At 36.6% G+C, this 144,179-nt stretch overlaps 2 protein-coding genes across 2 annotated transcripts; one reads left to right on the forward strand and one right to left on the reverse strand.

The window, feature by feature from the left end:
- Positions 1-471: 471 nt before the first annotated feature.
- PolrMT (mitochondrial RNA polymerase) lies at positions 472-97,797 on the forward strand. The gene is made up of 24 exons (XM_081736945.1): positions 472-704; positions 6,065-6,190; positions 10,632-11,295; positions 22,074-22,233; positions 23,826-23,960; positions 30,443-30,607; positions 31,271-31,432; positions 32,735-32,884; positions 37,824-38,000; positions 62,139-62,227; positions 63,872-64,034; positions 66,615-66,736; positions 70,539-70,754; positions 73,257-73,377; positions 73,642-73,863; positions 74,974-75,135; positions 77,448-77,561; positions 78,432-78,677; positions 79,582-79,741; positions 81,191-81,297; positions 88,880-89,052; positions 90,406-90,577; positions 94,510-94,601; positions 97,344-97,797. The coding sequence occupies exons 1-24, from the start codon at positions 572-574 to the stop codon at positions 97,471-97,473; spliced, it is 4,161 nt and encodes a 1,386-aa protein (XP_081593071.1). The 5' UTR covers positions 472-571; the 3' UTR covers positions 97,474-97,797.
- On the reverse strand, positions 50,310-59,677 carry LOC145668782 (uncharacterized). Its single transcript, XM_081736946.1, has 4 exons — positions 59,162-59,677; positions 55,688-56,346; positions 54,140-54,377; positions 50,310-52,190 (listed from the first exon to the last, which is right to left on the reverse strand). Exons 1-4 carry the CDS (start codon positions 59,325-59,327, stop codon positions 52,063-52,065), a joined length of 1,191 nt encoding a protein of 396 aa, XP_081593072.1. The 5' UTR covers positions 59,328-59,677; the 3' UTR covers positions 50,310-52,062.
- Positions 97,798-144,179: the final 46,382 nt, after the last annotated feature.

Here is a 144,179-nt window from a genome sequence, read left to right on the forward strand (position 1 = left end):
ATCAGTAAATTAGGAAAGTTTCCATCTTTGAGTTTTAATAGAAAAATCCAAATCTTACCTGTGTGACTTCCCTTGCGAGCCGCCTCTCCTTAATACTCGTTATATAGTGATACTTTTTTCTATGATGGCAATGTGGAAGACTTTAATCAAAACATAATTCAGTTCATCCATCAAAATATAGAATATATCGTTTGTAATCAACGATTTATGTGCCTTTACTGTGTTTCTGTAATGCCCATGTCAGCCATGTTGTATGATGACGTCACAGGGGCAAATAAAGGGTTTGATTTTTGGGGTCTACATCTAAATTTCATTCTTAGGTATATATCTACTAAATTACCAAGTGGCACGTTTGTATCATGATTTGCAAGATTCCCCTATCTTGTGACGTTACCCTACCCCACTAGTAGCCCGCTTGTCACCGTTAGATCTAGTCCAGACGAAAAAGAAAGTCCTAAACGTGATGTCTTTGTGAATACAAAGAAGAAGAAGAAGAAAAGAGTAGTCTGGAGGTGGAGACGAAATGGCTTGATCCTCAGCACGAGGGCGGCTATGTGATGTGATTGAAATAATGTATAAATTGCTACGACACAACGTTTTGAACTGTTATAGAGGTTTACCGTTGTATATTTTTAGAGTACCAGCGTCTAGTAGAGTATGTACTGAATTCAATAGCAGTGCCACTTTGTCAAACATTTCATTCGGTAAGGAAGATGTGGTTTCGTTCAAAGGACGGAATCGAAATAACAATTTTATTTAATAATAAGTAGACTCAAAATATTAGTGACCGTCATTAATTAATGATAAGGATGACAGAAAAAGTCTCATTTGTTGTCTGTGTACTTGATCTTTGAAGATATGGTTTTAGAGTACAGTTCTAGAATACTGTGAATACACATTTCGGATAAAAATATGTAATGGTTTGTGTGTATGGGTTCTAGTAACATACAACTAACGCAAGATTAAAGACTCCCGATTTTTTTTAAAGTACAAAAAAATTTAATATTTGTCCGTACAGATTATGAAGTAAAATATGCCTATATATGAGTGGAAGTCCTATTTCTTCATATAAACAAGGTCTGCATCCTTTCTTTTGTTAACACATTTTGATATCCTACTTAGCACATATATAGTTGAGGGGTGTAACTGAAAATAATTGTTCAGAATTCTATTATTAATTATCTCAGTATACCTTTGAGACTATATCTGTGATGCATGTCCACCAGCATCGTACAAATTCAGAATTTGCCAACCAACTTATACGCCTAGTGATTACTTTGGTCGTTTCATTCAATGAATCGATTCCTAGGAAACTGGTTTTCGGAACAGTTCGTTCAGTATCACCAGGAACCAGTTCCTCAGGAATTGAATCGGATAGAAATCATGGTGGTTCATACTCTAGTGGGTAAGTGTGTGCTTTGTAAGCAATATTCATAGGAACCGATACAATAAATAGCAATACGAGCAAGTACACACTATTAATTTTAACACAATGGTTTCAAACTTCCCGAACCCTAAGCTAACCCGACCATACCCTACTTAACCCTACCTTGCGTCATGTCAACAATGTGACAAAATCACTTGTTTTGTACAAAGTGCACTCTTGCCCTTAAGGTTTCTACAATTATTTTAAACATAGCTAGAAGGGAAGGGATTTTAGATTTCTAGGCTTTCGGCTTCTAAGGCCATTTAGTCCTTCACGTTTTGAGGGATGACGTCCCACGGCGAGCACACAATCCGGGGAAAGGGAAGGGAGCGGCCTGGGACTTATAAGTTACACTTTTTCGACCTAGTGCCCCCACCGGAAATTGAACCCGGGACCGCTCGCACCGAAGGCGAGAGATCAGCGATTACGCTACGCTGGGCCACTAAACATAGCTCGAATCAAATACTGATAGATTTAGAACCATCCAATTTCCCATCGTAATACCCTTTTGAATTTATCAGAACATGAAATATGCAATGAATCAAACAGTAATAGGAAAAAACTAGCAACAACTACCACATTTTCAAACTGCTAAAAAGGGAACCAAACAACGTATATGCATGTGGCAAGCCCCCAAAATCCCCATTACGATAAAAAAAAAAAAAAAAGAAGTACAAAGCAAACTACACAAAACTATATATTTGAAAGGAAACAAGCCCCCGACCCAAACCAACTAAATATCATAGAACTCAGGAAGAAATACTTAGAAGTAAATACTTGAGATTTTAATGTGGTGAATGCAGGCCCGAAGTGCTATTCTGTGCTCAAGCACAGGGCGGCAGAATCTAGGGGGCGCAGTTTTATTTTTTTTAAGATTCGCAATAAAGTAGTATTTGAAACGAGCAACCCGCAGAGTTCCGCACAAGCGCAAGAAAATATGTTAATGTGTTTAATTCGCTCTAATTACAGTAGTTACTAATTAACTAACTTATCTGGGTAATCTAACATCAGAAAATTCATACAGGAGGAAAATTTTTTTGCAAATACAATGGGAAGTTTTTTTTTATTATTATTATTCAGGTAATCAAAAAACATGAGAATGCATATAAGGGAAAAAGTTTACTTGCAAATACTTTGGAAAGAGTTTGTCATTCGTTTGAATAGTTTAAAAACATACGAACGAATCCACACTCATTATGTAAACTAATAATTTTTTGCTAATCTTTAATTATGATAAGTTCAGTATAAACAATATCAAAAACTCTGCTTAGCTTTTTTTTTTTTTTTTTTTTTTTTTTAAATTCCATATTTTAGTATTAAAATGATAAGAGTAAATGTTTAAGAAATTCAATCATAGTTCAAGTGAAGCGTATGAAATATAAAAATGTCAACGATTGATTAAGAATTAATAGAATGCATTTTCTCCGGACAGTAAATTAAAATCTACGTTACTAAATTACATGTCATTATTGAGAAAATGTGTCCCCAATGGATGAGTGGTTAAACCCGTTGCCTTGTAATCAAAGGGTACTGGGTTCGATTCCCGGCGTGGACACAAGGGGTTTGGATCCCAAGTTAAGCTGTAGGTCCCGTCCTTATTACGTCATCATCCCATGGAAGGCAATGGCAGACCTCCATGAGTTCATGTTACCCAGGGACCTTCGGGCAGAACATCATAATCATTATTGAGAGAATTAGGCATTTAAAATTACGTTGTTAAATTTTGTAACTTGTAATTCTTAAACTGGTACTCAACAAAAACTGGTATGTTTGCAAAATTACGGCTGCTTTTTTGTTTAAAACATAAATCTATGCGGAGGGGATTATTTAGAGTACTGGGGGGCACAATATATAAATATGTGCCTGGGTGAATGTAGTTCTAGAGCGTGCTTCTTGAATAAAAAATATTTTTCCTCCAATGTAGTAACCGGAACCACAGCCTCAAAACAAACTTGAGGGGGCCGCGGTGGCTCAGTGGTAGAGCGTTCATCTCTGGTGCATGGGGTCCCAGGTTCAAACCGTGCTCCCGCCAAGTGAACTTTGTGGTGGACAAACACCGTGTTCGTGGGTTTCCTCAGGGTTCTCCCGTTTCCTCCCACTTTCTTCATTCCACCATTTCATTCATTTCTCTTCATCGCAGTCGGCATAAACGTGGGACGTAAAACTCAAAAATTTCATTTTCATATTCAAAACAGACTTGACATAAATTTAACCAATCATATACAGTTCTCTTAACCTTCGGATACCCAAGAAGGGGGGGGGGGTTACAAATGTACCTCATGCATGTGTTTTACTGAATATTTTATGTCAGAAACACGCAGGGTTGACTAGTGTTTTTTACATTGTGGGCCGGACTGTAATGAAACTTATTTCCTTATAACAATTATATTGTAAGGTGATCTGCTTACGTATGTGGCTAAAAACTAGACTGGGGTACATTTGTACCCCTCTTTGGTATCTATATTACCATATTTGTTTCAAGTATTTTACTATTGTAAAGAGCTATATAAAAACAGGTAATATTAGATACTATCGCAATATATCGTTGCAGTTTTGCATTCATATTGCAACCTTTCCTGCCACAAAAGTATTACGAAATTTATACAGTTCTATAGCGTATAAACAAATTTCCGTTTCACTAACTTAATCTACATAAACTAACATGCCAATATTATAGATTCCACAAATAATGATGTTTCTGATTGCAAAAAATTGTATTGGTGTACACCTGTATCCCTGTTGGGAATCCGTAGTTAAAAAATATGGGTGTCTGAGGGTTAACGAGGTACCGAATAAACACCCATATATATAGTTTTCATATTTTGTAACGCGAGAGACGAACATATAATATAACAAGAATTTCACGTACCTCCAGTCTAGATTTACTATTGGAGCTCCCATTCTAACAGATAACTGCCTTAAGTATGATGAACATTTACAATTACCGGTATATCATACATAGTTCATTTTCAGCCGATCAACTCATGCTGTATTTAATAACTTGTACCCATTTCCACATTGATTGCAATTTCCATTAAGCTGTAATAATCCGACACGAAAACAGAACCTATAAGTAACTGTCACATAATAATGTTAATAAACTATACAAATTTAAATCTTAAATTTGTTCTTCATCAAAACGAACTTTTACCCCATTTGACATGTGCCACCGTAACACAGTGCAACCCAACGCGCTAGCAATGTACTCCTGAGCAAACCACATGACGTCAAATCATATCCGTACTTCTCCGCTCAAACAATCTTAAAACCATAACCAAAAGATCCAAATCACTGAGTCGAAGTATCGAATAAAATAAATGAGATGACCAAAGCAAAAACTTGCCTCTTATATGCCACAAATAATATGCCTATACAATTACTATTTCATCACAATTACCGATAGTTCTACTAGTTAAAGGTTTAACTTCCGAAGATGGCGTCCCGAAATACAAAATTTACGGAGAAATAAACAAAATTAGCGAAATGTCAGCATGAGAGTAACAAAATAGTAATAAAGATCTACAGCGTATGCTCACGGTGAAGTAAATTGATATCTACCTCCAATTCGTCATCACCACAATAGAATTCTCCAAGGAACCGTTGGGCCAAGGAAGTTGTAACTTAGTAAAAACGTTCTCCTTTAAACAATAGACTGTGAAGACAGGGCATAGCGAATTTTTGGTTTCTAATGGAAAAGAAGATGAGAATTAAATGTTTTCTAGCTATTCAAAAAACTGTTGAACCTAGTAACATGGGTTTTATGAAGTTGTTCTCATAATTTTTAGGTTATGACTAAAAGGAAGTTTTAAGAAATTCCACGCCAAAGGAGCAGAGAGGAGGGGGAGATTTTAAAAACAAATCACTGTGACATATTTTTACTAAAACATTGGAAATGGAGGCATGAAACTTGGTGTATGAGTACAGAATAGAAATTTACTCACCCAAATTTTAGAAACTCCATCTTGAAGAGAGAAGAATTAAATTTCACAGTTATTACTTATTTCTCTTTGAATCATTAAACATAAAAGCCTCAAGAAGTTTGATATGGGAGGCGTTCTCATATATATATAATACGAATAACTCATTCTTTTGTATTAGTTATGAAAATGACTTTCCGAATGGTTGCCAAAAGTGGAAATTTTATTATTGTGATTTGTGTTTCTTCTGAATCACTTCGTGTACAGCCACGAAAAATTGGTAAATAGAGAAAAATGAAAAAAATGAAATCTTTAAGTTTTACGCCCCACGGTTATGCCGGTTAGGCTAAAGGAGACGGTGCAGATGAGAAATGAATGAAATTGTGGAATGAAGAAAGTGGGAAGAAACGGGAGAACCCCGAGAAAACTCCACGCACACGGTATATGTCCACCACAAAGTCCACACGGCGCGAGCTGGGATCGAACCAGGGACCCCAACCACCACTCTACCACTAAGCCACCGCGCTCCCTTGGTAAATAGAGATGTTTACATCAACGATACAAATCTGTCTTTCGCTTCCACGAACATTATATTGGATAATGCAAAGAGATTGAGTGTAAGGAATGCTAGTTAATCAACATTTGCTTCTCGTTTTGTTTTAATTGAAACTATTTTCCTTTTAATTCATGTATTAAATAAGTATTTTCTTGTCGTTTTCAGGTCATAGTATTCAAAATGTAGTTTTGACTAGATTTCAATCAACTAACACACGTACTGCGTTGCAAAATGTAATTAAAAAGAAGAAAAGGCATAAGAAGTCCAAGAAATATGCAGAACTATTGGAAGGTATTTATTCATTTATTTATTTTTTTATTCGTAATGTAGTAGTTCGTATATAACTTAGATTTTATATAACACATTTGGATTTGTGGTGGAAGTCCAGCCTGCATTAGCATATAGATGGGATCATGGAATCCGTGAATAAGCGCTAAATTCTGATATGAATGGTTTCTGAATCAGTGTTTAACGTACAAGACACGATTGTGGACATCAAGTAAATGGCCCATTTTCAACATCGTATAACTAGATTGCGTTACTAGTAGATCATTTTCCACAAAATGAAAAATTCCTGTGAAAATCAGCCCCTTTTATTTCGTTTATCAGCTGCAAAATTCCTTCCAGTTCTTTTCTTTTTCGGTTATAGTTAAGCAGCCGCCCTTCCCGTTTCGGGAAGGAGGAGAAACGCCATACTTTTAGGAATTATTCATTGACTATCTAGCATGTTAAAAAGTAAGTAATAGACGGAGTTGTAATTAGTTAATGAGTCATTGAAGAAGAAAAGAAGACGTGTATTCCGCTTTCGTTGTGTTTTGAAGTTTGTTTTACTTTGACGAGTAGCGCTTTTCAAATGTTGGATGCCACGTCACTGAGTGGATGCAAGTGCGTCTGCGCAGATTCATATAAGTGGCGGAAAGTGAACAAAAGGGGGACAAAAATGGCGACGGACAAGTTTGTTTGCACGTGTGTCGTGGTGTTTGAGTTGTGGAATTGTGTTTGTGTTCTATATATTATTAGATCTTTTTCATGTGTCCTGAGCCTCTAACTCCGAATACAAATAGTGTGAAAACAAATCTACTTAGAACAGGCGAAGAGAACATGGTTTGTCCGTGGGTTGGATCGTCCGAATAGTCGTAGAGGGTACGTATTTTTGTCTCGGCTCCAGGATTCCTTCCCAAGGGTCCCAGTTGTTGGAGCACATTTATTAGAAGGTCCGGGTGTAGGCCGTTGACGTAGCCGAAAGTTGCTAGGACCATTCGGTCGTGGTAGTTAAGACTGCTTCTGCAGAAGGCAGTTCGGATGAATTGCGGAAATTTCCGTGTGGGTCCGATGGCGTCTTGCAATTCGAGACACAGGTTTGCTCTTCGCGGAGTTGCTGTTGCTTCTGAATAATGTTGGCGATTTGAACTTATACATGGGTCTGCCTACATTGACGTAGTTGCCCTTATACTTAAGGTGTTTTCCTAGGAATATCTGTTTTTATATCGTATGGGAAGAATAATAATGTGCCCTTGTACTTAGTGTATGACTCTGTGTGAAGGGATTTGAAAACACATATCGCATGTCCCGTGCACGTGGGTACTTCTTACTGTTGCACTACTTAGAAAAATGATTCTATTTGATGTAGAAGTGATAATACAACACATAAGAAACGCAGATCACGGTGTATTCTCACTCCATGTTGGAGTGTGAATACAACATGATCTGGGTTTGTTCTGTATTCTATTACCACTTGTACATGATATAGAATCATTTGTGTAGGTAGTGCAACAATAAGAAGTATCCTCGTGCACGGGAGATGAGAAGTAGCTGTTCTTAACTATTACCGAAGTGGTGAAAAATGGATAACGTACAAAAACCATGGCGAAAAAGATTGTGGTCGAAGCGAGAAGCAGCTCCATAGTCCATGGCAAAAAGTTGTCAGTCTATGGCAAAACCCACACTGACGTCCAGAAAGATTATGCTGTGCATTTGTTGTAAATAAAAAGGGTATCGTGCATCATGAGTTGCTGCCGCTGGATAAAACTATAGACTTGGACCTATCTGTTGACCCCCATATTAGAACATGCCGCGATCTGCGATGTGATCGCAGAAAAATTGCCAGAGGAAAAAAAAAAATAGCCAACAGAAAAGTGTAAAAACATGCCTGCTATGTGTAGATGTCTTAAATGCACGGACGACTCGCATAAATATAGTTTGAACTGTTTTTTACGCCGCGTAAAGCGTAATTTTAATAATCACAAGTGTTTCTTTTGCAGAATTTGTGCAGAAAATTTTTGACTTACAAAAGCTAATCGCAGAAAGACAAAGAAAGTTCTGCCATCGGGCTGTTGACAGCGTGAGTGCACTAAGTAATTCAAAAGAAACGGCCAGAATTCGACAACAAAAAGGTGTCGTATACTGTACTGGTAACGCCAGACTCCATGCATCTTTAATAATCATTCAGAAATTGAGGACGAGGTTTCAATGCAACTACCATATAGTCAGGACCTGGCACCGTCATACTATTATTTGTTTCGATCTCTGCAGAACTTTCTGAATGGCGTTAACTAAGTTTCAAAAGATGCATATGAAACCATGTATTACAATTTTTTGACCAGAAACCACAGAAGTTATATAGTGACGGAATTATGGTGATGCCGAAAAAATGACAGGTCATCAAAGAAACTAATGCATATGTGGTTTCATTATGTTAATTTGCAATGACCTTCAAAAGTTCAATTTGTAGACAATCTGATGTTCAACAAAAATAATAAAGACAAGTTTTTTTTTTTTTTTTTTTTTAGCTCGTCTTCAATATTTGTGTCAAATATTACGTGAAACAAAAATTGAAGAACTTGGTGGTGCACCAAAGGGAAAATATAAACAAGATAGTGAATTAGGAATTTTGGGAAACAATATGTGGAAATCTAATTAGACTTTTTTTTGTCGATTTTTCTTCCCTGGTCAAAGGTTATCAAAAATACAATCAGTAGTTATCAAAAATTTTGGTAGTAAAAGTAGACGTACTAAGGTAAATAATTTAGTTTTCTTCATTATTACAGATTAATATACAAGTACGTAAACAAAAATGAATATATTAACGTTAAAGGATCTACTTTCAAAAGTGTAGTATTTATTAAACTTCCAAACTATGCTATCTGTAAATTTCGGAAGTCATACACAACGGTTATCCGTCCATCTGACTGGCTGTTGACAAGTGTCAAAGAAAAACGGTAAGAGATATAGGGAGGCGTCTTTCTTTAATCAATTCAGCTTCCCAAGAATAGATTCCATTTCCTCCGTCAACCATCTATTCAAAGGGAAAGTGATAGAAAAAATTATTTGTGGTATCGACGTTTATCGATATAGAACAAAAATGGTAATAGATACTGATAAGAAGTTTCTTGCAATTAATGTAGCGTCTCGAGAGAACATGCGACCACCGCCTACAACCCTCTACCGAAACCACAAGTGGTTTAATTTTATTTATTTATGGTTACATAGAGATCACAACAGGTATATTACCTAATGATAGTGACCTGGTCAGTTTGTATAGAGTTAGAGCATGCATGAATTCACTTACATAATTTACAAATACAAATTTATAGATATGGCCATTTTAATTAACGAATCTTCGATAAGATTGCAGAATAGTTTTTAGAGTATATATGTCAAGATCAGGATGACTTGACATAGTATTACTTTTTACTAGTATTTCCGGTTTCAATTCTGATTTCTATAGAGGAAAACTGATCAAAGATGTCGAAAAGCTTAAAATGGTAGACGTCAACCATTTCCGGTTTCAACGTTTATGATCATAGAACAAAAATTACAATAGATGACGACAAGCTGTTTTTTGCAATCGACTTAGCGTCTCAAGACAACGTACCAACACCAATTATGTGCCAAAACGTGCCATATGTGCCAAAACTGGAAGCTGCTAAAATTTACTATTTTGGTTTGAATATTGATATCTATAAAGTAAAAATGATAATACATATCGAAAAGCGTTCTTTTTTTCTTTCTTTTCAAACAGTTCAGCGTCCAGAGAATAGGTTTCACTCGTCCATTGAACCTCTATTCAAACCGGAAGTGGTAAAAATTAACTTTTTTTTTTTTTTTTAAACACAAATTCAGCATCCCAAGAGTGAATTTTGTTTCGATTTTTATATATTTGTTGAAACCGGAGGTGGTGAAAATTACGATTTCCGTTTACGAAAATAGATATCAACAAGCAGTCTCCCCCCCCCCCCCCCTATAGATTCAAGAGTATGTTTTACTTTTGGTTTTATTCTTCTATTTGAACTAAAGTGATAAACATCAATTAGCACTTTCGGTTTCAATATTAATCTCTATAGAGCGAAAACAGTAAGAGCGAGTAGTGGGTTTTTGATATTGATTTATCTTCCGAGGAACAGGCTCTATCTTCGATCTTATTCTTCTATTGCAGTCAGTAGTTATGGGTGTACTATTTCAAGTTTGAGTATTGAATTTTGCATAGTTTGAAAGTCTACCGTAGTTTCGTACTGTGAAACAAAACTCTCTGTTGGTCATTATTATTACTTTATTTAGAGACTTCAGTCAGGGGATCCTTCAAGATGAAAGGTAACAGGATAAGTAGGAATAGTGGGAAAATGACCTTTGATTCACTTAACAAAATTTGATAGATTCTCTAAATGTTGTTTAAGTAAATAAGTGGAATTAATAAATTATTTACTTTTGTCATTGTTGTTCCATTTCTTTACAGTTACTGATAGTTCAACTAGTGAAACGAAGGCTTCTGTTAGTAAATTAAAAGCCAAAGAACTAACGTTACTTGTTCAGCAGCCAAGTATTAACTTAGGAGAGTTGTATCATTTGAAGAAATGCAAAGTTCCAACGTCAACTCTATCAGCAGGGACTTTATTACAGTGTGATCCTTTAACAGTTGCAGCTGAAGCCATAGAAGGAATTGACGTACAGACCAATAAGAAAGATGAAGTAGAGAATACTAGTCAGAAAGAAGATGATAATAGTGTTAATGTAACTAGTACAGTTTTAAATTACGATGTGAATTCTGAAACAGATATTATTAACCTAGGAGAAGGAAGAGTTTCAGATTCAGTGGATATAGATTTAGAACCAGTACACGAAGAATCTGTATTGGATTCATTGTCTAAATTTGAATCTATGAAGTATGACCATATCGAAAGTACGAACTCTGCAGTTGATGATCTTACGAAGGAAGGTATTTCATCGTTCTCGAATATTGAACCATTAAGTGACTCTTTTACGGATGATATCGAACAGAAGCTTGATGAACTTGATGTGCACAGTAAAGATGAACTGGCACATGAATTTGCGTGTGTTGAGGATGATGTTCTTGAAACTGTCACCAATGTTGTGCCAAATGAAATCAAGGAAGAGCATAAGTGAGTACTCAATGATTTCTTTGCTTAATGTTCTCCCGTTAAGTGTAGTTTTTAGGAGCAGGTTTATACAGAATGAGTCTGAAATCTTTGGACATCCTTTTACCGAGGTTGATTCATTTATATTGAGCCGAATTTTAATGTGTACTTCCCTGGTAAATGTTTTTCCACACCAATTGTGTTCGATCTACAGACCATTTCTGCAGAATATTGCCCGACCTCGAAGTGAAGTACTGCATTCCACTCTTACATGCTTTTCACAGGCCGAAGACGGTGCGGACTCGACGGTGGAACAACTTGGGCCGCGGTGGCTCAGTGGTAGAGCGTTCACCTCTGGTGCTTGGGGTCCCGGGTTCGATCCCAGCCCCCGCCAAGTGAACTTTGTGGTGGACAAACACCGTGTGCGTGGGTTTTCTCGGGGTTCTCCCGTTTCCTCCCACTTTCTTCATTCCACCATTTCATTCATCACTCATCATCACCGTCTCCTTTAGCTTAACCGGCATAACCGTGGGACGTAAAACTCAAAGATTTAATTTCATTTTTTCGACGGTGGAACAAGCGTCGCTTAAGAAAACCGAAAGCACAATATACCATTGGGTTAACATTTAGACTCTTGGCAGTATGTCAAAGAACAGAATTGCCGAAATTCCAGTTTCCTGTTTCATACGGTGGTAGAATTCCAGCGATGTTTTCGCCGTGTGGCTGAATAATTTTCTTCTTGTAGTTCAACCTGGTTTACGTCGTGTCCATACAATGCGGGGATTTCATACGGAGACAAAGAGTCTTATAGTACGCAGTATTGATTTTGACGTTTCGCTCCACCTTTCGCAAACACAGTTTACTCCCGTATGAGAAATCACCATAATCATGAATCCTTTTGTGAAACTGCGCACTTGCGGAAGACCGTGCTTCGACCCTTGGCGTCAACAGGTGTGTATGTAATGGCACGGAATTTTACCTCGTCTGTGAAATAAATCCACGTCTCATTGAGGGTAACAACAAAGAGCCAACTTCCACAGATCACCCACAAGATGATGTTCATACAACCTCCTGCAGTTCCTTTTCGCTCACCTACATGATATGATTTCATGGCATGCGTGCATACTACTCTTGTGAACGACCGTGAAACGTAAATCTCTGTGAATGGTGCGGTTGATTGTCGCCTGCAATGTGCGGCACTTTTTGGACATTGCATGCTGTGGTGAGGATTTTCGGAGGTCGCCACACGCTGAATTACACGCAATAACGTTAGAGTCCTCTTCACGGGAGGTCGATTTCTATCTGTTCGCGTCGGTGTGGTGGTCTAGGACTCTGTGCCACATATTTCTGTATAATACGATTCACAGTGGTATGACCTTAGCGTCGGAAAGGGCCACAATGAATCCCTCCCAGAATCTAAATAATTTCGGCCTGCTTAGTGCGTGGCTAATGAGATACTGTTGCTTGCCTCATGACAGTCTCACGGCGATGGGTTGCGCATGAGAGGTATAGTTTCACACTCATTTCGGCTCAGTATAAATGTACTTTTGTATTTTATGAGAAGAAAATGTAAAGTCTGTTAATGGGTAATGATAGTAGAGGGGATTCGCAATTTATAGGATACATGACGAGTATAGCCGCCATCTTGTATGTAAGTTCGAAATTTCAAATCAGAAAGGGGAATATGTCCCATATCAGATTACACAGGCGTGAGCTCAGGAATCCGAACGTATAATTCATTACATTAAAAATGGTTTCCATGTACCTTAAAAGTTGCGACTTTCCTTTGCTACCATCTCCCATTAACAGGTTTCACATTTTCCTCTCAGGTCCCACAATAAAAATATGTCTAAAGAATTTTGACCCACCCTCTATATAATTACTTACTTAATAAAGTAATTTATATTATTAGATAGAATTATTCTGAACCAGTAAATAAACTGACATTGAACACATTCATAGAACAGCCAACTGATCTTCTGTTTTCTGTATAATAGAACATTTCATTTTCTCTATTGAAGTTGCAGCCCAAGGAATTGGGGACACGGTATGTTAGTGCTAAATTGCTCTTGACTGGATGAAAGGTCCGTGGGATTCTAGGACGTATTAGAGCTGGAATGTTTGATCAGTATTCTAATATTGAGAGACCAAACTCTATAATTCTCTCTATATACAAAAATAAAATTTCTCTACATTACGTTGTGCAGATACTAGGATATTTTAGGAAATTTTGATTTTGGTATTTCATCATATCGATTCCATTCTGAGCTTTTATGTTGTTTATCTTTGATATTGCACAAACCCTACGTGTGAGTTAGTGGGAGACAGCTTCATGTTAGTAGTTTCCTTGGGTTGTCCCGTTCTATCTTTCAACGATAATGTGTATTTGTATGTTCTTTTCAGTATTTTTTCCTATTTAGGGGTAAAAGTGCTGTTTAAAAGGGCACAAGCTGCTATATATATATAACTAATTTTAATAGTTGTTATTGCATCGACATATTTTTTTGTTTTGGTTGCTATGACTACCTGTATTTGTTGTTGATAGAGTAACTAAGATATAATATAACGTAACGTTCATCATTTTAATGTGTCATATTTGGTATTTATCTCACAATATATATATTCTAAAGTGTATAATCGTGGTGTCTGACTTATTTTAATCTTGTGAACTTTATAAATACTAACCATTTAATATTTGAACTGGGGAATGTAACGAAAAATAACGTTACGATCTCACCAATTTTTTAAAAATTCTTCATATGGATCGATTAATCTACAGGATATGACGGCTGGTAATGATATACTTAAAAAGCATTTTCCATGCAATGCATATGTGTCTTTTATGATTCTTTCCGGGACACTGTATGTGCAATGTATAGAAACTAATGGAAGTACATAAGGACAGAGAAGTAACAGAAAGTGATAAATAACCCTCCCGCTGGTCTAGTAGCTAGCGTGCGCCTTTGGTGCACGAGGTCGTGGATTCAATTCCCTGGAGGGAGAGCATTGAAATTTGAACGCATATTCCACCGTATACAGTAGATTCACGTCTCATATAGCGTCGCGTCGGTACTGACAGGGGATACTAAAATTCAACAGCCAATCAACGAAATTATAAATGAATTTATATATATATATATATATATATATATCTGCAAGTAAAAAAATCACCTAAGGACGCGTTGGGACAATTTGTACCTATCTGCCGACTGCTGTAATCCACATACATCGGAGTTGCCAGCTTCTGGAGCCGTCTGTATTTTGCAGATACTGTGTTGGAACTTTTGTTGAATTGTCTGCCGCTTTTTTTTTTTTTTAAATAAAGAACACCTCCATTACTTTTATGTCTATATTATTGCACGCTTGCCAGCGACCTGGAAAACTAGAAAAACCTGGAAATGTCAGGGAAATCCTGAAAATGTCAGGGAATTTCGTATACTGATGATATTAATTAAAAAAGAAACTTCAAAAATTATTGAAAAATGCCCATTAAAACACAAAATAGTGCGAAATCTGTCATTGTACTAACTAAAGTGTAAGCGAAGGGAAGATGTATAATGTTTTTGAGTAACTCCATAACAAGAGTATAGTTGTAGCTGCCAAAGCTGAAAAAGTAATACATCAATTTTCCAAATTATGTGTTTCAGTAATAAAGGAGAAGAAGAAATTCGAACCATTTAATGTATACACAGATAGGTTAAATGTCTTTTATTGTAGTCTACTTGATAATTGTGAATTCGTTGATTTGTGGGACATATAATGTTACTTATCCTTTCCCATGGAAATACTTCCTTTGAGAAGGATTTCTCAGTTAACAATGACGTGCTGGTGTAAAATATGCATGAAGAATCTTTGGTGAATTTACGAGTTGTTCATGATACTTTACAGTGTACTGGAGGACCTCGTATTTATATAGACAAAAATGCTTCAGTACGTACTTGGATCATATGCACGTTATGAAGAAACCAGGCAAAGAAAAAGGACAAAAACCACTGGAAACGAATCAAAGAGAAAGGAAAATAAGCACATAGCTGATCAGATTATCATTTTAGAAAAAAGAAAGGAAGCAAAACTTTCAATAGAGACTTCCATTAAATACAAAAATTTGAAATATGAAACTGAGACCTTGAAAGCATCACTAAGATAGAGAACTGTGGAAATTAAGGAAACCTGCAGTAGTAATTTGTTTAGTGTGAAGTTCCATAAAAGAAATTATTTATGTAGACTGCAATCGTAAGTACGATACTGTAATTTTATTATAATGAAAGAGATATATCAAAGATTTAAATCTTGTTAATTGTCTATTTACGAAAAGAAAAAAGTGAATGGAAGACAGTGGGTGGATGTTGTGAACAGCTTTCCATTCATTCATTCTTTGGAGGAAGTAATTATTTCTGGAAAATAATAGATCTTGCCTGGAAAACCTGGAATTGTCAGGGGAAATTGATTTGAAAAATCCCTGGCAACTCTGTGTTGTTAGTTTATGCAAAATCATGTATATCGTGCAGGGTTTTTTTCTTTTTTTTTTTTTTTTTTTTTGTGACAATCGTGAGCGTGACAATTCATTTCTAAAGTCCATAATGTTATTTGTAATGTTCTGTTCGATGATTCCTATATAAAACACGTTACATTGTTTGAAACTTGTCAGGCAATAAATAATGCTAGACATTATTAGGAAAACATGTTATCTTACAGATTAAACTGTAGTATAGTGGAATCTTAATTTAATTATTATAAATGAATAAATGAAGCTAAATAAAATACATGAATTTCCCTGCACCAGTATCTTTATTAAGTCATTGTCATGTCAGATTTATATTTAAGATCTAATTCCAAAACTTCGGTACTTTTGAAGTGCAGAATTTACAATTACTGTCATTTCGGGAGAATACCCAATTAATTGTGACATTAAGCATCTTGCCAAAGTGAATTGAGACAACGGAAAAAATGAAATCTTTGAGTTTTACGTCCCACGGTTTATGCCGGTAAGGCTAAAGGAGACGGTGATGATGAGTAATGAATGAAATGGTGGAATGAAGAAAGTGGGAGGGAGGAAACGGGAGAACCCCGAGAAAACCCACGCACACGGTGTTTGTCCACCATAAAGTTCACTTGGCGAGGGCTGGGATCGAACCCGGGACCCCAAGCACCAGAGGTGAACGCTCTTCGAGACAATGGAGTTGAACATAGTAGGAAAAGAGTGTAACTTACAATCAACGATCCATTCTTTATCCTAGACGTATACCAGTTAGCCACAGGAACTTTAAAACTGACTTAAAATACAAAGTAGCGTCCAGAAGAAGATTTAAAAAGTTATCCTCTCCCACCCCCATCCCAAGGGAAGAGGATGAACTTCAACATCATAAAAATTGATACCGTTAAACTCAGCGACCTTGAAAACTATGAATTCAGCACTAGTAGCTGTCGGTTTCGATTACTTTTAAAATCTCGCCCCCCTCCGTGGTGAGTGAAGTATGACCTTGAAGTTGGATTAAAACTGTCACTAGCCATCTCAGCGATCCCATAAACTATGAATTCAACTCTAAGATTGCTCGTTTTCGATTATTTTAAAAATGTCCTCGTGCTATTCTCATGGGGACTTTGCACCCTAGTATCTCAGCTCAGGTGTAACCTAGAGACCTAGAACGTGTCATTTGGATCACTTCTCTGAGAGCTTTAAAACATATTAAAATTTCAAGATCTATCTATTATGGTTCTCAAGTTGAAAAGTACTACAGGCAGACAGACTTATTGTATTATTAATATAGATGCTATTAATCATTACTGACAGTGAAATGTAAACAATTATTTTTCTTATCAGTTATCAGATTGGTGTCTCACAGTGACGTCCACCGATGGCTACTCTCTCTCTCTCTGTGTGGACTCGGGTGTCGCTTCCCTTCCACTTCCTGTTGGTCGGTATAAGTGACAACAGTCCCTCCATTGTTCGGTTGGCATTGTACGTGTTTGTGTGCTAGTTTGTCTATTATGTTAGTTTATAATACACTCTGAATTGTGGCGTGAAAAAAGAGAAAAGTACGAGTTTATTGTTATTTGTTTGGTATAAAGTTGCGATGGACGGTAGAAAAAGACTAAGTGGGGCGGCATATAGACGGAAGGCAGAAGAAAAGAAGTATAAAGAAGAGGAGACGCTTAAAAAAGTAAGAAAATTAGAATCCTTTTTAGTTATGAAAGAACTGAAAACAAAGTTTCTGAAGAACCTAGTGTTACTGGTACTGGTAATGAATGCAAAACAACTAACCAAGATACTAGCTCGTCTGATGAAAATAATGAGTTTCGTCCAGAACTCTCAACATCAGCATCTTCTGATCTAAACAAAAATAATGACAGCATAATATCTTTGCCAGGCAGTAATCCATATCACTGGGTCATTACTGATGAAACCATTGATTTCTTAATCAAACAGGGTATAAAACAAAATAACGATTCTGAATTTTCAAAGTCAGTTCGTCTGTATCATGATGGTAGAAAGAGGTACTATAGCGATAGTTTATTTAAAAGAAAGCTTTTGAATGGGTATGTTGTAAATAGAGATTATCTAGTCTATTCACCAAGTCAGGGGTCTGTATATTGTGTTCCTTGCATGCTTTTTGGGGGCATTTGTGGGTTTGCTTCAAAATCTAGGTTTAGTGGCAGGATTCACGCTGCACAGCGTATCTCCGAGCATGAAAACTCATCCTCTCACAGAGATTGTGTAATTAAGTTTAAAAACCCGAGCAAATTAATTATCCAGAATTGCCAAAAGGTTAGTCACTGTTTTTGAGCAAGAGGTTCATTATTGGAGGAATGTACTACAGAGGGTAATTTCTGTCTTAAAAAAGCTATCTTCGTGAGGACTAGCATTTCGAGGAGATAATGAAATATTTGGGTCAGGGCATAATGGCAATTTTATGATGTGCCTTGAATTAATAGCTGAGTATGATCTTTTTCTATATGCTCATATTTCACGCTATGGAAATCCAGGTACCGGAAGGACATCATATTTGAGTCCAGTAGTTTGTGATGACCTTATCAAAATTATGGGAGAGAAAGTAGTCTGTACGATTGTTCAAGAGGTCCAGTTTTGTAAATATTATTCAATAATTGTAGACTCATCTCCAGACATTACTCATAATGACCAATTAGCCATCATTGTTCTTTATGTAAATGAGACAGCAGAAGCAATTGAGAAATTTTTGACCTTCTTCAAAAATCCTGGTCAGACAGGTGAAAACCTAGCATACACGGTATTGACGATTTTAAAAAGATATATATATGATTGTAGGGGTCAAACTTATATCAATTGTTCAAACATGTCAGGTAAATACTCTCTGGCTTACAGTCTAGAATCAAGGCAATCAATCCACTAGCTTTTTATATTCCCTGTGCTGCACATTCAGCAAATTTAAGTGGTTCTCGAGCAGCAGAGTGTTGTCAGGAGTCTGTAAGATTTTTCGACTTCTTGCAGAGTATATTTACATTTTTTCTAGTTCGACATAGAGATGGAATTTGCTTTTATCATTCTTTGGTCCACAGAGCTTAACATTAAAATCATTAAGTCAAACTCGTTGGTTTACAAAAGAAGAAGCATGTAAAAATCTAAATTTAGATTGGGCAGCTGTATTAGATTGAGCTCTTATGTCATTTTCCGAAGATGCCACCCAAAAATGTTTGGACCGAAATAAAGCTAGAGGTTTACTTAAGCAGTTAAGTCAAGTTGACACGGCATTTATGTCTAGCTTTTGGGGTGCCATATTCCAACAATTTGGAAAGACAATGGAAAAGCTGCAAGCGGAAGATATGGATGTGTCTGTTGCTAAGGAACTTTATGAATCGTTGATTGGTTATCTAGAAGGAATTAGGGAGCTGTATTCCGAATACAAATCTGAAACTGTGATAAAGCTAAATGAGACAGCAACACTTAATCAAACATCGTCAGAACCTATCTTGATCTCACCTAAGAGAAAGAGGAAAAAGAAACGATTTTTTGATCAGTTTGACTCTAAAGAGAGTGATGAGAATTATGATGCTTTATCTACGCATGAAAATAAAGGGTCAAAAGAAATACCATTAAATGAAAAAAAAAGCCCAAGTCAAGTTTTTATTCCCTAATCGACACATTAATGGAAAATTTGAAAAAAAGAATATCTGTGTATACAAATTTTGCGTCTAGATTTGATTTTATTTATAAACTTACTAATCTTGAACCAAGTAGTGTAATGAATTCAGCAAAAGAACTGTATGAACTCTACAGTACGGATTCGGAAGATAGTTTAATAAACTAGTGTATCCATCTTAAAGGTTTCATGAAAATTATTAAATGTGATGTGAAAAACAAGCAAGGTAAAAAAGTAGAAAAATCCTGGACTTTGCAAGGTTTGAACAAAATGTTAGTTGAAAGAAACTTACAAGAAGTTTATCCGAATATTTGTGTTGCGCTGAAAATTTATAACTGCACGCCTGCGACCAACTGTTCAGCTGAGAGGTCGTTTTTGCTCTAAGAAGAGTGAAGAACTGTATGCAGTCAAGCCAAATGCAAGAACGACTTCTAAATGCAGCAGTTCTATGTATTGAGTCGAATATAACTAACAGGCTAAGTTTTGACGAGATAATCAATGACTTTGCTCATAGTCAAGCTAGACGAAAACCGTTCATTGTGTAAGCTGATACATGAGTTTCTCTTGTGCGCATGCAAGTAACCTAAAAACTGATGAAACAATGCAGACAGGGAAAAACAGTTTCTTTGCAAATACTTTGGGAAGAAAGATTTTTTATTCGAGTAACCTAAAACATGAGTAAACGCATACAGGAAAAGAAGTTTCTTTCCAAATACTTTGGGAATATATATTTTTTTTTAACTCGAGAAACCTAGAAACATTAGAAAACGCATACAAGAAAAAAACATTTTTTTTTGCGGATACTTTAGGAAGAGTTTTCTTTATATTCAAGTGACCTAAAACATATTAGAAAATGCATACAGGAGAAAAACAGTTTCTTTGCAAATATTTTGGGAAGGGTATCTTTATTTGGGTAACCTAACAACATGAGAAAACGCATACAAGAGAAAAAACTGTTTTTTTCAAATACTTTGGGAAGTTTTTATTATTATTCAAGCAACCTAAAACACGATAAAAGAAAATGCATACAGAGAAAAAGTTTATTTACAAATAGTTTGGAAAGAGTTTCTCTTATTCGTTCGAGTAGCTTAAAGTATATAAAAGAATTCACATTTATTATGTAAACTAATATATTTTTTATATATAGTTTTATAAAATTCTTTTTACTATACTCACGATAATCTTTAATTATGTGATAAGTTCAAAACAAACAATGTCCCTGTGGCCCCGCGTAGCGTAGTCGCTAACGCTCTCGCCTTCGGTGCGAGCGGTCCCGGTGGTGTCACTCGGTCGAAAAGGTGTAACAGCTTTTTCAGGCCAGCCACCATGAATGAGGTTTTCCTGGGTTTTCCTCATTCACACCAGGCAAATGCCGGGGTGGTACCTAACTTATAGGTCCCAGGCCGCTTCCTTCCTTCCCTTTCCCCGGATTGTGTGCTCGCCGAGGGACGTCATCCCTCAAATCGTGAAGGGCTATATGGCCGAAAGCCCAGAAATCCAAATCCTAAAATCCTAAACAATGTCCCGGGAGGGGGAGGGGGAATTATTTAGAGCACAGGGACGCACAATATATGAAAACGGGCATGTGTATAGGGAATTGTTTTTTCTTGAATACGAGAGAAAATTGCCTTCAGAGGCTTATTATTTAAATTCGAATACCAAAATAAGTTCACAAGAACATCAACACGAAACTAGATAATAATGCATTGTAGCGCTTTTGTGATTAAACTGTCTAAGCGTGTGTTGGAAAGGTTGTCAAAATTTCAAGAGTGATAGTTAATCATAGTACAAAGTGAGGCATTAGAATTTAGAAATGTTACAGTTAGAATTCAATCCATAGGGTCTTGGCAGCATATTCAATTGTGTGAACTTCGACTTGCTAAGGGTTAAGATCAAGGTGTATTTAGTTTATCAGCTGTACATAACATCATCCTATGGCAACTATTTTAGGCAAAACTGTATACTAAAAATGATGCATTTATCTTCAGGCTGGTGATTCATTCCCTCTTAACAGCAGTTTTTCTCAGACACTTTCATTCTTGATCTACAAATGTTTTGCACTAATAAAGAAATAAAAGATTACTAACTTAAAAGGATGTCCGTAAAGGAAGGATGAGCTCTTGAAGATAAGTCCGAAAAAGAGTTCAAACAGATTGAAAGATTCTGGTTGATTGATTATTTGAATTTACCCGAAGTGATCCTTTCTCTCTCTATGCTTAAACGTTTTCATAGGTATTGATTTCTCCTTGCTTTTGTTTTAGCAAAGCTTATGTTTGCAGTTTCCTTAGAAATCACGCCTTCGAAAAAATTGATTTATTAAGCATGAAAGCGATTGATTGTGAGGGGTTTTGTGTGAATTCTATCTGCGTGTGTGTTATTGTTTATGTACTTTTCTGTCAGCCGTCGTTATCCACATTTTTGTTGTGTGAAGAATATTAAAATACATTGGCTGCTCAACATCGCCACCTAGGATATGAGTTTTGTATCTCCTTATTAATAAATCACATTGAAATGCTTTACTCATGCATTTTAACCATATTTTCAAAAATTGCCTTTACACTGTCTGTTAGGAAGAAAAAGAAAATAGTAGTTAAAAATTAAATCGAGAGTGCATTACTTGCTGTTATTAGCTTTACTTTCAAAAGGTAATTATATTTCTGTTAATTTTATTTATTTATTTTCCAGAGTAAGTCAAGGAACAGTAAAGAAACAACCGTCATTAAAAGTGATAAAGTTCAGCAAAGAGAGTCGCGAGAAGCTGGCGAAAGTAAAACTTTCGGAACTGGAACAGGCTGGGAAAGAAGCATGTCTTTTGTCGAATCTGCAATCGTACATAGATGTCACTGTAAGCATCCCGTTAAGAGTTTATAAACCTTCTTAGTTAAATTTGACGTATTTTATTTTCCTTTGTGGAATCGGTTTACTCATTAGAAATAATAGATAAGTTCCCATATAACAAAGTGGTTAGCATGTGTACCTATTGTTTCTGATGGAACAAGATTCAGAACTTCTGGTATTGAGCAATCGTCGTGAGGTAGTTGAAGTAAACTCGTGATATAATGGACAGAATTTGATCCGGAATTGCTGGCTTATTATGAACTTGTCAGGTAGTTTAGATCTTTAAGAAACAACTTTCAACTGAACAGCAACAGAAGTTTGCGGCTCTTTCCATCACCTTACTAATATGCACTTGAAAATCATTCGTTGTTACTAATATCATGTGTACATTAAATATCTTACATTTTACGTAAATATTTTAAATCTACACTATACAATTCGTTTGTAAGTTTAATATACTGTTTTAAATATTGTTCATAACCCAATTTGCGATTTAACAGACTAAATTTTACGGACGCCCTTTCGCCCCAATTAGTTCGTTAAGCCGTGGATTTACTGTATTTGGTTTAGGAAGGAGTGAGCTCTGGTCTGGAAAGTTACAGGTAAGACATTAGGAGTTGCTGGGCTCACCACGTATCAAGTTAGATATTCACCGTCTGGACTACCATACCTCTTTGTGTATATTGCAGCGCCAGAGCTTAGTTTGAAAACACTCACTATCACATACCAGAGCTAAACACATACAATTAACCCGACTGTACTCTGTTACTTTAGAATTGGGGCGCAATATAATCCTTCATAATACTCCTTTCTTACTTTACCCACGCTCGTAGCTACGGGTGGCCATGCGGGGCTCAGCCTCCTGTAGACAAATATACGTTCAAATCATAAGCAATCAAAAATGTGTGGTGAGCGCAAGTTAGTTTCCCCAAAAATTATCTCACCTCCCCCACCCACGGGCCTAGCTTTACCTGACTTATTGTGGGTTGATCTCGGAACAGTAAAAAGGAAATAACGTCTCGAGTCGAGAGCTGCTAGTTTTAGAGTGTAAATCAAGTTTTAATGTAATTAATAATGGGGAGGTTGAGACCTTATAGAAAGTATTGAGGTTTGTGATTGGTTTTAGTCTCCTAAGTGAGCTAGTTTCTCTGTTATTGAGGTCAAAAGGTCGCAAAAGCATTTTTATTTTTTCCATAATCATTCGTTGTAATTCGGATAAATTCGAAATGATTTTATTTAATCATTCACTTGATTTTTTATCGAAGGTACAAAGCTTTTCGAGAAATTGACATTGGGTGAAGACAAAATACTATAATTTGCCTTTCTTTTCTACTAGTGTTTTCATTTAAGCTTCGCATCTTTGATTAAGGAAGGAAAAAAAAAAAAAAAAAAACGAAAATTTGAACTATTAGAAGTAATAGGAAGTATAAATATAGCTTTTGAGATGTGACTTTTTCATTCTTACTTCCCTAAAGTTTGGACGAGATCATTGATTATTTAGTAGTTATTCGATTTTTCGCACAATTTTTGTAATGCGATATATATATAAGAAGTGAAAAGCAATTGTTATAGCATACATATATTCTTTGTTTCTTTCAGATAAATTGTGGTTTCACAAACAAGGCGTTCAGTACGTTTCAGTTTTACCGGAACAGAGTAAAATATGATAAGCAAGCTCCAAGGCTTAAGGACGTCGCAGTTCATAATATTCTGCTGTATGGATATGCTTCAAAGGTAATATAATTGTTTTGTCATTATGTAGCTTTTTCTTTGTACATTCGCAGTCACAGTGACGATGTTTAAAGATGAAATTGAAATGAAATAAAATCTTTCAGTTTAACGTCCAGTTATGGCCTTTAGGCTAATGGAGAAGCATGATTAAAGAAGTTAATGATGATGGAAAAATTGGTGAAATGAAAAAAATGAGAGGAAACGGGAGTACCCCGAGAAAACCCACAAACACGATGTTGTCTACCACAAAATAACTTGGCCGGGGATTGAACCAGGGATCCCACGCACCAAAGGTAAAGGCTCTACCACAGAGCTACCGCTCTCCCGAGGTTTAAATATACAAACGATTTTCTTTACCTCTGTCTTTACTGGCGATATTCCGAAAGAAATCGATGAAGAGCCCAAAATTAGTTAACTATATGAATCAAGAAATCCATAGACTCATTTTCGCAGAATTAAAAACAGATCGCATTTTATCATGCGCAAGTATTATCTGGATCTGGATAATAATACTGGATCTCTTGTCTGGATCATTATTGTCCTCCTCCTTAAGGTCTATTTTATCCTCCGTTCTTTCGTGATTTACCCACAGGTCTCGTTCTGAAACTAGTTCTTAAAAGTGGCATTTATTTACTTGGTATACGAGCTATCTCCTCTGTCTTAGATTTCTTGTCTATATTGGGTCTATATTGACAACAACTACAGTGAGATTCTAGTGAGAATTCTCCGTTTAATATTTTATAAGTTTTTCAAGAAAATGTGTACATTATAACGTTTGCTTTTTAGAATTCTCAGCCTGTATTCCTCCCTGCGAGATTGCGTACTATATAATTTTTGTGCAGCGCAACGGATTATAATTTTATAGTTTTGCACTTTTAATTTTGTAATTACAGAAGATGCATTCTTGCTAAAGAGCTTGAAGAAACAGCACAGTTGCAGAGGAATTGTCCTTTCTTCGTTGTTCTTGTAGTCCAAAAGAACAGAGTTAGGGTCGACATTCTAAGGTTCAGTGATTTCCTGCCTGCCAAACTCACATTCAAATGATGTATTGCTTGAGCTTGAAAAATTCACGGCGAAAACAGACCGAGTCTAATAAAAATAACGCAAGTATATAAGACTTTCAGGTGACACAATCATTGAGGCACTATAGGTTTCAAATATTACAGATATCTTAATCTAGTAATCGTACCTAAAGAACTGTTATTGTACAGGGTATTTCAAAATTGATGGATTTGAAATCGTTATGGATTCCAGTGGAGAGTTGGATCAACATGAAATGACTTATGAAGCGTTTCTTAAATTGGAAATGATGTACAGCTGTTTAATACTAGACCTTCAGTTGCACTCTATTAACCCTTTTGAATTCTTGCCTTTTTCGACGTTTTTCTTAGGTCTCAGATAAGCAGCGACAGTGTCATCCCTATTTACCCTAGGATCATGGTTCATACCTCGTTTTTCTCAGAATGGAACAGCCTTTCAAATGGTACCACTTACATGTCCCTATGATGTACCAGAAGGGAATTATTTGAGGGAAAATCGAGATTTTGTTGCCCCCCCCAAAAAAACTTCTTCAAAGTTTGGGGCCCCCTGAGGCTCTACCGGGTCTGCGCACAAACCTCCAAAAATTTGGAAAAATACTACGAAGTGTACTAATTACTTGTGACAAATTCGAATTTCCTGTCTTGAATAGTAAGGGCGGGAAAATTTTTTACCCATGTTGAGAGAGCATAAAAAAAAACGCCCAAAAATTCCCTACAATGCACCCTACAAATTTAAAAAAAATTCTGACACGTCCCTAATGATCGTAAAATTATGGTTCATACGTCGTTTTGTTCAGAATGGAGTAGCATTTCAGGTGGTATCACCCGCATGTCCCTCGGACATCCATTAAGGAGGGAAAAATTGAGGAAAATAGGGATTTTTGTTGAAAAAATTCCTTTTTCCCCGGTTTGGAGCCCTTTGGCGCGGCCCTGGGTAAACATAGAGATCCAGAAATCACTTTCAAAAATACTACGTAGTGTACTAATTGCTTGTGCCAAATACCAATCTCCTATCTTCAACACTAAGGACGGGAAAAATATTTTCCTCTTCTGCGAATTTTCCCAGAATGTCCCAGAATACCCTATGTAAATTTCAAAAATTTCTTGACACGTCCCTAATTATCGTAGGATCACGATTCATACGCCATTCTCTTCAGAATAGAGTAGGCTTCCAGATTGTATTACCCTCATGTCCCTCGGACGTCCCTAAGGAGGGAAAAATTGAGTAAAATAGGGATTTTTGCTTAAAAATCCCTTTTTTCCCGTTTTGGGGCCCTCTGGTGCGGCCCTGGGTAAACATAGAGATATGGAAATTACTTTCAAAAATACTACGTAGTGTACTAATTACTTGTGCCAAATACCAATTTCCTATCTTCAATACTAAGGACGGGAAAAATTCAGGATATTTTCCTCTTCTGCTAATATTTCCGAAATTTCCCAAGGATACTATACAAACTTCAAAAATTTCCTGACGTCCCTAATTATCGTAGGATGATGATACATACGTCGTTCTCTTTAGAATAAAGTAGGCTTTTAGATGGTATCACCAGCATGTCCCTAGGACGTTCCTAAGGAGGTTACAAGTGAGGAAAATAGGGATTTTTGGAGAAAAATCCCTTTTTTCCCGTTTTGGGGCCCTCTGGCGCGGCCCTGGGTTAACATAGAGATCTGGAAATCACTAAAAAATGTTACTTATGGTACTAATTACGTGTGCCAAATACCAATCTCCTATCTTCAATACTAAGGGCGGGAAAAATATTTTCCTCTTCTGCAAATATTTCCGAAATTTCCCAAGGATACTATACAAACTTCAAAAATTTCCTGACACGTCCCTAATTATCGTAGGATGATGATTCATACGTCGTTCTCTTGAGAATCGAGTAGGCTTTCAGAAAGTACCACTCAAATATCCCTACCATGTAGCCGAGTGGAGCAAGAATCGCGAAAGTGGAATTTTTGGTCAAAAAATATCCCTTTTTTACCATTTTGTCCCTCTGAACCCCCCTTCTATGTTGACGAAGAGATCCGAAAAAATTCTCATAAAAACTAATGGGTCCACTGATTGTTTATGGAAAATATTAGGATTCTAGGATTAAAGAGAAGCTCACCAAAAAATGTTGAAGTTAGACCTCCCTAAAAAAGGGAATTTGTAAATCGATGACGTCATACCCCCCTATGTTCTGACGCTCAGAAGCATATAGACCCTTCCAAGGCTTTCTTGAATGTCTCCTCTCTTGGAAAATTAAAAAAAAACCCGGAACTAAATAGCATTCTTGGTTCTCTTTTAATCGAATCTTTAAGACACTACAATATCGGTCGAAAACGACCGAAAAAACTTAAAAGGGTTAATGTCCAAACCATCCTGCGGACGTTTCTGGAATCTAGAAATTACATATTGCGTATCTGCATTGCTAATGTCGAATTTCCTTACGAATATTCTTTCGGATTTCCTCTTTAGATCATTCCATTTAAATGATTTTCAACACAATTTTGTATTAACATTCTAGCACAACTACAAGTTGTAGGGCGTCAAATCTTGATGCTCAAAGTCTCTATATGTGAAGCGTGATTACTTTTCATTGTGGAATAGAGGGAAGAAATAGTTAAAAGTTCATGCTGAAAATTGAATGAGAAGCATGCAGTCCAAATGAAGATCATCAGCATGCAGTTTGGGGAGAGCGCAAACGACCGTTAGTGTGTACGGGCGCCAATGGAGCACAGTTGATCACCTGTATGACATAATCAAAATTTGAAGTGTAAATAAAAGAACGGTCAAGTTATTTCATGTTGATACGACGTATGTGCCCTTGTTGGAAGGAACTGCACTGCAATGAATGTAACTGAAATCTACGAAAATGAGGTAAAGGAAATTGGCCTGAGCAGCTGTAATTGATTTTTTTTTTAAATCTTGGAGTCCTTGGTTCGATCTCAGCTAGCGCCAAGTGAGCTTTGTGGTGGACAAACACCGTGTGCATCGGCTTTCTCTGGGTTCTCCCGTTTCCTCCCTCTTCATTCCACCATTTCATTCAGTTCTCATCATCACCGTTTCCTTGAGCCTAGTCGGCATAATCGTGGGACGTAAAACTTTTTAAAAATTTTTTTGCACTTATAAAAAATAAGATTACTGCAGTCTGAAATTCGGTATTGTTATACACAGTTTTGCTTTGATAGTTTGAGAAAAGCAATCTTGGCATTTTTTATTAGTAGATGTGCATAGGCTATTTTCTCGACGCATTTTTGGAAGGTTTTAAACGTTTTCTGATTAAATTAGCATTTTCATGTAGCTTTTCATGTACAACATTCATTGATTTGCCAGCATCGCATCCACTTTCATGATTTACTTTCTTGAATATTACGTAACTTCTGTGTAAGTTCGTAAACATTCTGTAGTGATGAATACACTTTTGAAGGAGATGGTTCACTATAAAGGCTATAGTGCGTCCAGTAAGAGAACGTCTCTGACAGCTCGCAGTGACATTGCCACTACTCGTGTGTCAAGGTTTTTTTCGGTGCAACTGTAATGACAATTTAATTAATGGTATAAGACAGAGTGATCGTGGTTGGTAACACTGGTATCAAAGTAGGAGCTGCAAAGTCCCACCGCATGTGGTACGAAACGTCAGAGACCATCTCTTGTTGGCCGTGCTATAGTAGGTCTGTTTCTTTTCGCCCAACTTTTGCGTCACAACGTATATTGCAAATTTTAGTTGAGTTGACGTAAAACCAAACTAACGCTAAGCTTTGATTGTAGCTCATCTGAAATCCGCAAACAACCAAATGTGACAGCTTGTAAGATATTATATTATTAATGGGAGTTCAGAAATAGGATAATTATTCTAGGCATAACTGAGAAGCATTTAGACATCATTTCGCGGCAGTGTAGAATTCATATTACTTAGACTGGATTGGCCTTTCTAATTGTAATAGCACACGGTTTAAGTGTAATAGCTATCCCAACATAGCAAAAATAACAAGGTACTCATTTATGTTATTAGCGGCTATGATTCTCAGTTGTTTCTGTAACTCTGTTGACCTCACACACCAAATCCTGATCTCCAGAATTAACTTTTCGTATCTAAAAAGTTGCCTTTTTTCAGAGTTTGTAAACTTCCTTATTGGTACGTAGTTCTTACTTGAGTCCGTATGAAACTATGTTGCATCTTGCTGTATAAGAGTACTTCTGTACTTGTAGAGTGACGTCAAAGTTTCTTATTTTCTGAAACAAGGTAAATTGTCAACAGCCTGACTCATTACACATTATCAAAATAAATTCAAGAATAATAATGGATTTTTTTTTATACTTAATAATATTATTGTTAAATTTTAAAACAAAATACTTGCAAGTTCTTCACGGATATTCATATGTAACATTTATGAAAATAAATTATTTTAAAATATTCATAATGACAAATGGTTAACACAGTTTCAAAGTAGTCGTATGTACATAGCAGCTGCTTCTACCTAGCTACAACACAGATATATTACATAACCACTCCATTAACAATAGCTATATCTTCATTTTACAAAGAAAAACAACAAAGAAAAAAAAACTTACGAAAATCAAAATATAGCATTCGCATCTTTCGAGGGCTGACCAATAAAGAATGATCATAAAGGAATAAAACATAATTACTTGTACTAATCGTCCAAATGTTGGTGGTCTTTTTCCAAATAGTTCCCACTACATGCAATGCACTTGTCCCAACGTTTTTGCCAGTCATCAAAGACATGCTGGAAGACATTTTTGGACGGATCCTTCAAAATCACCTCCACAGCTTTCACTACTGCCGGATGGGGTACATACACAGAACGTTGATCTTTGCAAGATAGTCAACATAATTTCTGTACTGTTCTTCGCGTGTCACTTCCATGTTGCCTTATGCGAAACTGAAACTACGTGCGCTTGAACGGCTGCCAAGGTCACATTCCTGACGTCATGGCCATTAAACTTGCTCGATCTATTCGTCACTTCTCCCACTACATAGATGTGTTTCGTTTTCTGTACCTTGCTGTTGTATTTACCTCATAAATTGATGATCAGCCCACGTATAAACTAACAATAATCTAAGATTTTTGGGTAAAGTTGCACGTTTCATTTTCTTCGGTATGATAAAAATACTACAGTGTCCCTGATCAAGAGAAATATTTATCAGAATTTATTGTCTCTTATAAAATAAATGTTTACAGCTGACAAAAACAACCATTAGATACGGTTTGTTTACGTATACGATATTTCAGAAAATCTTACTGTTCTTACAGTGCGATTTACTAAATTTTAAAACTCTATGTTTTACATATTTTAACTCTACCTTCTAGTTTGCAGTTGATTGAAACTTTTTTTTTTTCTTCTTTCAAATTTCACTTGAATTGTGTTCTATATTAATTTTAGCAGTTACTGTAAAATTAGTTTATACGTTAAACTATATGGGAGTTTTCATCTTCCAGGGAAACCTAAATAAAGTGAAGGAACTCTTTCAAATCATTTACGATGATAAACTGAAGCCCAATATTAATTCTTATGCAGCGTATCTGGAATGTATTGGACGACTTCCTGATTCTTCAACCAACAGACGGTATCTGGAGAAAGTGGCTGAAGATATGCAACGTAGTGTAAGTTGTAGGTTACTTTTTCTGTTACTGTGTGAAAAATTATTTTATGGATATAAATCTTCCGAGAAAATATGAAGTGGAAGTACTAGTTGGATTGTAGTCGTCGTCAATAATAATGATAAGCTTCATCTTCCCTTCCTTCGTTGTTTGTTTGCAAGAGTTTACAACAGCGATTCTTCCCGGTAGGTTACGTTACTTGGTAAGGTTAAAATAGCTTTCATACAATCATGGGCAAATCGGGTACCATTGAAACTAGGCTAGTACGTAAACTAATATTTGTACGTAGGCTTACCATTGCTGTTAGTAGGCTAAGACCGAAACCGTTTAATTTATAAAGATCTTCCTTAAAGTGACATTGAAAGAACTCATATTTGTTTTATATAGAACAAATTTAATAGCACGCTTAACTAGAATGTCTTTTAAGTTAATCGTCGTAGAGATAAAGAAAATAAATATCCAAGGGGAGAAAGTAAGTTGTTATTACTGTTTCGTTGCTCCTTGGCAAATTAATCAGTCATCTAATGGAGCTACTAGAATGAAAACATGTAGGTGGGTTCCCTTCTTTTATTTATTATTATTTACTTTTTTTAAAAGTATTCTATATATATCCTTTAGGTATTAACGAATTCTTTTGTATATATTTAAGTAACCTTACTCTTTTAGGGGTACACCTTCAACGATATCTTTAAGGATTGTCAATTTGTGTCAGACCAAAGAGCAGTTACACTGTCAGCAATAAGGCGATTGGATCCCGAGTTTGTTCCAGAAATTTATCCACTTGATACTTCATATTCTTGTCGATTGCTTGAAGGGCTGAATCATGAGGTAAATTGAAACTTTACTTAGTACATTAATGTTTTTTTTTATGCTTTCCTATTTCTAATTATTTTGTAAAAGAAAAAAAATGGAGCCAAGACCATGCAATATTTATTAATCAATTGAGTAAAGTTTTAGTGCAGAAATTTCTAGTTTTAAAAATTACGGCACTGTGATTTGCACTCTCAAAATTCTTGATCTACTAATTTATTTGGTACAGTTTTGTAAATGTTCGGCAGCTTACTTTTACAACGACTCACCAAAGGTAGTCATCAACCTGGTTCGGCTAATAATATAAGTAGATTTCGAGTGGTAGTAATTGTTTACACATTAAAATATCTTCCGTGATTACATTTACTAGTATTCTCACCTTTTATATTGAAATCACAAAACGGTGATACGTATTAAACAATTTTATTCGTTGATTTTCTTTGAACGAATATGCACATAGACTGAATTGCAATCGTACATGTTTGTTAGGTATCCATAAACAACTACATAGCAACTAACTATATTATAATGTATGTTTCTTATATATTTTGAAAACATTCTTCTTTTGTTATTTTTAAATTAACATTATATTTGGTATAGTGCTTATGTAGAAGCACTTTCTGCCCAAAAATACAAGTAATTATCAATTTATACAAAGTATCTCGTTATACTTTCTCAATTTCCGCTGTTCACAGTTTATGTGATATCTTTTGAAATTTAAAGCTCAAAAAGTCTCTAGACATGGTTAAGGAACAGATTTGATTCTACTTCATTAAGTTCCATGATTGGAGAACAGTAATTTTATTTATTTTATTAGAAAGTGAAATCAAATTATGTCCTGTATGGTAAATGAGACGGGTAATAAATGATTCGTTCATTTATTCATGGTTTTGTGCCCAATCGGCAGTCTACATGTCACTCAATCCTCTGCCGTTTATTTCGTAGTATCATAAAATCCGTTTGTTTTTATATTGTCGGTTGAAATCATCTGCCTTTATCGGTTGAAATCATCTGCATCTACGTACTTTACCCTCCACATACTGTAAGGAGGACGTCTGTAGCGATGGAGGCAGTGCAACCATAAATTATCATATATTTGATTATGACTATAGATGCTCAGATGATAATCCCTATTGAATCATTATGTCTTAATGAAGTAGTTTCCAAGTTACCGAACGACGCTGGGTCTCGCTGAAAACGCTGAATCCAACCTGGAAGTTACAATCCTAAATCGGTTGTTTTTTTCGTAATTATTATCGTGGAAATTTTATATAAACATCATATATAAGGTCTGCAATCTCTTTTCTTTCTTATTTTCAGAAAAGTGAGTTCAGATCACCAGTGGAAGGCTTCAGTCCCCAAGATATGAAGCTTCTTTTAAAGAAACAGTTACAGACTGAATTGCAGGACTACGTTAAAGTCAAGTCAATTGAAAATAGATCAAAACCAACGGAAAATATTCTTTATTACGTAAGTGTATTTGGTAGTGTATACCTTTGAACAACTTACTAAAGCAGTACTATAGGTTTTTACTTATTTATTATGAATGCTTATCGAAAAAATAAATAAGGAAACACTATTTGATGAAGTATTATCTCTACTATAAAGTGTTATAAATGAGATGGTCTAATTAGCAAGAATAATAAAGATAACATCAAAGGTCCCTCCTTATTTTTATGTGTGGCTATTATTTTGGCAGTAGACTTTTGCCATCGATGAACCTCACCTAGATGCCAGATAGAAGTTAAAGAATTTAAGGAGTGAAAGTCTGTTGGTTTTTTGATAAAACATACGACAGTTACAAACAGTTACAGGATGGATAAGATTTCATCATCATAGGTATTCTGCCTTTATTGGCAGGTCACTTGCCGCAGCTGAGAAGCTTCCATGCTCCACGGTCCTCCGCTAACTTCGTCTTCGCGTATGATTTTCTGTTTTTATATCATCCATTAATTGTAGTCTCCTTCGCTCCCTCCCTCTCTTTCCCGCCACCATACCCTCTAGGACGTCCCTCATGATAGAATCTCTTCTTAGGCAATGTCCCAACCAGTTTCTCTTCCTCTTCCTAATAATATCTAAAAGTGTTCTTTTCTCACCCACCATTACTAACACTCTCTCATTCGTTTTCCGCTCGACCCAACTAATTCTTTCCATTCTTCTTCACACCCGCATTTCGAAGGCTTCAAGTCGATTTTCGTCACCTTTACGTAATGTCCACGTTTCCGCCCCATACAGTACAACACTCCACACGAATCATTTTATGAGTCTTTTTCTCAACTCTTAATTCAAGGTCCCACAAAACAGACTTTTCTTCCTCCTAAAGGCTTCTTTCGCCATTCCTATCCTGGCTTTTAATTCACGTTCGCACTTCATGTTATTACTAAGAATACTATCCAGAGATAAGATTTAGTTCTAACATATTTATAGCATTTTCTGAGAATAAATTGTAAAGTGCTCTTTAAGACAAAGTTGAAGATGTAGTATGTTAGGCATGATTTGCTTAAAAGTTTAAAATATGTTATAGGCGGGATAAAAAACAGTATTGTAAGTAACGTAGATGATTAATGACGTAGATGATTAATTTCTTTAATTTTCATGTTGTGCACTTGGGTGACTTTGTGAATTCAGATTGGTCGAATGAGCAAAACCTGTCTATGAATGTTTAATTCATTTCACTAATGAAGGACAGAGCCGCGAGAACTCTGCTCTCCGCGAGAATTGAACGATGTAAAGTGGAACAGATTGGGTGCATTCGTTAGAACTAGCCAAGCATTTCGGAAAAAAAGAAAGAAAAAAGGAAGAGCTTCAATACCATACTGTCCTCTATTTCTGCTATAACCTGAAATTGTTGAAACAAGAAGGTAAACACAGTAGTAGATTCCATATACTATAATTGTCTGGGGTTGGTTTGTTTGTGGTCAGGAGATTGTGTAACCCAGATTTATAAATATCTGGTCATGAACTCCTGTCAAAGGAAAAGAAACATAATGACGACGTCATTTTCTGTTGAACTGTTGAACAAGTAAACTATGTTGCACTCTCAAGTTAGTTAAGAGAAGTCGTGTTTGAATCAATTTGGACAGCCTTGTGTTTTGATTAGGCTGAGTAGGAGAATTAGTGGACCGTCAGCAGCGTGTTGCTATTTGTGGCCGTTACGAGCATGTATTTTGACGGACGCGCTCATTAACATTCTACGTTCAGAACCCTTGTTCCACTTGCTGTTCTTTAGAATTTCTTACGACTTTTAAAGCGGTTTAAAACTCTCGATTATCCATGGACGGATTATCTTATTTTTTCTTTTTTTTACAATAAACTACAGTATGAAAAGAAAACGTTTAAAAAACTTTGTGACAAAATTTCGTTAAAAAAGCTTAATCACAAATAAAGAAGAAGTCCTTTAACTCGAAAAAACGAAAACGTGACTTTTTTAAGTAACCCAACTAACTTATGTATTTACAGGGTTGTTTTCTTGTAAGTCATAATTGCATTATGATTTAATAAACTATAGGCCCCTATACTGTAAATAAAAATTGCCCAGAAGCATTTTCGTGTTGATCCACGTCCTTTTTCGGCCATATTGCAGATTATTTGCGGTTGCCGCGCTATCTAATTCCGTGGATGATCGTGAGTTTACTGTAGTATTATACGTTGAGTAATTAAAATACCACTGAACCGAGAACTGAACGCAGGACTCAGGCTTATCGTGCTGATGCTTTATCACTGTGATACTCAGTTCGCTTCCTAATAGCTATACATTCTGTTATTCTTGAAGTCGGTGCTCTACCACGCTTACCACTATTACGTATTACAACTCCCGTTGTACTTGTATAACCTAATGTCTACATTACAGAACATCTCTTACAGTTGAATTATATAGTCTACGAGGCGCATCCAGAAAGTAAATTTCCCACTCGTCCCATAGCTAGGAAACCGTATGTTGCGCGAAGCGATTGCATGCAAATGAGAGTAAAGTTCTAGTATGGCGGATGCGCCAGCGAAACTTCTCTAGTGCTCTCAGTAACGTCGTGGCAGTGGTTGGAGATGGACGTTCCTATTCCAGCTCTCGCCGCGTGTGAAGTGCGACCAGTGATAAAGTTTTTGAATGCACAGGGCATAACGCCAATTGAAATCCATCATCAACTATGCCAGATGTATGACCAAGCAGATGGTGCATTGCTGGTCCAGACAATTTGCAGCAGGACGCCAAAATGTGCATGATGAGGAGCGCAGTGGGAGGCCAACCGTCGTCACAGACAACTTTGTGGACCTTGTTCGGGAACGCATCATGCAGAATCGTCTCTTTACAGTAACGGAATTCAGCGGTTAATTCCCGCAGATTTCCCACTCCTTATTGCACACCATTTTCACGGAGCGCCTGTTCAAGAATCGCTCCGTACGAATCCACAGTATAGACCGGACCTCGCTCCGAGCGATTACCATCTGTTCTTACACCTCAAGAGATTCCTGTCAGGTCAGCATCAGCATTTTGAGAATGACGGAGAGGGGGAGGAGGTTGTTAAATAGTGTGTCAATTTCAGACAGCCGAGTTCTACGTCACGTATAGACAAGTTGGTCCCACAGAATGACAAATGTCTGCATTCTGGTGGTGAATATGTTGAAAAATAGCTAAACATATCCTGTATCTGGTACAATAAATGTTCCCATTCAATTGTGTTTTGTTTCTGCTCGAGGTCTTTGGGAAAGTACTTTCTGGATGCGCCTGGTATATGCTGGTTGGAGGAAATATCCAATTTTATATCACACCAGTTCCTCTATAGTGAAAATTCAGTATTATACGAAGAATGACTAGACCGTAAATCGAACATGAGTCAATCGATGAAAATATTCTTTATCGTATAATCGTATTAAACTCCATTTAGTGAATTAATCTTTTTAAATAAGTAGTTGAGTCAGCTCTCTTGGAATGTACTAATTAGTTTTACTGTGCTTTATTCAATTCTTTCTGTCCTCCCAAGTAAACCTCAACAAGTGATCCAACAAGGTAAAATATAAAGGTTGCCGAAGTGGAAAGGAGATAAGGAGGCGGCGACGTATCTATTAGAAATGAAAAATACTTGCCGATAGATGGCGCGGTGTGATTACCAGTTTGATCTTGTAGCAAATGATATCGCCTTTCCACAGTTGGGAAAAGTTGTTTTACACGGTTGGGTGCATCATGGGTTCCTCCAGATCAGCGCAACGAATTTTTATCATATTTCTTTGCGCAGAAAACTTGACTACTTGAGGAATTTATCACAGGATGTACGAAGTGTACGGCAAGCATTGTCTCGCGCATTGCACCGTATTCTGTTGCTTCAGCGGTATAAGTCGGGACCCTCGATCTACTGAAACCATTTCGATGGAAAGTCCTCAAATATCCTCGATATCTCTCCAAGTGATTCTCATATCTTCAACCCCTTACAAAAGTACTGAAAGGTCAACGATTCTCCTGTGATAAGGAAGGTAGAACACTGTGGAATAAGGCTTTCTAAAATGAAAAGGAGACTACGGCTATATCTAAAGAATAGTTTATTACAGAATATGCTACTTACAGAATATATGAAGTACACTTAATGTGTAACATGACGTCTACAGATAATTGCCATTGATTCCAGCCCGTAGGAAGGGAGTGGATGGCTTCAGTACAGAAACTCATGGGTTGCTAATGGATCCATTATTCCATTAGCAAAGTATGAGTTTCTGTACTGAAGCCATCCAGTCCCTTCCTACGGGCTGCAATCAGTGCATCAACATCAATGGCAATTATCTGTAGACATCATGTTACACATTAACTGTACTTCATATATTCTGTAAGTAGCATATTCTGTAATAAACTAATCTTTAGACATAGCCGTAGTCTCCTTTTCATTTTAGAAAGACCATAATAAAGTACTTAATAAAACAGTTTAACTTAAAGTTTCCTCACAAATAATCTCCTCATAAATAACTTTACTGTCCCTGTAAAATCAAGCTACATGTTTTATATATTCGTATAAAGTTACCATAGTAATTCCATATTTGCTGCATATACTTATACAAGTAGATTATTGTCAGTAGACGTTAGGGTCGTCAAGTCTAGGAGGCTTAGGTGGGCAGGTCATGTAGCTAGAATGGAAGAGAGTAGAAACGCTTTGAAAGTTGACTGGGAGATCAATCGGAAAACGACCATTAGGAAGACCTAGGCGCAGATGGGAAGACAATATTAAGATGGATCTCACAGAGATAGGAATACAAAGTAAAAACTGGATCCAATTGGCTAAGGATAGAAGTCAGTGGAAAGCTTTTGTGAACGCGGCATTCAACTTCCGGGTTTCATAGGCCATAGAGTTAGTTAGTTAGACGTTAATTTAAGTTATAAATAAAGTACTGATTTTATTTTCTATTTACTTATTTATTGTAAATTTTACAGAGAAAGAAGCTGGAGGAAACCCAGGAAGAATGGCGGAGAGTCATTCGAGAAGCATTCCAGCGAGATCTCCAAACACTTCGTTCTCGTAAATATGGGTTTAAAATAAATTCACCTATGAATCTGTATCCATACTTAAAAGTGTTAGACTTGGAACAATACGTGGATATTATAATGCAGGTAAGCATTTTTAAGTATCTATGAAATATATTGTTTTATTGAAAGTCTTCACAAAGTTGAAAATATAGTTAGAAGAAAATAGGAAACGAGTAGAGTAGTAGGTTAAAGCGTAATCGTTATTGAGTCATCTACTGGTATGAAACTCACTCTTAAGCATTCTCCTGAGTAGACAATGAATCCGTCTATTTTGTGTTTAGCTTAGGTCGAGAATTCCAGTACGAAACAACAGAGCAGAACATATTGCGATATCCCGCACATGGTTCTATTTACAAAAGGTCAACCTGTGCTTGTATTTATAAAGCGGGAGAAAAATAAAATATAGCCGCTATTTCCTTTGAAGTGGGAGAAAAGTGAAATACAGCTGCATGAAGAAAAATTTAAAACATAGACATAACTTCATTATACACTCAATATCCTGCTTAGCCACACGATCTCAGCGCTTTGAAGAATTCTGAAACACACTCCTCACATCTCAAAAGCAAGAATATAATTTATAGTCGTTCTTAGTCAGTTTGTCGTAACAATGAACAATATCACATGTGAAAGTAGCGACTATATTCATATCAAGAATGTTGCCATGGATACCCTCGTAGCTTCCTTATACACCAGGCTATTAATGAGATGTCTGGGGGGACAAATATTCCACTCATCACTATCTTGGATTCTGTTCGTTGACAACATATTTCTAATGTGACCCTCAACCAAAGCAGCACTGGAACATTTCTGCTGTCCTTTAACCCGGTACAGCATCTTGTTCGATATATGGGACAAACCAATATCGAACCAAATAGTTCTTGTTTAATTTTATCTAGGGATTTAAGCGCTTTTCTTCCTGATTGCATACAGTGACATATATAGCTCGTTCCTACTGGACTGTGGCATGTGATGTCAACTAGTGTTCAATCGTTCAATCGTGGAGTTTTCTGCGTGCAAAAGGTTCATTGTTCCGCTGGGAGGGTTGTGTGCATGTTTAGCATTTTTTTTTTTTTTTTTTTTTAAATTTTGTTAACTGTTAATTGTTACTAAAAGTAAAATCATAACTTCAATAGTGATCGCTGTTGAATTAGTTCTGAATCATTGTGTAAATAATATTCATAACATAAACTGCTGATGTAACGTAATTCGTTTGTCCCATTTTTGTCAGACTACGCAATTAACATTTATTTGAAAAACAAACAAAATACATGGACTCACGTACATTTGATGAACGTAAAACGATAACTAAGAATTATGAAATTCCAAGCAGCTGTGAAGATTCGGACTTGTCATGCTCAGACGATGATCCTGAATGTAAGTAGATCTATCGTTGTATATACTGGAAGGAAACGCAACCTGTTGCAAGACCTAGTAGTATGGGTGGTTCAGGACATTCCCTGTCTGAAGACAGAAGATTCATTCTGTGGGAACACAAAAATCTTGAGAACTAACCCAATGAAATAGATTTTTCCGGCGCTAAACAACTGTCTGAATCTACTAGTGAGCTGAAAAGTCCTCTTGATTTCTATTCTTTCTATTTTATACCTGAACTCATCCAACTAATCATTGATCAAACCCGCCTTTACTCCGTACAGAAAAGACCTGAAAAGCCAATTGATTTATCTACATCTGATGTCGAAATGTTTTTGGATTCTTTTATTTGGATGTCTATTATCAATTGCGACGAACACGTTTATATTGGAACATCCGTACAATATTCCACAAGTTGCATCCCTGATGCTCTTGAACTGCTGGTAGGAAATAGAAAACAATTTGCATTTCAACGATAATTCCACAAGTACCTCACAATCAAGAATGTTATGACTAGAGACCGGATGTTTAGGCACTAAAAACCTGGAAAATAGGCAGGCAAATAGGCACTAATAATTTAAAAAATAGGCAGTAAAATAGGCACTAAAATATAACTTCATGTAATGAAGATAAATACTCAATACCATTAAAAAATAGATTGAAGTCATAGATAATGTTCAAAGAATATAGAAACATACTTGTTTGTTAATATCTTCTTTTATTGAATATATAAAAACGAAGTTTGTTAGACATTCCATACATACTGGGTGAACCTGAAAGATGTGCACATACTTCGGGAGCTGATTCATGACATCAAAAGAAGACAAAAAGTCCTGTTGCATGTTGTCGAATTCCGCGTCGTGTATGAGTGACAGGGGGGCCAACTTGGAATCCAAAACCGAATCCTGGCAATTGGAACGAGACATAAAGGGGTTCACATACTTCGGGAGGTGATACGTGACATTCAAGAGGACTTTTTGTCTTCTTTTCATGTCACGAATCACCTCTCAAAGTATGTGCACATCTTTCGGTTCCGTTCCAATTGACAGGATTTAATTTTCGATTCCAAATTGGCACTCTGTCAGTCGTACACGACACGGAATTCGACAAAATACAAGAGAACATTTTGTCTTCTTTTGATATCACTAATCACCTCCCGAAGCATGTGCACATCTTTGAAGTTCACCATGTATGTATATCGTAACGTACCACGTGCTTGTGTTTACAAACACTTAATATGTGTGTATTATTTATGTTATATAAATTATATATTTTCCCAATGAAGGCTTATTTTGAAGAAAATGCATAGAATAGGCAATATTAGGTACTAAAGCAATTATTTAGGCAGTAAAGGTCGAAATAGGCAAAATAGGCAAAATAAAATTGGCTTGAATCGAAACTATAAACCCCCATATAAACTTTAAAACGTTATTTTTGATCATATCTTTAATAATAAAGAATAGGCATTTTGCCTAACATCCGGTCTCTAGTTATGACAAGAAGCATAGGATAAAACCTTTATTAGAGCACATCAAAGAACAATGTCTGAAAGTTCCAATGCAGTAGAGTTTATCTGTTGATGAACAAATCTGTGCGTACAAAGGAAGAAGTTCGCTAAAACAATACAACTTTAAAAAGACAAACCGTTGGGTTTATAAACTGTACTTCCTTTCTAGTGTAAATGGTCTTCCTTACAACTTCGAACTTTACAGTGATAAAGAGAATGTATCTTTTTCTGATGGTGAGGGTTGTGGTTCATCTGGAAATGTGATGGTCAGACTTATTATACCTGCTCCGACAATTGTCAATCATAGGATATATTTTGACAACTATTTCAACAGCACTGAACTACAAATTTATCTGGCCGAAAACGCATTCATAGTGTAGACACAGTTCGAATATACCGTGTTCCTGGATGCAATCTAATGAGTGAGAAGGATCTCAAGAGAAAGGCAGAGTTTCGTATGATGAAGCTACTGCAGTGATAGATGGAAAAGAAACAACATGTTTACAACAAGCCAGTAAATTTGATGTCTATACTTGTGGGGAGTCAGCCCGTAGGAAAGTGTAGAAATTGATTGTCCCAGCATAGTTCTGGTTTATAACAAGCACATGGGAGGGGTCGATTTACTGCATTCAGTATTGTCGTTGTACAAAATAAGAAATCGTTTAAGGAAACAGTATTTTCGACTTTTCACGCACATAGTAGATTTCGCCGTTGTTTCCGGGTGGCTTCTGTATCGCCGGATGATGATTCAGCAAGACAAACTCTTAAGTGAAATGCTGAACTTACTTCAGTTCAGAACAGAAGTTGCAGAGGGTCTTGTGCTTTATAGGAAGACAAACGGCAAGAAAGGGTCCAGTTGTCTAAGTAGAGACATTAAAGCACAGTTGGAAGCAAAGAGAGACAAAGGACCAGCAGCAGGAGTGCCAGTCTCAGGTGTAAGGCTCGACACCATTGAACATTGGCCTGAAGTAAGTGATGAATGTCAAAGGTGCAAGAAACCAACATTTTCTGGAAAATCATTTGTTCGATGCATGAAGTGTGCCGTTCATCTGTTTGAGCAAACAGAACAATTGCTTCGTAGACTTTCACATTATATAGTGATTATTCTGAATTCTATTTCACTAATGAATGTGTGACTAATGCTTCTTATATTTCACTATGTAGCATTTACTATGGATAAAAAATTAACATAAATAGCTAAAATTTTCACAATATGTGTCGTTTATGAAAGGTTTCTGCTCCATATATAGTAGTTTTAAGGTACTTATTGCATATTGTCCCATATATGGCACATAGTGGTAACTTGAATTCAAAAATACACAAATTACTTTCAGCGTAATTTACTCGATCTCCACTGCAAAAGTGAATATAATTTCCTAGTAGATAATTTTTCTTATTTTATTTTCATAATTCATGCAATACCGGGTTCAATAACTGCTCAGCCAGATTCTCGGAACCCCTCTCCAACTACAGTTATCTTCCTTGATGTAGACGAAGATAAACATCTCGCGATTGATAACCATGAAACTTGCCAATAGTCCTCAAGCCACAACAGGGAGGAGAAATTCCTACCTTCTCAGTCTCCATACTGGGAATCGTTGTCCAGGCTGCTGTGGCACCAGACATCCTATTCTCTTTCCAGCCTCAGAAAAAAGTAGATGTAAACAAACCCACCTGACTATGACCAGTAATTGGTTGTTGGTCTCAGTGCACTAGTATCTTATCGCAATATAATCCCTACTAAAATAATAATTTCAAATAAAAATATCTTAATTTATCCTACATTTTGTGATAATAAGCGCAATATATATATATATATTTAACAACAGATGTAGCTTTATTTCAACCTCACCCGTATTTGGACATATAGTATTTACTCCACATGCGTATGCGTTTACGCGTCTTCCCCACTCATTTAAAATTATTGTAGAATGCAGAATTTCATGGCGACGATGTGTGACAAGAATCCATTTTCGTCTCGTGTTATAAAATACAAAAGAGGACAACAGGAATAGGGACAATCTCGTTTATATAAGGATTTAAGAAAATATATATCTCCAACATAACAGTAGTCTGTGTCAGTCTGTTAATTATTTACCAGCAAACTGTAGCCTTGCGACGACAGTAAGCAAGCAGACGATCTTCCTGTTCACGTCTCTCGCTGCCGAAGCACGTGTGAGCTGCGGAGTAATCCATTTCGCTTTGTTTACATCTACTTTGTTTTAAGGCTGGCAAGACTTTACATAATGTACCTATTCTCCAGCTTCTAGAGAAATCCCATGCACCTGTTTTACAGCACATTATTAAGGCGCATTAGATCTTGTAGATTTCACTCTTTTATAAAAACGCTAAAATATAGTTTGTGTAAATACAGTGAAACCTGTCTATGTTGGCCACCATCGGTTCCATCGAAAAGTGGCCAACTTAGACAGGTGGCCAACTTACAGAAAATAAGTGTGATTTGTGTATTTTTAGAATAGGATTTCTAATATTACTTGATTGTAAAATTTTAATAAGCAGTGGCACGACAGCTACTTATACATAATGTGTATAGAGTAATCATAAAAATATACAGTACTAGAAAATATTACTATAGTACGCAAGAGCGCCGATTTCTCTGTAAATTGGGGGCGGGGGCATTCAGATGCAGAAGGTACCGGTATATATATATGAATATTTTAGGACAAATTGCACTCAAATTATACCAAATATTGTATACTCATAAATAAAATAGGGGACACATGAGCTTTGGGGGGGAAAGGCCCAGGCCCCCTCGGTTCCCAGGATCGGCGCTCTTGATAGTATGTTTAATATATATGCATACCTTTCTCTTCCTGAAAACTAGTCTGGTGCATTGGATTATTCTGATTGAAAACACAATAACACAAACAACCATGAAATAGAAGTGTATGTACGCAGTTTATTAAAATTGATATATAGCACACTGAGTTATTCAGATTGAAAACAAGAAAAGCCAAGTTATAAATTGAGAAATTCATATGCAATTTATATGACTTCTTTTCAGTTGTTACTGAATGGTGGTTCATTCTAGACATATTTGCTGTATTCTTTTTGGCAGATATGCACATTCTAATATTGTAGTTAACTACCTCTTGTTAATGAACTAATAGAAAAGTTTCCCTCGGAGCAAAAGATGTTTTGCGAAAATCTTGAGGGAATTCGTATCTCAAAACCTCCGCTACCTTTTGACACCCAGTCAGGTGCCAATAAATGACAATTGAGCTCTAACCTTGAGAATTTTCCGGAATTACTAAAGTTTCCCACTGATGAAAGGAGCCGATATAGCAAATGGTTTTACCAAAACAGAGAGGGTAAACAAATACGTACGACCATTTCCTGAATTCCTGTACGTGCTTTTTCTTACACCATCTTCCTTCCCACCCTTTTATGAGGGTAGTGTTCTGGCCATTGACCTCCAAGAACAAATCGTGCGAATCTATGCTTCTTTCTGTCCAGTCACAAATACAGAACATGTGCCTCTCATATGGGAATTCGAAAGAGTTAAGAAAAATAACAAAATTGTATTTTTCGTGGCCAAGATACGCAGGTAAATTTATCATTATCATCATAGGGTAAACATTGCTTCAGTGTGGCCAACTTCCAAGATAGACAGGTGGCCAACTTATAGAGTAGTAAGTAACGAATGTCTTATGGGAAAATGCAGGTTCAAGACGAACTAGGCCAAGATAAGCAAGTGGCCAACTTAGAGAGGTGGCCAAGTTGACAGGTTTCACTGTATTTATAGTTTTGTAATAAAACGAGGTAAGGGATCTAAACCCGTGTACTGTTGCCTCTACCGAAACGTAAAGAATATTTCCTTGTCAATATTATGGGATGCATATGTAAATATCTATAAGAGTAAATAAAAATTCTCATTTTTAAAACAGAGAATACGAAAAAGTTGAGTTGATTGATTAATTGATTTGATTTTAGCGACCTTTCAGCAGCGAGACTACATATGACGTAGACCTACTGCTTAACATGAGATCCGAACCATATGAGCTCCTGTTGGGAATTGAATCCGGGTCTTCCACGCCAAAGGTGCGTACGCTACCGAAAAAGTTGAATTAAACAGAACAATAACAAGTTGTCTTATAGTTTCTGTTCATTAATTTTTTACACAGTGAGTACTTACTGAGTGTGCGAGTAAAGGTTTAAGTTAAAAATTTCCGTTGGACGTATATTACATCATCATTAGTTTGCAGAGTGATTTGCAGTTCATGATCGTTTCTACAGATGAGATGTTCTGTATGGTTACGAAACATGGACGTTTACTTTGAGGGAAGAGCGCAGACTGAAAGTATTTTGAAAATAGAATCCTGAGGCGAATATTCGGACCGGAGAGGGAGGTGAATGAGAAATGGCGGAAGGGTCATAACGAGGAACTGCATAATTTATACCGTTTACCTAACATTGTTAGGGTCATTAAATCGAGAAGACTCAACGTAGTACGTCATGTAGTCAGAATGGTAGCAAGTAGGAACGCTTACAAAAGTTTAACTGGAAACCCAATCGGAAAAAGACCATTAAGAAGACTAAGCGCAGAAGGGAGGGCAACTGTAGACCGAGGCGCAGAAGTGAGGGTAATTTTAAGATAGATGTTGCAGAAATGGAAATTGAAAGTAGAAACTGGATCCAGTTGGATAAAGACAGAAGTCAATGAAGATCTTTTTGAATGCTACATCTAACCTTCAGGTTTCATAGGCCATAGAGTTAGTGTCACATCTTTAATAGAGTTTATTATTTGTGATCTCACGCAGAAGTCCATGTAAAGACTTTCCAGGATGTCTTACTGTCGAACTACAAACTTGATCCATCACATTACAGGATGAACAAGCAGAAAATTCCACACACCTTACCTTTTATGTAACAAATTTTTCTTTAGATACAACGAGGAAGAGGTGACGAATCTCTCAAAGCCCTTTTCTGATTTTGTCGTTTGTTTATTTCTAAGAGTGAGAATTTTTATTCCCTGTTATGGAAGTGTCTTATTGACCAGTGGAAACGGATAAAATCGTTACAGAGAAAGAGTTGGAGTCGGCATATTTGACATTTTCCTGGATTTCACTTGTGCGAAGTCCGCATGGTAATTGTGCTAAGTATTATAGAGAATCCAGAAAAAAAATCTTGTAGGGCAGAATACTAATATTCAATAGAAGTATTCTATAAATGGTTTTAGTCAAAGATACTGTACAATAACAATTAAAAACCGCCACTATTTTGGAGCTGTCGACTGAAAATCTTAATTCTGAGAAAAATAATTAACAATATGTGAAAAGCAGACTCGTATATGAAAGAGCAAATATTGTTATTTATGAGGGTGCCGTGGAGTATTATTTTACTGCTATATCACATATTTCACTGTTTACTTATTCATACAAGCTTATTCTCTTGAATTACTTACTTTTAGCTGGTGCTGAAGTATTGTTTTTCTTGTATGCGATATAAAGGATAAACACTTAAAATCAAAATTAAGTAGATTAGCACGCCTTTATCATCTTCTGATAGTTGATAAACTGTACACAAAACACTTTATGATGACCATATGGTCTCTGCCATCATAGGTTAAAATAATACAACAAAATGAAGGAAGTAACCGTCTACACATCGTATTGTCTATAAATTGAATTTAATGAAATTCAGAATAAGAAATGCATCGGTGTGGAGATCGAATGCAAGTCTTTGGTTTATCTTGCAGGTGTGCGAACTATTCGCTACCCAGTTCGCTTCTTGACCAACTGCACACCTCTCATTCTTGAGACATGTGGATTCAGAAGTACATGGACTGTACCACAGTTCCTGTTGTGTTTGGACAACTCAGTGTGAATGTTATAAGCATCTATGACGGTTAAATTAGATATTATAGACTAAATGGAGGACTAATTATATCATTTTGCATACGATATCCTCAAGAAATCGAATTTAATTCAAAACGTAAAAAGTGCACTGCCCAATTCACTTTCCGACTAGCCACAAATCCTTATTCCTGCGCTCAGTAGTCAGCCATTCAAACCACATAAAAGCATATAGTGTGGAAAAAATGGATTATTCCCTTCATTTATTTTATAATACCTAAATGAAGCATCATAATTTGATTGAAGGAGTTTTACGTTCCTTTACAGATGGAGGGTATACGAGACGGAATCTCCTATTCAAAGTTGGATATGAACTGTTGTTCTAGTTTGGATCCGAGGCAACTCCCTCTAGCGAGAATCAAATCTGGAACCAACTACCATAGATGTTCAATAATATGCACATTTCGTTTTCCAAACAACAGGAGTCGTGGTACAGTTTGTGTGGACTAAATAGCTGAGTATCAACTTCAAGAGTGAAGGGGCGAATAGCTGATCGGGAAGCGGACTAACGTAGGGGTTAGCGTACCAACATGGAAAAGTGGGGCTGGGTTCGATTTTTTTCATTTTTAACTGTTTCTTAGTTGAAATAGTTTATTTATTTATTTATGTACTTATTTATTTTGTAATCCCATATGAAAAAAACAGGCACATGTACAGGCGCATGTAACACAGGCCCTTTATCCACCTGTGGGACAGGCACATGTGCAGGTGCCTGAAAATGACCCCAGTTTGAACGCCCTACACATGCATGTTGAGCAAACATGTACAGGGCATGAACAGGTATTACTGCACAGGTGTTTGTATGGTAGATACCCTAGTAGATCTACCATAAAAACGTATGTAAAGTGCCTGTCAGCGAAGAAGACGTGCAAGTACAGCCGCTGTACCAGTATAGAACATGTGATGTACATGTCATGTATAATGTCTGTAACATGCATGCTGAACACAAGTTATACGCGTGTATGATAAATAGCTTTTGCCTGGTACATGTGAAAAGTACTTACGAAACATGCATGTAATGTATGTATACATGTAAAAACCATACATGTGACATGCATGTTGCGGGTATGGAAAACATCTGCTGCTTGCATGTAACAGGTGGAGAACATGGAAAAACCATACATGTGAAATGCATGTTGCGGGTATGGAAAACATCTGCTGCTTGCATGTAACAGGTGGAGAACATGGAAAAATCATACATGTGAAATGCATGTTACAGGTGGAGAACATGGAAAAATCATACATGTGAAATGCATGTTACAGGTGGAGAATTTATAAAAATTGTACATGTGACAGGTACATGCCACATACATGTTACAGGTTTGGAAAGCCTCTGCTGCTTGCATGTAGCAGATGTAAAACATGTAAGAAACATGTGCTGTACATGTATTATACATGCGCGAAACAGGCCTGTTGCTTAGATGCTTCATTGCATGGAAATAGAATGTTAAGGTATGTAACATACATGTTACAGGTGCATGCCCCATGTATTGTACAAGTATATAAAACCTGTTGCCAGCAAGGAAACAGGTGAAGTACATGCGTTGTTACATGTACGAAACATGTTATGTACATGCATTGTCTCGGCATTATACAGGCATGCTATCAACACATGCACCGGAAGTGCACTTAACAAGCATTGTGTATATAGATTACATGCACGTTGTGTTAACTAAAGCAGATAAAATGATAGCCATGCATGTAAAAGTAGAAAAATAGATTTCTGAGAATTAATTTGCACAAGTACTGCATGTGATGTACACCCATGTCCAAAATTATTGTCGCATGTCTATAAATATGTTTTTGTAGAAATATAATTTTATAACGAATTCGCGCGGTATTTCTTATAATGTTAGTATGTGTATAATCAGCAGAGACACGTATGTGGCAAATTTAATGTCAAAAGAGCAGTAAATAAGAACAATAAAACGAAAATGAAACTTCTTTGTCCATTTAGCAATATTTTGTTTTACTCATTCTAATTTTCGTATGTATAATTCTTTTCCCATGTAATTTACCACAAATATACATTTCCCGATTATACACATAGTATCAGTATTAAAAGTACCCTGCAAAATCATTATCAAATTATATTCTTCCAAGAAGACAGTTATAGATATGCGACAATCATTTTGGACATGTGTACATGCAGGGTAACATATAATACTGAATAAGGAATAATTATGCAACAAATGACATTACGAAGAGTAATGGAACTAGCTTTTGAGGTCGAAACCTAGTTTACAAGTGTGCAAGGAGAAAAGAAAATATATACAAAGTTTTGGAACACGCATGTAAATTAGTTCTTACTTGTACTTCATGTACTTGCTAGTCTGTAATGTACAAAATCTGTTGAACATTTTCCTTTCCTCCTTGCACGCCTATAAATGAGTGAAAGTCAGTATTGTTACTTTTCGTAAGGTCATTTCTTAAATACTTATTCTTCGTCTATTATTTTTCTTCAAGTATATGTTACCCAGGATGTACATCCTATGCAACAGTGCTAATTAATTCTGATTTTTTCTACTTTTATATGCTTGAATACAGTTATTTTATCTACTTTAGTTATATGCCATGTGCATATAATCTATATACACAATGCTTGTTACGTGCACTTACAGCGTATATGTTGCTTACGACATGCCTGAATGGTACTAGGACAATGCATATACATCGCATGTTTCGCACATAAAACAATGCATGTTTTTCACCTGTTTCCTTGCTGGCAAGAGATTTTACATACCTGTACAGCATTTGACATGGGCCGGTAACATTTGTGTCACCTACATGAACATTTAGGCTAGCACTTACAACACTTTCGTTGCTTACAAGGAATATTTAGGTTTCCTGAGAGCGCAATACATTTACAAAACATTTTTCGTACATGCTACTATGCTATACGAAACAACGATGGAAGAACTGAGTAACGCGAATTTTCGACTAAAATGCCATTTCCAAGAAGCAAGTTTAACAGGAAATGCCAGAAAAACTATGATTAACGAAAGATATTTAGACGCAATCCTGTTGCCTTTCATAGTTGTTTCATATAAGTACGGTTGTTCCCCTTTATTTCTGCTTATACTTTATTATCTTTTCCTGTTTGGAAGCAAGGTTTGTGTAAATCAGTCACCACGTTTGGACCCGAAAAGAGACCTGGATAAATTTTATTTCATGTCTTACTGTCTGAATGGTAGTTTTATATTTTGAGTAACAAAGCAATTTACGATATACTCATTTTTCTTCCAAACAGGTTTGCTGTGTATCGCCAGCGAATTTTTTGCAACAAAGAAACAAATATGTTTAAGATTCGTTTTGTTCATTAAAGAAATAATAATCATGTTGCCTTTCATAGTTGTTTCATTGAAGTACGGTTGTTCCCCTTTATTTTTACTTATACTTTATTACCTTTTCCTGTTTGGAAACAATGTTTATGCCAATCAGTCACCACGTTTTGACCCGAAAAGAGACCTGGATAAATTTTATTTCATGTCTTACTGTCTGAATGGTAGTTTTATATTTTGAGTAACAAAGCAATTTACGATATACTGATGTACACAATTTATCGTTTTTCTTCCAAATAGGTTTGCTGTATGTCGCCAGCGTGAAATTCAAATGTATTTACAACAAAGAAACACACACGTTTAAGATTCGTTTTGTTTATTAAAGAAATAATGAAATGCTTTCATACAAATGTATATTATATAAAGACTGAAAATACATTTTTTTAAATTCTTGCAAAGAAAACACAATATTTTCTTTGTTCCATCGTTTTATATAAATTATGAAAATCTTAGCAGTGAATATTAAACCAAAAGCAAGTTTACAATGTTAACCGTGCGTCTAAACAAGGGAAGTATCAATGAGCTCATATTGAAACCTACCGTAAAATTTCACTGAGGAAGGAAGTCCCACAGAAAAAACACACAATAAAACAACTGCGTTTTTGAAGTGGAGTTAACCTAAATGGCAGATTGAAATGTCGCGTATCCATGTCGACAATAGCACAATACGTTCAGTACCACCCCTTGTAAACTGCCTGTTAATAATAAAAAATCAATAACAACAATGTGGGTACATACTATACCTAAGGGGAAGTCGTACGGTAAGGTGAACCTTGACAGCAGCCATCTTGAATTTAGGTCAAGTTTTGTAAATAGGAATAGAGCCAAATGATACATGATTTTGGGTAAGAATTTAAGCAGAAAAACAATGGTAGCAATAGTTTTAAGATACATGCATTTGGTAAAAAGTTACAGTCATATTTATTGTGTATGTTTCCATGTACACAACTCCCGAATGAAGCAGCTGTCCAACAATTTGTAAAATACAAAAATATAGGAAACACCCTTTATATTTTCCCAATTTGTCCCAAATGTTGTTAAGCAAAGGTACACACTTGTAGGAGATTAGTCGGCAAATTTGGTCCAAATTGGTTGAATAGGGGTGGAGATACAAGCCGGAAAAACGAAAATTCCATTGGAAAAATACAAAATAGTTTAAACACCATGTAATTCTGATGATTTGTTTGAAATTACGGTGGTCACAACTCAATACTTTCGAAAGCGTACTCTGAAAATATGGTTCAAATCTGTTGAATAGGAGCGGAGATAGACTAGATAATACGAAAATTTAGCCAAAATCGTTGATAACAAAATTCTTATATTAAATGCTGTATGTGCAATTTTCCTCTGATCTGTCTCAAATTTTAGTAACATTTAGTTACAAATTTTAGTTATATTTCAATAGCGACAACTTACTTTTGGGCAGCTGCTTCATTCGGGAGTTGTGTGCATGGAAATATACACAACAAATATGCCTGTAACTTTTTACCAAATGTACGTATCTTAAAACTATTGCTACCATTGTTTTACTACTTAAATTCTTGCCCAAAATCATGTATCATTTTGCCCTATTCCCATTTACAAAACTTGACCTGAATTCAAGATGGCTGCTGTCAACTTATTTTCCCCGATTTTTAAGCCCGCGTAATTGGGAAAAGGGTCAATTTGTGGTTTATCGGATTGTATCGAAGAATAATGGTTGTTTTCGTCCTTTTCTCGTGAAGAACAAGACGATGTACTAAGGCTATTACATAATGTACCTTCTCGTTGAGTGCCAGGAATTTCAGTGTTTACTCTCTTAACATGTAAACGCTTATTCCACCTATATCGTGTTTTTCTTGGTACCTGAAGCACCGAGGGAGTGGGACTGTTGCATGCAACATATTGTTTGTAGTTTCGTTTCATTGTAGTTTATAAGTTAACGTAACTATATTTTAAACACGTATAATGAACATACAAAAAGTAACTACAAATAACTCAAAAGAATATATATACACTGTATCTACAAATTACTATTATACTGTTGGTATGAAGCAAAATTAACACAAACTCTACTGATCATCTTGATCCTTCTGCTTGTCTCCGTGCCTATTCTTCCGAGCCGCCTGTACACATTTGTCCGTCATAGCTGCGTGAACTGCAGACGTCTTGGTATTAGGAAATTTGAGGAGAACATAATCTGTGATCAAAGAAAGGTCTTATCAACAAGGATCTTTTACACATATACTAAGCTGAAAATATAACGAAAGAAACAAACTCCAAGTTAAAAAAAAGTCATATATTGAACAATGAACACTGATTGTAGGAGGTGACTGGGTGGACAGTAGAGAAACTAACAACTACAGATATAGTTATTGTTAAGAAAGAAATAGTTACATTCTGTTTAAAGAGTATTTTAGAAGTGTATTTATAGTTTTTACGGCTATAAGATTGGTTTGACTTAGTTTAACGTCCCACGGTTATGTCTGCTAGACTAAAGGAGAATGACCTGCTGATTATAGTGGAATCGAAACTACTTCGATCGTTCAACTGTACTTCCACCGGGAATCGAACCCGGGACCACGCGAACAGAAGTCAAGCGTGCTAGCCACTAGACCAAGCGAGGGTTCTTTACAGCTATGAGTCAAGTAGCGATAGGATTGGGTAAAGAAGTGGCAAATTAATTGGCCATAACGTACCATTCAATCCTGGACTGATTTCTTCTCATTTCAGGTCATGTCGGTGACCAAGAGAAGGGTTCAGGTGGATCAGTCGGAATCATGCTAAGTGTAAAAGTTAAACAAGTACAAAACTTGGAAAATTCGCCACAGAAACTTACAATTTGTTCACATACGTTAATGGAGATCAGTATCTATCTATCACGCGTATTCGAGTGGTTCAAGAATGTTAAAGGAAGGAGGGACAATCCAAAAACCCACTGTGACAGAGAATGTGTGTAGAAAATCGGTACAATTGTTCGAAACCGCTACATGAAAATTCGAGCAATTACTAACACCAATAAAGAAACAGTAAATAGAGTTTTACACGTGAAAAAGAAGTGTCATAAATCCTCTCGCACCAACACAGATTGAATTGCAGTACTGACATTGTTCAAAACAAAAAAAAATTATATTCGAGGTCAAATTAGAGGGAATTCGGGTATTGGCGAACCCGTCATCTAAAGCAGACCCTCCTTTTTTTATTTTGTCGATTTTCTTGAAGTGAGTTGGCAACATTATCAGAGAACGCAAATTGCTTACTCTTATGTCAAAGCTTTCACTGAAGATGTCATTGAATGCAAATAAGAATACGCAAATTTATGTCTGTAGCAGACTTCAAAACTTTCGAACGGTTAAAAAGTCTTTCCTTATGTATTTAGTTTCATTTAGATTCATGTTATATTAAGAACAAATAGATGACATTGTCTTGACTAGACCTTACAAGAACATCAAAACCATCATGTAAAAATATTTAATTACTGGTGGCGGATAAAGTGGACCCCGGCATGGTAGCTAAAGTGAAGCAGAGTCCAATTTGCTCAACCTTTCCAGCAGTGCTCCTTTAAAGGTTCTTTTACTGAATTAATGACTGGCATAACTTAAAATGTGTAAACTTAATGCAGATATAACTGTTGGATACACAAATGCACACATGTACGAGTTTCTCAAGTCATTGCAGTATTGTTATAGCCATTGGACAAGTCGGTCATTGGAGTTCTGAAACGTTTCTACAATGGAGAAATCATAATGTACCTCAGACCTACAGGTCATCCTATCACTCACTGTAATTTGACGAAACTTTGATAGGACAATTAAGGTTACAGACCGGCGTCTTTAATTTCTCGTTCAGCACCTTTTGTGCTACAGGATTCTAGCCCATTAACAGAAGACCCCAGGGATCCACTTTATCGGAGCAGTTTCAAAATCAGCAAATTTTCACACTTCCAGTAAGGAAGAATTAAAAAATGAATACAGCATAAGCTAAATTATTGTGCTTAAACATGATACAAATAAATAAAGAATTGTTTTGTTATTGATTTATAGAAGTATCAATTTGTATTTAAAAATATAGCCCACTTCCTCCATGATGTACTATGCAAGAAATGCGAAACAAAAATTATAAGTAAAAGGCATATGAAACCTAACATACCTTTGATAGCACTAATAATATCTGGAGACAGTGTTTTCTTTATTTTGCCACGACCAGTTATTGAACTTGTACTAAGCTCATCATCATCAAAAAAGCACGACATAAGATTTCTCGTGAGCTTTGTAGCAGAATGGCCTGCACTGGCTACGCAGCGAATTAATCGGGAATGCTTTATTGTAATGTCAGGGTAATCAGGACTGAGAACCACATCATCTCCATGTACGGATCTCGAGTATTCCTGTAAGTAAAAGTTTAACACAATAATTAATCTTAACACATTCTACCATTTACTTTTACATATATGATGTACAGTAGAAATAAAATTACCCGAATTGCTTTGGAAACAAACGATCTTACCACGAACAATCTTTTGCGCTTGATTTTGGTTCTTGAACCCCCCCAACACAAAACAAGGGTAGAGATAACGAAAGCCGAAACGATGCGAGACTTAGCTGGATCGAAACTAGTAGTGTGAGCTGATTGACTGATTTTAACACACTGTACATGCAAAATTTAAACTACTTTGTTTTTATAAGTCTTTAATTTGTCATTTAAGCAAATTTAGATTTTTGTATAAAAATACTATTTTCGTAAGTTATCAGGATCGAGTGTAGTCCAATTAATCCGGATAATTGTAACTCTACCGTATATAAGCACAATAACTGCCCAACATATGAACAGTATGTATCAAACACTACTACAACAGCGAAATTGAGCGTGTTTTTAAAATTGCATTGTCTAGGGAATACATATAATTTTATACGCCTCCAGCTAGCAAAAAGGAAACAAAAAGAAACATATGTAAGAACAGTGCCGTCAAATCTAATTAAAACAAGCAAACCGCAAATGATGGCTTTCCGAAAATAGTGACCCAATCACATTTGAAAGGGACGAGAATGGATACATTATACGCAAGAATTTTCGAGGTGCAATCTTCCTATAAGCACAGATGAAATGCAAATATATACACACAAAGAAAGAGAAAATGAAATGACTTTCGAGTCTTCCGTTCTGCGGTTATGTGGAGTAAGCTAAAGGAGACAGTGATGATGAGAACCAATGAAATGATGGAATGAACAGAGGTGAACGCTGTAACCTTCTCCACTGGTCTAGTGGCTAGAATGCGCGCCTTTGGCGTAAAAGATCCCGGTTCGATTCCCGGTGGTAGAGCATTGAAAGAGAGGTTCGGATTCCACTTTAAACTATATGTCCACGTCTCATATAGCCTCCCTCCTGAAAAAAAAGACGTAAGCGATAATCAAATCAAATAATCAAAAGTAAACGCTCTACCATTGAGCCACTGCGACCCCACACAAAGAAAAGAGACAAAATACTTAATGCAGACTTTGTCTGTCTTATAGAGACTATGCCGTTACCTTAAATTACTCATAGTTTGAAATAAGCAAGCAGAAAGAGAAATTTGGACCGCCACTTACATATTTGTATGACCCTAAGAATTTGAACAATTGTACGCCCGCACCCCTTCCCTACAAAACGGCGATAAATTGATCTAAAACCTTAGTCTTAAAATCTAGAAAAGAAACTTACGTTACTACTTTGACTGGATGGTGACACCTCATGGTTGGATTCTTCAAGATCTTCGGCATCTAGCAATGTGAACAAGAATGTCTTGACACTTCTCGGTACTTTGAGCTTCCGCTGTTTATCTCTGGAAGCGCATTCCTTCTTTAGAGCATCTACTAAGCATTTTTCTTCGTCTAATTTGGTGCGCAAATCATTAACTTCTTCTTTCAGTACGCTGCAGTTTTGACATTTGTCGATCTTTCGTACTTTTGGTTTCGAGCCTGATGGACTGTTCTGAGCTGATAAGTATGCGTTGCTTGGATGCTTGTCTATCTGTTCTTGACAAACGTTACTGGCGGATGCTGACTGTAAACTTCCGTTGCAAGAAGTTCTGTTTATTTGCTCTTGCCAGACGTTACTGCCGGGTGTAGTTTCTGTAGCCGACTCAGATGGAAAATTATCCGTACATAGTGTGGGGTCCTTCACAATAGTTTCAAAGTTCCTTTCAAATATTTCTTTCAAACTGCCTGGATTTCTACGATTTTCATCCTCTTCATCTGTTGGAATCGGATCTGTTGAACTTAGGTCATCAGAATTATTACTGCTGCCAGAATCATATCTTATTACTCGTTCCGTCTTCCCGACAAACTTCCTTTGTTCCACCTCACATTCGGTTTTAGTACCTGAAAAAAAAATCCATCATGATGTCATCTGCATCTGAAGTTTTCGGTGGTACATCATAATCACTTCATAAAATATAAGCAATACAAGAAAAGGGCCACCCGTTAAAGGGATCTACTACAGATTACATGCACCAGCTTCCAAGGAAAAGTAGTAGGTTCAGTAGTTAAATAATCGTGGCAGATACTGACCGATTGAAAGTAGTGCCATTGCGGGAGATGTGAGAAGGCTATCTAATTGACCCGGGTGGTAAAGTTTGAGATAAAGTGTCCCTTATACAGCTAGCAAACTACAGAAACTGCATACCTCAATCTAGCCGATGCTTCTAAATCACTCGTTCGCAGTAGGAGTACAAATATATAATAAATAATTTCGTAGAGAACAGTGTATACTGATAGTTAATATATAGGGGCGCAGATTTTTTAAAAATATGTGGACATAAAAATGATAACTTTGCGGTTAAACGAGTGACTGCATATGAAAGAGGACTGTGTTCGATATTAATTCCGACTATCGGAGTGCCCTGCATTCTCCATGCCTCCTGCAGGACAAACACCAGTTCTCGCATTAGTTAGTCCATTTGCGATGTCGCTGTCGCAAGACTATTAGAATAGATCGTGGCTAAGCTGTTAGCGCACGCGCCTTTGACGTGAGAAACTTGGGTTTGATTCCCAGTGGAAGCTCATGTGGTTCGGATTTCCTGTTAATCAGTATGTCTACGTTTCATATGGCCTCGTTGCTGAAAGGGACGTTGAACTCAAAATCAACTCAACTATTAGAACGGGAAACTCCAAAACTTAAAGTCAGTGGGTGCGCTTTTAGAATAAGCATAAACCTCGTTTATTCCCCAGTAGTGCAATTCCTAAAGTTTACTGATGAAAGAAGTAAATGTTTTATGAATGTCTGTAAACCGAAGACAAAACTTTTATAAATTGGTTTACACACACACACATTATTACTCGGTAGTAGTACATTGTTACTTGGGCCTGTACAGTAAGAGTTTAAGAATGCCTTATGGAATCATTTGAAGCAAGAAAAGTTAAGACAAATGATTTTTATTTTGCCGACGTATGTAAATATTCACGAATCTAGGCACAGTAGTAATGTTTGCATGGTGTAGCTATTCTTCATAATCTCATTCGAGACTTACAAAACCTACACGCAAACTACAACGTATGATGTTGCAGTTCATTTCCTACATCCCAAGAAATGGCATTTGTGCTGGCTGTATCGCCAGACCACATGAAAATCGAAAAAGAAGTACCAACATGAACTACATTTGGTTAGAGTACATTACTTTACGTTAGGTTATGTTACATTAGGCAGGTTAGGTTCAGTTACAAGTCAATTACCTTCAAAACAAAGGCATGTAAATTTTTACAATTTGCAATAGAACATTACTATTTGCGTATAAATAAGACGTCCGAATGTATATGATATGAAAACTACAGTACAAGACATTAACCAACCTGTGCTAGGTGCTCACTAAAAGCAGAGCGCGTTAGTTAGGGCGGGTAAAGGAACAGGCGCATGAGCGAGGGTAGTGAAAACAGGTGGGTGTTGGCAATGATAAGAGTTTGAATAGCACTTGTCGTTGTTTCATACTAGTAACACTCCACTTGTAAATAGTACACCGTGTCTTTCACACAATTTCAACAGCTGACGTTCGTTATTTTCGTGTACGTAATTCTATAAAACTCACACGATATGTCATAATATTGATATATATGCGCCATTTCCACACTTCATTTCTCGCCACTAAATCATAACAAGTGTACCTCTATGTGAAATAGTCTCTTCCGCCTCCACATACAATGACGCTTAGAACACCAAAACCAGCCTACCAAACCCCTTTCTTAACTTCAGCTATTCCCCTAATCTGCTTTTCATTCAAGCTCCTTCACAAACCAAAATAGGAGTATGTTTAGTACAAGAGGTCCAAAAGCACGTAAAAAACAGAAAATTTACAGAAGAAACGAATGATGCAAGTACTTAGACGTTACAGAACGTAACCAAATCTAACCTAACCTAAACCAACCTACTATTAGTAGAAATAAGCGAAATTCTATCATTCTTTGGAAAAGTATGCTGGACCCATACACTAATATAACATAAACTAACCTAAGCTTACCTAAATTAACATAACCTACCCTAAACTAGCCTAATGTGAACAGAAATTACCAAAATTGTAACATTTTTTAGAGAAAAGTGCTGGACCCCTTCTGCTAAACATAGGCCCCAAAATAAATTATCCAATTCACCCAGTAGATTTCCAAAATATTGGAGGCGGTACAGCACTTAAACCCCAAGAACCAACATGGTTCACACTGTTTTACGTTAATCACTAAAAATCTACTATTCTACTCTGATACCTACAAAAGTGTTATTTAAACTCAGATATCTAGATTTAGGTCGACTGCCAACAGTTAAAGTGTACTAAATAGTTTATTTTGGCGCCAACTGTTGTTGATCTAGCCACACAATAAATAAATTTAAAAAAAAAAACTTAGGATTATAAATAGTAAATACTTCTAAAATATAACAGAGTGACAGTGAATTAAAAGTGAGCACAATACTCTGTTACTTAGCCAGAAGACATTTTCTCCAATGTACTTCGCTGAGTCATTAACATCCGTAGACTCATGCGATTTGTATTTCCATCGTTCGGTAGTTACTACAAATTCGCGGTAATTTTCTGTTTCGACAGTTCACTGCAAAACACACGGTAATGAATCACACATTAAATATATGTCATTATCTTAAATTAATTACATCTATAGCTGTTAAAGTATTGTTAGAGCCAAATACATTACTCACCTACATAAAGAATTCTACCATCGTAGCACGTGCTTCCTTTCCATTGTACAGGGTACACTTTTCCAAGTGTAAGTTTACCTGTACATTTACATTTCTTGCGGTGTAGAATGGAATAAGTATTATTATCCCATTCAACTACAACATACGCATTATTTGCCGTTGACATCTTGAAAGCCACTGTAATCTTGTGGAAACTTACAATTCATCCGCTACCATCGAGCACACAACCATAGAAAAACCACTGATCACAAACCCTAACGTCAACAACCAGCAGACGATTGACAACGAACAAACGAACGCTGTGGCGCCAAGCGTCTTTCCTGTGCGTAAACATATAGGTTCTGATCACGTTATAATTATGTTGTTTTCGATATTGTCTCCCAAGTTTACAATATACATATAAGAATAACTTATATGTGTATGACGATAATTGTGTATTGTTCACATATCGCAATTCTTAAGGAAAGGAAACTTATTATTCAGACTCAGGGGTGTCATTTGAGAAAGTCTAGGGGGCAATCGCCCCATGAGTTTCAGAATCTCTTAATTAATTGTGCAGTAATATAATATAAATAAAATGTTAGTGTGTTTGTGCGTATGCTTCTTTGGGTGCCAGACGAATGGACCGAGAGTTATCAAATTTTGGTCACGGGTATGCTGGTCCACGGCCAAGACCAAGACGAAGCATTTTTTCCAAACTTCGAACTAGGGGTCGCAAGGGAGGATTTACTACGACATGAAAATATAGTCGAAAATGACTTATATTAATGTTAACTTCATAGTTTTCGGAATCGCTGAGATCATAGTGAAACTCCCGATTGCGTTCACTTGCCCACCCCCCTTGGGGGCCAAGAGTCAACAGCAGGTCACCGAGACATGTACAAATAATCGAAAATAACCAATATTAGTGTCAAGTCTATAATTTACAGGCTCGCTGAGATTAACGCTGAAGCTATGGATCCCGTATATAATTCCAAATACAGCCCCATCGCCTAGGGGCCGAGTCAGGGACATACGCAGGGGGTGGTCCTGGGGGTCCGGACCCTCCCCGAAATTTCGACTTTTATGTAAATTTAGCCTAATTTTAGGGGCAACTTTAGAAATTTTAATATAAAATACTCTCATATTGAGTTTGGACTCCTCCCGAAATAAATTCCTGCGTACGCTACTGCCGAGAGTCACCAAGCGGGTCACCGAGACACGTAGAAATAAGCGAAAATTACCGATGTTAGTGTCAAATACATTATCGTATCCTTTTATCCATCTGCATGTACTTTCCAGGTGTTTTACATGTACATGGTAAGTACCTGGGCATACTGGGGAAATAATGCATTTCCCATGCATGTGGCATGTAGTTTCCGATACATAGTGATTTACCTGTCTTATATTCCCTGTACATGTACGCTTTATCTACGTCTGCCAGGTACAATACATGCACCTGTGACATTCATTTTCCGTGGATGCATGTTCCTTACCTGTTTTCATTTATATGTACAGGAATTGTACATTCCATGTTTTTCACTCCTAACTTACGCATGTAAACATGTAATTTACATTGCATTTTTTCTATCGTTCTGCAGGTACTTTGCATGTGTTTTACATGTACATGGTAAGTACCTGGGCATACTGGTGAAATAATGCATTTCCCATGCATGTGGCATGTAGTTTCCGATACATAGTGATTTACCTGTCTTATATTCCCTGTACATGTACGCTTTATCTACGTCTGCCAGGTACAATACATGCACCTGTGACATTCATTTTCCGTGGATGCATGTTCCTTACCTGTTTTCATTTATATGTACAGGAATTGTACATTCCATGTTTTTCACTCCTAACTTACGCATGTAAACATGTAATTTACATTGCATTTTTTCTATCGTTCTGCAGGTATTTTGCATGTGTTTTACATGTACATGGTAAGTACCTGGGCATACTGGTGAAATAATGCATTTCCCATGCATGTGGCATGTAGTTTCCGATACATAGTGATTTACCTGTCTTATATTCCCTGTACATGTACGCTTTATCTACGTCTGCCAGGTACAATACATGCACCTGTGACATTCATTTTCCGTGGATGCATGTCCCTTACCTGTTTTCATTTATATGTACACGTATTGTACATTCCATGTTTTTCACTCCTAACTTACGCATGTAAACATGTAATTTACATTGCATTTTTTCTATCGTTCTGCAGGTACTTTGCATGTGTTTTACATGTACATGTTAAGTACATGGGCTTAAGAGGAAAAACTAGCATTTCCCATGCATGTGACTGATAGATTACAGGCACATGCCATCAATTTGAATCATGTTTTTTGAACATACCTATTGCTCTTGTATGTCCCAGGTATATTACATGGACCTGTACTATGCATGTACCTTGGTGTATGTACATTACATGTCTCCTTTATATGTACAGATACTTTTCATTGCATGTTTGAGAACTTCTAACATTGAACACCATCTACACATGTATCACATGTTTATAGCCACAGGTAGATTCACCTGTCAGTGGGAAACTAACATGCTTTTTACAGCTACAGGCGCCTGTATAGTACCTGTTAAAGTCACATGTACCTGTACATGCACAGAACATTGCCTGGAATTTGTCACATTTTCATATGGGATACGATTGTGTGCAAGTTCTAAAGTTTATTTTTCACGAACTACTTATCTCAGGAAGTTGGAATTTGTGTCACTTTTCAATGGAATCTCTCTTTAGACGTGTCCCGACTGGAAAATGAATGTCCACGGAGATTATCCTTCATTGTCGAAAACTCAAAAATTACTAGAAGCAAGATCTGATGAGTAGGGGATACCACATCTAAATTGTTACGAAGAAAATCCTGAGTTAGGAGGGTCCAGTGCGCATGAGCATTGTCTCTGTATTTAGAACATGGACCATATAAGTAACAGAGAACTTTCTTTTCTGTACCTACATGAGTTATTTAACAATTGTGTTTTATTACAGGAAATCCGAAAATTGGCTGAAGGATCAGAAACATTTAGTCCGACTACTAGTCAACTGTACAGGGAAATCGGATCAAAAGTTGAAGCGAGGTTAGTTTCAAAAATCTTTATCGATATCTTTGCTTGCGCAGGAGAGGAGGTAGTTTTCAAGCAACAGTGTGCATGGAAAAGTTCGAACATACACAGACAAATTGATAGTTATAGAGGTTAGAATCGAAGCTGGATAACCTGCTTTCCAAACATTTATCTACTCTAGCGATTTATGTATATAAATTTTCATGTCTTCCGCATGACGAGAAATAGCATTGGAACGTTTCGTTGAAACAAGACAAGTGTTAAATACTGATCACAATTTGTAAGTAACACGATATAACATGTGAGTGAACGTGAAACAGAGTATAGTAATGTAACTTTTCGTAAGTCCTGTTTGTGTGCGAGTAATTTCATCATCTGATGTTTTCGAGATCGGGCTGAATTCAAACAAAAGTGCATGACCCAGTGATGTAACAAAGCTTCGATTTCTGTACATTTTCGTTTGCACTACATTGTTTACTATTGAAATCTTTTCAGCATCTTTTAGAAGTCTCTAATTTTCGTACGCATTTAACCTCTTTTTTAACCTAAACATTCATGTCGCTCAGGAAAAAAATGCTCGATATGCGTTTTAAAATCACACATTCTAAATTGAATATCTTGGGGGGGGGGGCACAGCCCTAACATCTGATGTTAGAATATCTTGTTCAATCCCAGCTTAAGTGAGTTTGTGGTAGACAGTACAATGCTGATGGGTTTTCCCGAAGTTTTTCTTTAGTCTAGAGGGCATAACAGTGGGACGTAAAATTAGAAATTTCATTTAGTTTGGATTAATGAAGGCAAGTTATAACATTACATAATAGTTAGTTTAAAAAACTGAAATCACAGTCCTCATTTTATATAATTAGGTAGTGGTTTCAGGCTAAATTGTAAGTAAATCTCTGAAATGTCCTTGTCTTACTATTTTGAAAGTACAAACAGCTTTCAAACGATATATTACTGGACCTCTTTTGCTATTGGAATTCTTTGAATTAGTCTCTTCTCTTGTGACGAACATCGTCTCTTGTGACGCTCCTGGCCGAATTTGGTAAGCTGAAATTTTAAATCCTTGAAATTAACGGAATACGAATTTTATCATTTTCCACAAATACCTGTTGTTTATTTTAAACAAGTGAGTTTCTACTTGGAGAATTCTTAAGTTGTTCGTGCAATTTCTATGATTTGTAGAACATTTTTCTACAATAGAAATAGCATTTAATGTATTAGTTGGTCAGCTGAACTTGTGCGAATTTGGAGGGAAACACACATTAGACATAAGCGTCAACACCAATATATAACTTGGTTACATTCATAAGCAAATATGCGGTCTCATGTTCTCCAGACTTTCTGCATGTGTCGGCAGTTGAACACTGTCATATGGCACTAAATCTAGAGAATGTTCCACAATATGATTAGAAGCACGAAACTTCAAAAATTCGTGATTTAATTGTAACCTACTGTAACTAAGAAATTGAAATTTTACAGTGAACTGCAAGTACGTGTACTTCAGTGTGAACTAAGAGATAAAAGGACTGGTTGCTTTGTTAACTAAGTAAATAGATAGATATATGCGTATCGCCTTTTCTTGCTTGTTTATGGCTTAACCATCGTTATTTTATTTTTCTCCTCCATGTTGATAGTTTTCTTTATTTATGATTACAGGTATCATATCAAGTATAAGAAAGATGTAGGCATTTTAGAGAAGGTCGAAAAGTTACATGGTGAATACTGCGATTGGTACTTAAACCCTACAGGATCCGGAATCTGCAATACAAGAGAAAAGTGGCAGAAATTGATGCATAATTATCGGGACGGTCCAGATGTTGTAAGTTTTCAGTTCAGAGCAATGTAATTGTAAATAAGTTATATAAGAGTATTTTGTTCAGTTCTATAAAATGTATATAAGTATTTATTTCACAATCAAACATATCTTTGGTAAAGTAAACATTCTATAAAGTGCAAGTTGCAAATTGAGAGGAACATATACAAACTCTATTACATCAGTGTTAAGGACCAGTTTTAGTACTGACTTTAAAATAATTTAAATAAATCTGAATTGAATATTATACATATTGAATACCAATATTTTTAAGGAAGTAATTTCAATCAAAAGTAATATATATTTCGAAAGTAAAAAAATTAAAAATACTTAACACTTTTTAGCCGTTTTTCTGCGGTTTCCTAATTTTGGAGCGAAGACCCTATTCTCAGTTGAGGAAAATTCAAAGAAATGTTGAATAATTTTGATTTTCTTTAACGTTTGTTTTCAATTTACATACTTCTTGACGAACGTATAATTTGAAAAGGTCAAATAAAATGACACCTTTACTAGACTGAGTAACGGGAGTATAAATGTGCATCGTAAATTGAGTAAATTTGTATGAGAATATAGGTACTTAGTGTTATATTATGAATATTTGCGAGATACGTCAGTTTGTATCCTTAAAATTTTAAAATGTTTTCCACCTAACATAGTTCTAGCAAGATATTATTGAAAAGGATCTTACCGACATAATAATGAACTGAAGATAATAAGAAACCCATTGAAAATATCAAATTGTAATTTTAATTTAATTTAATTTATTAATTTTTTTAAATACAAGTAACAAGATTTTAAGCAACTAAGAGGATAGAAAAGAAAATGGTGTGTAGCCCTCACACATCATTTGCTCCACATAAAATGATGACAATAGTACAGTCCGCAGCAAAAAACCTGCAACATGAGCATGTAAGTTTATTATGAAACGACGAAATCTTTTGTTTCAAAACAAGTGTGCAGGGAAGGACGCTGAGGTTTCTCATGGCGTGATTCGTGCCACTTAGATGTTATGTTGATTCCCTGCGTTGTTAGGCGTAGTTTCACAATAAACTTAACATGCTCATATTGCAGGTTTTTTGCTGCGGACTGTACAAGGCATTCATTATCAGTTAAGCACCATTTGCTAAATGAAACTTTCTTTTTTGTCCTCACGCTTTTACCCTAAGCCAAATTTAGCAGCAATTTTTAAATATACTTTCTAGGGGACGGTGTCATTCGTTAAATATGTTGTTGCGACCCTTTAATTATAAAAGAAAGTTTTTTTTTTTGTCAGTGTCAAACCCAGTTTACTGTAAAAGTGATCCTAATGTAAATAAAGTGCAGTTTTCACACCGCAAAGTGCAAAGTCTGTTCACCATTCCCTCCGCTCTGATCAAACAACTGAAGCAGCGTTGTCAGGTCAGAAAGTCAAAATATCTGTAGATGTACCTTAAAATATCTGTAACAATCAGTATTTTATTTAAATATCTGGCTGAATATATGTAATGATTATTTGTATTTACCTAGGCTTTCTGCTACTACTTCAGTACAGTAGGTCTATTTAATAGGCAATGCAAAACAGAACAACTGAATCATTTCTTCTTACAGCATTTAGAGGCACCACAAATGTCAATAACATACGCAATAATCGGTGGTTTTATCGATATGATATTTTAATCCTTTCCGGTCCTTTGTCGAGTAAAACTCTACATCTAATATTATTTATTCCATTCCGATGTTGAGTCGCGTTCGACATGCTTTTTTGCAGTTGATTTCGTCCAATATCGAGTGTAAGTTGCTTCCTTTCCTTGTTACTATCTATTGATTCTAATTAAACCATTTCTTTCACCTCTGTTTTAATAGGTGGCATTAATGCAGTAGAGTTTAACTTTGAAAAATAAATCGTTATATACCAAACGCTGTAATTTGAAAAACTCATTGAGGACGCAAAGCGTTAAGTTCATATTGCTGTTCGTTATATACAATAATACAAAACTAGAAAATAATACAAAAAATTGTAGATCATGGAAAAAATTATCTTGTTTTCCATATTGCTTTGAAAAATTTGTAGATCTACAAATAAATCTGTACATCTGGCAACGCTGTCAAACAAATACCAACCGACCACATGGGGTTGTAATGATTGGAATTACTCCAAGAGTAAACAGCCTTTACCTTAGGTCTCTCTAAAACGCTGTACAAGGAAGCAGATGATAAAATTGTCATCAAAGAAACAAAATAACTTTAAAAGATGTGTATATTCATTAAAATTACTATCAAGAGACGAAAATAGTTTCTGTATTATTTTTGCGCCAAAATATTTGGATTTGTAAATTTTCAACCGCGCTGTGCAAGCGATTTGGAAATCTGAAAAAATGATTTCTTTCATTAAGTGTTTAACAAACGTTCGAACAGTCTAACGTTTTGAAGTTAATCATTTTTGGAACTCTCGCCCGAAAACTTCGCTACGCTTCTGTTCCTTTAAATAATTTTCAATCTGTCTATTTCATAAGAAAAAATTGGTTGCTGTTTAGGAAAGAAAATTAAGTATTTATAAGCGCTTCCCTGTTAACTGGTGTATGATTAATTTCTATAATTTATTTTCAGCATTTGAAGGACAAACCTTGGCCAAATACTGTGCTACTGGGCATAGGGAAATTCATGTATAATATCATAATGCGTGATATTAAAATTGATCTGAATATAACACGACCTCGGAAAGCAGCGAGGTAGGTTCATATATTAAAATTAATTTTTTCAGTGCATATTTTATTTGTGCGTCCTATGTGCATTTTGTGCTTATTATGGTAGAGTAATTACTGAAACGGATGAAAATTCATGAATACTGTGTGTAATCTATTTTTTTCTTCCGAACTTGTCCAAAGATGTCCATTATTTAAGTTGTATTAGGTAGTTAGCTAGGTTTAGTTTAACCTATGAACAAAAATTAAAATAAATATATTTATTTAATTAGGATAATTATATACAAGGAGCAGTCAAGAAGTTCCAGGAATTTTGTTGTAGCTCTTTCATACAATTTACTTAATCTCTTTCAAAGTTTGACACCTTCAGAACACATACACTTATTCCATCGCTCATGTGATTGCTGGAAACACCGGCTAAAGTCCTCTTTTGCTATTTTCCAAAGTTCAGCCGTCGCGTTAGTGTGGATATCTCCCTATGTTGGCGAAACGGAAAAGGTCCATTTTTAGCTTTGGGAAGAGCCAAACATCCGATGGTGTTAAACTGCTTTCAAGGCTATCAAAATCTCTGAAGCAGGTTTTCTCCAATTTCCACATAAACTTAATATTTGTGCGGTGCTCGATCTCTGAAATTGCGCAGACTGATCACTAGACACTCCTCTGTTCAGCTACACTACGTATTTGTACACTGCCTGTTAAGACGTGTTCACACTTGTCTGATTCATAATTAGGCAACCTAAGGACTATATTGCACAAAATTCAGTGTAGTTGCATCACAAATGCCAAAACTACAGCAATATTCCGGGAACTTTTTGACTACCCCTCGTAGTTCTTCGCATTAGAATTTATCTAAATACCTTAATTCGTAGTATCAGAGTAAAAGAAAAAGATACCTTTTGGTTTCTTTGATTTCCAAACACTCAAAAATATGTGTATTAAAGTTATTTTGTACCTTGTTGGTGTGGCTGTTTGACATGTTTCTACAATTATGTTATAAAACTTTGTGTGTGTAGTGTGGAATATAATTGGAGTGTTAATTATTAATGTTCTGATAAGTGAGTTCTAATTATCTTCAATCTACCAACTTGTCCTTCCAGAGGGCCACAGTGACTCAATTGTGTGCAAAGTCCTGTTTTGGAGTGCAAATCAGTATACTCATACCATTTAATCTTTGTTGTGCATAGGCTTCTTTGTGATCTTGAATATTACCTTTTATTCATACCTAGTCCCACTATCATTCGCACAATTATTTCATTTTTAATTCCAAGGGGGGGGGGAGGCAGCTCAGTGGAAGAGCTCATACTTCTGGTGCGTGGGGTCCCTGGTTCGATCCTCGCCCAAGTAAGTTTGTGGTGGACAACATCGTGTACATGGATTTTCTCAGGATACTCCCGTTTTATACCGTTTTCTCATTCGACCAATTCTTTCATCATTCACTCGTCTTAATCATTATCTCTCGTAGGCTAAAGGGCATAATTGTGAGACATTAAACTGAAAGATTACATTTCATTTTTTCATTCTTAATTCTTTGTATTTGCTTTTGCTTCTTATGTCCTATCCACCACTCCCTTGCCATGGAAATAACCGTAGGACGTTTAACGCACTTTAATCTGTTTTTTAAATTTTCTTTTTATAACGCTATGTTAGATGGTCTACAGTGTAGAAGATTCATTCATTTGTGACTTTTAAGTTTTGGTATTAGAATAGGTCATGATTATTTCTTTCTTATACTTGGTACTATCTAGATCATATTGTTGCGTATCTGTGAAAGTGGAGTCTTGACTGACTCCGTCCAACACGCTTGTATTTTTTCTTAAGAGTACTAAACAATCAATTTATGTCATCTACCATAAAATAGTCTTGGAAAACATAAAATATTTCTTGAAGTATAATGTTACCGGCAGTTGTTCTTCTTTCTAAGCAAGTGTTTAACCTTGAGAAAATTGAGTACATTGTATCAGTTATTTCAATGTTATTACAATAGAACTGAAATGTTAATTGAAATATCTCCATACATAATTATTTGATTTTTTCATAATTTATTAGTGTATAGTAGTCGATTAAATGCAATATGAAATAATTGTAGTTCGTTGAGGTAGTAGGTATAGGCATGTCGTATACACTGAGTCATCCTGAATATGTCCTGATTCACTAATACATTACTTCTCTTCTAAGAACTGCTGCGGAGATTAATATGTAAAAATAAATTGAAATCAGGATAATTATTTCTAAATTTATTTTTGTAAAATATGTATATTAACGACATTATTATGATAGTCACCTTCTGAAGGATAATTTACTTCGTTAATTAATGTCAGTTCGCTCACTGTTAATGTGTGACAATAGCATAAATTTTTTTCAAAGAATTATACAAATTAAAACCTGAGGTCAGTCCTCTTCGCTGGTCAAGTGGCTAGTGCGTGTACCTTTGGTACATGTAGTACCAGGTTCAGCTCTCTAAGGAAGAACGTTAAAAATATTGAACGCGTTACAATAATTCGGATTCCACTTTAAACTGTAGGTCTACGTCACATGCAGCCTCAGTGCTGAAAAGGGATGGTAAATTTGACCAACAGCTATGAAGAATTAATTAGTATTTATTGCCTTGAATTGAATATTTCAAGATATTGGTTTAATATTTTTGTATACTGTACGCTATATTTTATTTCGTATATATAAACATAGATAGATAATTTCTAAAATAATACATTAAGTGGCTGTGTTTTAAATAATAATACATTTAGTCCCATAAATACTATGCATCTTATCTTTGAGAAACGCCATAACCATATGATGCAAATTTTCAGGAGATGAGAAGAAAATGGGACACAAAGTAATGTACCCTTCACTAATAACTACGATGTAACCCGTAACTAGTTAAATCCAAGAGCTGGGTTGGTGCCGATTTAATATCTCATCGATGCAAGTTGTGTATCCTATCCAAATCCTTACCGTTCGTAAACTGCACAATAATCATGTTATTATTTGCTACTAGTAATGTGTGCTGCAAATTTCTCCGTCTTTAAAACCAAAATATATCTAAGCATTAGGGGCAGATTAACTCGTGTGAAATTGGTAACACAGCAAAATGTGACAACCTAAGAGTTATCATCAAACAGTTTTTAGGGATTAGAAATGAAGTGACTTCTAGATTTGAGATGCATTTGATATTACACAACAACCTGATAGGACTCGAATAACTTTATCTAACAAGGTGTACTTGATAGCAGTGGCACAAGGTCTTAACTATTATATCTATTTCATGGTATGTTTATTGTAAATGTAATGTGATACTCTCTAGGTAAATCTGCTGCGATGGATCTCTAGCAACACCAACTTACTAATTTTTACTCCCAAGATCCCTCTCGGTACTCTCCAAGATCCATGATTTTCCTGGATCTACGAATTTCCTAGTATTTCCTAGTTGCAACGTAGAACTTTAACTCAGACCTTGTTATGAAGCTCCGGGTTTTTTTTTTTTTTTTTTTTTTTTTTTTTTTTTTTTTTTTTTTTTTTTTGTAGAATACTTCCTATATCTATAGCGTGATGTCTGCATCACCCTTCTAATTTTTTTTAAGCAAGGAAGTTGTTTAAACCTTCCTTCTTTTACAATTGCTTTTAAAGAAATACGGAATTATTATTGAATTTTTAATACTTTATACTACTACTTCCTGCTGACAAATCAGGCTATTCTTTTCAGAGACATTTGCAGCGTTTGTAGTTCATAATGTGCAAGAATTACCAGTACAGTTCCTTATAATATACAAGTGTACTGAAGATTTAAATTCTTTAATAATCACTTACAAGTACATATTTGCACATTTTTCAGGCATATTCTTCCGGCATTTTATACGTTGTATCGGAATCAAGGTCGCACAACGAAAGAAGAAGTGAAACCGCACCCTGTGTTATCGAGATTGTTTCGTGGTGCTTCTCCTGAAGATCTAGTATTTGATATTACGAGTGTGCCTATGTCCTGTCCCCCGTTACCATGGACTTCCGTAACAACTGGTGGATACCTTGTAGCCAAAACTGACTTCATTAGGTAAATATATGTTATCATTCCAAAATAGCACTTAAATTGGTATGTTTGTACTTACCTTTTAAGATTTTAGAAATATTTGAAATAGTGTTTACAAGAATTGTTTGGTACAATTAACAGTAGAAATTTTTTCTGGCGTTAAGAAAGAAAGAAGAAATTAACATTTTTGAAAGGCAAACTGGACGTCAAATCTGGTGGCCTAGTGTGTGTTCCTAATGAAAATATATGCTGTTGTTCTTCTTGGTATGTTTCTTTTCTTTCCTTTCTTTTTTTCTTTTTTCTTTTCTTTTGTTTAACAGTAAGGAGGAAAGATATCGAAGGAAATATGAGAATATAAGAAACTTTCTTCTTTGCATAGAAGTATTATTCTTGAAATGATACGCGTAACAGAAGATAACATATTCGGCAATATCTGAAATCTTAAACTGTGTTTTCGGTGTGAACTTAATATATTGTAGATTTCCTAATTGTTCAAATTCCTATACTTCGAAGATAACGAAGTCTGCATCTCGAAATTCAGCAAATTGTGAGACGGAACCAGAAAGTAAATTTCGAAAGTGCCCCAAGATGGCGCGAGTGGTCAGAGCAGGACGCAGTTCCGCATGAGTGAAGGAGGAGCACATAGCCATAACCAGACGCGAGCACAATTCGCAGTAGGCCGCACCAATGTGCACGACGAACACCTTAGTGGTAGACCGTCCATGGTTACGCTTGAATTGATGGAGAGTGTGCAGCAAGAAATTCTGCAGAATCGGCGGTTCACAAGTTCCGTTAGTTTCCGTAGATGTTCCGTTTCCTGCTGCAGGAGATCGATCCATCAACTGCAGCTTCACAAGTTGTGTTAATAATAGGTTCCAAAATAACTGACAGCGGAGACCAAGAAAAATTGCCTAGCGTCTGCTTTTGCCTTCCTGCTGCGTTATCACCAGAAAGGTGATCAGTTCTTCGATTGAATCACCTGGGACGAAACATGGGTACTACGGGAACCTACTGAGTGTAACAATCGATGAAACTGTTGTTATTTTAATAAGAGGAGAGGAGTGGCTGGAGAAATTAACGTAATTTTTCCAGGAAACTTAAGATATTTGGAGTTAAAAATTCCCCAATCTTATAATTTGGGATATACTCAAGGAATGAAAGTGTAGTTGGAGGGAATACAGGGGAAGTTAGAAATCATATACAGACGGTAACAGATGCGCTAGTTCTGAAATTGGAAGAGGAACTAGAGTATTGTGCACAAAATGTACGTAGTTGTGGATATTTTGTTCTAAACTCCTTTTTTTTTTCTTCTTCAGATTTTTATAAAGGTCCAGGGTATACGGACCCCAAAATCTCGCCGGCCAAAACCTCGCGGGACAAAATATCGCCGCCCAAAACCTCGCGGGACAAAATATCGCCGGGCCAAAACCTCGCCGTGAATGAAACTTTTCTTTAAAATTTACCCAATGTGTTTCCTAATATGCAATTCCACATTACAAATAATAATAATAATAATAATAATAATAATAATAATAATAATAATAATAATAATAATAATAATAATAATAATAATATACAAAACATCATGTGCGTGGGCTTTCTCGGGTTATTCCCGTTTCCTCCCACTTTCTTTATTCGATCATTTCCTTCATCCTGATCATCTACGTCTCCTTTAACCTATAGGACATAATCAAGGGACGTCGTAAAAACTCATATATTATTTCATACTTTCATAAATATTATTAGATTTTTGTTAAAATTTTAAGTTTTTGGATGTTCCAAAGTTCACGAAACTAACCTCGTTAGTTGTCATTACTTTCCTTTCTTTCCCTACAACCAGTTTAAAAACATCCTGTCGCCCTACCTTCACATTGAAATCCTCTAATACAGAAATAGAATTTTCATATGGTATCGCGGGACTTGGTCAAATACCCGTGATACTTCTTCTGAAACAGCGTCTTTTATACCGTCATCCTTATCATCTGTTGGAACATTTACATTTTGGTCAGGCGAGATTTTGGGTATGGCGATATTTTGGGGCGCGAGGTTTTGGCCAGGCGAGGTTTTGGCCCCGCGAGATTTTGGCCTGCGACGTTTTGGGCGGCGAAGTTTTGGCCAGGCGGGGTTTTGTCCCGCGAGGTTTCGGCCTGGCGCGGTTTTGGGAGGCGAGGTTGTCGCCGCGAGGTTTTGTACCCAAACCAGGCCCAGTGATAATCAGATCACTTTCTAGAAATGTTTTAAGAGAAAATATTTTTCGAAAATCACCTTCCTAAATACTAGACATTCAAACAGATACGAATGCCTGTTCACTTTCAAATCAAAAAAAGGCATCAATTATTATGCAGTGATTATTTCAGTAGGTGCTTGAACTCCTATAGTAAAAGTTTACGTAAAGACTTTCAAGTGTACCATCAAGTACCATTCTACAAGATGAAGAATATTAAATTTTAATAATAATAATAATAATAATGATAATAATAAATGCATGAGTATGTATTAATAAGTTAATTTCTAATCTAATTTCAGATTGCCACATCAAGCTGTCCAGCAATGGAATAATCTAGTCAACTGTCCAGTGAAAGAACTTCACCCATCTTTTGATGCCTTAAATCAACTTGGGTCTGTGCCTTGGAAAATAAATGAAGATGTGAGTATCTTATTAATCTGTCACCTTTCGACAAAAAAATGTATGTTTTAAAACTAAACAAGTTAGTAATACCAGAATGCTGGTTTGCTAAGTTTTGTTACTGCGGAGAAGCACTGTTAATTATGTTCTCTTAGTTTCACTGCATGTTTTTGCAGGGTACATTTATTGTCATAATTGGAGTATGTAGAACTTCATTTTTGATATAAATGAATAAATTTAAAAAAGATTGTTAGGTTTGCTCAGTAAATTTTCTGCTATCTTCAGGTTTTGGATGTTGTGATAGAAGTATTCACCAGCGGTGGATCGGAAAAATTGGATATCCCGATGCCGTCTTCAGCTTGTCCTCAGCCCGAACCAATTCATCAAGATATGTCTAAAGCAGAGAAGTATAAAGCATATCGTCAACGGTTAGCGCTACGTCGACGGAAGGCGGAAATGTATAGTTTATGGTGCGATGCGCTGTATCGATTATCATTAGCAAATCATGTAAGTAGTGTACCGCTTCTTTGGTCACATAAGAGCAACTATTGCGCTATGAGTCAATTTTGCACAATTCTACAGTTAAAAATGCGGAACAGAATTGAGAAATGCAAAATTCAACTTATTACATACTTTAGTACTGGAAAATCGTCACTATGAGATTTCATGCACTATAGCATGTTGATTAAAATATGAAGTATAAAAATAAAGGAATAATAATAGTGAGTAAATAATGTTATTACGTTTTTCTGTCTGGCAGTTCTAACACATATTTCCATAACAGCATAACAACAAATCAAAATCCTTATTCTACCATTCATTCTAGCTTTGGATCTACAACGTAAATAAAAATTTAAAAAATTCTGATAAAAAATCTCATATTAAAATAGTGTTTATACAGTTTCGACAGTTGTCATTATCTTCATCAGATACCAGATATGTCTGATGAAGGCTGTGATATATTGCCGAGGTTATTGAAGAATTTTTGTCTTAATCAGATTTATGATTTTATTCAAAATTATTATTTTTTTAAATTGAATTTAACATATATGTGTGTGTGTGTGCATTTATAGACGAGTTTAAAGAATATCATTATGCTGTTTACACATAATTTCATTGTAAATTTCAAGTCCTAGTTTAGTTTTATCATCCCTTTCAGTAGCTAGGCTATATGAAACGTGGACCTGCAGTTTAACGTGGGATTCGAACTCTGATCTCCTACGCCAAAGGCGCATATGCTAACCGCTTAGTTACGAGGGAGCTCCATTGTAAATTTCTATATCGAAGTGTATGAGACAGATTACACATAATTTTGTTGTAAATTTAAATAGTAGCGAAATATACGAGACATTGCACATAATCATTATAAATTTCAATAATAGGGAAATATATGAAAAATTACCCATAATTTCACCATAAATTTCAATAGCACTAAAAGATATGAGACAGAACTAATATATCTAACCGAATGAATATTTACTGTGCAATTTGAGCTATCAGCATGCATCTAGTGAGCTGTCATATGTGTGACACGTCATTTGATGCTTAAACTTTATTAGCAATTGCTTGTATTCTTATATAAGTGTAATTATTTAATAATGTGTGTTATTTTTGTAGTTTCGAAAAGAAGTATTTTGGTTCCCACATAATATGGATTTTCGAGGCCGAGTTTACCCATGTCCTCCACATCTCAACCATCTCGGATCTGACATGGCAAGGGCCATCTTATATTTTGCCAAAGGCGAACGCTTAGGAAAACATGGATTAGATTGGCTAAAAGTAAGTCCAGTTTTTGTACATTTGTTTCGTACTCTAAGCTGGCATTTAAGTATAATTACAACTATAGTACAGAGGAAGAAAGCTCTTCTTACCTTTCATCCTGGAAATAAATGTCAAAACAAACTGTTCCAAGCCGTCACTGTCCCCTTTATTAACATATCTTCTTCTGTTATGCTACCAACTAAAACTTGGTGATAGGTGCTGTTTATCATAAAATATATGCTTAAATACAATTTTTTTACAGAAAGAAAGTTCAATTCACACATTTTAGATTCCATTTTAAATACATTGATTAAAAGTGTAGAAAGTGCATCAATCAACGGCTGTTAAAAATCAGTAAGGCATTTTACATCTTAATGTAATAAGAAACTGTTGTTTGGAAGTGCCGTTAATTATGAAATGTCATAAATAACTAACTAAATAAATAAACATAGTCACTAACATTGTTAAGCAGTGAAATGTATTCTAGTAATATGTATTTGTCAAGAAAACTTTATACTGACACTTTTAACTTCTTTAACCATGGCAGGACGAAGAAGGGCTATAAGGTGTCTATACTTCCGAAATTTGAATTTTTAATAATGAATATATGTGATTCCCTTCCTATGTGTTTTGTGTCAGTATGTTGCTAAAATGTTAGTTTCAGATATTCAGATTGAATATTATAGAAAGCTGACCTGATGTGAACAGTTCCACCGATAGTACAAGCCTAATTCCAAGTTTGAATTAGTAAACAGTTATCCAATTCAAAATTAGTATAATGAAACTATGGTAGACATGTTTATGCATCTGGTATTTCTTGCACCTAAAAATTATGTATTACCTAGTATGTTTTCTATGAACTCCTTACGGTGAATAATACTCGTATTAACACGAATTGCACGTACAAGAAATTATTAAATATATATTTCTGGGTTTTCAGAATTTATGGCCATTTTAGCCCGTTAAATATGAGGGACGACGTCCCTCGGTGATCACACTACCTGGGGAAAGAAGAAGGAAAGCGGACTGGAGTTTATATATTACGAGGGTGATTCAGAAAGTAATGCCTCCAAGGTGATTCCTTTATTTGTGTTTGACAGATAGCACCGATGCAGCTATCAGTGGAAAGTTTGCAATGTCAGCTACAAACGGTGGCATCATTTTTCAACATAGTTCCCAGTCCCCATCACGGGCCACACACTTGCACTAACGCAAAACAAGGTTTTCGTGCCGTCGGCGAAGAACTGTGGTGGCTGCTGGCGACACGATTGCCGAACTTCTGCTTCCACCTCCGCGTCACAACTGAAGCATTGGCCCGCAAAGTGATTCTTAACTTTGGGGAAGAGCCAAAAGTTGAAAGGCGCAAGATCCCGTAGGTATTATGAGGCAAAATGTCAACAGTTTGCCAACACATGGGACAACTTCGAATTTTTTGGCGGAGGAGAGAACGTGTGGTGGTACTTCATCAATTGACGCTTCGTTTCCGGGTCGTAATGTTATATCCACGACTCGTCGCCGGCGATGAATGTTCTTGGGAACACAACATTCAACAGTCAGAAATTCAATGACAGTGCGCTCTTTCAACCGGGCGTCATCACTGGATGACATGGATTGCTCCATTACTCTGGAACGAGAAGAGATAGGAAGGTGAAACAATTGACAGTCTATAGCTTAAACATCAGTGCATTAATGATAAACAGTTCAGAATGTTTACATTACTATTGGCCAAGTAATGGGCTTGGAGGCATTACTTTCTGAATCACCTACGTATGTACCATTGCCTGTAGTGAATGAGGAATACCTCACTCAGGATGACTGGCCAAAAAAGATTTTTAAAGCTTTCATAATTAATTAACAACAAATTTAGTTAATTTACAAAGGAGTAATATGACATCAATAAAAACATTTCGAACTAATGTATCTAATAAGCTTTTATGTAGTATGTTAAATTCCATATAGCTTTGTTAAGGGAATAACAAAATCGAATCAGTCGATTGATGGTAACCCTTGGCTTTTCTAATCGTATTAGCAGATTCGTGGCCACAGATTTAAGTCAGTTGATTCCAAAGCTTTCTAGTACTACACCACATACTAATTGTGGGCAAGGATTTTGTTGAATTGAACTCAATTTGTATGGGAAAGTAAAGTAAATAAAAAGCCGAAACGTTTTAACAGTCCTACGGTCATTTTTTTTTAACCGATTGTATTTCAAAGAATTCTACTAGTATTGTCTGTTTGACTATTAGTGTTTAATTAAACGTTAGGTTACTAGTCTACATTCTGATTTTCAAGTAAGCAAGTAGATTGTGATAATATTTTTTTTCTTTCAGATCCATTTAGTAAATTTAACAGGTTTGAAAAAGAAGAATTCTGTTGTTGAAAGACTGCAGTTCGCAGAGGAAATGATGCCTGAAATATTTGACTCGGCCGAAAATCCTTTGAATGTAAGTTACTTTGTCTCCATATCGTTGTTGTATTCATATCGTTTTCGTTTATTATTGGTTTTTGTTTGATTTTTACTGTTTATCAAAGCTATTGGTCATATTTAAATTCTTTAAACCAGTTGAATAGTGTTTCGCCAGGTACTTTCGTGCATGACTGAACCCGAAACTTTCAGGTTACTTTCAGATTACTTTGTAATACTGTATAAGGATTGCCCAAGTGAAAAAGAAACGTTGATTGTAGCAGCGTTGTATCTAATCGAAGTAGGGAAATATGTTTATTGATAGATAGCGCAGTGTGATTCCCAGTTTGCACTTGTAGCAAACGGCGCTTGCCTTCTGTTTTCTCAGTTAAAGAAAGTTGCTTAGCGCGGTCTAGTACATAGTGGATTCCTTCAGATCAGCACAAAGAGGTGTGTCATCTAACTTCTTCGCACAGAAGACACATGCTTTAAAAAAATGTATCCTCCATACAGCCCTGATAGCTCCGTATGTGACCCATAACTTCGGTCCCGTAAAAAGTCACTGAAAGGTTAACGAGTCACATGTGACAAGGAAGTACAGAACACCATGGAACAATGGATCTGTCAACAACCTATGAGTTTCTATATTGAAACCATCCACTCTCTTCCTACACACTGGGATCAGTGCATCGTGTTGATGGCAGTTATCTGTAGCTGTCATATGACACATTAACTTTACTTCACATATTCTGTAATAAACTATTCTTTATATATAAGACCGTAATTTCCTTTTCATTTGGACAAATCTTATAAATTGCTGTTGGGCGTGTCACTAAACAAAATATAAATAAATGAATAATATATTTACAATATGTAACTGAGTCTACTATTATGTTATTTTCACCTCCAGGGAAGACAGTGGTGGACTGAATCAGATGAACCGTGGCAAACGTTAGCGTGTTGCAAAGAAATAGTAAAAGCTTTAAACTCAGGAGATCCAGAAAACTATGTGTGCCATTTTCCCATCCATCAAGATGGTTCCTGTAATGGTCTTCAGCATTACGCTGCATTAGGTCGAGATACTGCTGGTGCCGCTAGTGTAAACCTATCACCAGCAGAGAAACCACAAGATGTATATGGATGCGTTGTAACTTTGGTAAGTATAAAGATAGGAATATATTTGTACTTGAAAAGTTTTATTTTTAATGCTTGTGTGTATGTCCGCTTTTATTATGGTTTTAAAAAACCCTAAAGATACATTGTTTTAATATTATATTTATCAATTATGTCGTACACGCACCTTGCACTATTCTATTTATCCAGCGTAGACGATGCTTCTAAAGCATTAGAACAGGATATGGTCGATATCTTTTTACCTGTTTGGTTCTAAAGAGTATATGAAATTGAAATTGGGAGCTTTAGTGGAGATTTAGATTGAGAATTTGAATTAGGAATACCACATGGTAGATAGTTATACATCTGTTATACAGGTATTCATTTGTTCGTGTCAGTTAATATTGATTCTATTGGAAGGCACTACACTCAAAGTGAGGTCTTAGAGATTATATTACATACTGAGATTAATACTGCTATCTTCGTTTCATAGTAATTTGTAAGCACTAGGCTGTTACCAAATCAAAATCTTTGTATTGGTTTTTATCATTGAGAAAAGTAGTGTGTGTGTGTGTTAAAGAAGAAACGGGGATTGGGGGGTAGAATAGTGGCGATTACTACCTTTTCGTATGTATATTGCTTGCTTGTTCGTTTCCAGAAGATTTTAGTCCACAGCTGAAGTATGTCTATTTGGTAGCAAATGGGAAACCATCTTCTTGAGGAAAGGAAAGCTACGAAACTTTTATGTTTTGTTTTGATGTTTCTTTTATGTAAATGAGTGAGAGATACAGATGAGCCTGACAAAGAAATCATACTTATTGTGTAGTTTGGATTAACCTGCTTTTAAGGTAATTACAATGATAAAGGAAGTAAATCAAATGTGATAATATATGTAGATTCTAAGCAGCTTTTTAAATTTTTTATTGTATTTATTTATTTGTGTATAGGTAGAAAAGGAGCGAGCGAAAGATGCCGAAAATGGCATTAAAGTAGCTCAAATTTTGGACGGTTTTGTTCAGCGAAAAGTTATTAAACAAACTGTGATGACTACTGTATATGGAGTGACAAGATACGGTGCAAGGCTTCAGATTGCTCGGCAGCTGAAAGGTAGGTTCATTCGTAGAATTAAATCATTTTTTCCTGGCGTTATATTATTTATTAGTGTGTTTTCGGAGTGTACTTGCTAAAAGACCAGAATGGTTCTACTTCGAAACTGACGCTATATTATTTATTCGTGTGTTTTCCAATTCTACTTGCTAAAACACCAGAATGGTTCTACTTCGAAAACTAAAACTAAACCTATGTTGATCAGGTGAAGCTGTTTTCTTTTGAGGAAGCAACACTGTTAAAATTCGGTTGTTCATACGTAGGTTGATCGATAAAGACTGATCAGTGTTTATGAGGTGAATACAACAGCAGGGCACAGAAAACGAAACACGTTTGTGTACTGAGAGAAGTGACGAATAAATTGAGCAAGTTTGAAGGACATAACGTCAGGAATGTGACCTTGGCAGCCCCGTTCAAGCTCACGTTATTTTAGTTTCGTATAAGGCAACATGGAAGTGACACGCGAAGAACAGTACAGAAGTTCTGTTGACTACCTTGCAAAGACCTACGTTCCGTGTGTACCTCATCCTCCATATAGCCCTGATTTAGTTTCTTGTGATTTCTTTCTTTTTCCAACTTTGAAGAAACACTTCCGGGGACGGCGATTTTGAAGAATCTGTCCAAAAATGGATTCTAGCATGTCTTTGATGACTGGCAAAAACGTTCAGGCAAGTGCATTGCATGTAATGGGGGACTATTTGGAAAAAGACCATCAACATTTGGAGAATTAGTACAAGGTAATTATGTTTTATTCATTCATGATAATTGTTTATTGATCATTCCTCGTATATTTTCTTAGAAAATAATAGTTCACTTGTGTGTGTCTCCTCCTCATCCCCCTATGTACTTTTATCTTATGTAGTCTTACGTAAGAGAGTGCTGTTTTTTAAGACCTAGGAGAATAACTTAAGAGCAAAAAACAATCAGCCAAGGAAAAATTGAATGCTACTCTTACCAAGAAGCATACTAGGTGACTCGTTTAATTCTGGGTAGCTACAATATTTACGCGATTGTAAACATATGTTTTTTAAACTGTGTTAGTGATTCAATGAAATGCTTCTCGACTAGGATCAGTATATCGTTAACACTGCCGATTAACACCTTTATCGACGCACTAGGAATAAATTCAAAATATATCGCCAGAAGCCTCCAGAAACAAGTTTTCGCCACCGTGTAATCTCATTGTTGTCATGGTGAATTTTAATTATAGTTTTTAACAAGAAGGAAGTCCAAATTTTACGTTGATCATGTTTAAATTTTGTAGATATTTTAAGTATATACAGCTAGAAAATACGTAAATTTGAACTTTAGTTTGTAAAATGTAGTGATATACAGAATGAATCGGAGAGAAAGCGAAATATAAGTTATTATGAGAAATGCAGTAAGTAAGTGGATCGTATATTTTTTTCTTCTCACTTTTAACTTACTAAGCACTTTTGGTTATTTCAGATATCCCAGATTTTCCAAAGGAATATGTATGGCAAGCATCAACATATCTAGTGATGAAAACATTTGAAAGTTTAAGAGAAATGTTTACATCAACGAAACAAATACAGGTAGGTTATCCAACAGAGTTAGGTGAAATATCGAATCTAGAACAACAAAAATATTTCAACATACCGTCAACAAGAAATATATAAAGTACAAGGTGCTTACATTAAAGTGTCGCAATTCACAGTGATCCTGCGCGAGCAGTAATCAGCATATTACATTGAAATTAGGTAAATATGCTGTTGAGACGGAAGCGAGTTAAGCTGAAAAAATACTAATTACACTTTCCACCACATAGAAACTGTACAGGTAATACGCACGTGGAAATGGTTCTAAATGTATGGATAAGACCATTATCTATTATATCATAAATACTTTCACAAAGTTTGGAATGATGCTGTAGGCATCCAGAGTGGCACAGTGCTGCCATCTGTGTATAAAGCGGAAGATGCATGAAGTGTGTATTTGACTGTTCATGACATACGTTGATATTGTACTGAGTTCTGATGGAGTGGGGCGATTACGAAAATTGTATAGCAGTAATTGCAGTATACAAGGTCGGGAAGACAGCAGGTGAGATTTTCAACCTCCTGAAACCCCTACAAATCAGCAAGAGATTCGTGTATCGCGCCATACAGCGATACACCGATACTGGAACGGCAGGTGACCGCGCAAGGAGTGGCAGACCACGAATGGTACGAACCCCGCAGGTCCAGAAAGCAGTTGCAGCAAGAATTGGAAGAAATCCTGTTCGAACACCAAGTGTGATGGCTGCTGAGATGAACATCAGCAGAAATTCCATGTCTCGTGTGCTCAGGAGTGACCTATATCTACGGGCATATAAGAGGCGGACTGATCACTTTCTGACCCAAACATTAATGTCGCTGAGGGTCCTTAAATCAAAGAGACTGTTGCGGCGTTACGCCAACAATCCGCACAGAAAGATTCTGTTCACTGATGAAAAGTTGTTCACAAGTGAGCAGGCCTACAACGCCCAAAATGACCGTGTGTATGCCACGTCATGTACTGCAGCTGCTGAGGCAGCTCCAAGGGTTCAGAGGGCCTATCATTCTGCCGCAGTAATGGTTTGGTGGGGAGTGAGCTGCTCAGGCACAACCCAACTGCATTTTTGCGAAAAAGGTGTTCAAACATCTTCCAAGGTGTACCAGGTCACAGTGCTAACACCTATAGTGAAATCACTGTCTGCTACCATGTTTCCTGGAGAAAGGTGGACTTTCCAGCAGGATTCCGCTCTAGGCTACAAAGCGAAAACAACCGAGAACTGGCTGGCACGGAACGTCCCCGACTTCATTTCTACCGCTGATTGGCCTTCTAGCAGCCCGAACCTTAACCCATTGGACTATAAACCTTGGGCAGTCCTTCATGCAAAGGTCTGCCATAAATGACATCCTTTTTTCGACAGTTTGAAACAATCCTTGACCCAAGCAGTGAACAATTTTCCCATGGACGTGGAGCGTAATGCCATTGCCATTGACCAGTGGCCGGACAGACTTTGTTCCTGCATCAAGGCCAATGGGGGACATTTCGAAAAATGATTCGTGCGTCAGGTGTACAACATATCAATGTAAAACATGACCAAAATAAATTGCCTTGGTGTTAATACCCTCTGTGTTATTCACATTCAGATTTGTGACAGTATTTATGATATAACTAGGTAGATCGAAGCGGTCAAACGTGTGAGATAAATGTAATGCAAGCAAGGTGAAGGGCAGGTGATTGTAACAAATGGTGCAAAGGGAACATCATTAGGAACAATGCGGAGGTAACAAAATGTGAAACCTTATTTCCATTTAACGGTAACAAAAGCTGAATTGGGAATAATTTTAACATTTGCGGTTACAGTGACCAATTTACATAACATGCTCATATGGCAACCAGACATCCGCAAAATGTCGTGCGCAACAATTGCTCGCAGCAGTTCCGGTGAAATTGTTGCGACATGCTGCCTAATGCTGTCCTTGAGATCCGCCAGTAATTGGACATTTCCCTGGTAGGCCTGAGTTTTCAGATATCCCTACAGGCAGAAGTCACAATTTTAGATCGGGAGATCTTGCTGGCCACGCATCTGGAAAACCTCGTGAGATAATGCAATCAACAGTGAAGGTTTCACAAAGCATATCTTCGACGTGACGACCCTGTCTTGCAAGAAAAACAGTTATCTCCAAGCAGTTTCGTGCGTGTAACGCAGGAATCACATGTCGCACTGAAAGGTCTCTATAATGTGCCGATGTTACGGTACAGGTGACAACTCCTTGGCGTGTCATGTCAAAGAAAAAAACGTGCCAATAATGAATGTTCCTGTAAATCCACACCACACAGTCACATACGCACAACATGGCTGTTCTGCACAACATGGGATTATCCGAGCCCCATACCCGACAGTATTGCGTGTTCACTCTCGCTTCTAGTGTAAAATGCGCCTCATCAGTCCACAGGATACCCCACGGCTACATGTTATCCACTTCCATCCATTCTGAAAACCTAAAGGCAAACTTAAGGCGTTGCAGCGAATCGTGGGGTTTCAGTTGCTGTACTGTGTGAATCCTGTAAGGATACCAGCGTAAAATGGCCCTATGAACTTCCCTCACTGTTGATCATGGGATGGCCAATTCCCGTGACACCGCCCGAGTACTGGTATATGGTAGCGGAATATGGAGCACATACTGCGTGGTCCACAATAGCCACAGAAACCTCGTCAACAACCTCCGTTGGAATGAGTCGTCTTCTTCTTGAAGCCACACGCAACTCACCCGTTGTCTCGAATTTTAGTACCATCTTCAAGCCATTTTTTCATAGCAGTCCGTTCTCATTCCTTTCAGACGCCGATATTCCCTCAGTGCTACACTGTAATTGCTTCTGTTCTGATAGACCCAGTTTACTAACAGTGTACGGTCTCTTATCAATAGCCATGCTGCTCCTCACGCGATCGTGTGTATGAAGTGTGAGCTCGCGTGTGTTACGGCCTGGACAGCGCGACATTTTCTCGTGGTGGCGGAAAGTGAAACTAATATTTTCTTCCAACTTAACTCGCTTCCGCATGGTCTCATTAGTATATTTACCTGATTACAGCCCGCACTAAACCGCCGTGAATAGCGGTACTTTAATTGTAACCACCAACCACCTTGTATAACTTCAAATTATGGGTGAAACAGCGTAATTTGATTATTTTTTACTGCACTATATTATCTCTTAATATGCAATAAAATTATTTCGAGGATCATAATTTTACATTAAATATGGTGCTAAATAATAACTTTTGTGACTGATTCTTCAGTTATTAGCAAACTGGCTTTCTCATTCCTAGAATTTCTAGTAGCAATTACTTGGAAATTAATTAATGAATTTGATTTTTTTTTGGTACTATTATACACCAAGTTTTCTTGGTTTTTGGTACTGAGTTTTCTTTCATTAATGGAACCACTACACTACTTAAATTTGTTTATAAATGAAAGAAAACTATGGAATAGATGTTATTAGGAACGAATTGTATGTTCTATGACAAAGTACAGAATAGGCGTTATTAGGAACGAATTGTGTGTTTTATGACTAAAACAAAAGTACGGAATAGGCGTTATTAGGAACTTATTGTGTTTTATGACTAAAGCAAAAGTATGGAATAGGCGTTGTTAGGAAGGATTGCATGTTTTATGACCAAAACAAAAGTACGGAATAGGCGTTATTGGGAACAAATTGTATGTTTTATGACTAAAACAAAAGTACGGAATAGGAGTTATTAGGAACGGATTGTGTGTGTGTGTTATGAATAAAAGCAAACGACGGGGTAGGGGGTATTAAGAACGATTGTTGATGTATGAATGAAAGCAAACTACGGAAAAGACGTTACTATTAACGGATTGTGTGTTTTATGAATAAAACTAGGAAACAGACATTCGAAGTACTTAATTAAAATTTCATTACTTTGGTCAAGTTGTAAAGCTTATCTCACACGTAACACCAGGGTCGTTAAAAGATCCTGTTTTAATAATTTTAAGCTTCAGCAACAGTCATATTGACGGATAATTGAATATGTGAAATGATTTTACAGGTGTCAAGAAAGGTGCACACTTATCACTGTACATGTTGTTTTATCGGAAAGAATGAAGCAGTGCGACTAAGTTTCCTTTAACATGGAGAGAATTAGGTGCAAGTTAATCGGAGACCGTATTCAGATTGGGGAATTTGTTCCGAAGTAGTTGACTAAAGAACGTATTTGGCTTTTGTTACTATTCGGAATTAACGTGTAGCTAACCATTTGGAGCTAACAAATGCCTACCAGATAGTGGAAAGACAGTGAAAAAAGTAGAAGCTAGTCTGAAAATAACGCCTCAGGGTTACATGTAAACCTTCCTTCCTTCAGGTCTTCTCGTTAAGCTACAATTTGTACTTGTTGAGCTACAGTTTGTATGTGTTAAGCTACAGTTTGTGCTTGTTAAGCTACAGTTTGTACTTCAGGAAGTCTTCGTAGTGTCATTTGATGCATGTTTTACTTTGTGCATCCTGCATCTATATACTACTATATACGTACGTTCAGCATAGTTTTACTAGAAAATACGCTTCTATGAATTTACAGCGCTTTTTCGTGGATGATTGTATATTTGGAATGTAACATCATTCATAGTCAAAGCCGGATGAGTCATAACATCTTCACTTTCGTTCCACGATTCAGTCTTTATTTCGGTTCAATTTAATAGGGATATTTTTTTTCTTAATCAATAGAATCGTATACCTATTATGTTAATGGTGGGGATTTTATTAACAATTTTATTTTATTTTATTAAGCAGAAAGCTACTAATTTGAGATGCAATCAATCAGCACTACGATGAAATCTTTAAAAATGCTTACCCTGGATGGATTTTCGTACTGAACTGTCAGAAGAATGTGATCCAAATTCAACACGAATCCTAATTGTCATATAGTAAGGAACATGCGTATTTGGAGTAAGGCCATAATAAATGTTACACTTGTTGCGCACGGGTGTAGTGTGGCACGTTAGCAGAGGTTGGTTCCTTACCAATGTTCCTTTCTCTGACCCAGTAAGATGTGCCGTGTGACACGCCAATGGAAATGCCAGTGACAGGGTGTCTATCGGTCACGAAAGTCATGAAAAAAGTCACGAAATCAGAAAACGGTCATGAAAGTCAAGAAAAAGTCACGAAATTTAGCTTTTGGGTCATGATTTTTTTTTCATCTGTACTAATATAAGTGTAGACTGGCAAATTTTGTTTTATAAATCGTCAAAATTCACCACCAAAAAGGTCTATGGTCGGCTTCAGACGCTTCCACATCGTAAGCAAAGCACGCTTCTATCGCATGCATGAAAATTCGACTCAATTCGCACCTAAATTTGCCCTTGAAAATGTTTCGAAATTTTATGGTTTGGGAAAGAAAAGGTCACGAAATTTCAATTTGGAATTTTAGTAGACACCGTAAGTGACCAACGTTACCAAGGAAGAACAGCGGGGTGTGATACGCTTTCTTTGTGCGGAAGGTGTCCATCCAGCGGACGTATACAGGAGAATGCAGGGTGTGTATGGTGCAAAGTGTGTTTCAGACAAAACAATGCGAAAGTGATGTCGGCGTTTTTGTGGTGGCAGGGAGACACTGCTGATGATGCGCGATCCGAGCAGGTGACAAATCTTATTCCTGATTAGACAGTTGCTGCTATTGACAATTACATTCAAACTGATAGACGGGTCTCCTTGGATGCCATTAGTGCTCAAGTACAGGTGTCTCATGGTAGTGTGCATGAGCAATAGACTTGGTTACCGGAAGGTTTGTACTCAATGGGTCCCCAAGTGTTTGTCCGAGGAACAGCAACACAACAGAATGGGAATATCACTGAACCATTTGGTGCGATATCAGAACGAAGGTGACGATTTCCTTGGAAAGATCATTGCCGGAGATGAATCCAGATACCCACTTTTTCAACCGGAATCCAGACGTCAAAATATGCAGTGTAAGCATGCAGGGTCACCTAAACCAAAGCAAATTTGTTCCACAACCCACCTGCAAAGGACATGGTGACTGTGTTCTTCGACGAGCAGGACCCTCTGCTAGTGGAATTCCTCCCCAAAGGAAAAACAATAAACGCCAACAAATACTGCGACATTCTTCATCGGCTGCGGTTAGCAATCAAGAATAAACGCCGGGACAACCTCACAAAGAGCATCATTTTATTTCACGACAATGCCCGGCTTCATGTTGCCAAATAAACACAGGATGTTTTGGCGTCATGGAAATGGAAAGTGCTAGACCTCCCCGCGTCTAGTCCTGACTTGAGTTCCTGTGATTTACACATTTTTGGGCCACTCTAGAAACACCTCCGGGGTCACCACTATGGATCAGATGAAGTGTACCAAGCTGTGACAGAGTGGTTTCATACTCAATCCAAGGAATTCTTCTTCCAGGGCGTTCATAATCTCGTGTCAATGGGGTATAAGTGCCTCAACAGCAGTGGTCATTATACAGCCCTAACCAGTAATAAAATCTGAACATGGAAATTTACCTTTTCATTTGACTGTTGCATCTTGTATATATATTCTCCAAATACGTGTGTTCCTTAATAACGATGCTTTATTACTTTCTGAAATTCAATAAATTTTGCAGTATATCAACACATCGTTACCATGTGACGACATACATATTGTTAGTACGATAGATAAATTGTTTTCTTTCTAATTGTTAGAAAAAAGAAGCCTTAATGGAGACATGTAAATGTAAATATTAAGTATTTACAGGAGCGTAGCCAGAAAGAAGGAAACTAGTCAGAATTGTATTTTCTTTATCCTGTATGTTGATTAACAATGTCAGATAAGCTTTGATATTATCAGTGTATACCGTAAGTAATAATAGAAGTGAATAAAAAATCCGGAAACCTTGTTAGAATTTTTCTGTCCATCCAAGTATACGTATAATTTTGTGAACCATGATGCAGAACAAGATGCGACTTTAATTGTGCTAAATATTTCGGCATGAGCTTGTATAGTGACGCGATCAAACAGCCTTGCTTTTGACACCTTTATTAAGTTGCAATCTATCTGTGAGTCTAATAACTATCTAATGACTTTGACTGAAGTAACTGATCCAGTTGGAGTTCCTTATTTGGCTGCGCCAGCGTACTTGATTATCTTGAAGAATACTTACTAATATAAATAAATAAAATGTGGTCATTTTTAATTGGTGATAGATGCTATCGACTGGATAAATATGTACAGTTGTACCTGGTGTCACGAATTTTTGTACTTCAGTCACATGGTTTTAGTGTACGCTGACTCTTCTGTCAGTATCTAAAAATTGCTAAACTGGACACATATTTTAGGTTCTTAGGAAGGGAGAAGAAGTGACATGTGTGTCCAGTTGAACAAATTTTAGATGTCATCAACAGAAGTGACAGCAAACACCGAAATTGATTGAACTACAAAAATTCGTGATATATATGATCATTTTTGACCATGTATCATGTAAGAATAGGATAAAGAACTATGGGATGGTGAAAACCTTTTGTTAACAAACTGGTATGCATCATTGTATAATTAAATGTAAATAAATACATTATTTATTTATTTGAATTTTTTGTGTGTGTATGTATATATACTCTCAAGATTAATTTTGCTGGATGATTTCAGGATTGGTTTACAGAATGTGCCCGATTGATCTCACAAGTTTGTGGACAGAATGTCGAGTGGGTAACACCTTTAGGGTTGCCAATTGTACAGCCTTACAATCGCAGTAATAAGAAGTTGGAAGGATATTTCAACTTGAAGAAGCTTCGTGAACATTATGTCATGGATATGTTTGAGTGAGTCGAATACAGTATTGTTAATGTAACTACTTGTAGAGTCTTAATCTAAAATAAACTCAAAAGACATTTCTATATTCTTTTACGGATTTGTTAATATATATATGTTTTATCTGGAATTTTTGCTAACTTGTCAGCATCATGAAAACAAGTAAAAATAGGAAAGTTGAGTAGGGAGAACGATAAATTTGAATTAATTATATGAGAGATTCATGAACATCTTGGAACAACAGTTTTCAGAATATTTTTTTTCTGATAGCACAATTTTCATTCAATTAAACTCAATTCAATAATGTTAGTCATATTAATACTTTCATTCAATTTAACTCTGATTTTATATAGATCATATAAGATACATTACACTTCAGTACTTCCATTGACCTCCTTTATTAGCAACATTCGAATACTGTGTCTGCACAATAATACGACAATACTATAACAGTAACATGTTTGTCATGTATAAGTTAATTTGAGTTTACAGTTATTTTCTGCAAATGTAAACTACTATTTAAAGAAAAATAAAGTAGAACAGTATTGTAACTTGTGTTAACACAATAGATATGTCTGTCACGAAATATTATATACAGTAGTTACCTGCGAACAAGAGTGACATATAACATCGTTACTTAATCGTGGAATGACATTGGATGATTTTCTCATGATCCATTAACCCTTAAGTACTCGCACGGGGTGTACACAGACCCCCCGAACAGGTAGATTTTGTGTTGCTAGCTAGAAGTCCTGATGAAAAAAAATAACAAAAGGTCTCAAAACGAGTACCAAAAAATCTAATCGCAATAAATACTTTTAACAACATGTCTAGAGTTATGCTACATTGTCTTAATTATTTAAAAAATATTTTTATTGTAAAAAAGTAATATAAATTTGGGGGTCTATTGGACCCCGCGCGAGTACTGCTGTCACAAAAAAGGCGCGTGTACTTACGGGTTAAACAAATTAAGGGAGGAGACCAAAGTTATTTATTTAAATATTAAACGTCAAATGGTTTAATAAATGCCATCATATCGTTAGTAACGTTGGTTACATATATTTAATATCTTCGGGATAAGTTAGATGGTCTCTCAGAGTGTCATTCTTCAAATATGTGACTGGTTGAGGCGAGAGAATGCCTGAATAATCAGTAAATTCGAACGTAAGACGAAAGGTTTTACTGTAGTTATGCGTGACCTGTGGTTATTCGTAAGTGTTATCGTATTAAATGGTTGTGTAATAAATTTATGTAGTTTATATATATATATATATATATATAAGTTGAATTAGTACATACAAATTTATAGTTTACGAATTCAATAATAACTTTTTTCTACTAATTTAAAATTTTATACTTTTCAGACGTCCGAACGTAATGAAACAGAAGAATGCATTCCCTCCTAATTTCATTCATTCTTTAGATTCTAGTCACATGATGTTGACCTCGATATTCTGCGAGAGAAAAGGCATCACATTTGTCTCTGTACATGATTGTTTCTGGACTCATCCGAGTACAGTGACCATTATGAATAAAGTAAGTTTGTATTTCTATTACAGTGTTTAGTTATTTCCAAAACGTATGATTTTCTGAAAAAAACTTGATGTATATTTGACCTTTTTATAATTCTTCTTCTTCTTTGTAATTCTAAGAGTTCAGATCTTCCTGGTTTAGTGATGCATTTCCTCAGAAAGACCAACATAAAGGGAGAAGGAAGGAACTTTTAAGGAGAGAATATTTTTTGGACTTTCGTCTTTCATATAAAGGAAAGCTTTAGAGATATTAGATCTCAATTCGGTATAAGTTCAGGAAACAAGAAATTGTATTTATACTGTTCTATATTTTTATTTTAGTCTTATAATCGCACGTTTCTTCACTATGAACTAACGTCCGGCTGGATATTGAACCTGAAACTTCCCACTATAACTACAAATTCTTCCACTGGGGAAACGTAGTTGACGGCATTGGGCATATCAACTGAAATTTTCAATAATTTCCATTAGTTCACTTAATAAGTAGCATGTTCTACTCTCATGACCGTACTTTTTTGAAGACTAGTGCCCAAGACGTTAAATGTAAAAATCGATAGATATATTAAAGTAGATATTATCTAAATCAATCAATCAAAATATTTCTCTCTCTCTCACTCACTCACTCACTCACTCTCTCTCTCTCTCTCTCTCTCTCTCTATATATATATATATATATATATATATATGTGTGTGTGTGTGTGTGTGTGTAATAGTGAACTGAAATCCACTCAATTTATTTCACTGCACTACAATATCTAAGATTATAGCTGTATAAACTGAACAGAGGTAACAAATGTTCAACACTGCATTAAATCATTGCTTTTATGAGCCAAATAGAAATTTTTCTTCATGTTGATGTTTCAATACTCTCTTTTACTACTGCTTTTCACTGTTGCCAGATCAATCACTACTGTTTAACACTGTTGCCAGATCAATGTATAAATATAAACCGAAATTGCAAAGAATCTATATATATTAAAAGTTCAAATCTAGGATAATTGTAGCATAATTGTGGCCTGTGCCCCTAGAACTGTATAGACGAAGCTTTAAAAAAATCGAGCAAACATGTGGGTTTGGACAGTAGCGGTTTCTGACGTAGGGCTACCGGGCTACAGCACGCTTCCTATGTTTGTGTATTTGTGTTAGACTAATTATAGTTCAAAAAATTTTCATCTATTCATTTGTTTAAACTGTTCATCAATTAATAAAATACAGAACTTTCCCATGACAATCTTCTTTTTCAAGCGTGGAGCGCGATTATCAGCGCCTTCAGCAGTGTGGAAGTTGTACTAACGAACCGAGCGGGCTGTACTGAATGGAGCCCGCTTGAACTATACAAGCCTACTCAACAAATATGTCTCTAGCATGGAGCAAAGATCTCAATATGCCTTGTCCACTTTCCTTTTTTTACACCCAGAATAGCTTTCACCGTGCTGTGTTAGGTTGAGCCCGAAGACATTCTGCTCAAGCGCCAAGTATTCCTCTTTCTCGCTTTCTTCTGCTTACTGGCGGCGCTCGCTGCTCAGTTCTGTCTTTTCTCCTCTTTTTTATTTTCTTTAATCCTAAAGGTCCGGGAGCCCAGAATTGTCGGGAGTGTATATTAAATGAATTGAACATTTTTGACACAGATTCAGATCGTAGCAAAATAATAGCGCACACATTTAATGTGGCATCGGTAATAAGGGATCAATTAATGGCGTACAATCTAAAATTAAAGAACACTTTCTTTTGGCACACTACGTCCATTGTTAACCAATTAAATTTGATAATGGGAAGAATTGCATCTCAAAATCATTCGACAAGGTTTTTTTTCCTGTAGTCTTTAAGGGTTTTCCACATTTCTCCTCCTGCTCCCCTCAGCTTGTATCTGTTTTGGAAAAAGTGGCTCTACGACGTATTCCGAGTGGGTCAGCTACTCGATGGAATTTCAAGTCACGAACCGTCAATTCCATCTATGAAAATTAAAATGTTTCGAAGGAGTGTTTTTCAGAACTAGAGAAATCCAACACAGGGAATTCATGTTTTGGTTAGAATTCTTTCACAAAATAATGCCGCATGTGAATATTTTATATAATCAAATTCAGTGCAGGCATACCATTAAAGTACAAACAACACTTAAATATTTCATTGAAGCCATTGAGAAAATTCGGAATGACACAGACAATATTAGGACAAGTGATATGTTTCTTCCAACATTTGGTGAAAACAAATGTGGGCGGATTATATCTTGCAGAGTACCCAATGCCAAAGGAGTATGTGATCGCATTTCTGCGGATGCGCGAAACCGATTTGAGAAAACAAGCCATTTGGATGCCGCCAAACTTCTGGATTCTGCAAATTTTAGTGATTTTTCCGAAACATTTCTGGACACTGCGGTTGAAAGCTACCCAATGTTAGGTAAGCAGTGCCTTCGAACTGAGCTTTTGGTTCTGTCAGCTTCAGTGGCGGCGTAAGGGCGGGGCGAGCGGTGCCACGGCCCCGGGCCCCACTTTGTGGGGGCCCCGACGGTAGGTAAAAAATAATTACTAAGAAACCTTGTTAGCACGAGCCATACAAGGGCCGTCGAGGTTTATAATCCACACCTTCCCTAAATGTACACGCAATTAATTGTCAATCAATATTATACTAAATAACCGATGAAACAACAGAAATATCTGTCTAATAAAGTTAATCAGTGCTGGATTTCCGTATAAGCTAAACAAACTATAAGCTTCGGGAATCACTCTCTGCAGCAAACAGAAAGAATGCTTATGTAAATGAATGTCAAAAATAGAAGTGTATAAATCACGATTGTTTGAAAAGGGGCCCCAACCTACTTCACTGGGGCCGGGCCCCAGTTTGCCTTACGCCGCCACTGGTCAGCTTATCTTTAAAAACAATTTACAGGACAATTTTAGCGAAATAACAACCCTTTTGCAAATAATAGTGACCATACCAATGTCCACAGCAGAGCCTGAGAGATGCTTTTCGTCTCTAAAAAGAATTAAGACATTCGTAAGGAATTTCCGTAGGTCAGGAAGGTTAACTGTCCTTGCCATGCTCTCGATAGAAAAAAGTTTGATCAACAACATGCTAGATTTCAACTCCAGGGTGATAGAAAAGTTTGCCAGCATTAAGAATCGAAGGATGGATATCAACTTCCTCCTTCAGTGGGTAAATACACACACACATTATATATATATATATATATATATATATATATTGTAGCACGCTTTGTTAATGACAGTACGAACCGCCACTGGGTTTGGAAATAAAAAACTTCGGCATAGACATACGCTATTCGAGTATCACTCTGGTAAGAATATAAGAAGGCTAAAGTGAGTGAGACATTGCACTCGCATGAAAAATAAGCAAGAAATATATTGAGTTCTGTAGGAAGCCTTGTAAGAAATAAATCTTTTAATAGGACAAGAAGTAGAAAGTATAACGTAAGGATGAATCTTCGAGAGGTGCGGAATAAAAATTGTGACTAGATCGCTTAATCACATGATTAGATCTGTAAACGTGCTTTTTATTTCTGTACCAATGAACTTACAACGGTACATTGTATATTTTGTACTAGGCTGGCTGATTTTTAATATCAGAAGAAGAGAAAGACAATAATTATAATGTTAATATATAAAGATATTCGGATGTTTTAAATAATAAGGTTTTGGATCGTCGTTGGCAGGACAACCAGAAAAACAAGATATAAATAAAAGGAAGTGATTACATAGAAATTGTCGTAACTTTTAATGGCTCAAATTAATAATAATAAAAGAACCAGTTTTATCGTTGTAAACTTTTTTTTTTTTTTTTTAAAGTAGGTTCGTGCCATTTTCCGGTGCTTGCCACCTTTCTAACTTTATTTTGCATTAGCAAATCTAATTTGAGTTTTTTTTTTTTTTTTTTTTTTTTTTTTAATTGAGTAATTGTATGTTTTCTTTTGTGTTCTAGGTTTGTAGGGAGCAGTTTGTAGCTCTTCATTCAGAGCCTATCCTTGAAGATCTTTCAAAGTTTCTGGTTGAAAAGCACAGCTATCATGAAAGGTAATTGCTGTATCTAGTCATTTATTTAATAACTAAGATATAATTCTGTTAATCAAGAGTTTAAATTAGATTCCAAATAACTTCGTTGGACTCTTGAGGTCGATTAGGGATCGAATCCTGAACCACATATATGGCATACACTTGTGTTAGATATTCGTTTCATAGGAACCCAGTTAGTAATCTTGTTTATTTTATTGATAAGTAGAGGAAACAGGTAATTTTTAATACACTAATTCCTCTACAGATACGAATTCAATGATGCCCAGAGTTATATATATAAAATAGAAAAAAATGAAATGAAATCTTTGAGTTTTACGTCCCACGGTTATGCCGATTAAGCTAAAGGAGACGGTGGTTATGAGTAATGAATGAAATGGTGGAATGAAGAAAGTGGAAGGAAACGGGAGAACCCCGAGAAAACCCACGCACACGGTGTTTGTCCACCACAAAGTTCACTTGGCGGGGATATATAAAATATATATATATATAAAATGGACAGCGAATCGAACCCGGGGTTTTCGGCATACCGTATCGATGCATTAACCACTACGCTACCCAGTCCGCCCTCTGAATGCATACATTATCTCAGTCTTGAAGTGGGTGTTCATTCACTCAGATCTGTTTAGAGAGCGGACTGGGTAACGCAGCGGTTAATGCATCGGCACTGTACGCTGAAAATCCTGGATTCTAAGAGTCGGTCCAGTCGTGCATTTTTCCACTCTTTGTGTAATCTTGTGTATTTTAACAAACATTTTGTTTAAAGTTAGATGCACATTTAAGTTGTTTCCGCAGGAAATAACCGGATTCGATCCCCAAGTGATTAAAGTTACTCTGTATTTTGCATTAATAAAGGAACGAAGTGGTACCTTGAATTAAGACCGCAATCTCAATATACTTCGCTCATGTTATGCAGATAATGGTCAGGAATCTTAAAATTGGGTTGGATCTAAGCTGCGGAAATTATAAGCGGAATGTGTTTATGTTTTAATTGTTTTATTCTTCCCGAATACTTTGGCTCTGTTCTGCTGAACTAAAAGCAGTCTTAGTAATATTGACAGTTGATTCAGTATTTGATATTTGTGCATTTTGTTCCAAGAATATATTTGGAGTTTTATTCGGAAAAAATCGAAATCTTGCATTTAGTAAGTTTGTTGATGGTACTGTATTTGGTTGGGCGAATTGAAACTAAATCCGAGTTTGTATTGGAATAGGAGGCAGTATTGTCAATATGGTATTCACCTGCAGTATCCCAAATTGATATGTAGCAATATTGCTGATTAGCTGATAATATTCATTAACTTTCACATTAGTTTTTACCATGCATAACGTATATTTTGTACCACCGACAGTTTAGATTATATAATTGCATTTTAAATTTGATAAAGAGTGGAAGTACGTTTTCTTTTTTTTTTTTTCATTTCATAACAGAAAAGAAAAAAAAATTCTTATAATATTAGCACATGACCTTTAAATTCGTTGACGTAAATATTTATAGATAGGTTGGATAAAAAGTATTAGCAACACTTTCTCACGTCAGAGTGCTATGTTTCAGCATTACAAAGTTCCCGTAGCTGATAGGGGAATGTGAGGTGATGAAGTAAGACGAGTGGTAACAGCTGTGTGTTTCGAGGGTGATTGAGAAAGTAATGCCTCCAAGACACAGTAACACAAGTAATGCCTTTATTTGTGTTTGACAGATAGCATCGATACAGGTATCAGTGGAAAGCTTGCAATGACAGCTGCAAATAGTGGCATCATCTTTCAACATAGTCCCATTATGGGCAACAGACTTGCGCCACGCGAAACTAGGTTTTTCTTGTTCGTTCTCATTCAACGTCTTCCCGTTCCTGTTTCATAAAGCGCTTAGAATGAATCTTTTATCTTAAAATTCCTCAGCACTTTAAAAATGAAAAGTGGAATTTTTAAAAAAATTCGGAATGTACGCGGGGGTAAGGGAGCTCATGGCGCTCACCTCTGTTACGAGGGGTCCCTGGTTTAATCCCAGGCCGTGAGTTTGTAATGAACATCATAGTGTCCGGATTTATCCCGTTTCCTCCCACATTCACATTCCACTCATTCTTTCATAATAAGTCACTTCTATGAATCATGTGTCTACTTTAGCCAAAGGGACATAACAGTTGGATGGTAAAGCTAGAAATTTTATGCTATTTCGGAGTGTACGCAAGAGAGAAAGAAATACTGCATCAGCTGAATATGGAATGCTCTTGTAAATGATCAAGTTTTCAACTTCTACAAGCTGGAAATGGTCTACTCGTGTCGTAAGTCCAGCGACGCAAATACGCTAGTTGTCGCCGGGGCAAAAACTCGCCTTGGCGCCCCCCTGACTAACCAAACCAAAACGCTCCGCCAAATATTTACTCAATTTTGCGCCCTTCCAATCCGGCGCCTGGGGCACAAGGCCAGTTTGCCACCCCTTAGTTACGTCACTGCGAAAGTAGAATATTTTGAATAAAAGTGGTATTTTTTCTTATTCAGATTCAAAATATATGCAAAAGAATAATAATGTATCTGAAATTAACATGATATTGAAAATTAACATGTGATATTGAAAATTAACCTTTTATGAGAAGTTATTCTCATCAGATCTACGACGGGACTGGTATACAGGCTTTCCGATCAGTCTGTTCGAAGCAAGTAAGTGACCTGTCATTGATGGCAGAATACTTATGATGATGACAGTGATGACAAACTGTTGATAATTGTTTTAAAATTTCTTTCCAGCGATCTTCGTGACGATGGATCCGTGATAGACTTAACGAAACGAAAAGTGAATAGGATTCTTACTCAAGTGCCACCAAGAGGTGACTTTCAGTTGGAAAGTGTATTAGACTCCATTTATTTCTTCAGCTGAAAATTAGTGCCATGGAGGTTTATGTAGCATATTGCTACTGAAGTAGTTCAATGCGTAATGTGCATTAGATAAATACTAATACTAAATAATAGGTAATCTTGTGATGTATTTTTTACTTCTTGACCGTCAAATGTGATTGTAAATAATGTATATTTATGTAAGCTTGTATTAAACAGAAAGAATGAAGTGTTTTACTAAATGTACATAATGTGGTCTTTCCTAAATATGCAGAAAGAAAGCAAATTTGTATAATTTGTTACTGTTGTTTCTGTTTAACAAAAATACTGCAGCAGAAAAATCGAAATAAAAATATAATTCGTAGTATTTTGTAGAATTTATTGGTTTTCTTTAATTAGATTTTATTAAATTTAAAATTATTTCCGAAGTTCAATTGGATTTTCATGTAGTACAGCATGCACTCCCTACATCTTTTGTTTCGACATTAAAAAAAAATAAAAATAAAATAAAAGTAACGTGTTAGTGAGTGTCTCTTCTTGTAGTTTTCTAATTGAGGTCGCCTCGGTTGAATGGATATATTCGTGAGAGCCGATCAAACATGGAAACCCTAAACTGCATTATGTAGACGTGCACGATTTATCAGTTTAAAATGAGAACAAACGGTATCGAAACGAGAGAAAATCTGGGCCATTCTTTCAGTGTGCATGTGGTAAATAAAGGATATTTCAAAATTATTTGAATGATTTTAACTCCTTATATTTTTTATTAATTATGCAAATTACTTTAAAGTTAAAAATTACTATAACTGTCCCAAACTTTAGTGGTACAAATTGCAATGTAGTAACTCACAAATGTTCAGTAATCTAATTTCTCCAAGATTCGTTTTAGCATGTTTACATCCAGTTTGCACTGCAGCAGTAATGCGTTCTTGCAATTCACGAACATCTTGGACTAAAGATGGTTTGCACACAATGTCTTTGAGATCTCCCCACTTCTGAGTGCAAACAAGCTCGAACTATCTCGTCATTCACTTCAGACGTGGGAGGCCTACCAGGCGATTTTCCCTTGCAGATGCATCCTGTTGCCTCGAATTGTTAATAGCACTTGCGAATGGAGCTCTTTTATGGTGGTTCTTTACGAAATTTTGTATGAAACTCACATTAAATACTCACAACAGACAGATTAACATGAAATTGTAGGACGCAAAATGCTTTATCTGTAGAACAGGAAGCCATCTTGCAAGTTGTCACTTGGCGGGAGAATTTCGAACTGCTATCTCCATGCCAAACAAAACTCAAGGACGTGATCGGAAGTATTTGAATACAATTTTAATCGTCGATAGAGTTTTTAACGCTCATGAAACGATTTCTTATCGCTCAGATCATTTTGAAACACGCTGTAAGTGCATACAACGGTGGTTTATAAATTTAAGAATGGCGATGAATATTTCATTCACGGTGCTACGTACGAGATGTTCGTCAACAATACGCAGCGTAATGACCAAATATAATGTATTGGGAGAAACATTCAATTGCAGTGCAGAAACAATTGTGCTCCCACCCAATTAAGAAATAATAAGCATCTGCTGTACACAATTTGGAGATTACTGAATACTATATGATAAAATAATTTCATATTAAGTTCTATTCGTCTCTCTTTCAAGTAACTTTCTGACAGTCCTGAGACAACACTAGAAATCCGCCTAGATCAAGTCTATCCTGAAGTCAATTCCTGTACTTAACTCGATGTTAGTATATGATTCAACTAGGCAAAAGCAGAAACCACTACTACAATAAAATAAATTCAGAAAGAGAGACTTCACTTCATTATAAACAGATAAGAAAGGAAGAAAAACGTGTGTTACGTATAATAATTTGACCCAAAGTACAATTTGTGCAATCATTAATCTAATAATCAATCCGTTGAGAATCCGGAATCAGCTTGCTAAAGAAGCATAGTTACTAGGTATGTAGCAATTTTGACAGGCAAGTATGTAGCAATTTTGTAGCAAGTTCGTCATCAAAATAGATAAATGGCGTATTCTACAGAAAATACTGTATTTACAGCCTGATGGTTTGGTACCATAAGTCTCATTTAAAATCAGATCATACTTTTTTTTTTTTCATAAACACAGGATTGTTCGTTCATTAAACCTACAAAACGTTAATATTTACACAGATTTTATTATTTTTTTAGATTTTAATAACAGTATATTTATTATACGGAATGATACAGTATGGAGTACATAAGTAGTACACAATGGTAAACTTGAAGCCATGGAGTTTTTAGCTGCTTACTCTGATAAACACTCCCCGCTGTGGATTTTCTTCAAATCTGAAATTCATACACAAATCGTTTACATACCTGAACTTGATAAAATCAAATGCAAATATGAAACAATAGTAGTTGAAAACCGATTCTACTTCTCTTTGTATTTATAATATTTTTTCATAAGTCATATGTGTTAATTGAATAACCACTATAGCATCATTTTTTTTTTTTTTAATACCGCACATTTTCAGAGCGTACTTAACAGAAGCACTTATAAATATTGATGTCAAATCGTATCTTGCCATGATCATTACGTTGTAGTCTAATGCTATGGTGAGGGAATGAAGAAAAGAAAACTTATTGAATATATAATCGTGGGCATTGGAGTTTTTCTCCTGCTATATTTCGAAAAATCAAAATTCTGTTATCGTAAATAAACTAGAAAATTATGATGGGTTCATTCCATGTTCCAGCTTAGGCCGGAGTACAGTGATTATAGAAACCTTCATCAATCAAAATATGATCTGGCTTTTTTGGCAAAATGTCCCCTGACAAAGTTGATGACTTACTTTTGCTTATCGTCAATTTGACTGAAAAAATGCATGTATTGAAAGAAGCAATATCATCATAAGAGCGGTTGACAGTTACATTAATATTGCAGATTAACAATTGATTTTGAAAATCTACAGCTAAAATATCAGGTGGTTTAAAAATTACTGAGCCTTTGGAGGTCAAAATTGAGAATACGTTTGTTGTGATTTGAAAATATTAGGGAACTAGATATGCACCATTTTGTTCGATGACTCTTCTGCTATTTTTCCGGCAACACTATAATCCCGTCACAATAGAACTTCTTTGGTTTCTGGGCAAAAAATTGTGGCAATGTGGTTTTCACAGGCCTCTTTTGAAACTAACTTAAAACCATTCAGGGAGTTGTGTAGAGATCGAAACAAATTATAGTCTGCGGGCTGTACGGTGGATGCATTAAAACCCAAGTTCTCAATTTCCCACGTGTATGCGGGTTGGCGTTGTCAATGTGGTATACAATACCCTTTCTGTTGACCAGTTCCAGCCGTTTCGTTTGAATTGCTTGATGCACCCGCTCAAATTGTCGGCAATACAGGCCTGAATCTATCGTTCTGTCTGGAGTCAGCACTCGTAATGCACGATGCCCTCCCAATTCCACCAAACGCATAATACAACGTTTCTGGGCGTTAGTGGGGCTTTGCCGCCGACTATGCAGCAGCTTCTCGCTTCTACAAAATCTTTCTCGCACGTTGTTTAGGTCACAGGTATATTGTAGGTCACTTCTCGTCACTAGTGATCAACTGCTTTAGAAATGGCTTGAGATCGTAATTTTTAGTAGACATTCGCAGAAAGAAATTAGATCAAGTAAATGTTTCTGAGTCGGATGTGGTACTCAAACGTCGAGCTTCTGTTTGTAGCCAGCTTTCTGTAAATGCTTTAACACTGTTTGGTGATGGGTGGTTAGGTCATTGGCGATGTTCTGACTGCCTACATGCTGGTATTGCTTAACTTTTGCCATATTATCATTCATTTTTGCTGTGATTTGTCACCCACTGCAAGGAGCACCTTGTATTTCGAAATTCCAGAACGAAAGTGAAAGATTATATTGTGCGTTGGTACGAAAGTGACTGAATCATCTTTTAGCTGTTGGTTTTGGCAGCATATCTTGCCCATAAATAGCACAAATGTCTTTTCTGGCCATTATAGCATTTGTGCCTTTATCGAAACAAAATTGTAAAATGTACCGCACTTTTCCGGAAAGTTCATTTATCTTACCTTACGTCTGATGTGTTAAACCTGATTCTGAGAGACTCATATACTCTGAAATTTCAGACATTAATATCTCATATGCAAAAGGCTCACTACTTTTTAGACTACCTGATATATTAATTCATAAAGGAAGAGTAATGCTTAAGGAACTTATTTATATAGATGCGAAGTCTGGTATCAGCGTAGAAACAGCATTAGGAAATGTGCTTCAGTACCATACAAGTGTACGTAATTTAAGCATGCATAGAATATACTGAAGTGCAAAGGTCAGTATCCGCAGTGTGTACATTTGTACCCACACAGTAATTGGGAATAGTAGCTTCCCTTGACCCGTGTTATTTGGCTTGCGTTCGCTCACTATCGCTCTCTTTTGTTTTTTTCACTACCTGCTGGATCGCGAAACAAATCGTATCGTGCAACCTTATATCTAGTAAAAGTGAACGATAGACACTTGAATAAATATTTTTATGGCACATCTGGAACCAACGAGTTCATGTGTTGCTTGTTCACTGCACTTTTTCCATTCGCATGTCAAATGTTTTGGATTGCTGCTGCTACGTTATTCACGAATTCGAGCATATTTGACGTATCAGAAATCATTGAGTACTCATCGTCACTGACATGAAGTATGTGCTATTTGAACGAATGTCCTGCATTCGATACTTTAGGTATAGTGACCCTGAATAAATGAAAGTAATACATTTTTGTGGTTAGTGATATTCTTGATTAAGTATGAAATCTGAGTTAGGCACTGACATCTAATCTTTGCCTCAGTCATTTGTTCTTACCTGTGTTTGTTTCGGCTGCACATGCAAGAGCCAATTCACTTACGTATGTGAGCCCATCAGATCCACACACCGGCCTAAAACTCAATCTTTCCAATATTTCTTTCTGATATACTTTGCATGCTGTATTTTCTTCGGAGCATGGAGCAGTGCGATCTAATAATAATACTATAAAATAGAGAACTTGTTACAAAAATAAAGTACATTAAAATATGTATATCTTGGTAGATAACTGAAATTTTATGCTTGAATATTACAATTACCTTAGTTACTATTCAGAACACACAAGTCATGAGAATTCAGTTTAACCTATTATTTACTATAAAGTGTGTTAATTTACTTGATGAAATTAAGCTTGTACAATTAATTTCTTTAGCTAAGAGGGTTGGAAAGAAATAAGTGGCGAACTGTTTTATCCCTGCGCAGGGATTTTTGTTCGAGCTGCTGTTGGCAATACATATAGAGGTGGGTAGAGCTATACAATTCGGGTGGTGGCGCTAATGTAGGTGCTGCAGTGATAGTAGTGGAGTGTGTGCAGTGGATAGTGGAGGAATGTAGGTTGAAAATCACACCGCTCTAAAGGGAATGTTTTCCAGGGTAGAACAACGTGCATGGATAAAGATCGAAGTGGCCCATGGAAAAAACGCCAAGGAATGTCACTTTGGACTACCTGAAGCATGAGGTAATGACGCATTGCCGTATCAGACTGTGTCTTGTTAGGTTGCAACGTTTCGTACTGGACGTGATATTGTGCAACAGGAACCAGGTGGAGGTCGACATGGGGCGAATAACCGACTAATTGAATTGATTCAATCTTTGATGCATGTGGACAGGAGTTGGATTGTCAGGGAATTGCTAACGAGGTAGGAACATCCCATACTACAGTGTTGAATGTGTTGCACAATGTCTTGGTTACAAAAAAAAAACTATCCCGGTGGGTACCGCACCATCTTACAGACGTTCAAAAATGGCACAGATACGCCCTCGTCGATGATCATTTGGCACGTTACAGACGGAAAGATCGTGTGTTTCTGGACAGGATCATCGCACTTGACGAGACATGGCTGCACTCTTATGAGCCAGAACTTAAGCCCCATCATCTAGACCCAAGTAGGTGCGTCAGGAACCGGAGAATGTAAAGGTGATATTGATAGCGGCATACAATCTACGTGGTGTCATATGACGGCATGCAGTTGCCCCGAACCAGACTGTAAATGCACGCAGGTTTCTGGAACATCTTCGTCTTGCACTGCACAGGAAACGGACCAACTTCATAAGGGATCCATCCAATGTTTTGCATGACAACGCTCGTTGTTGCAACGCAGTTGCTGTGAGGAACCTGTTTGCACGATGGGGGTGGGAGGTTTTAGAGCACCCACCCTATTCACCGGACATAAGTATGTGACTTTCATCTGTTCCCTAAGGTTATAGAACCACTGCAAGAGATGCTTTTCGCATCAGAGATGCCATACTTCGAGGTATATGGCGCTCTTTTGCGGATATCCACAAAAAGGGCACGGCTGCTGGTATGCTGCGACTTCTCTACATCTGGCAAAAGGTGCAACATGCTGCAGGGTATTACGTTGAAGGCCTGTAGAAGTCTCATGATTGGAGAATAAATGGTTCACGAAAGATTTATATGTTGCCACTTATTTCTTTCCAACTCTTGTATTTTTCTTTTCTCTATTTTGTGTGATATGTAACACGTAACAAATAACAAACATCATTTAACTACCATGTAGACAACGGCCGTGATTAGGGGACATGGGAAGGACAATTTCCCCTACTTTTTGCCTCCACATCATTACTTAATGACATCTCCTCTTACTAATGGCAACTTTCTGCATTTTTGCGCCCCCAGTGTTTACACCCAATCCAATTGTCGCTACTATGCTGTAGAAATACTAAAATAATTATGTTGCATGATAGATTTCGGAGAATTCGGTGCAAGGATATCACCTTTCCATTTATGAATATCAAATTTTATAATATATATATATATCAGCAGTAAATAGTTTGCTGTTATATTTCATGGTCAAGTATCCTTCAAGCAGATTCTTTAGATGTAGTTAGTTCTTTTACCCCTTTAGTACACAAATGAACCTCATAGTGTATATCGATGTGATTTTAATTGTTGAAATACGTACATAATTAAATGTTGTATTTGACCCCAATATCATAAAATTTGAAGTGTCATCCAACTCGCTTCTAAACATGAAGAATGGTTAATATAGTTTCTTGAAATTGAAAATTGAAACGAGGATAAACCATTTTAAAACAAAACAAATAATAATAATAATAATAATAATAATAATAATAATAATAATCACATGCTATTAGATCCCTTAACATTGTCTTTTTCTACATGTATCTGCACGTATCTTATGACATCTTTCAGTTTTATAGGACACCATGGCAGGTTTCTTTTTAATAAAGGGGTTTTACTGTATTATTTAGCCCTATTAGTCTATGTTGGTACTGTTTTTACTTGATGACCTACCTGCATTTGCTCATAAGTTTTAAGTTTCGATATTAACTTACTATCGTGGGACACGCAATTTTCCTCTAAAATAAACACTTGACAGGTAAAAGTGCCTCTTCTCATTTTTAATGACTTTGTTTTCATCATAAATTCTTCCATTTCCGTGGTTACCAGTTTTCGAACACCAGTTAATTCATTACTACTTTACCAGTTTCGTTTGCAAGATTATGCTTTGGCATTACACTCAATCTATATCTATATTATATTTAGATTATATGAACAAGTTGTATTGAGATAACAAGTAACATATGATCAATGTTGAGTAGAAATTTTAACGAACCCAATACCTTTAGCGTATGTTTTTAACTAATCTCTCATGATGTAACAATGGAGTTCCTATTCATATTTATAATGGAGAAAAATACTTAGACTTCATTACTGATGTTGACTTACGATCTTTATCTTGTTTCTTGGCACACTCAAAATGTGTCCAACTCTGATATGAGACACCATTAGATGCACACAATGTTCCTTTACCACCGTCATCATTGCTTATTTGTGAACAATCTATGTAACGTCCACGTTCATCGTATTCCTCATATGGCGTGTCATCCGCAACATCTATGATCAATAGAAAAACAAAAACTGATCTGGAACATATTAAAACACATTTCCAACTAATGACAAGAGATATATTTATGAGGCGTATCAGAAAGTAACATTCCCAAAGGCCGTGAGCAGAAACAAAATAATTGAATAGAAACATTTATTGTACCAGATATAGGATGTGTTGGTGTTCAGTTATTTTTCTACATATTCACTAGAATTCAGGCATTTGTTATACCGTGGGACCAACTTGTCTATACTTGTGTCATAGAACTTGCCCGCCTGAGATTGGAACAATTGTTTGACACCCTCCTCCGCCTCTCCGTCATTCTGAAAATGGTGATGCTGACGCTGAGTTCCGTTATTGTGATGTGACGATTCTACATGATGCGTTCCGTAGAAGTTCGAGATCGTTCGAGATCAGTTTGATACGAGAACTCGCACTTTTAAGATTCGACTTTTACGAGTGTTACGAACTACCATCTTATGATGGTTGGCTTTTAGTCGGCTACTCGCTTTTTCACGAAGCTTTGCAGCCCTTGTAAACAATGCAGACGACAGTGTGTAAATGTTGCCAACTATCAGACTAAAAAGTTTATAGAAAACCTCGAGCTAACAAGTTAAGAAACAAACCGAAGAGCGGGAGATTGAAAATGAAATGGCATGGACTTCTGATATATTACCAAGATGCATTTTCTTTCTCCTGAATCTTTGAAGTAGCATATAGACACAGAACACTAGGAAGCATGGCTACCCGCAGTGGGGAAGGGGGAAAGGGGATGTTGCCTCCCTTTGTTTTAAAAGGTTTTTGGAAGTGCATGTCAAGACATACTAATTTGCGTACTTAAATGTTGTAACACTTAATATATTCATATTAAATACTATAGTATCTGGTATTATAGATTATTTACTGTAGTTAAAAAGCATACGCGCGTAAATAACTGTTGTTTTACTTGATGTATTATGTGCTCTCGTGTATCAAAATATTGTGTATTCGCGACTGAGTTTGTGTGTCGGTCTTTTGTCCTCCCCTGGAATCGGTATTTTACCCCCTTGAAAAAGTCCTGCGGATGTCCATGCCTGAAAGCCGGGCTGAACAATCTCTTAAATTTTCCCTGTAACTGCAAATCATGGCTAATCGTGGTTGACCATAAATCCTCGTCCTTTGATATCAGGGAGTTCGCATTGATGGTTCAAAATATTCAATCTATCACTACTAAATTTTATTTAGCCTGCCCATAGCGTCAAGGGATAACATGGAAAATTAGAATCAGAGCTATTGGATCTTACTATATTCTCTAGTCTCTGTTGTCTTACTATGTTTATTAGCTTGACTAGCAGATCTACTAAAACATATGCTCTTTACTCCTGTCCATTTCAAGACTGTTTCGGATCACTACGCAACTCTCAAGTAGAGGCAAGAGAACATGTAGATCAAATAATTGTTCATTAAAAAAAAAAAAAAAAAAGCGAAAGAGTTTATTTATTGAATATATTACAATTTTAGTATCCCTTGAAGATTTTTTCAGATATTTGTTACTCAAGAGAACGGACAATCATTCTTGCGACTCTTTAATGTTCATTTAGCCCTTAACGTACTAAGCCTAACTCGTCAACGTTGTTTACCAAGCTGGGGTCTTCTGGCGACTCCAAGTATTATTTTAATTTCTCAACATAGTATTGCAACTTATTATTATTATTATTATTATTATTATTATTATTATTATTATTATTATTATTATTATTATTATTATTATTATTATTATTATTATTATTATTATTATGTCTGAAAGCTTACCTAAGTAAAATGAGCATTGTTGACATTAAATGTTATGTTTACTTTAACAATATTCAGTTTTTCGTACAATTTTATACTTTTGTGTTCGTAAATCTGAAATACAAGTTTAACAATGGAGCTTTTACATTTTGAAGTGTGTTTTTATTTATTTTTTAACGAACGCATGGTTGATCTAATTATGTAATAGATAGTATATCCCAAACGGATGCAGGACACACATAAAAATCGAGAATAAATTCATTCTTATAGTTGCCGCAGTATCACCAAATATCACTTGGTATGTTAAGGGTTAAACCCGATCGTTTCTTTTAATCGATATGCGAATTATAACCAGGTGTAAAAGTGTGGGGGAACGCGGGAGAACGCCATCCCCGACCTCGGAAAAATATGTACGGCGTCCCCCAGTTCCTAAAAAATTAAAATGGGCAAGGATAGGAGGGGGACGGCGTGACGTCATGCCGCTTGCTACCGTCCCCCTACCTTTTCAGATCCATTTTTACCCCTGATTATAACACAGAATTAACATCAGACGTTACGCTACTTCGAATCGGTGAAATAGCTTTTATCTTTCTTTCTTACTTATCTTTAAAATAATAGGTCTACAACTTTTTATATCCAATTATTCGAAGTATAATGCATTTAATATATTAAATAGAAATTTAGTACAAGGGCTCAGTTTTTCTTTTGGGTAACATAATGGACATTTGCAGCCCAGTTCTCTGAAACTGACTAAAGTCTGACTACGATTTAAAAAAAAAAAAAAACGAAATATAATCAGAAGTGAGCAACACTGACAATGAGCCAAATGACCATTATTCTTCCATAAGAAAATAGTCCCCAAGAAATTCCACTTGTTCAACCTAGGTAGCAATTATTGTATTTTTAAATCACACTAAGAACATTTTAGTTTCAATTAAAAGCACATCTCTACATGTGGATTGATATCTTACACAAAAATATTAAATTTAACAAGAAAACAGCCACAACCACTGACAAATACGCAGAGCGCGCGCTATAGTTGATGATGGTCATGCAGGCAGGAAGGTTACCAGTGAAGGATTACATGCACGTGCAGAAGCAGAAATATTGCGGGAAACAGACGAAGCATTTTCTCCTGCACCAATTACTGAATACTCGTGCGCGGAGTGATACAAATTGAGTTACGCGGTTTGTTTTTGAAGGGTGCAAAGGTACGTGAAGAAGCGATTAGTTGTGATAAAGCCGAGCTGCCTATACTAGTCTCTATACGAGCTGCGGTAGTTACATATTCGATCAACGTGAGAGCAATAGCTTCCATGGTCATCACCTAGGACTAAAGACCTTCGATTGTCCCAAGGTCTGCCAACGTTATTCAGAGAGGAGCCCAGTAGTGGAATATTCGTCGCACCAAGTAGCCAGAACATCTTAAGGTATGTATACCTCAATTATAAGTGTTCAAATCTCCAGACATTTGAGTACTGTGATCTGAATGCATTACGTCATATCCGCTATCACAACGCTATTACACATTACACTTTCGAATTGATCAAAATACATGAAAGTCTAGATGAAGTGGAGTTCTTTAATTTACTGAATTATCCTCTCGCTAGTAATTAGATTTAATGAAACCTACTCATTTCAGATAATGGGTAGAAGCAACTTCTCAGCGTCACAACGCATTCATCCCCGAAAACTATAGGCACGACGCGAGGAAGTTGTTAATAATCACAATACTAAAGCTAGTTTTCAAAAAGAAGAAACACGAGAAAAAAAAAGAAAGAAAAAAAGAAAAAAAGAAAAAAGAAAAAATGAAATATAGTTAATAAATACCTTCATCATTGGCTAAATCATATACATTAGCATATTGTTTCCCTTCTGATGTACGAACAGGATAAGGAAGCATCAAATTTACATTTATGAAGCGAATATAATCCTTTTCTAGTATCTCTCGCACTTCTTGCAGCGTACATTGCCCGTCATGGAGGATAACAAGATCTAGAGAAAGAGAAAAACAAAACAAAAAAAAAGTTTATTTTTAAATGACTTTTAATATAGGATGCTCAGGGCGAAGAGATTATTACAAGGAAATTTTATAAGTTGTACAAGATACACTAAACACTGTTTAGTTTAACACATCTCTTTATGTTTGTTAGAAGATTAATTTATGTATATGTGTTTACCGGTATATTTATCTGCTTTATATAACTTCGTAAATCTTTACCGATTTTAACGAAATCTGTATCATTTCCTTTGATACTGCTCAATCAGACTTATTGCTCTAAGATTAAAACTGGTCAAGGATAAAGGCGGATTTTCATGTGTCCTTTACCTCCGTGAGTTGCGAGCGATTGTGCTAAACAGCCAATGAAATCACGCATCGGAGATGGCGCGCTACACTCGCGTCAGAGTAGAAATTTGTTCAATTCTGACGGAAGTAGCGCGCGTACACTATTGTATTCACTGACTAACATGGCGGAAGTCGCAAACTTTCTATTTTACGCATGCGCATTAGCTAGGGAGTAGTAATTTGGCGCAATATACGCACGGATGTATGAAAACGAAAATAATTTACGGTGAATACGCTACATGTGATGCTTCCGTTCTAACGCGGGCATGAAAATCCGCCTTAAGAGGACAAGTTGGAATACGTTTTTTCCAGTTTTGTAGCCCACAGGCTGCAACGACGATTTTTGTTACTCAGGACAAAATAGTATAGGGGCTCTTCTTCTCTCATTGAGTTATTTGCCATTCAATTCATAATTTTCTATTGTCATTGGTGCGGGAGATCTGAGTTCCATTGTTTGTGGAGCTCGTGGTTTGAATTATACATTAAGCTGTACGCTCACATCTGATTCAGCTTTGCTGCTAAAAGAAATGATATATTCTGAACCAAACCATCACCATAGTTTTCTTAATTTCGATCTCGAAAAAGTTTTTAAGGGTCATTTCACTTCAACTGTAACCATACTTAGAGACGGCGTTAGGTGCACGCGGAGCCTAGTGCCAATAATGATCCCGCGGAGCCAGAGTACTGATAAAAATCACCAAGCTCCAACATGCTACTTCTAAACATGCTCAGAACGTAGGGCCCCCTAAGCGCGGGGCCTGGGATGGTTGTCCCATTGGCCACCCCAAACTCCGCTTCTGAGCATGCCAGTCTGTGCGTAACGGCAATTCCTAATAGTACACAGTCAAGCTAATAGGTGTTGCTACCTCCCTCCCTGTTGCAATAGATGCCGCTAGTGTGTAGGTAATTTGCAAATTTAAAACTATAGACTGAAATAGTGTCAGTGTTCGTAGTTTGAGGGAACTCCCTAATGTACGAAATTTTCGTAGGTAAATTTAGCAGAAAGGGAAAAAAAGGTATTTTTTGGATGAAACGTGAAAACCCAGGGAATTTCTCATGCTGACTGATTGACCAATATAAATGCTTAAATGTTTTAGTGTTCTTTAGAAATAAACCAATACAGCAGCAATAGCGCGTGTCTATATGTATGTGTGTGTTCAAAGCAGTGGCGGATCTAGAAGGTAAGCTGGGGGAGGGGCAATGCAGAACCCAGACTATGATAGATATATCATAAGTTTGCTATAAACGTTCAAAAATATATAAATAATAGCTTAAATTATTTTTGTCACTCAAAAAACCGGGGGGTCCTAGGACCCCCCGGGCTAGATCTGCCACTGATTCAAAGTAGCATAATTTGCACCCATTGTTGGCTGGATGTGTTTGTGTATTTTTGGGGGGGAAAAATGAAAGAAAAAAACAATAGAAGCAAAAAAATGTGGTTGACACTTCTTTTAATATATCTAAATTAATCTTATCACACACTGTCTATCATAGGAATTGGACACTTAACAAATCAAGGAAAATTTGATAAGAAAAGGGAAAATTTTGTCAGTCGATGGAAATTTTCTTAAGGAAACCTACGATCACCGATAGTGATACGTAATTTCCTTTTTGTTACCACGACAATCGTCATTTTTTTTTCTGTACAAATACGTGAAACTAAATGTATACTGTGAAGTCATATGAATATAAAGAAGAATAATAGCTGCATAATTATTCACATCTGTAGGATATTTTGAAGATGAGATAAAATGGGATGGAAACCAGATTAAGAATATGGGATAATTATTTACAAACATTTTGAGTAAAATCTGTCAATTCACGAAGAAAGAATAACATCGAAGTTATTGTGAACAGGTCTTCTCGGGCTAGCAGCCAGGTAAATACTGTTATATCTTGCAACGTTTCGAGGGCTGACATCGTCCTCATCTTCAGAAGAATATGATGGGGCAATAGTGTGTATAGAATATATACTTCGTGTATGTGTGTGATTGGACTCTTCTGATTGGTGGTTGAAATGGCGACTTCTGATTGATGCTTGAAATGGCGGGATATGATCGGTGTCCATGTTTGACTCAGCTGGAATCCTGTGTCTGTTAAGGTTCGTTTTTTCTTGTGTGATTGCAAGAGCTTCTTTAATCCTTCTGTTCCAAACTCTTGAGCATTTTGGTATTATTGTGGTATCTGTGAATAAAATCTTGTATTTATGTTTGATGCTATGTTCAGCCAATCCGGATTTTTCTGGTTGCTTCAATCTGATGTAACTGTTGTGTTCTTTGCATCTGGCTTCAATGGTTCGTCCTGTTTGTCCAATATATGAATATATGACTTACCACATTCACATGGGATGCGGTAAACTCCAGGAGTTCGGAGACCCAGATCGTCTTTGGTTCGTCGTAGTATGTTTTTTTTTATTTTATTTTCGCTGGAGGTTTGTGTATTGTTCTAATGATCTTATGGTTAGTTTCGACGTGGTATCATTGTTTACCAGAGTTCCGATCAAGGACGCAATACTGCCTCTTGGGAAACACTTCCGGCCTGAGATATTAGATCTCTTTCAACATGTTCTCACTTTAGCCTTCTTCCTATACCGTGGTCAGTACTTTAAACAAACAGACGGCGTCCCCATGGGTTCTCCACTCTCATCCGCAGTAGCCAATTTTTATGTGGAGCACTTTGAACATGAAGCACTGAAGAAAGCACCACTTGCACCCACATATTTCTATAGATATGTTGATGATACCCTCACCATCTGGTCACATGGGCGCAACTTCTTACAGGAATTCCTGCAACATCTCAATAACCAGCATCCGAATATTAAATTAACGATGGAAGTTGAACAAGAAGAACGTCTACTATTTCTTGACATCATGATATACAGAAGACCGGATGGCAGCCTAGGCCATAGGGTATACAGGAAACCAACACATACAGATTTATATCTGAACGCAAATAGTTTCCTTCACAAAGCTCAACGGCTTGGAGTTCTCAACACCTTAGCACATAGAGCATTCTCCATCTACGACATGGATTGTTTAACAGAGGAACTTAATCACCTTCGCACCACCATGCCCCAGAATGGATACTCAATGAAATATATAAATATGGCCCTGAAAAGGACCAGAACGAAGGACACTGACAACAAGGACAAAAGTACAGAAGGAACTATGAATGAAGAACGGAAGAACACAATCTGCCTCCCATACACCAGGAACACTTCTGGATAGCTCAGCAGACTATTCGCCAGGTACAACATCAGGACAATACACAAACTTCCAGCAAAAATAAAAAACTTAATACGACCAACCAAAGACGACCTGGGACCCCGAACTCCTGGAGTTTACCGCATTCCATGTGAATGTGGTAAGTTATATATTGGACAAATGGGACGAACCATTGAAACCAGATGCAAAGAACACAATAGTTACATCAGACTAAACCAACCAGAAAAATCCGGACTGGCTGAACATAGCATCAAACACAAACACAAGGTTTTATTCACAGATACCAAAATAATACCAAAATGCTCAAGAGTTTGGGACAGAAAGATAAAAGAAGCTGTTGCAATCGCACAATAAAAAACGAACCTTAACAGAGACACAGGATTCCAACTGAGTCAAACGTGGACACCAATCATTTCCCGCCATTTCAAGCATGAATCAGAAATCGCCATTTCAACCACCAATCAGAAGAGTCCAATCACACACATGAAGTATATATTCCATACACTCTATTGTCCCATCATATTCTTCTGAAGACATTGGCGGATTAAACCAAACGTCTTGGAGGGGGCTCTTTGTTATGGAGTGGGATATGTTCCCCGTAATCCCACCCAAAAGAAAGGTAAAACGGATTCAGGATAAGAGGGTAAAAGATATAATTGCTACGGAATTTTCACCACAATGCCCCCTCCCCCAAAACGATATTCTGTGTACAGGCCTGGTCGTGGCTATGCTTTACTAAATATTTCGCTAGAAAAAATATCAGGTTAAACATTTTTTAGAACGCTCATAATGTTTCTGTATTTTAGTAAAATGAATTAAACAAAAAGACAAAAGAGCGTGGAAGTTACACTCAAAACACGCTTTTCGGTGAATACTACCCAAGACGTATCTGTCGATATAATATTGTTGCGATCTACGACAATGTCCCTATGACATTTAAAAGTGCTAGTCCCTTCAGCAGCTTTTCGCCAGAACGAGATCGCAACCACGTTTTCAGTCGGTGCAATGTGGATTAAGATTGTTCTGCACTGACCACGCACGAATGCAGGGTTACAAGTTGAGTTGATGTTGAGTTAAACGTCTCTTTCAGCGGCAAGGCTATATGAGACCTACTGATTAACGTGGAATCCGTACCACAGGGTTACAAGTATGCGCAGCAGTTTTCGAATAGTTACGTGAAGATCTTCGTCGCTGGTGGTCAAGGCCTCCAACGCAGTCCGTGATAGAATTCCACCTTCTTCTTTAATTCTCTTCCATTTAGAAGTGCAGATTGCAAATTCAGAACTAAAGAGGGAAAACAGCATTTTTTCTTGAGTTCCGATAGTTTTGTAAAATCTTTCTGCTAGAAAGCGGAAGTTGTTGCTCAGAGTTTAGTCAGTTGCGCGTGTTGGCAATAAAATGTTGAGTCCGTATACATTGAAAACTTTCTGCGCAAGACGAGTTTTGAGGTCCTCTACAACCGACTCTATAAACCGAATGTAGACAGTTCTTTAGTAGTAAGATGTCGTGTCATCTGCTCTGCAGTTCGTACGATGTGTGTCTTTGAGTGAGATGAGGATTTTGAGTCTGCACGTCGACACTAGCAGCCATTCTGGATATTGCTTCGAAAGTTGCCTAGAATTCTTTGCTGTTTGAACGCTTCTTGTTTAATGCTGCGATAGTGTCCTGAATGGCATCTGACGTTGCGTTCATGTCTAAATTTGTCTTCTGCAAAAGTCGATTGAGGGGAGGGTTATCGTGAGAACACCCTGAAGACACGTAATAGTTCCGATAAACTCGCTGTCGTGCATGGCAGAAGAAAGTGCCCATGCTTTGGCTGCTGTATCTAACTCGAACCACTTGGAACATACTGTAGAGCCTCACTTATTTATTGAAATTTCACGTGAAATTGTAATACCGCGTCGTTCCGTTCAGCCCATCCCGTTTCACACAATGTCTCCAACTGGCCACTAACCGTAAGCTTAAGGACAGTATTACGTTTTGAGATGCTGTGAAAAACGCAATGATCTCTTTCGTTGTTCCCAGACAGTTCCTCAGACACTGTACTGACGACGACCTGAAGATGGACAAGTTGAGGCTGTAACTACAATATGAACAGTGCAGCGCGTTTGAAGCCTCCTTCTGGATCTCCTGCACTGCCCAGCGACTTTGAGACGTGACGGCGCAACCATCTGTACCAATACCAACGCAGTTTTTCGGGTCGAGTGAGAAATCTCGTAGCAAAGATAGAACAATTTCTCCAATTTTCCCTCCAGTCAGCGAGAGTTCGGGCGGTTCTGCGTCTTCGGATTCCGAGCTCAAACCAATGTCCTCACCTTTCAGCTCTGCTGGTGGAGGATTAATGAAACCGAATCAGTTTTCTCTTATTTCACCCATGTGTTCGTACCTTAGAATCAAAGACAGCTGAGATGTGTGCGAAACGACCGTAGTCTCATCAAACATAATAGAATAAATCTGATCCTCTCGCACTCGATTGACAATTTTACAGACGTGATTTCTCATCCACAACCCTCAATGAGGGCATTTTGTGTGGTTTTATTAGCAAAAATGGTCCTTTACCATGCTTTCTTTCAGTGATTCTTTAAGAGATCGTCACTACAAGCCATTCTAAATTTGAGCAATTATCGAAAATTGCCCTCGTTGAACTTAGTTCCTGCACCGTCACCATCTGAGGTCCAATTATCCGCACAAGCATCGTCCCTGTGGCCTTGAAAAGCAATGCCTTGCCTTCCAAGGAATATCACATTCCGCAACATTAATTTCAGTTTGTTGCGATTTTGGATGACTTGTCTTCTTTACGAGTTGATTTTGATTCTCAACTGATTTCAATGGTTCCCAGTAGTTTTTCAGAAAAGCTTTTCCGACCTCAAGAGCGTTACTGTGATATTGTGCCTTGTGAGTTTCTAATATACCACAGAAAGTAGCGAATTTCTTCAAAGGTTTAGTACCAAGAGTTTGGAGGGGCACGTTTCTTCGATAGCCTCCCAAAAGAACCGTTGCAAAAAGTGAGCAATATTTACAAAAAAAAAAAAAAAAAAAAAAAAAAAAAAGATAAAAAGAAAGATCCCTCTCCTTATGGGAAACAACCAGCCATGGATAGTTTTCCAGATGTTCTAGCCTCAAGTAACACCGTCCTTCTTCCTGAGATTTATCTGATATTATGACTCGAGTTATCGTTAGCGTAAACGCGTCATGCCGGATAGAGACTATTTTTAAATAGAATTTAAAGAATTAACCCTCCTTTGAAATAACGCAAGAACGATCCCAAACTTTCGTTCTTGTGGCGGTAAGCTACAAGCTGCAGTGTGTGTAATTTTAATATTTTAGAGAGCTCTTCGGGGGAAGGGGGCGATTGCCCCCCTCGCCCCCTCCTTTAATCCGCCCCTGTCTGAAGATAAGGACGATGTCAGCCCTCGAAACGTTGCAAGATATATCAGTATTTACCTGGCTGCTAGCCCGAGAAGACCTGTTCACAATATGTCGCCAGGAAAGCTTTAATAGATAATCTAAGTTATTGTTATTGGTACGACAGCTTAGTCATAAGGTATTATATAGTGCATAATTAACGCTAGTGCCATTACCATGTAGTTTGTGCCCTGTCATCTGGGCTTGTGTTCTCGAGACATAGCCCGGTGAGATTGTATCTGTTAATGATCGTTCTTTTAGTTCTGAAATTCCATTTCCATCGCTTCTTTAGGTTCTTAGGATATGATGTTTGGATAATGAAAAATGGCTTTCACCATAGCAACCAGAAGGATATGAGTTCACACTATTTCAGTTTGGATTGTTGCAGTTTTTAAGATGCAATTAAATCGAAGAAAATTTTGTCTACGATCTGATTTTAATGTATTTATTAAATATTTAACAAAATGTAGATAGACACTTTATCATTTTATATTGGATTTAATGAAACAATATCTCAAAATATTGTTACTAATAAAACTAAAATCTTTAATATGTCATATACTATGATTTATATACAAATAAAAAGGATAATGCATACTAGTGTTTAGTTTTCATCTCCGGAGACCATATTTCTGTAATTTGTTCATTATTTCGTGCTTTGTTTTTAGTTAGTGTAAAGGTGCTAAATATGGTATACATTATTCTTTCATTTTCCAAGAGACTTTTACTTGCAGATGTTAAGTATTATACATCACCGAGATACCATTACCAACCAAAATATTTCTATGATGTTTACATTGTAAGAGAACATTTTCGGAAATTCAATTTCTCATATTAGGAACAACTCACTCCTACTTACATGATTTTAATGCGGAATATTTGATCTAATTACAATATCGACATATAAAATTCATATATAGTACAAATATATGATTACTGTTAATAAGATATCTGATTGATCATGTATTTATATTACATTTGATGAAATAAAATTAAACAACAAATTCAAAAATATTTTTATTATAAGTAACACTTTAAATACTAGAAAACAAGGATGCAAAGTTTAGAAAATCTCTTCACTACATATTTCAACCTTGTTGCAAAGGAATTCCTTCAGGTCTTTACGTTCACACAAATTCCATTTAGGGATATAATGTACCGGTAGCAGTCAAAATAATTTAGGTGTTTTACAGTAGGTACGTATACCATATTTGGTGCACCCACCCTACTATTATGATTATGCATCTTTGGTGTAACCATTTTGGCAAGAAAAGTATTTTAAATAAATTATTGTTTTATTAGAGACTAGCAGCGTTCACCCCGCTTCGCTGCGGTCACCCCGGAACGCAATAAACTTTGTTACTTAGATAATTTTTACTTTTTCGCTTTCAAATTGCAGTAAATGTTAACATTATAGCGCCTGTCATTTATGTTAACCCGCCGAGTGACACGGTCATGCGGGTTGCATATAAATACGTTTATTTTTACCTATGATGAACTAATAACAAAGGATTTGTACGTATGGACACTTGAATGGTCAATTATCTCAAGACACTGCTAATTAAAAATTAAAGTGATATGATAAAAACCATCTAGGGTCCAAATCCTATTAACCCCCCAAAAATAAAAGAAATTGGTTCACCCGTATTAGCGTGATGAGCTAACAAAGGATTTGTGCGTTCTCTTTTATAATATAGATTATCATTGTTCGATATCAGCTAGTTTTAAGTAACAACTCGTGTGTCATACTATTTTGAATAACTTCGCCTTAAGAGCCTGACTTGCTAAAAATAATAAAACATTTACCATTTTTCTTTTGCTTGTTTTTCATAAGTGAAAGGAGATAATGAAATGCAACTTACCACAATCATAGACAATGTTATTCTACAATAGAAAATATATACCTGAAGAATCTTCAGTGTTGCCATCCATAGAAATTACAGTGTTGCTAAAATCACAACTCCCGAAAAATCTAAGTTAAGGCAGCGACTAGAGGAATGAACTCAACTGCATTTTATTATATATTATGGTGTTTTGGTATCCTGTGAAGTACTTTTTAAATAATAGTTGTATTTAGTTTGTAATAAACAAAATAATTTTAACATACAGTTATTAAAATTAAATAATAATGTTTTTAAAAAGTAGTTCACATCGTATCAAAACAACATGATATGTAATCAAATGCAGTTGAGTTCGTTCCTCTAGTCGCTGCCTTAACTTAGATTTTGGGGGAGTTGTTATTTTGACAACACTGAAAATTCCTCAGGTTCATATTTTCTGTTGTATAATAACATTGTCTATGATTGTGGTAAGTTCATTTCATTATCTCCTTTCACTTATGGAAACAAGCAGAAGAAAAATTTTAAATTTCTGTATTATTTTTAGTAAGTTAGGCTCTTAAGAAATAGTTGATTATTTTTAGTAGTTTACAATTTATCAATTTATATTACGAAAAAAAAAACACATTCACATATGACTAAAGATGACAATACCTTTATTTTCTTCCCTCTTGCATACTACTTGCTCAGGTGTATCATAGGTTAATCCATTAGACGCACAAACTGTTGCCTTAAATAAGGAGCCTCTTGTGTAGATTGGATGACATTTATCCTCTGAACGTCGAAATCTACATTCTTCAAGGGAAAGAGTAGTATATTCTGCAAAATAAAGAAAAATGTATAAGCATGTACAGTGTGCACCTAATTTTTCTTTTACTTAGTTATACACAAAGAAGCGTAATCACTGCGAAATTAAAATACAGTAACTAATTATGTGATATCTTTACATAGATATCACAAAAAGATAATCGGAATGTGGAACAAGACCGCGTTAGACAATATTATTTTGCATGAGGTACCGTTATCAGAAGTCACCTAGTAGATTTCCGTTTGCGCCCATTTAGAAAAGCGAAAACAAATGCCGATTTTCTAAATGGCTGGAAATCGAAAGCAGATAAGTGAGTCGTGATAACGATATCTCATTGTCTAGCGAGCTCTTGTTCCACTTTTCGATTATCTTATATCTATTTGAATATATGACATAATTACGGCAAAATTAGCGGTATTTAATTTCGCCGTGATGAGGCCTCTTAAATGAAGTTAACAATAAATATGATATTATTTTCTATATTTATCCAGTGATATTATTCCATAAACTTATCCAGTGATATAATCTCTACAACTCTATTGCTTCCTTCACCTGTCACGATATACGCAGGGGTAAAAGTAAGGAGGAACGCGGGGTGACGCAGTCCGCCCACCTTCAAAAACATGTACGGCATCCCCCGGCTCCTAAAAAAATACAATGGGCAAAGATAGGCAGGGGAATGGTTTGATGTCATGCCGCTACCTACCGTCCCCCTACCTTTTCAGATCCACTTTTACCCCTGGATACGTTGAAGAAAAATATGCCGAGGACTCTCATATCTAACAAGTCAATATTAAATGCACAGAAATTATAACAGTAATTATGTGAGGTCATACTAGACAATAATTATACTTTATTTTCTTGTGAAGATGTAATTTTGTTTTCTTGTGAAGATGTTATAATTTGTGTGTATTAATGTTGACTTTTTAAACACAAGAATTCTTGGTATAAATTTCTTTAACGTACATCGTAAGAAATTAAGGGAACAGTAGAATTCTTGAAATTAATCATTGAATAAATATATTAACATAATAATATGAATTTTAATGTTGATAATAATATACTGGATATTTTCCTTATTACATTAAACAAAGTGAATTAAGTGTCTTTGGTCTTTTCTTTCTAAACTTTTGTTAGTAACTCAATAACAATTACCAAAATACTAATTTTGGAAGGGAAGTCATTTATTACTTATAAATGCTACTAACCAAACTGAAAGCTTTCAAGACTTTCACAAATTGAAGTAATTTAGATGCACAACACTTGACCATGCGAAGAAAGCAGTTAAGGAGAAAGAAGAAGCACTTTGCAAGGTGAAATTAAAGTAGTTGAGAAGAGTATCAAAGATGCAGTAAAGGATTCCAGGATCATTAGCTTCTATTAAAATTTGGTATCGCCTGAGATATGCTACTGTCACTGTTGTTATTCAAAATGCAATATTCATTACAAGTTTTGGAAAATTAAAGTCAAGAACACATCTCTTCGCTTTGAGAATAAAAATATGACAAGATTAGAAAGGTACTGCACATTCTCAAACTGTGAAATCTACATCTGTAAGGAGCTTGAAGCAGAATTTACTTTCTCTAACTATAACGCAGCAACTTTACTGTAGGTTACACCGTAGTCTTTACGTCAAAAGTCTGGACTTTTCACTACTGCTATGTAAGATCATTTTAAAATATACTTTGAAATATTATTAGGAAAATGACTTCTAGAACTTATTTACATTTGCCACCAAACTATGGAATGTACATAGAAGTTAATTCGAAAAACTACGAATGAAAGTAGAAGATGCCAACTACTAAGAAACCGGAATATCTTATGATTGCCTTACGTTAAATTCACTATTATAGAAAAGTAAAGTCACTTAGTGTTAAGACAAAGACCCTGTATAAAGTAGTCTAGTTGTCATCAATTCGTTTTGATTGGTAACACATTTTACTGAACACTCTCGACATCACGACACACTTGTTTCATTTTGATTATTGATATAAATTAATATATATGATAATAATGATAATTGTTGTTAGCCAAATATTAATTTCCTACTTACACGAAATGGTGTTCTGATGAAAACTAAAGTTATCCCAAGAAGTACTTATCGAATAAATTGTCTCCATGTTGGTAGACTATGTTCTAGATGTGTTCAAATCTTCATTTATTATGTGGCATATTAAAATTGAGGGAGAAAGAGCAGAGCACGTGATGATTGTAAGTCTAACTTAAATTGTAAAGCAATTAGGTGGTGGAGTGGAGTTTAGGTCAAGAGCTAGCGGGCTCCAATGTTTCTTATTTCTAATACAATTCTCCATCATGCATAGGTCTTTAGCAACACATTTAGAAGTTTCCGTGTTCTACGATTCTCAACTAATTTTTTTCGTCTTGACAGAAGAAGTATTTTAATTAATGCCACCGTAAATTATAGTGTTCTTCCTTCTTCTATTACGCCCCTCAGAGTACAGAATATATAGAGGAAGACCGTAATTGAAATATACGGCTAAAAGAAGGAGGGAAGGAAAACTGTAAGGAAATGAAGTCTGACTCAGGATAGAGAGGAATAACTACAAGTAAATGAAAAGTATGGCTCAGGATAAGGAAGAGAAACAATAAGGAAATGAAAAATCTGACTCAGAATATGAAAGAATATAAAGTGATGTTAAACCAATCCAGAAATTACTGACCCAGGGAGATGAAGAAAAACAAGGCGAAGTTTTTCTACTGAAAGTATAGCATTGTAGTGTAATAGTATAACTATAGTGAATATAGTGATGACGATGAGTTGATTACCGTGGTTGAAATTGTACATTGATATTTCATTCGAAAAATAACTGTAATTAAAAAAAAATAGTTCAGTAAGAAAATAGTTCTATGCAGTTTTCTTATGCAATGCTTTTGCTGGCAAGAGATTTCTGAAATAGCTTCAACTTTTTATTATTAATCACATCAAAATTCCCATCTTCTTAATCCATATAAATGAAGAAATCTTGTACATACTTATCTTACTAAATGTTTAAGGTATATCATAATTCGACGGCCATGTTGATATCATCACTACACGTCTTCCCACCATGGGAGTTCTATAGAACTTAACTTGTTTGAGACAATTATGTCAATAAAAGCGAAGAGTACGAGAAGACACGAATCTTAGGCACTGCTCGTGGAATTGTGTGTACAATACAGTTTGCGATTGATGAAAGAAATGTCCTGAGGCGAGACATATAACAACAATATATTTCGTTGAGCTGAAGAAAATGGTACGGTGAGTGTAAATCATCATGCACAGTTTTCGAGAAAATCGATATTTCTTAAAAACCTAAAAATTGATGTTATATGAAACTGATATTGCAGTCAAAAGTTTTTCATTATGACACTTAACAAAAGACAATTTACAGAATGCTGAATGAGATTAGCCCATAAATATGTAAACTCTGAAACTTTAATTTTTGTTTAGAACTGTCCAAAGATGTGTAACTACTTATTACACCTTAGTTCATATATTTGGTGTTAATGTATTTTTAACAATTACATATGCAAAAACTAATTACACTAAAACATACACCAATCTCAACTCTAAATTACTATATTTGCTGAGAAATTACTTATTTTACATCACAGTTTAAATCAGACATTTAACTGTCATGGCGACTCATACACTTGTTATAAAACATCTCCTTGATAACCGTTTACGTCACTATAGCAATGCAAAAACAAGAATATATCTACCAATCTACAGATATTACCTACATTCTTTCTTTCTTTCTTCTTTCACAAAAATGCCCGAGCACTGCTGCCCTGATTACGTACGAACTATATACAGTATACAATGTTGCCGTTGTAGATGAGAGACATTTGAATCGATAGACGGCATCAAAGAGAATTAAGTGACATACTTGAAGGTAAATGCCTCGTTTTCCAAAAATAAATAAATAAATAAATAAAATAAAATAAAATAAAATAAATAATAAAAAAATGTAGTTGTCAATAATAGTTGTTATCTTTTTATTCTGCTGGGCAGATTATAATGTATTAGTGGAGAATTGTAGATTATACTGAAGTTTATGTTGTAGATTATACTGTACATTATATATTATATGGTACAGGGTGCGGCACGTAAAACCGGCCCGTCGTAATATTCTGGTATATTGTGTTTTTGGCAACACTTAAATAATCTACCTTCCTACCAAGAGATGGCGTGTCGAGGTCGGGTCGACTTACGTGACCTGCAGCAGTCACGTGCAGCCGCAGCCAGTGAAACTTGTCGAAACCAGTTGAGAAAAAGGCCTCGTTGTGTTAAGCCGGGTGAGTGTCAGTGTGTGATAATGCCGTATTCGATACCCGAGCGTGTTGCCATTGTTGAAGGGTTCATTCTCATTGGATCTTTTGTGAAAACAAAGAATTTGTTTCGGGAGAAATTTCCAGGACGTTCTGTGCCAGCAAAAAGCACCATTCAGGAATTGATTGAAAAATGGCGGCGTACAGGATCGGTTCAAAATGCTCCCAGGAACAGACGACCATGTGTCTGCACACCTGAATTAAAGATGCAGGTGGAGGAGATAATGACAAGAAGTCCTCGAAAGTCAACCAGGAGATTGAGTCAACAGGTTCATGCGAGTGAGAGAAGTTGCAGACGTGTTTTAAGGGGACTGAAGTTAAAACCGTACCGGATAAGTGTTGTGCAAGAACTGAAGGAGCCTGATCTGCAGAAGAGAGTGCATTTCTGTTCATGGCTGTTGAGCAATGTTGCCAGTGGTTTCTTGGATCCACTAATGCTCATCATGAGTGACGAGGCGTGGTTCCACCTGTCTGGGTACGTAAATTTCCAAAACAACCGGTATTGGTCGGCAGAAAATCCACATGCAATCCACCAGGTACCCTTGCATGATGAGAAGATTGGTGTTTGGTGTGCCATTTCCGCCACACGCGTTATTGGGCCCATATTCTTTGAGACGACAGTGAACAGTGACGTGTATATGGGAATCCTGGAGGAGTTTTATACACACTTGACCGAAGAGGAGCGTCAGTTATGTTACTTTCAGCAGGACAGTGCAACATGCCACACATCAGCTGCACCATTGTCCCTTGTGCATGAGATGTTTACACCAGAAAGGACAATCAGCAAAGGCTTGTGGCCTCCTCGGTCACCAGACTTGTCCACGTGTGACTTACTTATGGGGACTGTTAAATGGAAGAGTATACGAAACAAACCCACACACAATTGAAGAACTCAAGACCAGGATCCAGGATGTCACCAATAGCATTACAACACAAGAACTGACAAGGGTATATTAATCTCCTCAATCGTGCTCACATGTGTGTTGAAGTGGGCGGAGGACACTTTCAGCACCTGCTGTGAAGGCTGCTGTGAAGGTGAGTAGTCATATTCAATACATTACATTTCATTTGTGTGTTGTAGTTAATCATATTCAATACATTACATTTCATTTTATGTGTTCACTTTACGGGCCTGTTTTACGTGCCGCACCCTGTAGATTATACTGTACATTTAATGGAGAATTAATGTAGATTATACACTGTAGATTGTCGAGCGGAAAACAAATGAGAAGGTGTTAGAAATGGTAGAAGAGATTTATATATATTATTAAGAAGAGGAAGAAAAACTGGTTGGGCATTGGATAAGAAGGAAACTGTATCATAAGGGACGTGCTAGAGGGTATGATGACAGGAAAGAGGGGCGAAGGATACTACAATTAATGGACGATATTAAATAAGAGAAATCGTGCGTGAAGACGAAGAGGTTAGCGGAAGACCGTGGAACATAGAGGCTTGCAGCAAGTGACCTGCCAATAATAGCAGAATATCTATGATGATGATAATACTGCCAATAATAGTATAAGAATTTATAGGGTGCACAAACTGTAGATTATAGATTATATTGTAGATTATACTGTATATTTAATGGAGGATTATACTTTACATATGAAGAATGTCATCCTAACGATGGCATCGTACTTCTAACAGTGACATAATACTTATAAATCTTGATTTTATTCAAGAACTACAGGTAAATGTTTCAATAGTTTTCTTGTAACAGTTAGCTGGCTATATTGACAAGTTGTAATTTACTATTATTTGGAAAAACAAAAGAAAAAACTCAAACATGTATTTTATCGGGTGCAAATAACACTCAACGGATGTGAAAAGAAAGTAACAATCACACTTAAGTTGTAGATAGAAGCATGCTAAGCAACAGTTCTTACCTTTGTAAGGGCGTCTCTTCTTATGGCACTCAAAGATGTCCTTATTTGCGAATATTCTTCTGGGAGCTCGTCGGCGTCTTGAGCTCTCTCCTTCCTGCACACAAATTGGATCGTGCAGAGTTGAAATTTCACACTTATGGTTACAATTTTCATTTCCAACCAGCTCGATTGCTGAAAGACGCATGAAAAAAATATGTAAAACAATCGCTATATGCCAATTTGGAAGAGTTCTGTAGTTATTATGTATTACACCCCAGTCCATATTTTGTTTACGACTCTGGTATTTTCACTTTTACTTCTAATGGTTAGAGTTCAGCAACTTATTAGCATGGGGTTGATATATCTTACCTATCTATCTATTTACACTGTAATTTGCTTTTTCAATGCATCTAAAACATTCACCGCTTTATGCAGAGTTATTTTGACGTATGATTAGCGTCATACAAAGGCCTGACTACTGCAGGAAACATGTTGGTCGAACTCTTTAGTATAGCACTAATCACGCGTCAGAACAATTCTGCATACGGCCCGATATGTTTACCAGATTACAAAAAAAATCTTTTCAAAATTTATTTTTGTATGTTAGTTGTAGTACCATACTTATGACTACTATTTTTACATAGGTTTAGTCAGTACATGTCCTTTTGTTTACCACGTATTTTTTAAAATTTATTTGTTGATTCGTGTTATTCATTAGTCATGGTAAAATAATCAAGTCGCCTGCACGTATATTTTGAGACACCCTATATATTCTTATTGCTGCATTAAAAGTCGTTGTCCAGGTAAGAGATTTTTAGTATGCATTAAGCATAAACTCTGTATGTTCATACAACTACTTTGGTATACTAGGTCAAAAGTATTTATATCTAATTATTATTTTACTGTATCATTATTACTTTCGTGCGACGATAGGACACAAGAAAAAATGCGATCATTTAAAAAAGCGGCATTCTACGTTTTCACCTTAAAGAAATGGTTTTGTCAAGAATAAAGTCAACATAACATTCCCAATAAAGGGCTGACTGCCAAACTTCTTTGGTTTCGGCGTAGGAAAATGTCGCCATTCTTTGCTTGTACATTTTGTCTCCAGATGAAAATAGTGCACCAAACTTTCATCCCCGGTTATAATATGATCTAAAAAAAACCACACTTCCTTTCATAACACCTCAGCAGCTCTAGACATGCGTCAACCCGACGATCTTTCAGTATGTGTGTCAGCTGTCGAGGAATCCATCTGACAGACACTTTTCTGTAGCAGAGTTTATTTTCCACTACCTGTATGGCTAAACGAAGCTCATATTCAGCAAGGAAGCCATTTAATCGAGGGTGACATGCTAGTTTTCCTGAATAAGGCGATCCGTTGCAGCTATAGATTTCTCTGTCAGAACTCGATAAGCCTCACCCGGACGGTAGCATCAGTCAACGAAGTTATACCTTCTATGAATTTCTTGCACCACCTATAGACTTGCCATTGTGACAGACAAGTATCCCCGTACTTCGTCTTTATTCTCTGATTAATATCAACCGATTTCATACCTTCACTCCATAAAAATCGAATAATTCCACGCTGTACCTTATTGGCGCAATTGCGTAGTTGTGCCTCCATATTGAATCAGCTGTTACTCATCTCCAATTCCATGTATCGGCACTGCTTCGTACTACCGGCTAGGAAGACTGTGTCTTCAAATTTCCAAACTTCTAGAAAATAAATGAATGGCATTTTTGCGGTATTCATTTGATTCTCCCTCGTTTCTTCTACTGAAACTGTACAAATGGCAAATCGTAAAATGGGTCTTCACTGCAACAAATGCTTCAATGATGTCGAAGTTCAATTTATTCCTTTCGTCTGTCTACAATGAATTTATAATTAGAGACATACTTCCCACGGAGGTATTGGTTCCGGAAAGAGCAAAGGGTGAACGAAAATGCAGCTGAAACATCGATTCCTTCCTCATGAAATGTGTTAAACATTTCGTCAACAATTTGACGAAGGGTCGTATCTCAAAATCTCACTTTTTCAGACATAAACAAAGAAATACTAATTACGTGGAGAGAAAGCAGTTGAATACATAACAACTCGTCATCTATTCCAAATAATAATTATGTGGAATTATAGAGCAATTATTGCATATTTAACTTTTTCCTCCTCTGTGGAATTATACAGGGTGAGTCAAAAGTCCTTGTACACCTGCATAAGTTTGAAAATGGACGGGAAAAGTATAAAGTGATGATGGGAACAGAGGTTTGATGAGAGGCCGCAACTTTTGGAGTTTATGTCATTCATGGCCGCCATCTTGAAATCCGCCATTTTGGATTCAAGTCATTTTTTAAAATGGGAAGGGGGTGTATGACACATCAAATAACACTAGCTTGAGCTCAGAAATTTAGTGGTGTAATTTGTTTTTTTTCTATCTTGTACAGTTTAGAGGTTATTAATGTTCAAAGGTGGGAAATTACCTTGATACTGAATGCTACAACACATGTTCTATGTGTTGTCCATCCCGTGCAATGCACAACTGTATTCGCCGCAACCACTCTGACTGCACACGGAGGAGAATGTCTCCTGAAATTTGGTCACAGGCTTGTTGGATGCGTTCCTCCAGGTGTCTCAAATCACGGATTGTCTCAGCATACACTATCTGCTTAAGATGTCCACATAGATAAAAATCAAGGGGCGTTAAGTCAGGGGATCTGGGCGGCCACTCCAAGGGACCACGGCGACCAATCCACTTCCCTGGCAGTTTTTCATCCAACCATCACGGACACCAAGTCCATAGTGTAGAGGGGCTCCATCATGCTGAAAATAAGATGGGAAAATGCCGTCAGCGTTGAGAGTGGCAGGGAACACAAGGTCCTGTAGCAGCATCAGATACTGTGGTGCAGTTAAGGTGTTGTAAATGAAAAATGGTCCAATGATGCGGGTGTCCCATATGCCACACCACACCATCACCTTCGCTGGACTATTTTCTTGACTCGGGTCAACCCAGTTCGGATTTGCGTCACACCAGTATCGACAATTATGTCGATTAACCTCCCCGTTCAAAGTGAAATACGCCTCGTTACTGAACAGTATGCCCTTGGCAAATGCAGGATCCAGTTCGTGTTGTTCAGTAGCCTACACGCAGAACTCCAACCGGCGATCAGGGTCATCCTTGTTCAGTTTGTGTTCATGTGCAGCTTGTAAGGATGCCACTGATTGGCGTGCAATATCTGGACAACGGAGGATCGGCTTATTGCACATGTTAGGGACACACGACGGGTACTTCGTTTAGGACGTTTCACAAACGACGCAACAACCGCCGTTGCAGTTTCCTCATTGGTGGCAGTCTTTGGTCGCCCACTACGTGCCCTATCTTGAACAGAACCCGTCTCCCGGAATTTGGTGATCACGTGAGCCACCGTGCTGTGCGATACCGGTTCTCTGTCTGGGTGCCGTCTGTTGTAGTCAGCTGCTATTGTTCAGTAGCTGCGTTCCCCTGATATAAGGATGATTTCGATCTTCTGTTCACGTTTCAGACCCATTTTAGATCACCTGGAACAAAGAGAGAACTGGGCCAGTATCAAGGTAATTTTCCACCTTTGAACATTAATAACTTCTAAACTGTACAAGATAGAAAAAAAAAATTACACCACTAAATTTCTGAGCTCAAGCTAGTGTTATTTGATGTGTCATACACCCCCTTCCCATTTAAAAAAAATGACTTGAATGCAAAATGGCGGATTTTAAGATAGCGGCCATGAATGACATACACTCCAAAAGTTGCAGCCCCTCATCAAACCTCTGTTCCCATCATCACTTTTTACTTTTCCCGTCCATTTTCAAACTTATGCAGGTGTACAAGGACTTTTGACTCACTCTGTATTTCTTTGTCTGAAAAAGTGAGATTTTGAGATACGACTCTTCGTCAAATTGTTGTTGACGATTTGTATCCATTTATCTTCCATAGGCAAATAATGGAATTCTATATCGGCCCTTTTAGGATTCTATTACTTTTCCGACGAGTTAATTACTGCTCAAAGTATTAGCCCTTATCTAATATATCAATAATCGAATTGTTGAACTGCCAAGGGTGATTTAGCTGTAGCCCACCTCCACGCAATGTAATGTCTTTTGAGGTAAAACCAAGTCAGGATAACGATATAAGATCTTCAGTACAATTTTTTGAGACCCATTTTTCATGCGAAATTGCAAAGGAAATTAGTGGAAGGCAATATTATAATAAAACTAGCCTTAAGGATGCAAAGAAAAATGTCGACAATGTTATAATAAATATTGTTGTGAATTTGTCAGTTTATGTTTATAGCGATAACGTTATATATACTCCTTAAACAACCCTCGTATATACACCGGATCAGCGAGACAAAATTCTTGGAAATTAAAAACTGCGAAGTTTCTTTCTCACAAGTTTTTCTGTGTGTGTGTGTGGTGGTTTTCCCACGTCTCTCTTCGCGTAGCCTAATTTGGAAGAATTCGTCACAGAGTTTCTTTATCTCCACTCCTGCACAAGTCGAACTGCAGAGCAACGGCCTACATTTTATAATTTGCATATTTTACAATAAATCGTAATTATTCATTTCATTCTCTCTTTAAGTGTAATCAATATACTTTTAATAACGCAGGGGGCGCGGTGGCTCAGTGGTAGAGCGTTCACCTCCGGTGCTTGGGGTCTCTGGTTCGATCCCAGCTCGCGCCGTGTGGACTTTGTGGTAGACAAACCGTGCTCGTGGGTTTTCTCGGGGTTATCCCGTTTCCTCCCACTTTCTTCATTCCACCATTTCACTCATTTCTCATTATCACTGCTTCCTTTAGACTAACCGGCATAAGCGTGGGACGTTAAACTTAAAGATTTCATTTTTTAATAACGCAATAACTAACCAAGCAGTTCCTATCACAGGAGCAAATACCTAAAAAACTAAGTGTTTTATGGGAAATATTTTTGTTCTAACAGTGTATTCATACGCGTCCATTGTGTGGCAGAAAAGTAGCGCTCACACAAAGCGCGAATAGTGGTACTTAAGATGTGCTTCGATACAAACAACTTTATCATGCATCCAATATAAAATCTATTATTGTGTGATTTAGTGTAACGAATTTATCACAAAAGAAGTGATTTTATTATTATAAAATGCTGCAGTTCATTTAGTATTGTCAATTTAGTTCAAAATGTATTTTGAAGGAAATAACGCAAGGCAAGCGTAAAAGATGAGTTATTCTGTCAGTGGAGCTGTACTTTCCTGATTAATATGGGAATGACAACCTACGAGGAGAAACCAGTTAACGCAATGGAACATAAATTTTTCACCATGAATGGATGAGTTTTCTTATTATGGATTGTGTTTACGTTTTTTGGTTATCCGACCCTCAATGCCGTAATTAAATGCATGACGCAGGCAGCGCGACTAACAATAATATTCGTGCGCAACCTTCGGTAATTATGATGGGCCATTAATCTCACCCACATTAAGTATCTTCTTTGTATTAAATCATATTTGTGTTTATAATGTATTAGTGCTTAAAATAAATTAATACCTCCTACGTTATTTTAATTCTTTCGTCCTGTTAAAATCAGTATTTGCAGTGAAAACCGAGTAGGTTAAGTTTAACAAGTTATGTGATAAATGTTCTTTATGTGTTAATATGTGGTTTGTTATTTATTTATTATTGAAATCTATTCATGATATTTCATCGAAGGATGGATATTTCAGGTAAAACTCTGAACATGCTTGTGTGGATTTTATGTTAATTTGCCTACCATATAATTGACATAGTGCACTGCAAAGATACATTTTCCATCTATACAAACATTGAATGTTGAAGTTAATTACGTTTTAATTTTGTGGATTGTTATCCGAGGTTATAAGAGACGCAATAGATAAACGGACCAAAGACATATGAGATTTTTGGGGCAATGAAGTTCAATATACGGCTGTAACTTCACTGTGAAGTCCCGTCAGTGACGGCGGGTATCCTGACGAGACCCTAGTATCCGTGATGTCTTGATGTTCCCTCACAGGAACATATCGGTTCGAATCCTAGTCTTCTAGCATATCTTGACACCCGAATCCTATATCCGTCATATCTTGGAGCCCGAACAGAGACTCGAACCCAGGACAGTCATAAAATGGCGCCCGAACAGGGACTATTGTTAGGGTGGAGCGTTTTGCACTTTTGTTGGAAATTGGATGACGGCTGTGCGGAAAAGGTACCATTAGCGGCACCGACCTTACTGATTTTTTTGATTTTTTGGACAACCCTTTACCCTGCTCCAACGGACTTAAAGTTTTTAAGTGTGGTTATGCAACACGCACAACATCAATTACAGAAAAGCTACTTGTGGTCGTTTTTAGAGTTACCTGTTAGCTATAATACAATTATTTTATTAAAAGAAACTTGTAGCAATGAGAGTAAATTATTTTAAAATGTTTATGAGTCAAAGCACAGCCATATTAGCTCAGTTGTTGGAATTAATGTCCAGATTTTGTTTGGAATGACAAGTTAACGATGATTATAGGCATAGCTCGTGATATAACACGATTTGTTTTTGACAACTCTTCGCTTGTGATGTACACCGACAGCAAATGTCATCTAGCGGCAGGCTACACAACTTCGTGGTTGCTTACTTTGGCCACGCTCTTCGAGCGTCATCGCAATGTCCGGCTCCGTCCAGAAGATTCGCGCACCTCCCGCTCGCCTCATTGGCTCCAGAACCTTTACCGACGTTTCTAGAATATTCTCGCTCGAAGTTCGGCGGTGGTATAAATATTGCGTACTTCGGCCAACCAATCCAACAGGCCAGTTTATTGCAGCTTAAGCTTTAACTGTTTTAGTTCGTTATTCTTTCTGTTAAGACAGAGAGTTTGTACAATGTGCCTAAAGTTACAGTCTTCTTAGTGCGATACGATTCAGAGATATTTTGTATACTCTGGTTTCCAAGTTCGGTTTCCAAGTTCTGTAACAATGGAAAGCAAGATAAAGAAAAAGCCTCATAGCTGACCAACGCGGGAAAGTGTGAAACGAGGCTTATTTGGCACTCCAAGTGAAATGAGTGAAGTGCAGTTACCCACGTACACTGACGTTATGCGACATTGTCATTGGTTTCGAAGTGGTTTAAGTGCTGACAAAAGTGTAACTAAATTACCAGTGACTGACATTTGTAAACTAGTTGGACAAAGAGTTGTATATATTTGGTACATATTTGACGTAAAGCAAGCATCCCTGTGGTTTCAGAAAAGAGAGTTTTTGACATGCTGAAAACATTTTGTAATAAGTGTCGCACCAAGGAAAAACAATTTAGTCGACAAGGACAAGAAGCAACACTTCGTGGAGGTTTTGTTGCACACGCGGAAAAGTCGCTTTGTGATATTGCGTCTTGAAAATGTAATACCGCCGAAGATTGCAACTGTGAGAGGACACGCAAGATTCCAAAACGAGAATTCAAGTTTCTCTTGGACCAGAGAACATCACGGAAAATGAGCATTGGTAATATTGATGTTCGAACAAGCACATCTCTGTCAAAGATGTTTTCCCGTAAAATGAGCAGATTTAATCCTCAGACAACCAAGAAAGTCGCTGGAAGTGTTGAAGCAAGTCCATCAAGTAGTGGGATTAGGCATAGGCACAGGCCAAAGGTACTGGCGTCGTCAGGGGAATCCAGCGAAGCTGTTGAATCGGGAAGCACGTCGGGATCTGACTTCGAGGCGCGACCAAGAAGGAAACATAGCCTAAAGCGCATCTGTCTTCAAAATACAGCGGAGGCAGCGTTTAGAACTGGAGCTTCAGACAGACAGGTTGCTTTGATCGCTTCTGCCGTACTTCAGGACGCGAGACTCATAACCCCAGAGGACAAAAATCTTGTTTTTGACAGATCTAAGGTACGAAGAGGAAAAGATAAACTGGGCGAGAAGATTCAGAAAAAAAGGCTCACCTAGGCCGAGCGATTACAAGTATCTACTTCGACGGAAAAAATGATGCAGTTCTTGTGCAAGAAATAATTAAAGGCAAACTGCGTAGACGGGAGGTTACAGAAAAGCATATCACAGTTCTATCGGAGCCCGGTTCAGAATACTTGGGTCATGCCACACCTAAATCATGCACTGGCAAGAATATTGCCGACTCTATATTGGAGTTTTTAGAGAAGAACCAGTACGATGTGTCAAGTCTTGAGGCAGTCGGCAGCGATGGTGAAGTCACGAACACAGGATGGGATAACGGCGTGATAAGTGAGATACAAATATCCCTAGCAAAGGAACCGCAGCATCTCATTTGCCTTCTTCATACCAACGAGTCGCTATTTCGACACCTGGTTACCGACTTGGATGGTGGGACGACCGGACCTAACGCTTTTTCCGGCCCCATCGGAAAGAAATTAAAGGATTGTGAACGTTCACCGATCGTCTCCTTTACACCCATTCAACGGGAATGGGTGTCTGAAATGAAAAAAACAGCTGTTGCTACAGGAATGTGTACTACCGATGTAGCAAACAGAAAACCAGGACCATCATCACATTCACGATGGCTTCCATTGGCCTGTAGGATGCTATACTGATAAACCTAGTTCAAGTTTGTGTCTACTTTGCTAGTACATTGTTAAAGTATACACTCCCGTCTGGTTTTCAATACGGCGAAATCCTTCGTGCGAAATGGGCGCCATGCATCTGTTTAGCATAGTTAAGCTATCACGTTTTCTGCCAGAAAATCTACAACTTATAGTTCATTCTGTTCTACAAACAAACGGATACTACGATCATCATGAAAACCTGCTGATAGCGATGACAGCAGATGAAAATCAGCATATTCGAACGTTAGCCTGGAGAAGGATAAAAAGTGCCGCAGCCAGAAGACTCCGAGATCAAGCCACCCACGTGACTTCATTGTTACGAAATTAAACTTTAAAACTGAAAATTACTACGACATGATTAATTGACCAAAATGTCTAACAGAGCCGCCCATCACACGAAACATAACGGATCAGCAGCTTGAAGAAAGCATCCGAACTTCAGCTACTCTAACAACAACATTCCCTCGCCATAGTCAAGCTGTGGAACGCACAGTGAAGCTGGTGTCCGAGGCAGCGTTGAAAAAGTGCGGCCAGAACGCAAGAGATACGAGGGCTGTCTAAAAAGTATCCGACCTTTGGCCAGAAAAATAGTTGCGAATACCTGACAGATTTGGGACCCTAATCCCCTTCAAAGTAGGTCCCTTGTGCTTCCACACACTTAGCCCACCGATCCTTCCACTGCTGGAAACACCGCTGGAACTCTTCTTTTGGAATGTTGTTCAGCTCCGTCGTCGTGTTCCGCATTATGTCTTCTCTACTCTCGAAACGGGATCCCTTCAGAGGCGTCTTCAAATTTGGAAACAACCAGAAGTCACAAGGAGCCAGGTCTGGAGAGTAGGGAGGTTGGCGAACGGTTGTAATTCCATGTTTGGCTAAGAACGTGTGGATCAATTGGGATGAATGTGCTGGGGCGTTGTCATGATGGACGTGCCAGTTCTTCGCTGTCCACATGTCTGGTCTTTTGCGCCGGACTGCGTCACGGAGTCGCCTGAGAACATCTTGATAGTACTCCTTTGTCACTGTTTGTCCTTCCGGTGCGTACTCGTGATGCACAATTCCACGGGCATCGAAGAAAACAGTCAGCAACACCTTGATTTTGCTTCACACCTGCCGCGCTTTCTTCGGCCTTGGCGAATCGGGATGCTTCCATTGAGACGATTGTTGTTTTGTTCTGGGTCGTACCCGTACACCCATGACTCATCTCCAGTTATCACGGAATTCAGATACCCAGGATCAGTGTTGGTGGTGTCCAGAAGGTCCTGTGCAACGTCAAAACGGGTGTCTTTTTGTTCCTGAGACAACAACTTAGGTACAAATTTAGCAGCCACTCGTTTCATGTTCAAATCGTCACGCAAAATTGCATGTGCAGAATCTTTACTCACTCCAACATCTTCAGCAATCTCCCGCACTGTCAAACGGCGATCTGCCATCACCAAATTTCGCACCCGCTCAACAACAGCTGCATTCCGAGCAGTTTGGGGCCTGCCGCTACGCTGCTCACTCTCGACTGATGTGCGGCCATCTTTAAATCGGTTGAAGCATTGTTTAATTTGTGTTACACCCATCGCATCTTCTCCAAACACCTGCTGAATCTTACGAATTGTTTGGCTTTGAGAATCGCCCAGCCTTTGACAGAATTTGATGCAATATCTTTGCTCAATTCGTTCAGTCATCTTGCGAGAAACACTAAATCCGACGAACACTACCAACAGCACCTCACTTCGCGACCACCAGCTCACGACTGGCACACGCGAACGCGGTGAAAAAATTCAAGCATGCGCATTAAGGTTCCTCCTTCCACCGTGCACGGTGGCGCCGCCTGAGAATCACTACTTTGCGTGGAAAAAATTAAGGTCGGATACTTTTTAGACAGGCCTCGTATCTACGTTAGAGGCAAACTGAAGTCTAGAACAATAATGCCCTGCTTCGAGACCAAGAAGAACTACGTGACCTAAGGTCAAATGTCAACGTATGCTTACTGGGTGAATGGGTGGGCGGAACTCGATGTGCAACCACCACCCCGTGGCGAGTTCTGAGTTATTTTGCGTTCAGAGCAAAATAAGCGATGAGTTGCACAAAGAAAATCGTGTTATATCAAGGGCTATGCCTATAATTATCGTTAACGTGGCATTCCAAACAAAATCTGGACATTAATTCCAACAACTGAACTAATATGGCTGTACTTTGACTCATAAACATTTTAAAATTATTTACTGGCATTGCTACAGGTTTCTTTTAATAAAATAATTGTATTATAGCCATCAGGTAACTCTAGAAACGACTACAAGTAGCTTTTCTGTCATTGGTGTTGTGCGTGTTGCCTAACCAAACACTTAAAAAAACTTTAAGTCCGTTGGGGCATGGTAAGGAGTTGTCCAAAAAAATATAAAAAAAATAGTAAGGTAACCTTTTCCGCACTAGTCGTCATCGAATTTCCAACAAAAGTGCAAAACGCTCCACCCTAACTATTGTTTCTCTAAGAAAGTGAATCATTGTACTGTACTATTGTATATTGAATGCTATTAAGTTAGTGTATATTGTATTTCCATAGTGTGATATTTAATTTCGTAATGGCAACAACGCATGAGCTAAAAACACTGCTTGAAGCAGTGAAAAAGTTATCTGCGGAATTAAATGAAACTAATGCACGCATCCAATGTAATCATGTTAGTAAACAAGTCGATATTCTGAAAACAGAAGTAACTGAACTACGTGAAAAATATGACGCGTCAGTTCAAGAAGTTGTATCGGCATTAGGAATACGATTAGAATCAGTCTTTATGTTAATTTCCCAGAATGTTCTGACCCGAACTCTGAACCGTAATATCGAGGGGCTATATGGTAGGCTTTGGTAGAATCATCGAATCGCTATTAGAGTCTAAAGAAAACGTCCAGGACATAGAGGATGGAGTCCCGGACTATCGTATACGCCTAACCCCTCATAGGGATCCACAGGACACGAACCTAATACTGTTGTAGATGTCGTTCCCTCACAGGAACTCGAACCCAGGACAGTCATATATTTAACTCCTTTATGCTATTATATGAGCTGCTATATCCATCAACTGAAGAATTAAAAAAAATGTCGCTGTGTCCCGAAGAATCGCTATGAGTTAAAACCACAACTTTTCAGCAGAAGCAAAAAGCATTCCAAACTCTTAAAATTTTGCCAGACACACGGTAACAATTGAAATATATAATAAAATTCGTTCTGCGTATATTATGAACTGGACATTGTTGTAGCTTGTTTCAACAGTATTATATTACTATTTTTGTGTCTATTGCGCCTTTATAAGTACATAGAGGATTTGTATACATTAATCAATACGTACGTGATGAAAACCTAAAGCCTTTAATTTCAATCTATTATTTTTTCATTGTTGTGACTAAACAATTGAATATTCACTTATCACATTAGATGGAACGCTGCCTGACAGCTTTCAGGTTTATTTGCACCTCATAACTCATTTTCGACAAAAATGTCACATAGCGGTTCTTCGAGGCGCAGCGACGATGTTCAGAAAAGAACTATTTTTCTCTTGTTCACTGAAAAACGGAACATTTATGCTTTCTGAAATTTATTTTTGGAACTCCGGGGCGTACATGTCGATTCCAGTACGGTCTCGGAAATTCTGAGACGTATTACAGTAATATTCTCATCTTGTTAAGCTTTAATAGTTTTGTTCCCAATTAAGATAGAGCCAAGGATTTTTTCACTTTTAGACTATGACTCATGAGTTTAGGAGAATACCTACGAGTAGAGAATCATTAAGAGTGAACGCTTCGCAAAGGGGTTTATACTTTCGGGACCCCTAAATGCCAAAAAATGGATTCGTGGATGTCTGCGTGTGTTCCTCTCGATGTATGTACACTCATGTCCAAAATGATTGTCGCATATCTATAACTATCTTCTTGTAAGAATATAATTTGATAATGATTTTGTAGGGTACTTTTAATACTGACACTATATGTATAATCGGAAATGTATATTTGTGGTAAATTTCATAGGACAAGAATTATAAATACGAAAATTAGAATGAGTAAAACAAAATGTTGCTAAATTGACAAGAACATTTTATTTTCGTTTTATTGTTCTTATTTACTGCTCTTTTGACATGAAATTTTCCACATACATGTCTTTGCTGGTTATACACATACTAACATTATAAAAAAATACCGGCGAATTCGTTATGGAATTATATTCCTACAACAACATATTTATAGATATGCGACAATAATTTTGGACATGAGTGTACTTTGATTCGCTAAAAAAGTTCGCATATACTATAATTTCCACATTCCCATGAATAACTCAGTTTTCTTAATCTATTATTGCTTCTTTGTGCTTTCTTTAACAAAGAAGGTATTAATGAATAATTATTTACGATTTTTTAGAAGAATAAAGGAAAATAAGAAAGTTATAAGGCAAAAACTTTGTTATGAAACTTTAGTCTGTCAGATAATTACGCGAAGAATATTCCGAGGGAAACTTGAGGGTAACTGACTGCTTACACTGCACAGCTATTAGGAACATTCACAAATATACAAAATTGAAAGAACAGAAAATAATATATTTTTGAGATGGACATACAATTCACACTTCACGCAAAGTTCCAATGTGCGAATTCGATAAATATCTTCAGTTGAAATTACTGAAAAGGACAGAAAATGGCAATTTAAATCTCCAAGTGTAAATCTGCGTATGAAGCGACTCTATTAGCAATATCACAATGTACTTTCCTGAGTTGCCCCTGTGATCAAGCGTGTTTAATAATGCTGTTGAATTTCTAGAAACAAAGAGCGGCAGTTCAAGCCTGCGTACAGTAAGTTCTCCTTTTTTTCAATATAGGGATGTTTTTTTTTAAAAAATAAAGTTCTATTTTGAAGTGCTTGAGAAAACAAAATCAGATGAACTATCACGTTTCAAAGTGAGTCGTATTTATTCGCCATGTCCATCGAATTATACGAATACGTTAAAATAAGGAACGTTAACATTCTTATAATGAAAACAGATTTTGATTCCCAGCGGGAGCTCACGTGGTTTCGGTTTTTACGTCGATCAATACGTCTACGTCTCATATAGCCTTGTTGTTGAAACGGACCTTAAACTCCAAATCAACTCAACTGATTAAGAACAGATTTCTGATTTAAAAACCAACTTGGAATCATACGTCGAAAATGAAAATTATTCATGCTCCTGATACCTATTCCTATATACAAGTATATATATATATATATATATATATATATATATATATATATATATATATATATATATATATATATATATATATATATATATATATATATATAGAGAGAGAGAGAGAGAGAGAGAGAGAGAGAGAGAATAAATATGGTTGTATTTTACATACCTAGATAGAGTAGTTCCACCCCTCTAGAAACCTAACAATTCTCATAAGCATTATCAGTTAGGCAATATTCCTTCTACAGTACTGCAATTATAGTTTGCGTCTTAAGTACTATGTAATATAATAATATTTTGTATCAGACTTTAAGAGATTTTTTATGATACATGTATTAATGAAAATAGTCACTACTTGTTCCGTACTCAATTGGTCTTCTATTCACGGCAGAACTCATGTGGTTCAGATTCCACGTTAATCAATAGGTCCCGTCCCACATAGCCTCGCTGCTGAAAGAGACGTTAAACTCCACAATGAAATGAAATCTTTGAAACGAAATGAAACTGCTCACAAGAGTTTGGACATCACTTGATTTCCCGCAAACTGGATTTTCCATATCCTTCCCACTCCCCTGGCCTCAGGGCTCCAGACCCTACATATGGGGTATGCTGAAGGAAGCAATTTTCCGAACAGATAACCCCCTACCAGTATACCGTAGTTCAGAGAGAAGATTCGCTCATTGTTCTGTCGTTCCAGCAACCCGTGTTCACTAACATATCCATCAATCTATAGGACCACTATGAAGAATGTGCGCGATGTAATGGTCAACATTTTGAACACATGATATGCAGGCACGAGTCTTCTTAAATTTACAATATGGGTTGAGTAATGTTTAGCTGACATTCATTTGACAAGCTTTCTTATGTTTCATTATGTTGTACAATAAATAAATAAATATATGGCAACGATGTGATTTCAGTACTGTTTGTTTTGCCGCATACTGTAGTACAAACTGGGAGAGCACAACAATCAGAAAAAGCGAAGAAAAGTAGTCTTAAAGTTTCCGACTCGTCTCCAGCGCTGTAGTCGAGGGTACATTGCGGTTCACGCCGTATACCCTCTTCTTAAACTTAGTCATTAGAGTGTACCTTCTGCTTCAAAGCGTATAGTACTTTCTACTTTTGTTTCGTTTATATTTATTTACTTAATCGGACCATCACTCCAATGATAATGTGATTATGTCACGTTTTCTCTCTTATATTCTTAGCAAGTGTTCAAATATGAGTCATAGGAAAAAAGTTTCTCTAACTACCCTGAAATCACACACACACACACACAAGAAAGAAACCATTTTCATTTTTACTGTTCTTACTAGCTACTATTATTTTGATGTTAGTATACAGGAAGGAACCAAAACAAAATTGTTAGTTTTAGGATGAGGGGATAGATCGATGCAAAATGGCGCATTTTTATTCTGATAGGATATCCAAGCGTTTTGAAGGTCGATGGTTGTGATATTATAATTCCTTAAAACCTTGTTCTCTACTGAAAAGAACCAAATTTGTTCGATATTTTAAAACTAAGATATGAATATTTTCAATATCGTGCCAATGTTAATACGTAACTTTGAGCAATACAGAACCTATTAATTGAAAAAAAATGTCATGTTTTAATGATTTTATAGAGTTCAATTTGGGCATACTGTTCTTAATTCTTGCACATTGGGCACATTTTTTTTCTCTTCCTTCTCGAAGTGAGTTTGTTCTTCTCCATACCTACGCCCATTTATGCTATTAATGGTGTGATTTAAGTAACGAGTGTCATCGAGAAAATAGAATAAATCTTTTAGACTACAAAATAGTAATATATCCTTTATATTTTAATTGAATTAATACATGCGTTTTACATTGTTCATTAAAAAACGCCTTCTATGTCTTATGACAAGCATAAATGATCAAAAACAGCGTATACCCTCTGAAAATTTTAGGACTCCACCAGTACTCGTCTCATTTGATAGGACGCGTTAATTTATCAAATGACGGCGCAGCAGAGTAAAGAGCATCTACAAGTTACGTGCAAAGGGTTCTGGGTTCTATTCATGCTCGAGTCATTTTTTGCTTTAACCAATAAAGTAGCCAAATCAGTTGTAAAACTTGCAATATTCTATGTTAACTAAAAACAAAATGTAATCTATTCCGTAAATATATTGATATTACGAGTTATATTATGGTCACCACAGTTGTGTAAAAATGTTCTTGGCGCTTTTTGTCTATATGTGGAGAGTGTGCGAATTACAAGGGGGATGAGGGAAAATCCCCTTTGGTAATACTGGCTGCATTCTATTACCAGGGGCGTCATTTCAGACGACAATAGCATGGGAACTATAACAGTTGTACCCAAGGGCGTCATTTAGGGGAGCAATAGGAGACAGTTACCCCCAAGCGTTTGTGGAATACATATACGTACTTTAATCGATTGTCTATTAATATACTAGTACAAAAATGAAAGTCTTATGTGTGGTGCTCTTGCTCTTCTCAAGCGAAGTCTGAAATAATGCCCCTGGTTGTGGCGTACATCCAGTATTAAAAGAGGGAATTTCTTCCTCATATCCCTTTAATTCGCACTGTCCATATCTGTCCAATATTGACGCTTTAAATGTGCACGACTACCTCGCGAAAGGTGGCCCCGAAGTTCATTTACCAAACTCTGCTTTCCCTTGTCAGTAACTTTTGTATATTTCCTACTCGGTTATACACGTTTTACAGTTATTTCTAGTAACCTTGAACGACAGGGACACGAACACAAACACACTGGGAACATTTAAAATTCTAAAACTTTTCACACCGGGAATCGAGCGCGAGATCCCGCCCACCACAGACGCACGTAGTAGCCACTAGACCACATAGGCAAGTTATGAAGCTAACGTACTCGTATTTTAATAGTTCTACTAGAAATGCTAGAGATATGCAATTGTATTGCATTGAGTGATTTATTCCAGAGAGGCAATGCACTTTACATTGAATCCTTTTCCTTGTTTCATCTTTATTGTGCTTATTCTTTGTATTTTCCGCACAGTTCATGAAAAAGCAAATACATTTTTCACTACGGTGTCCGAAAACGCTATTTTAACTGATCATAAAACAGAAATCTGTCGGTGAAGTAATATGGGGTAATGTGTGGTATTCTATTTTTATACCGAGTTCCTTCCTGGCTAAGCGGTTAGCGTACACACCTTTGACGTAAGAGACCCGGTTCGATTCCCGGTGTGAGCTCACGTGGTTCGGATTTTACGCTAATCAGTAGGTAAACGTCTTATATTGCCTCGCTGCTGAAAGGGACGTTAAAGTCAAAATCAACTCAACATTATTTTTATTCCATCAATAGAAGCAATGGGTAGACGATACTATCCTGCTAAAAACATGCATTTATTTCTCCGGTACATATTACAAAGCATCGGACTATTTGGGACATTAATTACAAAAGATTCAAGAAAAAGAAGCTTTATGAACATTAAGTCGCTTCAAGCGTTCAAATCGCTTTATAAAATTCCAGATTATGAATTACAATAACTTTTTAGGTTGTAATTAAAAATACATGCATATATTGCTTTTATATCTCTCACTCACTCAGTCTCTCTGTTTCAACTACAACAATATTAACGTTCCTAATTTTTAGCGTCTTCGTATATAAATGATAAAAGGGTGAATAAATGTGACTGAGCTTTGAAACGTAATAGTTCATCTGATTTTGTTTTTTCAAGCACTTCAAAACAGAACTTTATATTTAAAGAAATGTTTCCATATATTAAAAAACTTTATACAATCATAGTCAACGTCTTGCGAATTAAATCAGAAAAATAAACACAGTGCTGAACAAGACTGCACTTATTTAATATAAAAACACATTTACAGGTGACGTTTCGATCTTCTAGCCAAGATCCTCATCAGACGTACACTCTTACAAGAGAAGACCTACGAGAGTGTACGTCTGATGAGCATCTTGGCTAGAAGATCGAAACGTCACGTGTAAATGTGTTTTTATATTAAATAAGTGCAGTCTTGTTCAGCAGTGTGTTTATTTTTCTAAAAAAACTTCCTGAAGGCAGATTCGATCCACCGCCCTTCGATCTTAGAATTTCAAGAGCACTACTAAACACGCTTCACCACCGAGACAACGTATGAAAGAACACCTTGTAATATTGCTAATATATTGCTCCAAGCGCAAGTTCACACTTCAAGTTTGAAATAGTCGTTTTCTACCTATTTCAGTAATTTCAACTGAAGATATTGATTGATTTTGCATATTGGAACTGTGCATGAAGTGTGAATTGCATATTCAACTCAGAAATACGTAGTTGTCTGTCCATTTCATGTTTCTTTTCAATAGATTCACATGTTAGTGAATGTTCCTAATACCTGTGTACTGTGTCGAGTCATTTTCCCTCTAATTTACCCCGGGATATTTTTTGCGTAATTATTTGACAGACTAAAGTTTCATAAGAATAAAGGTTTTTTGTTTATTATTTTCTTATTTTGCTTTATTTTTTCTCCAAAATTATAAATAATTATCCATTACTACACTGCTTTGTTAAGGAAAGCACAAAGAAGCGATAATATATTACGAAAACTGAATTATTAATGAAAATGTGGAAGGTACAGTATATGCAACCTTTTTTGTGAATTATGATACACTCACCTAAAAGACATATCGTTCCACAACAAATTTTAAAGTTTAGTTTCTTATAAGACTCTCTAGGGAAGTTTTTTTTTTTTTTTAAATTAATACTCCTGAAATCAGGGTAGTTTACTGGAGCTTGAATTTGAAATTTTCAATTATCTCGAAAATGATTCCAACGACTTTCTTCATTTAAATCAGTAGCTCATTAACAACCCCATAATGTTACATAATTCCTTTTTCTAGGAAATATTCAGAAGAGATTTAATCTTGGATTTTCTGGACGATTTTCTCAAAAGTGAATTAAGCTGATTTTCCTCATGTTCCATAAATATAATTAATTAAAAAAAAATAATGCTAAAATTTTCCGTAAGTGATCTCTATTTTAAAAATCCATAAAGGATAGTTTATTTTCAGGGAAAGTAGTCTCTGTAGAATTTTTCGAAACTGTCTCAGGCGATTTTGTTCATACGTCACAAATGCATAACCTATGATGTAACGTAAGCAATTTCTCTTTTTAAAAGTTCACAAGGCATAGTTTATTCGTCGGTGTGTGTTTTCTTCGAAGCTTTTTTTATTTAGTAAATATCTCTTACAACCATAAATAAATGTTTCGACAATAACCACATAACTACAGAATGGTTAGCTTTAATTTGTCGAATGGGAGCGAGAAAGTTTAGTGCAGTAGTCCCTATCTTGTTCTTACGTTATATCTGAAGTGACGAGCCTTCGAGTTTGTTAATTTATCTGGTTAGCTACATACGCTAGTAATTTAGTAAATGACTACTACTTATTACTACTAGTACTAGTACTA

Source organism: Thermobia domestica, chromosome 13 (assembly GCF_964235325.1).
Source record: "Thermobia domestica chromosome 13, izTheDome1.hap1.1, whole genome shotgun sequence".
NCBI lineage: Eukaryota > Metazoa > Arthropoda > Insecta > Zygentoma > Lepismatidae > Thermobia > Thermobia domestica.

Coding starts and splice junctions, on each gene's coding strand:
- PolrMT (XM_081736945.1), top strand. CDS start 572: ATGTATAAATTGCTACGACACAACGTTTTGAACTGTTATAGAGGTTTA. Junction 6,191..10,631: donor ATATGCAGAACTATTGGAAG/GTATTTATTCAT, acceptor ATTTCTTTACAG/TTACTGATAGTTCAACTAGT. Junction 79,742..81,190: donor GATTGCTCGGCAGCTGAAAG/GTAGGTTCATTC, acceptor TGGTTATTTCAG/ATATCCCAGATTTTCCAAAG.
- LOC145668782 (XM_081736946.1), bottom strand. CDS start 59,327: ATGTCAACGGCAAATAATGCGTATGTTGTAGTTGAATGGGATAATAAT. Junction 56,347..59,161: donor TGGTAGAATTCTTTATGTAG/GTGAGTAATGTA, acceptor TTTTTTTTTCAG/GTACTAAAACCGAATGTGAG. Junction 54,378..55,687: donor CATCCAGTCAAAGTAGTAAC/GTAAGTTTCTTT, acceptor TTTTACTTACAG/GAATACTCGAGATCCGTACA.